This window comes from Eschrichtius robustus, chromosome 10 (assembly GCF_028021215.1).
Source record: "Eschrichtius robustus isolate mEscRob2 chromosome 10, mEscRob2.pri, whole genome shotgun sequence".
Lineage (NCBI taxonomy): Eukaryota > Metazoa > Chordata > Mammalia > Artiodactyla > Eschrichtiidae > Eschrichtius > Eschrichtius robustus.
This window is the reverse complement of record NC_090833.1, coordinates 47,967,628-48,111,806: the sequence shown is the minus strand read 5'-3', so window position 1 is coordinate 48,111,806 and position 144,179 is coordinate 47,967,628. Positions and strand designations below refer to the sequence as shown.

At 39.2% G+C, this 144,179-nt stretch overlaps 1 protein-coding gene across 2 annotated transcripts; it reads right to left on the bottom strand.

Moving 5' to 3' along the window:
• Window positions 1-56,121: 56,121 nt before the first annotated feature.
• Window positions 56,122-134,695, bottom strand: CEMIP2 (cell migration inducing hyaluronidase 2). 2 transcript variants are annotated; one of them, XM_068552554.1, is made up of 24 exons: window positions 134,632-134,695; window positions 117,126-117,468; window positions 112,834-112,974; window positions 111,680-112,241; window positions 107,900-108,069; window positions 104,121-104,309; window positions 102,273-102,442; window positions 100,331-100,540; window positions 99,814-100,019; window positions 99,604-99,673; window positions 95,800-95,928; window positions 93,508-93,596; window positions 82,875-83,006; window positions 81,369-81,404; window positions 80,451-80,606; window positions 77,656-77,833; window positions 75,236-75,451; window positions 71,233-71,441; window positions 67,963-68,145; window positions 65,490-65,709; window positions 62,704-62,802; window positions 59,732-59,886; window positions 58,303-58,406; window positions 56,122-57,949 (listed from the first exon to the last, which is right to left on the bottom strand). In XM_068552554.1, the coding sequence occupies exons 2-24, from the start codon at window positions 117,454-117,456 to the stop codon at window positions 57,753-57,755; spliced, it is 4,152 nt and encodes a 1,383-aa protein (XP_068408655.1). In that variant the 5' UTR covers window positions 117,457-117,468; window positions 134,632-134,695; the 3' UTR covers window positions 56,122-57,752. The 2 variants fall into 2 exon arrangements, with proteins under 2 accessions (XP_068408655.1, XP_068408654.1); XM_068552553.1 differs by lacking the exon at window positions 134,632-134,695 and adding an exon at window positions 133,576-134,078.
• Between the last annotated feature and the right edge of the window lie 9,484 nt (window positions 134,696-144,179).

The window sequence follows — 144,179 nt, the reverse complement described above, 5'->3', positions numbered from 1 at the left end:
CCCTGCCACCCATGCTTATGCCAACATCACCACCCTTGGACTCTCTCATTAAAGGAGACCACAAAATATTGCTTCTGACTAATGAATTCAATCTTATAGCAAAAGAACTAAAGCAATGGGTGCCACTCACAGGAGTCACTGATCTTATGATGTCCTCCATCACTCAAAAACAATTGACTTTATTAAGTAGTGGAACTGCGTACTAAAGAGTCATAACATTAGCTGGGAGTTTGGGTTGCTCTTCTACAGTTTGTTCTAAACAAGTAAATAATATATGGCACTGTTTCACCCATAGCCAAAATATATGGGCTGCCATCATAATGTACCACATAGACTGGGTGGCTTAAACAACAGAAATTTATTTACTTGTAGTGCTGGAGGTTAGAAGTCTGAGATCAAGGTGCTGGCAGGGCTGGTTCCTTCTGAGGGCCATGAGAAAAGGATCTGTTCCAGATCTCTATCACTGACTTGTAGATGGCTGTCTTATCCCCGTGTCATCACATCATCTTCCTTCTATATGTGACTGTGTCCAAATTTCCTCTTCTTATAAGGACACCCATCATCTTGGATTAATGCACACCTTAATGAATTCATTTTAACTTGATTTCCTCTGTAAAGATCCTCTTTCCAAATACAGTCACATTCTGACGTACTAGGGGTTCGGATTTCAACATATAAATGTTTGAGGGGACACAATTCAGCCCATAACAAGGGTTAGAGGGGTAAAAGTTAGAACGGAATTTCTCAACATTACCTCTAATAAACTCCTGACAAAATTTTTGTTTTCCATTCTTGTGTCTTTGGGCTCAGTTTGTGTAGTGATCTTAGCACCTAAGGGAAGGACAACTTTTGCTGGCAAATAGTTCCACTGATCAAGAAGGTAAGAATGCTACCTGATCATTTTGAGTTCCTCCGTCTCTGCAATGTGTTGGAGAAAGGGCTGGGGGAATACTTTGTTGGTTGAGGTAACAGACCCTAATAATCAAAAGGGAAGAAGGTTGTTTCTCTACAATGTAAACAGAGAAGCACATGTCTAGAAGCCAGTGATTCCTTTGGATCCTCCTAGTACTGCCATGTTCAGTAGTAATAGTCAATGAGCAACTACAGCAACTGCATAGAGACAGGACCACTGAGGCTCAGACCCTTAAAAATGAAAGCATGGGTTATTCTGCCAGGGGTATTGTACACTCACTGAGGGTAAAAGAATGGGAAGTGAGAAAAAGAAACTGTTAATGTGTTGTAGAAATGATGAACATAGCATACACTCATATTGCTCAAATATGTTAACTAAGCTTTTCTTTTTAAAAAAATTTCCCTTTCCCCTTTTATTTCATATATGGTGCATTCATGGTAATTACTTTAACAATTTAGTTATGGGATATCAAGACAGGATTACAATTAGCTAGAATAGGGGTCAGCAAACTTTTTCTGTAAAGGCTCCAACAGTGAATATTGTAGGCTTTGCAAGTCATACTATATCAACAGCAATTACTCAACTTGGCTATTGGAGCACAAAAGCAGCCACAGACAATATTTAAACAAATGAGTATGGCTGTGTTCCAATAAAATTTTATTTACAAAAAAAAATGAGTGGTAGCTGAATTTAACCTGGAAGTTGTAGTTTGCCAAATCCTGAACTAAAGGATAAATGTACATCAAAATATTTGCATTAGGGACTTGCCTGGTGGTGCAGTGGTTAAGAATCTGCCTGCCAACGCGAGGGACATGGGTTCGATCCCTGGTCAGGGAAGATCCCGCATGCTGCAGAGTAACTAAGCTCATGTGCCATAATCAATGAGCCTACACTCTAGAGCCCACGAGTCACAACTACTGAGCCTGCGTGCCACAACTACTGAAGCCCGTGCACCTAGAGCCCGTGCTCCGCAACAAGAGAAGCCACTGCGATGAGAAGCCCATGCACCGCAACGAATAGTAGCCCCCGCTCACTGCAACTAGAGAAAGCCCGCACGCTGCAACAAAGACCAAATGCAGCCAAAAGATTAATTAGTTAATTAATTTCTTAAAAGGTATTAAAAAAAGATATTTGCATTAAACTGGTGAGACTTTGATTCCCCCCTTTGGGAGGAAGGTAAGAAATAGTTGCATTACGTTTTTCAAGTGTTCTTGTTGCCATTGTTGTTTTGAAGTTTAATTATAGGTCTTTGTGGACCTAGCCAAAGAGGTAGACTGTGGAAGGTATTACAAACTTGCTCACTAAATTCCTAATGCCAACCCCTTTATCATGCTTTTCTGTATAACAGAGGGTGGAAAGCTAACACTTCATTTCTATGAATCCCTTTTACCTGGGGCTTTACATGTGACCTAAGTTCTACCAAGAAGACACATTCATTCAAGATCTGAGAGTAGAAATGAATAAAGGTAAGTACACAGTACTCAAGGAGATTAGATATTCAGACAAGCACAGCAGCAGGACTGTTTGGTTCTCTTAGGGCTAAAATGGTGAAGATTTTACTGTGTGGTCCCAGAATCACTGGAGTTGAGCAGAAAGCAGCAATGGAGGAAAACTGTACTAGAATAGTTTTTGGCAGGATCGGAGGTTTCTTTAGATGGCATTCTTTCCAACTGTTAGCATCCAAGGTTACTTTACTGCCTTCCAGGAAAGTAGAATACTAAAAAATAATAGTTTTTATTATATGAATCTCTTCTCTTCTGAATCAGAACTCTGTTTTAATATTTTTTTATTTCCCAGAAATTTGTATAATGACTAACACATAGTTGGCATATATTAAATTGTAGTGAACTGAAATTAGTGCCTCATTATTATCCTAAATAGAAGGGATTCTTGCCTGAAGCATGTAGGGCTGGAGAACGCTGCAGTGGTATGACAACTTTCTTCTCCCCATACCAACCAACTTCTGGGACTTTGGCAAGGGACACTAATGACACAAAAGCTTTTGAAATAAGGCTCAAAAGTGGAAGGCACAGATTTTGTTAGGTTAAAACTCCACCTTTCACAAACAAAACAGATCTCTAGAGGTAGCAATGGATATCCACACAACAGCACAGAGCCTGATACATAGTAGGCCCTCAGTAACTATTTCTTGAATGAATGAATGAATGAATGAATGAATGGATAGATGAATGAATGACTACCCTGTGCCAGGAATATTGCTAAACACTTTACCTTAATTATCTCATTCAATCCTCACAACAAACCTATGAGTTATGTCCCTATTTTTAATCCCCATTTTGCAAATAAGGAAGCTGAAGAGCAGAAGTATAATAACTTGCCAAGGTTTACATACACAGTGAGTGACAGAACTGAGATCAAAGTCTGGTAACTTTCCACTACACCATACTGCTATTACTATGTATTTCAATTAGCATCTTCAGATAGATTTTTATTACCCTTCACATGAAAGTGAAGAATAGGCACTTCAAGACAAGCAAACAATCACAAACATCATTTTATCACTTGTGAAGGCTGCTACAGATGGATGAAAACACAGTATCAGGGTCAGACTTGAGATTGTTTTCACACTTTTATGGTAGGAGGCAAAACCTGGGTATTGCAGAAAACAAACTTTGCACTGTTTGAACTTTAGAAATAGCTCAATAAATCCTACTGTATACACTGAACTTCTATAACAGCATAATTTAAAAGAGTGGTCATTTTAGGCTTTTGCAAAAAAAAAGAAAAGTCACTAAATAAAAAGCTATAAATAGATGAGTGTTTTCCATAGAATTTTGCTTTTCTGGGAAATTATATTCACAAATTCCATCATCTGGATTACTTACTTGTAAATTAACTTTTATTTATGGATATGTATATATTCAGACAGGATTTTTATGTAAATGCATAAATGTAGGATGCTTTTGTTGTTGTTGTTGTTTGACTTTTTCAAGCTTTTATCTTCCCTCTATACACATCAGCCCTTGTTCCCACCCCAAGGGAATTCACTTTTAAAACTTAGTCCATATCCTTTCATATATTATTTATGCTCACATAATTCTATTTAATCATATATATATTTATACATACACATCTATACATCATAATGCCAAGTTTGGGGGGCATTGTTTTACAAGAGGGAGTGCACATTATTTATGCTTCTTTGCAAGCTGCTTTTCTCCCTCAGCTCCTCATGGAAATCCCTCCAAGTCCACTGGGATTGCTCTAATTCATTCATACATAGTGAAGTCAGTCAGAAAGAGAAAAACAAATACCATATGCTAACACATATATATGAAATCTAAAAAAAAAAAAAAATGGTTCTGAAGAACCTAGGGGCAGGATGGAATAAAGATGCAGACGTAGAGAATGGACTTGAGGACACGGGGAGGGGAAGGGGAAGACAGAGTGGCACTGACATATATACACTACCAAATGTAAAATAGATAGCTAGTGGGAAGCACAGGGAGATCAGCTCGGTGCTGTGTGAACACCTAGAGGGGTGGGATAGGGAGGGTGGGAGGGAGATGCAAGAAGGAGGGGATATGGAGATATATGTATACATACAGCTGATTCACTTTGTTATACAGCAGCAACTAACACAACATTGTAAAGCAATTATACTCCAATAAAGATGTTAAAAAAAATAATAATAATAGAAAAATAAAATTAAATGGCTGCATCGTATTCCATGGTCTGCATATATTGTATAACGTATTCAGTCCCACTCCTATTGATAAGAAATGTTCTTTTCCTACCGGCCACTAGAGAGCACCAGTGAAGCAGTGTCAAGTTCGGCAGTCTAGTTTGGGGTGGAAATCTGGGGAGAGATTTGTTATTAAATTTGCCTCTTTATTCTCACTGTCCTGATCAAGGTTTTATTCATCCTCAGCTCAGGGAGGTAACCCAGAACTCTCTGACTGTCTCCAAGTAGTATCTTACCATTCCACCCCAGGGGATGTAACAAATTCACCAGGATTCTTTTTCAGATTCCCTGCAGTTGTTCACAGGCCCAGAGCAAAAACACTCTGCAGAAATACTATAATCGGCATAACCAACAAAAATAGCCACTATCACTGTTGTCACTGCAATTACTACAATTTATGGAAAGCAAAAAATTGGCAATAATCAGGCTAAGACCTTGACAAGTTATCTCACTTTATCTTCACAGCAATCCTATGAAGTAAGCACAACTGTTATCCCATTATACAGATGAAGGGTGGGTATAGAGATAACACACACACATATCCAGACCCTTCAGAGAACCCAGGGATTTTCCTCATGCCTGTGTACTGAGTCTGTCACTGGGTGGCCCCTCCTGGATCTCTGTCTTCAACTGCTGGCACCAACCATCTCAAACCAAATCCAATCCAAATTACCTACAGTTTTCCAAAGGCTGCAGCATTCCTTGGAATTTGCATTTGCTATTACTGCTGTCCTGTAGGCCTTCCTCAGCTTCGCAAGGGGCATCACGGGACCCCAGTCAACCCCTTATCTTCAATGCAAACTCCTCCTCCTAAAAAGGAGCCAGACTACATTTTGCCCTGTCTGGGGAGCTTCCCAGGTAGACTTAAAAAGGTTCCTTGTACCTCAAGATAATGGAAAAAGTTACTTATCTAATTCCCCTTCTAGAAGAAAAGTTCTAAAGCCGAGTTTTACTGTTCTTAGGAACCCTGTGCCTGGCACATTGGCTGGCACGTAGCAGATGTTCAGTATATGTTCATAAGTGAATAAATGACTAAATGAATGATCTGTAAGCGTTCTCTCTTAAAAAACTAGAGTCAAGCCCAATTCTTAGCAGCATAAAATAAATAAATAAAAGCCAATAGACTTGGGTCACTTCCTTTGAGGGAGGATTTCTGTGACAAATCCATTTACCAAGCCAATCAGTATCAAAGAGCCCCTGGCTTTTGTTCTGCAGCTGAGCCTGCAGTGCTTCTTTGCCTGTGGATCTAGACAGTTAAAACTGAAGAAAGAAAGAGTGTGTCAGGCTATTCACATATGCCGAGGGTCTACTATTAGTTGCTGCTGAGAGATAAGGCACAATTTTTATTAGAACAGAAGTACTGCAAGCTCCAGAATTACAAAGCAGTTGTTGGGGAGTGGGGGGCAGAGAGAAAATTCATCTTTCATCAGAAAAATTTGTGGTCAAAGTGAGTATTATTTTTCTCTTAAGAACACATGCATAAACTGGCTTGGTTGCTCTATTTCCTCTTGCAAAAGACTTACCAGTCCTCCTGGGGAAAGAAATGAAGACCTAGCAATGTGAAAGTCACTGGGACCGCTATTAGAAATGTTCCTTTTCATGCAGTGTTTTCTTTTCTGTAAACTCCAGATGCCACTAATAAGAACACCCAATTATTACATCTGTTGACCAGGGGCAGTGCTCTTTGCTGCCCAATAATACAACCTTCTCTGGCAGCTCATTCTAATGAGAAACTGGGTTATTGCAGGATTCTTTATCCAGGAATACAGTTGGGAAGTTACAGTCTAAGTTGAACTTGCAGCCACAAATGCATACATTCAGAAGTATTACAAGGAGACGTTTAGAGTTTTTTGCATGTTTCAAGTCAAATCAAGTAGAAATACATATACAGTATTTTTCCTTTTTGTACCTCCAAATTTTAAATGCATTTTTAATATCACAGAATCAGAGATTTGGAATAGGAGCTCTAAACATTATCTGCCCCCCACACGCAAAACTCTACTTAACTCATCAATGGAAGCAAACCACCCACCCTTTCCTCAGGAATATCTCAAAGGGGCATCATACACTGGTGCATCCTGCTATCTCTTGGCACAATTTGCTTCCTTGAGGCTCAAATACCATTGTCTTCATTTCCTCTATAGCTCAAGTAGGAGCTTATCTTTTCCACTGCTTTCATTTCCTCTTCTGCTCAAGTAGAAGCTTTGTTTTTTTCATCGCCTCCAGAGTCACTGTGGGCTTTTAGACTGTAGAGAGAGCTGTCTATAGACAGGTCCCTTGTACACTTTGTGCTGTTTTATGTCTCTGTGTCTTTGTATATACTGTGCCATCTGCCTGGAAATCCTCTCTTTACTTATGATTCACCCTCTCCCACATTAAGCACTCCTATTGAACTTGCAAGACCCAGGTCCTTTGTGAAGAGCCTCCTCATATGCATGTTATGCCACTCTCCAGTCTAGGATATTAATTACTAGTTCTGATGCTGAAAACTTGGCCTCTGTGCACCAGTGCTGAATCGAATCTCGGAGACAGAGTTTTGGGTGAAGTAGAAAAGGACAGCTTTTATTGCTTTGCCAGGCAAAGGAGGACACAGCAGTCTCCTGCCCTCAAAAACTGTGTGTCCCCAACCCAGGAGGATTTGGTGAGGAATTTTATAGCAGTGGTTCAAAGGCGGGATTGCTGAGAAGGATTAGGGTGTGTGCAGGGCTTGCACTCCTTTAAGCCGGCTTCAGGTAGTCTCTTGAAGAGCTTCTCTGGTTCATTTAATCTGAAATGAAGAATGCTAACATCTTCCATTCTGGGGGGATTTTAGTTCTATAAAGAGCTTAAAGATGTTAATATGTGTATCCCTTGAGGCGGAACCAGGACCCTGCCCCAAGGCTGAACTATTGTTTCTTGGCTGCTCCTCTCTTGTCTCTGCATCCCCTCCTGAACCTGCCCTTCTGGGACTCAGGGAAGGTCATGGAGGCTGGAGTCTATTCCCTACAAATAAGAAACGAAGGACACAGAAAGGCTTCTGTGCCCAGGAGCCCCACAGGGTCCTGATCAATTTCAGTTCCTGGGTGCGACCAACAGCTCTTCTAAAACTGTGCTATTCAAAATGTGGTCCTTAGACCAGTGGGAATAGCATCACTTGGGAGATTATTAAAACCAAGCCTTCATAGGCCCCACTTCTGACCTACTGAATCATTATATCTAGAGGTGGGCGCTGGGAATCTGGGTTTCAACAAGCTTGCTTAAATTTAAGAAAGCACTATTCTACAGTAGTTTAACCTCAGATAAACTTTGGCAATTGTGGATTTAATATTCTTGATCGACCAGAAGAAGGTCCATGACATGGAATTATCATTTTACTGAACAAAACTGGAACAGTAGCCTGTGGAGGTCATTTAGTGAAAAGGAATCTATAAAAGCCCAGACTCTACATCTCACTGAAATTGTTGCTCTTCACTCTCAATTACAAACATATTTGTGGGGTGGGGGGGTTATATGGCAAATTTGGAAAGCCACAGATACCTCCCTTGAGAATTCCAAGGGTCAACACTTTTGCCCTTTTGACGTTATACTGCGATTATTCCTTTGCACGTTTGTCTCATTTCAGCCATAAAGTCTAGATCCATCTCTCATTCATTTCAGAATGAATATGCACAGGCCCTGACACATATATAACATTTAAGATGTTAATTGAAACAGTGAATGAATGAATGTCCTCATGAAGCATTTCCTTCTGAAACTTCACTGCCTATTTTGGATAACACAGCCGCCAAACTTAGTTTTGGTTTGGTGGCTGCAAATAGTTTTGCCTTATGCTACTGTTTTTCAAACTGAGGTCCCTGGACTGACCAGCTGCATCAGCATATGGGATGTATATCCTGTGCAGATTACTAGACCCACCCTATAATACTGTATCTGAATCTCCAGTTTGTAGGATCTAAAATCCAAGGTGATTCTTACATAGACAAAGTTAGAGAACCAATGGATTATGTGGTTACCCTAACTTGTAGCACTCTAATATTGGTCACTAACCATGAAATAAGGAAAACACATCCCTAACCAGAAGGTTCATTATCTAAATTCAGCATAGGAGGAGTCCTAATGGGATAGGGAAGAAAGCAAGAATCCCACAGACAAACTTCATTATGCAAAGATTCCAAACAGTCCCATGAGTTCCACTGTATGTTTGGATTGAAATCCATACCTTTGTCAACAGTTGCTTTGGGAAGTGGGAAAAGAGTTTAAGAAGTTTCTTTTGCTAAGCCACCTCTTACATTAAAAAAAAACAGTGAAATATACTCCCACGGAAGGAAGGAAATCAAGGAAGGAAAACAAGTGGAGGAAGTGGGGGAATTGTTTAAAAAAAAAAGAAAGAAAAGAAAAAGAACTAAACATAGAGTTATATATTCTTCCCAAGCCCCCTTTCTCTCAAAAGAGTCTGATGCAAAGGCCCAATAAATAACCAATTTACCATGGTATCATTTCAAGGGGTTGAAAACTTGATACCTGTTCCCTGAGAGCTCTGGAGATGTGTTTTCCTGTTCTTTAATTTGAGATGATACCTAAAACATAAATATCCTGAAAAACAATACACTGGCTTAAATTCAAAATAGAATATAGGAAGACAGCAGTGAGACAGTATAGTTTTTTAATCTCCCTGAATCGCCCCATAAAAACAGAGCCAAACCAAAAAGCCACAGACAATATCTACAAGTTAAGGAATAAATTACTCTCATGAACCCAAAATAGGAGTAAGTGCGAACAAGTCACAGACCCATACAGTATCAGCATCTATACAGGAAGAAGCCAAGGAAAGTAAGGAGGCATCTATTCTCATGAACCCAAAATAGGAATAAGTGCAAACAAGTCACAGACCCATATAGTAACAGCATCTATACAGGAAGAAGCCAAGGAAAGTAAGGAGGCATGTAGCAGATCTGAGAACAAAATAACTCCAAAACTGCCAACATATATTGACTGGAAAGCATGGGTAGCCAATTTGAGGACTGCAGCTGAATTGGAAGGGGTGTTTACAGGTAAGTGCACCGGGATGGCAGTAAGAGTTTAAGAGGCTGGATTAATCTGAGACTTACAAACTGTGGAAATGAATTTGCCAAAGTGTTCTTCCAGAGCAAAGCTCTACACGAGGAAGAAACTGCTGGGAACAGAACCTAAATTGACCAAGAGAGGGAAGAAAAGAGCAAGTCCAAAGAAAGTGGAGATGAGGAACAAAACCAGGAGATATCCAAAAGTATGAGACCATGTTTTTGAACAAAAACAGTAATTAGGGCTTGCCGGGTGGCGCAGTGGTTGGGAGTCCGCCTGCCAATGCAGGGGATATGGGTTCGAGCCCTGGTCTGGGAGGATCCCACATGCCGTGGAGTAACTGGGCCCGTGCACCACAGCTGCTGAGGCTGCGCTCCGGAGCCCGCGTGCCACAACTACTGGAGCCCGTGCTCCTTAACAGGAGGGGCCGCCGCAGTGGGGGGCCCACGCACCGCGGCAAAGAGTGGCCCCTGCTCGCCACCCACGTGCAGCAAAGAAGACCCAGTGCAGCCAAAAATAAATAAAATAAATTAAAAAAAAAAAAAAACAATAATTAACAGAAAGAACTCCACAGCAATGGAGCTAGAAAAGTTATCCTAACTCATCCCTTCTTCCTAAAAGTTGAGGAAAACTAATCTCATGTAAAAAATAAGCAACAGAAAAGAATCATAGTTGAATTCTATACAATACTTTTATAAGAAATAGAAAATTAGGTGCAAAAAAACATCCCTATAGATAATTAAAGCACTCCAGAAAAATGACCACAGAACAGATGAAAGCTGTAACTTAATATTTTTCAAATTAACTAATGGAAATTTTTTAATGATAAATTATATGAAATAACAGCATAAATCAGAATTAGAAAAACTCAGAAATTCAGTGATAGAACTAAGGACAAAATAAGAAATTTTTTAAAAAAATCATTTCAAAATATAACATGAATCACACCACAAAAGATATCCAAATGGCCAATAATAATATGAAAAAAAGCTCAGTGTCATTCATCATCAGAGAGGCAAATTTAAACCACGAGATATCCCTACATACCCATTAGAATGCTTAAAATTGAAAAGACTGATAATACCAAGTTCTAGCAAGGATGTAGAGCAACTGGAACTCTTATACACTGCTGGTGGGAATGTAAACTGTTACAGCTGCTTTAGAAAACTGTTTGACAATTTCTAATACAGGTAAAAATGCATCTGCCCTATGATCTAACAATTTGGATCCTAGACATTTTCTAAGATAAATGAATGCATATGTTCTCTCAAAGGTTGATATAAGAATGTTCATCACAGCTATAATTTATAACAGCCAAAATCTGGAAACAACACAATGTCTATCAACAGAAGAAAGAATAAATTATGGTATATATATATATATATATATATATATATATATATATATATATTTATATATTTATATATATTTATATGAACTGCTGATGTACACTACAATGGATATTCTATTGGATATTTTGGATATATTGGATTTTTTAATGCATTTCAAAAAACATTACCTTGAATGAAAGAAGTCAGACATGAGAATCATACTATTATGGTTCCATTGATTTGAAATTCAAGAACAGGCAAAAGCAATCTGTGGCAATAGAAGTCAGAAAAATGGTTAGCTCTTTTTGGAAGTAAGGGTTTTTACTGGAAAGAAGCATGAGGAAACTTTTTGGAATGATAGAAATGTTCTATATCTTGATCTGATTGATAGTTACACAGGTGTAAACATATGTGAGTCAGGGGACCACAAGACCACTCTCAGTTCAATGATTTGCCAGGAGGACTCAGAGGACTCAGCATAAAGTTAGACTCACGCCTGTCATTTATCACAGAAAAAAAAGATGAAAAGTAAAAGCAGAGAAAAAGCACATGAAGCAAAGTTCAGAGTAAACCAGGAGCAAGCTTCTAAGAGTCCTCTCCCAGTAATGTCACACAGGATGTTCATTCCTGCAGCAATGAACTATGAAATTCATTTCATAGGCTATGTTGTCGCCCAGGGAAACCCATCAGAGACTCAGTGCCAGGGTTTTTACTGGGAGCTAGTCACAGAGGCAGCTTCTGCAGAGCATGTACTAAAACTTCACACTTCCAGAAAAAAAGTCAAGTGTTCAGCATAAATCTTATTGTTCGCATACACACACAGTGAACCATTCTCATCAGGGAAACAACACAAACTCTCCTGAAATTGAAGTTCCTAGATGCCAGATGAGGGCCAACCTTACAAGCAGGGCTTTCTAAGGATAGAATTCAGGCCTGCTATGTTAACTCTTTACTGCACAATATGTAGGAAAAAACCGCCAAGCTGTACATTTAAGATTTTGGCATTTTACTGCATGTAGATTATGTATCAATTTTCTTAATTTAAAAACATAGATAATATGAATGACGGGTCCACAGATTCTCTTCTGTGAGCAGGTTGTCAGGAGTAGTTAAAGTAGTTAAAGTTAAACCACAACAACTTCTGAGGCCTTCAAACAGGATGAAGTGAAGAGGCACAACCTCCCCCAACTTGTTACAGCTCAACCCTCTACGGGGCATGAGTAGTTCCTGTTCCTGTTCTTAAGCTGCACAATGTAACAGAAAGAACATGGACTTTAGCATCAGACCAAACTGGCTTTAAAATCTGTCTCCATCATTTGCTACCTGGGAGATAACAGTCAAGATAGTTCACTTCTCTGAGCTCCAGTCTCTTCATCAGCAAGATGACAATGTTCATATTTTTCACGGAAACGTTTTAAGGATTAAATGAAATAGCACACGCAGCTAGCACTCAGAAAACATCAAGTTCCTTACAACAAGAGCTAAACCTCTAGAAGAAAAGATAAAATATATATATATGAAAAATTATAAGAGAAAAATGGGTAAGAGCCATGAGGGTTGTTCAAAGGTTCAACATCTATAGGAGGCCAGATGGAGAAGTTCCTGATGGCCTGAAATAGAACTTTATGAAAAAGGTAGAATCTGAACTGGTGGTTAGATACTTGGTAGGATTTCAAGATTCAGAGATGAAGAGGAGGGCATTTTAGAACCAAGGAAGGGTACATTCAAATTAGCAAGTTGGATTTGTCTTGGGCTTTTGCCATCTCAAAATTTGCTGAAAGAACTAGTATTTATTTTATTTACCTACATGACTTGCCATGACCAGGCCATTATGGGCATCAAATAATGCCATGCTGAATGGGGTGACACAGTGGGATCTTCCAGTCTGGATCTAAGGCAGATGCTACTTTTTGCCTCTTGACACATAGCAACATGGAGCATGAGTATGACCTCAAGAAGGAACACTATAGAATCCACAAAGCAAAATGATGTCTTCTAGAGAAACATCAAATACATGCACAATTGTCCTGTTGTTTGTTACAGTCTGGTCAGACTCTTTTTTTTTTTTTTTCATTTACTCAATAGATATTTATTGAGTGTGTAGTCTGTGCTAGGCATTGTGCTACATCCCAAGGATGAAATATATGGGTCCCAGCCCCAAGAACTTCACAGACTGGCCAGAAAAGCTACATGCAAATGCATGGATTTCACTACAGAACAGTAGGAGCTTTAGGTGAGAGATGAACAAACGACTTCAACATCATACAGGATAGGACTGAGCCCTAGTTTGATGCATCTGGTTTCTACTTTGACAATATACTCACTGCTGACTGTTAAACTGAAGAATGGATATGATAAGCTAGCTCTTTTCCAAAACTGGGCAAAGGAAAAAAACACTGGGCTCTAGGTAAGGTCAGAGTGCCCTCTGCTGAAACAGAAAGCTGGAATTAGAAGACAAACTATTCTGAGTTGGTCTATGTAAAAACACGCTCCATACCCTTTTATTTGAAGAAATGAATAAATACCTTCCTCTCCTAACAATAATCCATCTTGAGCCTTGTTGGATTCTTATGTTTATTGAGTTGGGAGGCAATAAAAGAGAACCAAACAAACAGTTCTGAACATCCCAATGGTAAAAACAGACAGGCAAACAGGAATATAAAAACTTTCCAGATTGACTGGTGGGTTATCAAAATCCAAGGTGTGTTAGCCTAGGGTGTTTTCACAGAATGACCACAACACTGGAGGCCCAACTCCTGGCAAGCTACCATGTGTTTTCATTCTCCCCACCCCAACACAAACAAAAAGAAATGTTTACATGAATAAAAAGAAATTCAGCCAGGAAAGACATGAAGGAAACTTAACTTCAAATTACTAAGTGAAAGAAGCCAATGTGAAAAGGCTACATACCATTTTACATTCTGAAAAAGGTAAAATCATGGAGACAGTAAAAAGGTCAGTGGTTGCCAGGGGTTGGGGGAGAGGGAGAGATGAATAGGTGGAACACAGAGAAATTTTAGGGCAGTGAACACTACTCTGTGTGACATTATAATGATGGATACATTTGTCCAAACCCATAGAATGTACAACACCAATAGTGAACCTTAGTGTAAACTACAGACTCTGGGTGATAATGATGTGTCAATGTAGGTTCACTGACTGTAACAAACGTACCACTCCAGTGCAGGATGTTGATAGTCAGGGAGGAGGCTACGTGGCAGTGGGCCTAGGGGTATGTACATGGGAACTCTGTGTTTTCTGCTAAATTTTGTTGTGAATATTGCTCTAAAAGAAAATCTATTAAAAAATTAATTCTGGCTAAATTCATTCTAAAGGCAGGTCTCAGAAGGCAAAAGAGGTAATCTGTCTTGCCATATAAAGGGGCTGTAGATAGGGAGAGAGGATGTGTGTAATGGAATGTATGGTAGTATGAGCTTCGAAGCAAGCCACCTTACTTCTTTCCTCTTGCCCAACCTCCCTACAAAGCAGCAAGTCCCAGAGATAATGACCATCATTACATTTGGTTTAAATTCCAATTCATTTAGTAGAAATGGAAGCATTTGCTCCAAAGTCACAAGGATTATAATCTTAACTTTTATTTTTAACATACATCTCAAACTGTAGAACTCAAACCAACATTCAGATTAAAATGTGACACCAAAAGAAAAGTGACTTAAGGACCCACCTCCAAAACCTGGAAGTGCCTGGCCCCAGTGATTGGCATGTGCTAAGGATACAACATCCATGTAACAGAAAAGAAGGGGCAATCCTGTGCCTTATAAAAGTAGAAAATCTACAATAAGTGACTCTTCAGCAAATGAGTTACCTTTATAGCAGCAACAGGGGCTGCTACATGTCAATATCTTTCCTTTGGGTTGGATTATTTGGTCTGAAGTCCTTTTTCTACTCTGAATTAACTTGCTAAAGTGGATCTCATATTTTGAAACAGTGTGATTAATAAATCTTCAAAAATATCCCAGGAGGAGCTCTATAGTCATTTACTTAACTGGCATTTAAAGTAATTAACAATTTTAGAAATTTTCGTAGCCTCTTTTATTATGTTGTGAGACTAAATATTTTGTCACTCCTGCATGATTAACATGCTAGAGCACATGAAAAGGTAAGGGGGCCGGGAGGTCTCTTTGGACAGGTGTTGAATACCTTACTTGCAATAAACAGCTCCAGCCAGTTTGGATATCTGGTAGAGATTTTGTAGTGCTGAACATCTAGAATTCAATTTGCTACATGTAATAGAAACTCCTTCCATGAAAAAAACAAAAAACAAAAAACTCTTCTTTATTCAAAGTAATTTGCAATCTCTTAAAATCCACTCACACCCCCGACCCAGCACCTTGGAAAAAAAAAGTCTCCACAATGCCTGTTGTTGAAACCCCTAGGAGTTTCTTGGCTTTGCAAAATGGTAACTTAATGCAGTTCAAGCAAGGTTATTCCAGTTCTTTCTCCCTCATTTCAATCCACTGATGAGCTCTGGCTTTATAATTAAAGTGACCCCTTACAACACTTCAGCTTAATTAGTCAATGCTGTCATCTATTCCATAGCCTGTGGATTCAACAATACGTATGAAGACGTGTTAAGAGGTGTGGGGAAGAAAGGCAGCAGGGAGTTTATTTGTGTTTACTGCATACAATGTTCTTCTCCTGTGGAAATGGGGTTTTGTGACTGTTCTTTTCATAGTTCATTAGACTGCTTGCTCTACTGCAAATGACTGCTACCAATAAACACCCTTACTTTCATTTATGAGACCCAACCACCATTTCCGGAGATAAAGATGGCTTAGATTTCAGCACAATGTAAAACATATTCCAAGACATTTCTTGAATGGCGTCAGGATATTTAAAGAAAACCTAACAGACAGACCTTACATAAGATGGCTCTTCCTCTTTTATTTTTTGCCATCCTCAAATGCAGGGCAAACCCACCTCCAGAAATCAAGAAGGAGCCTTGTGATAACGTCAGCCTCTTCTTCAATCTCAAGGGTGACAGGCTGCCCCACAGGATGAAAGGCTAGAAGCTGACATTTAGATCCTGATTGTGTCTTTCCCAATCCTTTCTAAATTTGGCCTATGGGCAGTTTCATTTGCAATATAAGCCAAAAAGTACTTCTCAGGATGATTTCCTCCTCCATTGAAACAGATCCCAAAAGGAAACGTTAACTCTGACTGTTCCCTCAATTATTCATATTCAGCATTTCATTTCCTACCATCACTAACACCCATCTCATTAAATGGGAGCTGTCCTCAGTTATGGCTGTTACAAAAATTTTATGTTCCATTCTTTCATCTATTTCTCCTTGTAACAAATTTTCTCTTTAGAGCTAAAATATCAGATTCAATCTGCTAAAGCCCTTATTATTTTTTTAATAATTGAAACATGAATTAATTGCCTGTGAAAAACATGTTCAAGCCAGAAAAACACATCCCTGTAACTGGAACCTTTTGAAATGGAAAGTCATATGGGAAATATACAATATGGGAACAGTTTAAGTGGGTTTCTCTAAGTCGGTACCAGATGAGCTTCCCGTAGTCTTTAGCTTTAAAACAAAATGAAACCTTTACTCAGTCCTTGGCTGAGTAAAGGAGGACTTGTGGTGGTGGGCTTTGTGTATATATATTAGATTGGGAACATATGTTTTTAAGGAAAAGAACCTTGACACAGTGAAACCTTTTCACATGACAAAGGAAGGAAATCGATCTGAGTGTCTTGTCTGTAACGTGCCATTTGCTGTGATCAGTCTCTCATCCAACCCTCATCTCTGGTGTCCCTGTTTGTATTGGAGCCATTTCCTGAGTGATAGTACATTCCTGTTTGACACACCATGCCTGGGAAAAGGCAGTATCACTTACCCCCACCCAGCAAGCACAAGCTGTAAGACGTCATCAACCCTCTCTGTTTCCGTTGCTGGGCGTGGGTTATTCTGCAGGGTTTGCATCTTTCTCTATTTACTTCCTGCTCAGTTAAGGGAAAACTATAGAAGTGTCCAAAACTTGGTTTCAAAATGAATTGACAAAGCTCAGAAAAGGAAGGTGAGAAGGAGGAGGAAATATATTTCAAGGTTCGAGATTTTATAATCAGAATTTTTGAGCCTATAGAATTTATCTCTTCCTTGCTACTCAGATATGATCCATGGACGAGCAACATCAGAATCACATGGTTGCTTATTACAAAGGCAAAACCTCAGACCCCACCGAAGACCTGCTAAACCAGAATCTGCCTTTTTAACAAGATACTCAAGTAATTCATGTGCATGCTAAAGTTTGAGATGCATTGATCTAGTTCAACCCTTTTATTTACAGATAAAGAAACTGAGTCTCAAGTAAGTAGCTTGTGCCAAACCACACAGATGTACATCAGAGTGGCTAGGACTAAAACCTTAGTATGAATGTTCCGTCTAGTCTATTTTCATTGTGTATGAAAAGAAGACATGCAGCTCAAATGCCCAGGGACAACATTCCTTCAAACTGGTCATCATCTTTCAACCCACAGGCCAAACCAATTTCTCCTTACCCATCAGAGGCTCCTCACTTCTCTCCTCATCCATCTCAGATTCCACTACAATCCTTCTCCTGTAAATTCCTGGACTTCCCTAGGACCCTTGTCTCAAAGTACCCACCCTGAGTGAGTTCAACCACTCACTTGCCCCATTCCTGCACCCAAACAGCTGAGCAAAGCTAGAGAAAAATCATTCAGCTTTATAGATTGCTATCACTTTACATTTATAATCAGCAACATCAACTGAGCCCTCAACAGTGCCCATTAATCTTATTATTTTTCTCTAGTAGTAGCTTTTCTATTTTATACCTTTTCAATTTCCTCAAACTCCCATACCCATTCTCAAGTGATGACTTGTCTCCAACTTCCCTGAGATAATAAGAGTAATTAGCTATCAAACCCCTCAACTTCCTATCACTGATTCTAAATATACATACCATCCTGCATCTACCTGCACCCACCTTCTCCTTTTTCCCCCTTTTACAATAAATCGCCTACCTCCTAATAAAGGCTAGTTCCAAATGGGCTGTGAAACTTATTAACTCTACTCTTCTCTTGATCCATAGATCAAGATGATCCATAGATCATCTCCCTAAATATGCCACATGCACACATCCTTGCTTCTAAATCCATTTCATCTACATTCAGATATATTCTAGTACCTCTCTTGTTAAACAATAAGCAAACTAGCAAAGTTTTAGAGAAAACCTCCCTGGTTTCATTCTATTTCAATTCTCACCTTCATAGTTAGCTTCTTGGGAGAGCGTGTTCTCTACACATGTAGTATGTACTTTTCCATCTCCCATTCATTATTTTTCGGAATGACTTCATTTTCCATGATTTTTTTTTATGTGAGCAACAGGGGAAAAAAATGAAAGAATAAAATCACCAGAACTCTCACAACCCCAAAATAATCATCTCTTTTCTCTTTATAACATTTTTTCTATTACTATATACCAACAAGAGGGTGGATAGATAGGGGGAAAGGAATGTAAGATAGAATTGTATTGTAAATGCTGTTTTTTAAGTAAAATTTAATTGTTTTTGAATTTAACAGAAGAAATGTTTAGAGTGAATGAACTGAAAAGATTGACTCTATACTTTGAACAATAAGGAAGTTAGCCTTTTATAATTCCCTTCATATTCTTAGTTTTATGAGTTATATTGTGGTTTTAATGCTGTCAAGATTTTTAATACTTAAAATTTGTTTTGTAATTATAATCCTCCAAGTGTTTACCCTTAGTTTTCTATTTAAATGTATTTGATCCTCAACACTGATCATTTTTACCATAGGTTTTCCATTCCTGAGTATACTCAACAAATATATTTGAGGCATCTAGACACTGGGGAGATAAGACTGAAAAACAGGTAAGATTCGTACACTCATGGAGCTTACCTCCTAAAGGAGGAGAGAAAAAATAAACAAAACACGTAAGAAAAAAGCCCACGATAGTTTTCAGATTGTGTGTGATTGGTGCTATGTACATAAGGACACATGGTAAATAAGTGGGGAAAAGCCTATTTTAGCCAAGAAAGACCTCTCTTTAGATGTGACATATGAGCTGAGTCCTTGAATGATTAAAAAAAGTCAGTCAGAAAACTTCTTTAAGGGGAAACATTCTGCATAGAAGGAACAGAAGATGCCTCAGGCAAAAATAAGTGTAGCATGTTTGAGTACCAGAAAGAAGGCCAATGTGGCTAGAGTTTACTGGAGATCAGGAGAGGAGAGTATACGGTTGGAGAGGTAGACAGAGTCATTTCACACAGGGAATTTTAGGCCAACATATGAGATTAAGACTTCATTCAAAATACAATGTAAAGACTTTAGAAGGTATAAGCAAGAGGAGGAGAGAAGGACATGAACTAGTTTACATTTTTAGAAGACCAAATTTTGATTCCTGTGTAGAGAATGAATTGAAAGAGATGGTGGAGTGAAAAAGTAGAAGTAGGAAGTCCAGTTAGGAGATTACTGTAGTAAGCCAGGCAAGAGATGATGATGGCTTGGACTAGAGCAATAACAGCGAAGACATAGAAGAGTAGCAGATTTGGGATACACGTTACAAGTAGAGAAGAAGGGACTTCCCAGTGAGATGGAATTCGAGGTGGAGGAATGAGAAAACTGGAACCAAGGACAAATTCTAGTGTGTGTTTGCTCATTTGGTTGGTTGGTTGGTTTTGTTTTAGTCGAGCAATAAGTTAAAATTAGTGCCACTTTTTTTTTTTTAGCATCTTTATTGGAGTATAATTGCTTTACAATGTTGTGTTAGTTTCTGCTGTATAACAAAGTGAATCAGCTATACGTATACATATATCCCCATATTCCCTCCCTCTTGCGTCTCCCTCCCACCCTCCCTATCCCACCCCTCTATGTGGTCACAAAGCACTGAGCTGATCTCCCTGTGCTATGCGGTTGCTTTCCACTAGCCATCTATTTTACATTTGGTAGTGTCTATATGTCAATAGTGCCACTTATTGAGAGGGGGGAGAGGCTGGAGAATAGGTTGAATTGGGAACAGGAGTTTAGGAATGTCTCATTTGAGATATCTGTTAGAAATCCAGTAGACAGAGCTATCTATATCTAGTCTAGAGTTCAGCGGAGAGAGAAATTTAGGAATAGTCAACATATGGATGGAATTAATACCAAGGGGGAAATCACCTTGGGTAGACAGTGGTCCTTAGTCCTCACTCTGCAACAAAACCACCTGAGATGCTTTAAGAAATACTTGTGCCCAGTTCCCCACCCCCAAATAAATCAGTGTATGTGAGGATGGGATGTGGCATCAGTGTAGGTAGAGAAGTGGACCCAGGACCAAGCCTTTGAATACACTCACATCTGAAGTGGAAGGAGGAGAATCCAGTAAAGAAGACTGAGAGAGAGTAGCAGGGAGGGATGAGGAGAACTAGCAAAGCCCTAGAATAGAAAGTGTTTCATGAAGGATGGAGAGGCCACTCTGCTGCTGAGACATTGAGAAAGATAAGGACTGCGTAAATATGGAGGAAGTCAAGTCACCATCTGTTTGCTTTTATCAGTCATGTAAAGAGAAAACATCAGCTAAGAGAGTGCAGAAAGAGAGCGATACTAAAGGTTGGAGGAGAGAAAGTGTGTAAAGGTTATTTTGAAGAATCAGAGAGTAAAAAGAACACACAAGAAAAGCCAGGAAGTATCAAGTGCTCTTTTGAAAATTATGAGCACAAATTTATAGTGGGACTAGTCATTCCATTTGTATTAGTAATTCCAACACCATTCAAGTGCTCAGAGTAGAAGATAGTTGGGTTTAATCATGCAGGGTTTTTGTTTTGACTTTTAATTTTTGTTTGTTTATTCGTTTTGCCAAATGAATATAATGAAGGGAGAAGAGGGGAAAGGGAGTTAAACTCCTGGTTTCCCAGGGGCTGACTGCAGCAACAGACCATAGCATCAAAGCTTTCAATATGTGAAATCTTTTGCTCTAAACCAAGCACCATCCATAACAGAAGGGCTGTCATTCCAGTGGGAATTTGCCAAAAAACAAAATAAAAAACATTATTCAGACTTTCAAGGAATGTGTTTTTAAGTAAATCTAAGCTGGATAAAGAGGAAATAAGGCTAGACAGCTTGACGAATAATGAGAAGTGGTAGGATCAATGGACCGGGGATCCCAATGAGGTAGAATTCGTAGAGTGTGAACATGAGCATGAGCAGAGGACCAGTGGCGGTGAGACTCTTTGTTCTAATTGCTTTCAACTCTTGCATTTTTCCTCTGTGCTCACCATGATTTCCTCCAGCTTTTTCTCTGAGTAAGTAATGTGATTTTCAGCTGTGTGTACTCTGTTCTTTGTTGTCTCTAATTTATGTATAAGTTTGGTAATGACGTTGTTTCGGTTCTTAATTTGTTCCCTTAGCTCTGAAATCTTCCGCACTTCAGGCTGTTGTTTTGTACCATTCTATCCTTGAATTCTTATTTCTTATAACCCTGTTTTTAATACGGAATTCCTGTTCATAATTCTTTTATGACCCACACCACTCATAGAAATATGGACTGAACTATTCATCTGTGTTTTGCCCAGTATGTTCCCACTTCCTTCCCTCCTTCACCCTCTTCTTTCCTTCCTTTTCTTCTAGTCTGCCTTTTCCTTCCGTCCCCCCCTCCCTTGCTTTTTCCTGCCCTTCCTCCTTCCCCTTCCTTCCCTCCCTCCTCTCTTCCTTTCTTCCCCTTTCCTTCTTTCTTTCCCTATTATCAATCTATTTAACACCGCGGATTTTTTTTTTTTTTTTTACACAAGCTTAAGGTAGACAACTCTAACCAAACCTCTCTTTGCTCTGACAGAACGCAAATCAATTCTTGGTGACACTATTTGCAGCTCATCTGAACCTGCATGGTTTTCTCCTCTGAGCTACAGGTTAAAGAGAGATTATTGTATTAGATTCGTTTTTCTATAGTCTGTGGTGCAAGGGGAAGGGGGAAGCTCTGCTGGGGCTCTGGGCAATAGCCCAGAACTCACGGGCTATTGAGTGAGTTCTAGTTCTTCAGAGAGTCTCTTAATATCTTATCTGAGAATTCACATCACATAGTTGTGGGTGCCATTCCTCTAAAAATATTCCCATGGGTCAAGGGTGCCCAGAGTCTTCAGATTATTGCTCAATTTATTTGAAGCCCTGGAAAATGTAAAGCTCTGGAAGCCCTTCTTTTCTCTACTGAAACCCTGTAATGATAGTTAAGGGTTTCTCCTGACTTTTTTCAAAGCTGCCTACTGCTAAGCCTAGCCATGCTAGAATCTTCTGATTTTCTTTGGCTACCAGGTTTTCACAGTTAGAGAGTGAGACTGTAACTATTTCCTTGTTTGATCACTGCTGGTGAACTTATTGCTGGTTTCAACTATATTTGCTGTTTGAGAGACAGATTTTTGTGATCCTCTTTCACACTACGGTCTAACCAGGGAGCACCAAAAATGAAGTGTCTGTCTTCATGGAGCTCACATTCTAGTGGAGGGAGACAGACATTAAATAAATACGTAAACAGGAAAGTTTCTAAATATTTCAACAGAAATATTTTGCAGAGAAAACAGCATTTCTTTAGAATCCTCTCACTAATTTTAACCTCTGTTACTCCCTGGATCTATCATTCATAGGGATCTAGCCCTACAAAGAGCACATTAAAGGCAGTTCCTTTGGTTGGATGCACTGAAGCTTTAAGTGAGGCTGCTCTTAAGTGAGTTGTGATGTAACATTTAATTGAAACTTTGTTATTTGGGATAATCAATGGGAGCAATGACAGGTCAGACACACTAAACCAGTTCTGTAAACTGGCTCTCCACCGGTGGAAGGAGCCCTCACTTACAGTGTTTGCAAATTCCTGTGATAAAAGTACTTACACCATGCAATTTCAAACTACTAACAACTTAATAATCAGCTTGGAAAGTCCTGAATATTTAACAATGGGCTCTTGTGAGCCAATACAAAACAGGAAAAGACAAACCTTTCAACCTGTGACCACGAGGGCTGCTGCTCCCGAACCCAAGCTCCAGTCCTTATTTTCCGAGTGGCCTTGAACAAGTTATTTGGTCTTGTTCAAAGTCTCCATACTTTTATCTTTATTAAAGGATCAATGATATTTAACTGATGGGAATTTGTGAAGGTTAAATCAGAAAATGTTTAGTCCATAAAATCTTCCTAATTCATCAAGCACATACATTGGGGGTCTATTGTGAGCTGAGCTCTGAACCAGACATTTTGAGAAGCCTCATAACAACTGAAGACAGGTTTCTCCACTCAATCTCTATAATAACTCAGTGGCGAGGGTGCATTTCCTTCTCTTGGGCCCTCTTTCTCATACACATAAATATCCAGTTTAAGCCACCTGAATGTCCAGTGGTAGAAACCCAGCTTTTAGTGCTGACTTCCTTGGGGACTTTGGACAAGTTATGCTGGCTCTTGGCCCTACCACTACCCCATGTGGAAGGCGAAGCTCATTCTCAGCACTCATACCCACAGACCTCACAGAGAAACTTTCCATGGTAGGTGGTATTAAGTAAAAATGTTTACCTCCCTCCAGCCTCTGGTCCATTATTATATGTGACCTTGTGAATCCTTTTCCTCAAAAACTCCCTAATAGGGAAATCTGCAAAAGGCAACCAAGACGACAGGAGGGAAATGTGTCTTGGCTGTTGTGGCCCAATGGAGGACAAGCCCTGTCTGTGCATTACCTAGAGAGCCAAGCTCTGTCCCTCGAGGCAATAAACCTCCTTCCTGGAAGGCAGAAAGCACTAGGTTTGGATCCAGCAGATCTGGCTTTTAAAAAGGGCTTGGTTTTTCTCATCAGTAACCTGGGCATAATAATTGTATAGACTTCATAGTGTTCTATAAACATTAATTGAGAGCATGAATGTAAAATACTCAGTATAATACCGGGTGCCCCTAATGCTCATAAATGTTAGCTAAAATTATGATTAAGTGTAGCTTCTTATTATTAAGGATATCTTTCCAATCTTCGAGAAGTTCTGCCTATGACTTTCTTAAAACATGTGCCCTTAAGTAAATTTCAAACTTGCTGTTTCAGGACTTGTTTCACTATGTTGCTACTTTTTAATTTATCCAAAACAGTATTCCATGATCCTTTATGCCATTTTGCCTGATAGGAATTTTTCTGTCTTTCCTTTACATGTCAGTTTTGACTGTTTTAAAAACCCTATTCAAGATTTGTTCAACATTCATTTCTAGCTTCTTTGAGAAATCTTTTTATCTTATTTCTATTACTTCCCTCTTTTCTTTAGTTTTATAATGAAGACTGAGAAGCAACCAGCACCATGACGGCCATGGGGAAAGTTCTTTGGGAAGGCTAGATCCATTTATTCATGCCATACACATCTCTTGAGTACATGTCTTATGCCTATGTGCGAGGAACGACCCTAGGATCTGAGGCCACAGAGAACAGAAACACAGTCCCTGGCTTAGGGACCCCAGAGATTAAGTAGGGATACAGACAGGCCAACTGGTAATAAATATATGGTGTGATAAATGCTAGATCCAAAAATTCTATGATGCTACAGAGCCTGTGGGTCAGAGTAAGCTAAATTGGGAAAGGAGGAGACAGGGAAGAATTTTTGCAGTTTGAAAGTAATAACTAGATGACTGAGCTACAGTCAGTTAAGAAAGGGGACAAAGAAGTTCCAGGCAGAGGGAACAACATATGCATAAGCACCAAAACATGAGAGAGACTGGTTCGCTCAGGGAACCATATGTAGCTTGATTTGTTGGAAATTAGGAACAAGGAGAGGAAATTCCAGAGATGATGCCTCTCCCATGAGCCAGGTCAACCAGTTTATATTGCATCCTGATGTCCATGGTGAGTGATCAAAGGACCTTAATCAGAGGAGTGAAGAGGCCAGCTTTGTGCTTTGAGAGGTCACTGTGGTAGTGATAAGGAAAAGACTGAAAGACAAGTCTTTAAGTCTTTAAACAGAAAAAAGCCTGAAGATGGAGAGACCTGTTAGTAGGAGAATGCAACAGGCAGAGAATGAGGAGGGTCTAAGCTAAGGCAACAGCAATGGAATTGCTGTTGAGAAGTAGATAGCTATAAGAGATATGAAGTAGCAAAATCAGTAACTCTTGGTGACCAAACAGACATAGTAGAATGAACTCTTAAATGCTTGGCTTAGGCATCTAGACAGATTATAGTGGCATTCACTGATAGGAAGCATTAGAGGAAGGATATATTTAAGGAGTTAAAAAAATTATCCATTTTAAGTGTCTTCGGTTGAATTGTCTGTAAAATTTCCAGACCAGACAGAAGTGTTTAAGAATGGTACAGTAAACATTTCTCAATATATATGTGTATCAGATCATCACATTGTACACCTTAAACTTACACAATGTTACATGTCAATAATATCTCAATAAAGCTGGGGGGGAATAAGGGTATGCAATATATCTAGCTTGAAGTTTAAGAGACAGATCTAGGCAGGATACAGCTGGTAGTCAAGGACACAGACATATACAGAGAGTGAGTAGAATGAGAAGAGAATAAAGGGCCAAGGAAGGAGGACTGGGGAACACAACATCAAAAAAGGAGAGGTGAAAAGAAAAAGCCAAAGAGATAGGCAGGAAATAAGAAGAGTTGGAAACCACATTAATACTCAAGTTTTAAGACTCAGTTCAGGTACCACCTTCTGCAGAAAGGCTTTCTCTTGGTCTCTCTGAAACTGAGCAGGACCCTGTGGGGCTCTTGGGCACAGAAGCCTTTCTGTGTCCCCCGTTTCTTGTTTGTAGGGAACAGACTCCAACCTCCATGAACTTCCCTGAGTCCCAAAAGGGCAGGTTTAAACAGTTGCTAATCAGGGAAGGGAGGGGATGCAGAGACAAGGGAGGAGCAGCCAAGAAACAACAGTGCAGCCTTGGGGCAGGGTCCTGGTTCCACCTCAAGGGATACGCATAACAACATCTTTAAGATCTTTATAGAACTAAAACCTCCGAATGGACTATATAGCATTCTTCATTCCAGAGAAGACCACCTGAGGCCAGATTAAAGGAACCACAGAAGCTTATCAAGAGATTACCTGAGACCAGATTAAAGGAGTGCAGGCCCTGCACACACCTTAATCTTATCAGCAACCCCACCCTTGAACTACTGGTATAAAACTCCTCACCAAATCCTCCTGGGATGGAACACACAGTTTTTGAGGGCAGGAGCCTGCTGTGTCTCCCTTTGCCCGGCAAAGCGATAAAGCTATTCTTTTCTATACTTCACCCAAAACTCTGTCTCTGAGATGCGATTTGGCACCAGTGCACAGAGGCCATGTTTTCAGCATCATCTCCCCACCTCAGCACACTAACTTCTTTTCCTTTTTGCTCTTAAGCAGAGTCATAGCCCAGACCCCATGACATTCTAATGAAGCAGCATTTACCAGTCTCCCCCCACCCAAGCTCCAGCCTCTGAAGCTCTCAAGGGCAGGTCCAGGTCCTACTCATCTCCACACCTCTAGCACCCAGGGTGGCTTCTGGCACATTGTAACTGGTCCATCAATAAATGCATGTTCAACACAATTGAAGTCAAGGGCAGAAAGACGTTCAAATAAGAGGAAATAATCAACTCTATGAACTACTTCCAAGAAGCCAACTCAAAACATTATACTTACAAACAAGATATCAGTTGGCAAATTCTTGGCAAGAGAACTTAGTGGACTAAGAGGGGCAGCAACAAAACAACCATGGAAGTGGGCTGAGACAGTAGGGAAAGGAAAAGTAGATCTCTCCTTCAAGAAGTGTGACAGTGAAGCATTATGTTACCTCATGTAATAGATGGTCAGGAAAGGATTTTCACCATAATGGCTCTTCACTTAGCAATAAAGTTTTCAAAAATGAATTGAAGTTGTTGAGGGAGGAGTAGACGTAGTGGAAATGAGAGGGTCAAGGGGGAATTTTTTTTTTAAGTAAGAAGATAGTTAAGCATAATTACACACCAAAAGGAAACAAAAACACATAGGAGAGAGTAAAGACACAGGCGCCAGAGGCACCTATGATAAAGTGATATTCTGAGAAAGTAAAAGGAAAGGAGGTCCACAACACAGACGGATGAATTAAAGTAGAAGAAAGGCCATTGTTCTCACAGAAACTAAGGGGAATAGAGAGAATAAAGGCTTCAGATTCAGATCTGTGGGTCAGGAGAAAGACGGGGAGAAGCTCAGGGAGGAATGCCTACTGACCTCTTTTTCCCTGATTAAATGTTGGATGGTATCATCTGCTGAGAGTTTGGGTGCTGCTGAGGAAGGCTGGATACTGGTGAAGGTTTGGGCAGTTATTGTGGACAAGCCAGAGGTTGCTAATTGGAAATGTGCAGAAACATTACTGGACATTTGTATGTAAAAGATACTGCCGGACTGAAGCTGCTAACAGCTGACTACTACCTATGGGCTCCTGTTCCTGGAGTTCTTCATGTTTGCACAGCATCTGTATGAATAAAAGAGTTGATTTTGGGGGATGGGGGGAATGGGGAAGAATCTTCCGTGTGTAACCGGTTTATAAGAATTATGTATATGAGGGAAAGAACACATTTTTCTCACATATTTTTTACCCATATTCTATAACCTAAATAAAAATACATGAAAGATTATCTTTTTAAAATCCAAGTATCCAAATATCCAAGTACTTACCACCTATATTGAACAAAATTTATTTTTGCCATATTTTCACCATTTGTTTTAAGAAATAAACATGACGTGGTGGTTACCAGGGGCTGGGGAGTGGGGGAAATGGGGAGATACTGGTCAAAGGGTAAAAACTTCCAGTTATAAGATTAACAAGTTCTGGGGATCTTGTTAATATACAGCATGGTGATTATAGCTAATAACACTGTATTATGACCTTGAAAGTGGCTATGAGAATAGATCTTAAATGGTTCCACCACAAAAAAAAAAGGTAATTATGTGACAGGATGCAGGTGTTAGCTAATGCTAAGGTGGTAATCATTTTGCAAAATATAAGTCAAATCAAAATACACATGTACACCTTAAACTTACATAATGTTATATATCAACTATATCTCAATAAAGCTAAAAATGAAAGTAAGAAATATGACAGATATCATTGAAGACTATTGGTACCTCTCACTTCCTCTCTCCCCAGAAATCACCAGATTCTTTGACTACCCTCCATGTTTTCATAATTTATCACCATGGCATGTTATCTATAAGTAATATTGATATTTACTTGATACCACAGTTTCTGGTAAAAAAAACATTATATAGAATACATATAGCACTGTTTTGAATGTTTTGTTTAAATAAGTGTCATCTTACTGTACATATTCACCAATTTGCTTTTTTCACTTTATTGTTTTTGAGATTTACCATGTTAATACATGTAACTGGAAAATTAGATTCAGCATTAGAGTTTTAAGTTAATGTTAGAAGCACTAATTTATCTTACTTGAAAAAAATCTTTTTGCAGGGAGGAAGGTTTTAATTACACTTTCCTAATTTAACTGAGCAGTTTTTATATACTGGTTGTATTAATTAAAACAAGAACAGAATGACTAACATAGTTTATTTCTTTCAGGAATAAACGTAATTCTCTATTACAAATATTTGAACAAATGTAGTTTCTTAAAACATACAGACATTGTCTCAAGTTTACAAGTCAACAGTCTTTGGACAATAACTATTAAATAAACTTTTGCATATTATAGGAAAGTTTTTCCCTTTTAAGTAAACAGACTTATGTAGAGACAATTCTGTGATAACAAAATACAAAAAAAGTGTAGATTAATTTTAAAATATGATTACTGGAATGTAAATATTATTCAGCCTTCTGTGTTATCGTTCTAATCTTCACAAAGAATAATGGTTAACCCAGTGCTTTGAATTCTCAAAATCACTTACGTCAATACACTTCATTGAAGTTTCTTATTTATCACTGAAACATTATAGTTTCTACTGTAGTATTAACTGACGCTGGTTCAAGGTATTTGGGGTTAATAATGTTATATAATATATAACATTGAAGAATCTGTAGGTAGAATTTACCTCCACATAGTACCAATTAATTCTAATTCTTCAGAGTACTCCATTTTATGAAGATCCTACATTTTTGTCACTCCCTAGTGAAAGAATTAGGTTATTTCCAGCTTTTCATTATCACAAGCAATGCTTCCAGAACATTTATGCACACACCTCTGTACACACATACATGCAAGAGTTCCTCTGGGTTCCTCGTAAGCAGAACTGCTGGGTCACAGAGAATGTGCATCTTCACTTTGATATAACATGAGGATTATAGCCTTACTAAATACAGTCAAATTGTTCTCTAAGGATTGTATCAATGCACTCTCTCACCACCTATGTGTGAGACTTCTGTCTTGTTTCTTCACTTTCCCCATTCACATTTAGAATTATGAGACTTTTAAGTTTTCACCTATCTGTTGGGTATGAATCCATGTCTTAATTTTGTATTCCCCTGGTTAGTGGTGAGACTAAGCACTTTTCATACGCTTACTTGGGCATACTGCTTTTCTTTTTTGTGAATTGCCTTCATATCCTTTGCAAATGTTCTCAGGTTTTGTCTTTTTGTTTTAGATGTTTGCAAAAGTTCTTAATATAGTCTGAATATAAATTCTTTTTCAGTTTTATGTGTTGCAAAGACTGTCTTTCTGTCTATGGGTTTAGTTCTACCATTTTAACTTTTGCTTAGCAATCTTTTTCCTCCTTATTCTCTTATGTTTTCTCCTAACCTGCCTTCTGTTGTACTGTACAGTAATTTTTTAACCTATGGTTTTAAAGTTATACATAGTTTCTATTCTATTATCGGTCACCCTTAATTTTTTGATCTACAGAGTCAGCTACAATATTTTTCTAATCAAGTCTGGAGGACTGGTTCTAAAAGTGTGGACCCCAGGCCAGCAGCATAGGCATCCTCTGGTAATTATAAGAAATGCAAACTCTCAGGTCTCACAGACCTAATGAATCAGAAACTCTGGGGATGGGACCTACAACCTGTGTGCACCAAGCGATTCTGACAGATGCCACAGTTTGAGAAACACTGGCCTAGAATTACTTAACATCTCTATCCACCGCCTAAACAACCCAAGTCTTCTTTTTCTACCCAATGAAAAGACCTTGACTCCCACTTCTGCCTCCACCCTCTTTCTTGGTATTCTTATCTAGAATTTTGAGTGTGTGTGTGTGTGAACAATGTCAATGGTTAATTAAACATAACAGCATTTTAAGAATATCAGTTTCTCTTGTTTTTTTGCATCTTGATCCTTGCATATGTGTTCATGGTTCTTTCGTTGAGGATCTTAAGTGGTAAATTTTTCTAATGATGTCTGAAACTGTCTTTATAAGGTCCTTATTTTTGAGTCATAGTTTAACTGTATTTAGAATTCAATGTTTGCAGTTATTTGCTATCAGCACCTTGAAAACATCTGTTGTAATCTGGCATCTGTTGCAGGTGAAGAGTCTGCTGTTCATCTATGGGTATTCATTAACAGGAATTCTGTTTTTCTCTCTTGTGGCTTTTAAGACTCTTCTCTTTATGCTTGGAGTTCTGCAATATTACCATCTTGGATCTACATGTGAACTTATTTCTATTTTTCCTTTTCATTATTCTTTGTGCTCTTTAAAATGTGAAGATTTGTGAATTTCTTTAAACTCTGAAATGTCTTCACTCTCCTCTGAATATTTTTTTCACCATCCCTTTTTTCTTTTGAACTTCCTGATGGATGTATGTTGACACCCTCAATCTATATCTTCCAGGTCTCTTCCCTGCTTTTCCATATTTTTTCTCTTATTCTCTTCGTGCTGCATTCTTGTGGAACTGCTAATACAACTGTCCAGAGCACTATATTTTCTTCAACTGTGGCAGCCTAGAATATATTGTGTCTCTTATTCCACTGCCTACATTTGTCATGTACAAGATTTTTATTTCATATGCATCTTTTTGTTTCATTTCTGCCTGTATGAAAGTTTTTCTTTCATTTACCATTCTGATGATCCTAAACACATGTACTAAAAGACTTTTTCATATTAATCTATTATTTTAATTGTACCTAAAATGAATGTCTCAAATTGTTGGCTGTCCTTCTAAGACTAGATTTCTTCATATGTTTTAGAGTTTGTAGTTCAAGCTCATTTTGGTAAAATGTCTTTTTTTTCCTTCCTTTCCAGCCACTCCCAGGTATAGCGGCAACCAGCAACTGCTTCTCTTCCCCTATGTCCTTGCTGGTATTGCAGATATTAAAGATTTGCCATTGTGTGGGGCTTGCCTCATTTTCAGGTTGTGAATGTGTACAAAGTATCTTTCTTTCCTGGGCACTAAGTTCACAGAAGTGACAGCCCTAAGGAGCTCTCCAGCCTCCTTTCTTAACCAGGAGAACCCCACTCAAGGCCCTAGTTTGAAGAAGCTTCTGCCTACTTTCAGACATACCTCTCAGCATGGTCCAGCACTAACCCCCAATGATAGCTTTGTTGTTCTGTTGTGCTTCTGGTACAGGGAAATGTTATTCTTTTTTATTAGTATATCTATTACTTTCATTTTCTCTTTTTAAGCTGCTATATGTTTCAATCAAAGGTGGAACTTCAAAAAGTAAATTATAATGGCTCCTTGACACACAAGATCTGACAAGGAATCTGCTTTGTTATCTTTTTAAGACCCAGGAAAGTATACAGAATGATGTGGACTTAAAAGTCTCTGGTCCAGCATGTAAAGAGTTTGAAAGTTGCCATACCATCCTAACAACAAGTAAAATGCTAAAATAAAATTAAAATTGACAATTCTTATATTTATCAGAGAAGTGAGGTCACAGGGCAAACCACTGCCCCCAAATTGGAGAGACAGACAGGTAGATGCAAAGAAATCACAACTTAACCAGAGCAAAAACCCCACAGGAACCAATACCAGGGTAGGAAAACCTAAGCTGTAATTGAAAAATTGCTGGAGGCTCAGTCTGGACAAGTCTGAAAGTTAAACCTCCAAGGGGACCCAGTCATCAGGAGGGCCTGACACTTCTGTGAGTTCTACCTACCAGGTTCTCACAGTGAATATTGGAGAAAAATTCTCTCATGCTTCCAGGGAGGGGAAAGGGAGCCATTCTGAAATACTCTATTCTTTTCTTAACAAGGTCTGCCCTCAAGAGAAACTATTTGACCAGAGCCTAACAAATTGGGAGAAGGGAAATATCCAACTCCAGCCTACTCTGGCTGTCCTGTCCCACCTATGGGGTAGAGTTGGGGAACTGAGAAGCACTTGTGAAGTTCACAGTCCAGAGGCACAAGCTCACTAAAAGACTGAGACTTAATCATGGGACTATAAAACACTTCCCCTTCCCCCAACACTTTACCACTATATCACTAAAGTCCTATTTCCTGGAGTTTCTTTTACCCAATACATCATGACTGACTTTCAACAACAACAAAAAAAGCACAAAGCATACTAAAAGGCAAAAATCAGTTTGAAGAGCAAGCATCAGAACCAGACTCAGATATGGCAGGAATGAGACCTATTATTAGACTCATTATTATGAGACCAGGAATTTTTAAAAAATTATGATTAATATACTAAGGACTCTAATGGAAAAAATTGACAACATGCAAGAATAGATGAGTAACATAAGCAGAGAGATTTGTTTCTAAGAAAGAATCAAAAATAAATGCTAGCAATCATAAACACTGTAACAGAAATGGAGAATGCCTCCAATAAGCTCATTAGTTGACTGGACATGGCTGAGGAAAAAAAATCTCTAAGCCTGAGCATATGTCAATAGGAACTTCAAAATATGAAGCAAAGAGAATAAAGACCAGAAAAAAAAAAAAAATATCCAAGGACTGCAGAACAACTACAAAAAGTAACACAAGTGGAATGGGAATTAAGAAGCAGAATAATGTATAATAATCAAGTTTGCATCTATATGACCAATCAAATTTCATCTTCTAAGCAGTTCTCTTGGAAGATAAGACAAGTACTCTCACTGTAATTCTTTGTGAAATTTCTTCATAACTAAGTTATAAGCCACCCAAGAAAAGCATCCTTGAAGTCGCATCTCATGCAGCAGGGACCAATATAGAAAACTGCAAAGACCGTTAAGTGTAAAGTAGTTTGCATAAGGTGTAAACAAGTGTCGGCAAATGCTCAGCATACACACCATGGCTGACCTAGGTAATTAATTGCTGTACTCTTCCCCACTGTGCCTCGGCAGTACCTCATGACCATTCTCAATGCAATGCACTGGGCAGTCACTTCCAACTTCCTGGAGTTACCATGCAAAATGAATTCTGTTCACCAACATTTCTTAAGGTGTTTATGGGCAACTTCCTTCTATAAAACATTAACTGGTGAGAATAATAAGGTCAAATGAATTTTAAAATACTGAATCAAAATTATACAAGTTTTTTTTTTTGTCAGACTTAACACTATACGTTATAAATTTCTATTTTCTGAACTTCCTAAACCAGGAACAGCTCATAGAATTAGTGTTCCCTGAAACATACTTTGAGAAATAGGGCTCCAGGAATATTCATGGACACACTGTTTAGGGGAAGGTAGAAAAGTTTAGCGGTAGAGAAGGGATCGGCAAATTTTCTCTGTAAAATGCCAGATAGTAAATATTTGGGACTTCGCAGGCCAGATGGTCTCTGTCACAACCAATCACCTCTGCTGTAGTAGCAAAAAAGCAGCCATGCTCAACATTGACTGTAGCTGTATTCCAATAAAACTTCATTTCGAAAATGAGGCCTTTGGCTATGGTTTGCCAACCCCTACTGTAGAGGAAAATGAAGATGCTTTGCCACAAAACATTCCTTCATTCAACAAATACTAACTGAGTGCCTACCATGTGTGTTCTAGGTCCATAAATATTGTTGGATGCCATAGTGTTTAGGGCACAGAGACTACAGAGTCCTGGAACCTTCATAGTTTACATTTACATGTGATTTTTCACTTGACTTTTTTTTTAATCAGTATTTTTAGTATCACCATTGCACAGAGGAGGACACTGAGAACTTCTTTTGGTGGCTGAGCCAGAGATGGCATCTAGGAATGGTAGGTGTATAGGCATACCCTCAGTATGGCATTTCTAAGTCACTTATGCTTCCTGTGTCAACTTGACATTGCCTCCAACTTATAGTATAAGTCCTGCAACTACTGAACCACAATAAAAACATGAAATATTAATTAGCTTTTTCCTCAGGCAGTGGAAATCAATCCAACCCTGCAGTGTTGTATGTTCCAGGATGGGATAGATTCTTGAACTGCTCAAAGAAACTGACTGCATCTTTTGCCACATCCAACTCACTACTCCTCTAACTGAATTCAAAACCTGGCCAGAAGCAAGGAAAGACAGAGGCACCCTCTGTTTTTTTCAATGTTTTGTTTTGAAATCCTGATAGAAAAGCTTTATTTAGATCTGGCTAGCCTGCAAAACTTTCCAAACAAAGCCTTCACAGCTTGCTTCTTTTCCTCTGTTGACTCCTGTAAATCAAGTTAACTTCAGTCGTGTTTGGGCTTTGTTCAAATCACCAGCAGCCTCCACGTCCATGCCTGTTTCCCATGCCAGCTGTTTGGACTACGGCATTCAAATATCTGCTTCCCCCGGTTACACTCTGTCCTTCCTAGGAAAAGAGAACCCAAGAAGATTCAAGCATTTAGCATCTGACAACTACAGAAGCAAGGAAGAGGAAGCAGTTTATAGTGAAAAGAGAGACTGGCGCCCACGATCACTTTCTCAAGCTCTGTTCCACAATCTTTTCTAATTGTAACCTTTTTGAATAAATGCTAGCCTGTATTTGACAAAAGAAAACACTGATGTCCCCACAGCACTATATATCAAGTTGTTGATGTGAAACAATGAGCAATATGTCCAGACACAGGACTCCAATTTTAAAAAGAGCTATGCTCCTTGAAATTCCTTAGGTTTGGCTGCCCTGCTGGCCACAGACCCAGCCACTGGAATGTTTAATAGAGCAAATGTTGCTCTCTGCCTAAGCCATTTGTTTCTCTTCCTAGGTTCTCTATGGAAATTTTCCTATGAAACAGATTTGAGAGTCAGGATGAACAAAGAACCTCCTTTTGAACAAATGACTTCCACTCCCCCACCCCCAGTCACACCAGATGAAAGCAAAAAATGTTCTCAGATTGCACAAGTGAAATTTGGGCCTTAACAGGACTTATAAGAGCTAGAAAAAGTGGGGGCCATTCTTCACTGGGTTCAAATGTCTGATCTACATGAAAGCAAATTTCTGGGATTCCCTTTCAGCTGGCATCATTCAGTATAGCTGTTCCCAAATAAATGTACTGCTACTACATCGCCTACAGGGATTGTCACCACTCATAAACATCTGTAGATTTAACTCACACCAGAGCTCTGAAGAGTGGGAAATCAGGCATTAGTTATTTCCATAAAACAAACCTACCTTGACCCAACAAGGGACAAAAACAAGGCAAAGCAAAACGAAATGACAAGAGACAGGTGTGACTAATGGAAGGCAGAATACAGAGACAAGGGAGAGGGCTTGTTCTTGGAAATGTGTAATAGACAGTAAAGAATGCCTGACCAGCTTTTAGAACCATGCCTTGAACAAGGAGACCATTAGGCCAAGATGGTTCTAATGCTCTGGTGGCCTACAGAAGCAAACCAAATCTAAGCCTATATTTGCCTCAAGGTTACAAAATCAAAATGCTAAGGACAACCAATCACAAATGGCCAACTAGGCTTTAAGCTATAGCCAATCAGTAATTTCCTTACTTTGCTTCCATGTTTTCTCTATGAAAGCCTCTCCCAGTTCCTGTCAGTGGAGCACTTCTAACCACTTCTGGTTTAGCACTGCTTGATTTAAATAATTATTTGCTCAAATAAACTCTTAAAATTTTTAATATGCCTCAGTTTATCTTTTAACAGTTCTGATGTCAGAAGAGGGGACTGAAGAAGCTCCCCCACCCCACAGTGTCTAGGGAGCAATGGGCAATGAGGCGGAGATACCTGCTGAGTCCCTTCAGCTTGCTGCTTTCTTGCTGCCTCTGGAGGTGGTGGGTAAGTCCCTTTTGGATCCTAACGCCACGCTTTTTGCATTATGAGCTTTCGAACTTTATTTGACAATTTCCTTTTCTGAACTGGGTCTGACTGAGAAATCAGGCTGAGTCTGGGGTCAGACTGGAACCTAGCAGGACTCTGCAGGGCCCTCCCAAGGACAAGTCCCTCCATGTCCCCAGCTTCTTATTTGGCTTTCCCAAGAAGTGAGGGAACACAGAAACAAAGGAAAAGGAGTCGAGCAAGAAACTAATGATAGCTTAAACAACAGTTCAGCAATAAAACAGAGTCACAGGACACCTAGTTCATCCTCAAGGGATATACATAACAGTCTGACCCATATCTTGGAGTAGCTCTGCAAAAACTAAGATCCCCATCCAGGTGGAGGATGGTGACTACATGCTGACCACAAGCACATAGACCCCAGACTAGTTGGAACCAGAAGGTTGATGATTAAGATTCCTGAAACATCACCTGTTACCTCACCAACAAGCAACCAGAAGAATGTCCATGAGCTGATCACACACCCTGCAACCCTTACCCCTAATGTTATCTTTAAAAACCCTTGCCTGAAAGTCATCAGGGAGTTCGGGTCTTTTGAGCATGAGATGCCCACTTCCCTTGCTTGGCAACCTGCAATAAATGCTGTACTTTCCTTCACTATAACCCAGTGTCAGTAGATTGACTTTGTTGCACATCTAAGGAGCAGACCCAAGTTCAGTTCAGTAACGGGAGTGGCTCTTGGTCTTGGTGTTAGGGGAAACACTGACTGAAACTGCCCACCCTGGCCAGGCAAAGACAGTAACAATTTGCATGAGTTATTTTATGACAGGAGCTCCTGGTAAGGAACACAGAACTAACAAGCCACCACCAACCAGAAGAATACAGGAAAGGTCAAAAAGAGAGAGGAGACGCCGGTCCACTTGTCCTAGCAACCTCCCAGAATCCTCCTCACTGGAATCCATCTTGGCTGAGTGGTTTTACACGCCACCAGAAAGGACCCTGAGTCAGAATGATTGGCCAGAGACAACCCGGAAACTAACCCCATCACCATAAAACCCGAGACTGCAAGCTATGTGGCGGAGCAGTCCTCCTGGGTTCCCTTACCCTCGTGCTCTCCGCCCGGGTGCCCCTTCCCAATAAAGTCTCTTGCTCTGTCAGCACGTGGGTCTCCTCAGACAATTCATTTCTGAGTGTTAGACAAGAGCCCACTCTCGGGCCCTGGAAGGGGTCCCCCTTCCTGCAACATTTCGAGGATAGTATCTTCAGTACTTCTTTGGGAAATGCCTCTTTCATTCATGAGGTTGTTCAATACTCCCAGGTATATTTATTGTTTGTCCTGGCTGAAGTCTGACAAGATACTCAAAAAGATTTTTTTTTTAAGTAGCTCTATAGCAAAAGTTAGCCAAATTGGAAACTGATATTCAGAGCCTGATAGGAAGTTCTTTTTTAGGCCTTCTCCCCTAAACTAAATGAAACTATGTACCCAGAGAGAAAGAAAAACATTCCAAAGACAAACAGTTCTAAATCTAGAACATAGGAATCTTTTGATTTCCATCTTAGTTGAAGCTCTCCCTTATATAAAAAAACAAATTAAAAATGTTGTAGTTGAATGAATCAGTCAGCCTTGCTATCATTCAGGTTGCAATTCAATTCTTCGAGGAATTAAAAACTGTACTTGCCTTACAAATCAAGTCTTTCCAAGAACATAAATTGCCCACCTAACCTTTTTACTAATCCCAAAACCTCCCCTATTCACTTCAAAATTCTTGAAGGTACTGCAAAATTCTGGATTTAGGAAACAAAAGTCCTTCTTGGAGGAACCTGCATTCCTTCCCTGTGCCTTTGAGATGTAAATGTTCTATCCAGTCTTCTCTAGGAGCTGTGGAACATCTTTTTGACATGCAAATTTCAAGAGGTAATCCTTATCAGAAGGGAAGAAAAAGAAAAAATGGGGAAAGACTATTTGAAAACTAGACAAATGAAAAATCTTAACAAAAGCTGAAAGATCTCTGTTTTCATCTGTCTGTATATTTGTGTGTGTCTGTGTACACATGTTATGGATGTGTTATATTTTTCTACCTCTGGATGGTATTGCGAAAACTAATTTACTGTTTTTGTTTTTTTAATTTTTGTTTTATATTGGAGTATAGTTGATTAACAATGTTGTATTAGTTTCAGGTGTACAGCAAAGTGATTCAGTTATACATGTATCTATTCTTTTCAAGTTCTTTTCCCATCTAGGTTATTACAGAATATTGAGCAGAGTTCCCTGTGCTATACAGTAGGTCCTTGTTGGTTATCTATTTTAAATATAGCAGTGTGTACATGTCAATTCCAAACTCCCAATCTATCCCTCCCCCCAACCCTTCCCCACTGGTAACCATAAGTTCATTCTCTAAGTCTGTGAGTCTGTTTCTGTTAATTTTTAAAGAGCTCTATTTGTTAGGGAACCATCGAATGAAACCACCTGTCTCAGCCAGGTATGATAATAACCACTGGCAAGAGTTGTCTCACAACAGGAGGTCCCAATAAGGAACACAGTGCTGCCACCGAAAACTAACCAGGAGAATTCATGAGGGACCAAAAGGAGGCAGGAGACACCAGCCCATAATATGTCCTGCCAACCTTCTAGAAACCCTCACACTAGAATCCATCTTGGCTGAGAGAAGCGCGTGCCACCAGGAAGGACCCTTCAGTCAAACCAAACAAAGACAAGATGACTGGCCAGAGACAACCCAGAAACTAACCCCATTACCATAAAACCTGAGACTGCGAGCCATGTGGCAGAGCAGTTCTCCTGGGTTCCCTTACCCTACTGCTCTCTGCCCAGGTACCCCTTCCCGATAAAGCCTTTTGCTTTGTCAGTACGTGTGTCTCCTCGGACAATTCATTTCCAAATGTTAGACAAGTGCCTACTCTCGGGCCATGGAAGGGGTCCCCCTTCCTGCAACTTATTTAATTGGCTAAAGGTCAAACAAATGCTATGTAAATTAAGTATGCTCTCAGAACTATAAACACTAACCCAAACGTTTTTCAAGTGCATGTGATCTAGGATAATCTTCAGTAAACAAAAGCTAGTTTCAGTTTGCTGCTTTAATTAAAACAAGCATGTCTTCAGAATTACCAGCATTAAATTTAATGCAGACATGCAACTTTTATTCTCCCTGGATTTACTAGTCAAATAAGTTATCTCTGTTACAAAATTTGCCAGCAAGAAAACAACTTTTAAAAAGATGACGGTTAGCTCTTTAACATCTGGTAGAATTTTCTTGACTTATGTAAACATGATTGTTACAAACGTGTAAATCAAATAGATGTAAGTGGAGTAAAAGTTTATAAAACTTTTCAACAGTGATGAGATTTTATAAAATATGTCTACTTAAAAATAGTTTCTAAAGTCTTTCGGTAACTTGGAAGCTTAGCGTTTCACCAAGTTAAATGATGGAAATTCACTGACTCTCTAGGTCATTTTCAAATAAGATAAAAATACTGAAACACTGATTAATCAATATAGGTTTATCTACTTCCGGCTCCCTATTACAGAAGAAAGAGCAGTTATAATTAAGTTTGAGGTTTATTTGAAAATTTTGATTACCTATTTCTGTAAAACTTTTAATTTGCATATTTCAGCAATTCTAAGGTACACTTCTTTTTTTTCAAATTTAATACATTGAACTTGGATTTTCTTACAATCCAAGGAGTTGCATTCACAATCCCTGCCAGCCAGGTACCGTCACAACTGAGCTGTCATTGCTGGCATATGCCCCATTGGTCACAGTTGTTCATATGAATGTCATCACCTCTGTTGCGTTATATGCAATCTGGCACTACAGTGCTGAATTTAACTGCTATCTAAACGTTTTCAAAAATCTTTCACTACGATTCAGCATTTAAACAAAACGTTTGGAGAATGCAGAAAGGCACAGAAACACAGCAGAGGAATATAAATTTGACATGAGTGAAACAAACAGTCTATTGTATACGCAGAAAGACATGGAAACTGAGCAGAAAATATTCCTTGTAGGAAGAATGACCACGCTTCCATATTTTCTTATAAAGGAATAACTGACTGCTTTATAGGAACTAAGAAAAAAGATGTTTACAAGTAGATAATGTTGTATTTCATTACTGAGATGTGCGCAAAGGACTATCACAAGTCAGCGAATACCACTGGAAGCAGAAGAAATTGCCAAACACTCAGAAAAGCTGAGACATTTCAAAGCAATAATTGGCTTCTGAACCAATTCATATGGAGTTGTTCCTTTCTTTTTTAGTAGTACATAAAATAATGGTGAGTCTTGCAACTGATGGAATCCTAAAGTTGATGAAATATATCTTCATTATGGCTGAGTATCAAGTAAACCTTGATAAGAGTTTGAAGTAATATGTTGTACTGTACTTATGACTCACGCACAGAATCTCTTCCTCTTCTTCAAGATCTCCAGGCCTACAAACCCTCAGAGCCATAACACACACGTCCAATCTTGCAAACAACCTGAAGGGACAGTCTGCAAAGCATATCTGGGCCTAGCCAGCTACATGGGGAATTGTGTGTTGCCTTTCATGCCTCAGGCCTAGAGAGCTTCTAAAAAACAGGTTCAAGTCATCAGTCAGGTTTACTTACTTAATGGAAGAGATGAGTAGGAGAACATATCCACCCCATAGCATAACCTAAAAGTCAGCCTGGAAGAGTATCAAGTGCTACAAGTGAATTCCCCAACCTCACAAATCAGATTAATCACTCTTACTCCTGTGCAGAGAGTGGCGTAACTGGAAATATTATTCTAATGCTGTTCCCTCTTGAGAAGTGGAGCACAAGTCTGCTATTAATTTTCTAGTACTACTATTAAAAATTACCACCAGTTTAGTGTCTTAAAACAACAGTAATCTGGCAGCGTGGGCCGGACAGAGGCGAGCAAGTGGCGCAGCGCCAGAGCAAGTGGCGCGCTCAGGCCCGGAGGGCAGCGAGGAGGAGGAAGCCATGTCCAGCTCTGGCTCAGGTCTCCCGCGCGCCCAGACCCGGGGCCCTTGCATCACACCAAGGCCCGGCCAGCGGTGCCCAGCTCAAAGGGTCACAGGAGGGGACAGGGGAGGGCTTCTGGGTGACCCTGGTGGACGGGGCGACCTGTACAACTGGGAGGTGGCCACTTTCGGGCCTAACACCTACCACGAGGGCAGCTACTTCAAGGCGCGCCTCAAGTTTCCCGACTACTACCTAACTCCCCCAACCACCACCGGACTTTCGTTTCCTGACCAAGGTGACATCTACAGCGACATCTACAAGACGCTGACATGCGTGTCTCCAGGCTCCACACACCGTGCCAGGTGAGGAGCCCCGGGCGGGCAGCTGCCCTCGCAACATCGGAACCCCAACTGAGCCTCAGGACCACCCTCCTGCGCGTCACCTCCCTCCTCAACAACCCGACGCCTCCTCACCAGCCGTCATGATGTGCAGGAAGTGGAAAGAGAGCAAAGGCAAGGAGCCGGACCACAGAGGCTGAATCATCCCGAAGCACTTCCTAGGACCAACGCGGACGCGGAGCGCGGCGGCACGAAAGCGCCTGTCACGCGGGCGGTGAGCGCTGCGTGAAGACCAACGCGCAGGCGCAAGCGCAGGCGCAGGCGCAGGAGGAGGCTTTGCGCTCTTAACACCAGACCCGCTGCTGCGAGGACCGCGAGGCAGAGGCCAGGCCCAAGGCTGCTAACGGGAGAATGAGGATGACTCCGCAACCAGGAGTCCTGACTCTTGAGTCCTCCACCGAATAAACTTACAAGTTTTACCTAAAACAAACAAAACAACAACAACAAACAGAAATGTACTTTGAAAGTTCTAGAGGCCAGAAGTCCAAAATCAAGGTGTCAGCAGCATTGGTACCTTCTGGAGGCTCTGAGAGAGAACCCATTCTTTACCTCTTTTCTACTTTTTTCATGGTTGATGGCAATCCTTGGCATTCCTCAACTTGTAATTACATAACTCTAGTCCCTGCCTGCATCTTCACATGGCTTCCCCCTGTAACCCTGTGCCAAACCTCCCTCCCCTTTCTCTTACAAGGATACCAGTCATTGGATTCATAGCCTATCCTAAATCTTAGATAATCGCATCCCAAGATCTTTAATTTAATTACATCTGCAAAGATCCTATTTCAAAATAAGATCACATTCACAGGTACACATTCACAAAGACTTGGACAGATCTTTTGGGGGAATACTAAACAATCCTTATGAAAGCATGAGAACAAGGATTCTCCCCCTACCTCTCTTTTATTCCAGGAACTGTGCCAGGTACCAGAGATCCATAAATGAGTAAAATCAATTCAGTCCCTGTCCTCATTCTTCACCTTCCCTACTGCCAATGGCCTATTAGAATGGTCTCCTAATTTTTCTCCCAGCCTCAAGTCTAACTGATCTGTCAGATCTGAAACAAAACGAAGCAAAACAAAGAAACCCTATAATAGAAGAAACAGGCAAGATTATGCTGCAATAACCACTGTATCTCAGTGTCTTATAACAACAAAGATTTGTATCTTATTCATGTCTGTGACAAATAGCTGAGGGTTTTCTTTATGTCATTCTCCCTCAAGGACCAAGGTTCATGCTTCCATAAGACCTAAGGCAGGAAAAGACTCAATGGCAAATCAGATAGTGTCTCTTAAAGTTTCTGCACAGATGTGGCATACATTAGCATTGGTCAAAGTAAGTTATGTGGCCATGCCTAGATTCAAAGGCAGATGGGGAAGTATAATCCTAATATAGGCTTAGAAGTGGGAAGAACTGAAAATATTTGGTGAATAGCTCAAATAACTACCATAATCATTCTACCGTTTAAATACTTTTAATGGATTTATCTCACCTACCAGCTCAAGTTTACACTCTTTAGTGTGGCATTCCAGGCTCTGTAGAGGGATCCCAATCTCAATTTTCAGCCTCATTTCCCCCTCCTTCACTGCCACATATATATGCTCCAGCTACACTAAATTTGACTACTCACAATTCCTTGCCATGCCATGCTCTCTCTAGCCTCCAGGCATTTGTTCACACTGTTCCCTTTACCTGGAAGAACATTTGCCTTAATTCATTCTCCAAGTTTTTTCTTAAAGGTGTCTTCCTCTTTGAAGCTGTCTCCTTAGGTAGAATTAATCCCTCCATATGCGAACACATTTCATTTTTACTTATCTCATTCCTTCACTGATTTATTTACTCAAGAAGCAAATCATGTGCCAGGCACTGTGCTGCAATAAGAGAAAAGTGCATAGCTCCAGTCCTGGAACAGTTATCATGTAGTGGGGGAGAAAGAAAAGTAACAGGCAATTATAACTCAAATTTGTACGTGCCACTCTAGGAGAAGTATGAGGTGCTATGGGAACCCCTGGCACAGTGGCAGTTTCCCAGAGGATAGGATGGTTAAAATGAGATCAGAGGTATTATAGTTAGCCAAGAAAAGGAGTGGGGAGGAGAAAGATCTGGGTAGAGAGAAAAGCCTGTATGAAGCTCAAGAAGAGAGAACACGTGGTGAGTTTAGAGAACTGAAAATATGTACTTAAAAAATACAGGGGAAATACGTGGCATACACTGTAAAGCAAATTGAAGACTGAACCACAGTTCCTGAATTGGAGAACAAGTGAGTGCCTATTTCCTACTTTTGTGATTCAACATGGGGATTGGTTCCTTAATTTAGCTTCCCTGGCCTATCAGTTTTTCTAAGAGAGATATTTCTCTTTGTCCCTTAATGCTACCTCCTATCATTATGTTTCCTTCTTTTTTCGCTATGCATTTTCTTGCTTAGTATTTTAGTAGTATTCTATTAATATTATTCAATATTAATATTGTTACATCAACTTCTTTGTATATAATTTAGTATATAATTTTCTCTTTTCACTTTTAATCATTCCATATCATTTTGTGTAAGGCATGCCTATAAACAGCTTATATTTTATTTTTTTAACCAGATTTTTTAATCCAGTATTAGAAAAGTGAGTTTAATCTGAGGCTATTTACTGTAATTATTGATATATTTGGATTTCTACCATCTTACTCTATATGTATATTTTTTTTAATTTGGCTGCACCGGGCCTTAGTTGCGGCATGTGGGATCTTTGTTACTGCATGTGGTATCTTTAGTTGAGGCATGCGAACTCTTAGTTGCGGCATGTGTGATCTAGTTCCCTGACCAGGGATCGAACCCAGGCCCCCTGCATTGGGAGCATGGAGTCTTAGCCACTGGACCACCAGAGAAGTCCCTATATCTTATTTTTTGCTATTTATTTGTACTGCTTTTCTCTTTTTTGCTATCTTTCATTAAAAAGATTTCTCAAACTTCTTTCTTTTTGCTTTCCAGTTTGGAAGTTATGCATTTTGTGCTTGTTTTTTTTAGCAAGCATTTATAATATGATGACAAAGCCAATCAGTATCTCTTTTCTCTACTGAAAAAGACAAGGACCTTAGCACATAATAACTTCCTCTGCCTCATAAGTTCCAAGTTATTATGTGGTATTTTATTTCTAGTCTGTTTTCAAACACAAACACAAATACGGTTATGCTTGTTACTTTATGGAAAGTATTTTTTAGAATTATATTCTATGTTTTACTGCTTCCTTTGTTTATCATCACTTCTTTTCCCCCATAGCTTCACTCTGCAATCATTTTTCTTTTTCCTGAAGTATAGTCCACATGGCTATTTAGAGTACCACCCTCAGACCTGGGTATATGGCCCTGATGTCTGACCTAGCACTTTAAAGGGTCCCTCTGGCCCTCCATCCAGTGTGCCCATCTTTAAGAACTAAGGAATCCAGGAGCCGAAGAAGATATACCCATCTGGGCATGTACCTCTTGTTTACTTCTGGACCATTTTCCAAAGATTCAGGATGCTGGAATTTCCTGCCTGGGTGGCAAATGTTAGGGGCAGACTTTTGGTCTAAGTTTCTGGTCCCCATGGAACTTTAGCTCCTGCTCTTTGTTACTAGTTCCCTTCCAGTTTCCAATATGTTTAAGTTTTCCAGTATTCATTTTGAGCTCAGCTGTGTGTGTGTGGGGGGGGGAAGAGGTGTATGAAAAATATGTTACTTAATAAATCTATATATTTTGAGTAGAAGGATTGTTGAGGGCGAGGGGACACTGGACTTTGCAAGTGCTAAGTGCACTTCCTTAACCTTAACTTTAACATGTAAATTAAGTGTAAAATTTAAGTGAAGTAAAATTAATTGAATCACATTGATTAATTTTAAAATTAAATTAAATTGCTATACATTAAGTGATCCTCTTACTGTGGCCCAAATCATACCTTGGACTAGGTATGATTAACTGTATGACCCAGGGCAAATTACTTTATCATTCTCAGCTTCAGTTTCTCTTTTCAAAAAGGAGATTGGTATGAGCTGCACATCATGACTTCCTTCCAAAGAGTACAGCATGGAAAGAGGGGACAAAGGGATAACTTTACAGCTGAAAAACCTGACAAATACTATTTCTACCAGGTGATCAAGGTTACCATCAAAGGTGATAAGTAATGTTAATAATAGGCACTCTTGATACAGCGTGATGAGAATGGTACTTTACCTCTATGGTCTTCTTCTCCAAAACCGAATCTAATCATGAGAAAAATATCAGACTCCAATGAGGGACATTCTACAAAATACCTGACCAGCAACTCAAAACCGTCAAAGTCATAAAAAAAGTCTGAGAAACTGCTACAACCTGGAGGAGCCTAAGGAGACATGACTAATAAATTTAATGTAGTATCCTAGATGGGATTCTAGAACAGATAAAGGAATTAGTTAAAAACTAAGATAATCTGAATAAAATATGAACTTTATTTAACATATTAGTTCAGTAATTATAGCAGATATACCATACTCATAATGTAAGATGTTAATAATAGGGGAAACTAGATGTGGGGTATATGGGAACTCTCTTCACAAATTTTCTATAAATCTAAAACTATTCTAAAATTAAAAGTTCATTTTAAAAGATTTTTAAAAACCAATAAAAAAGGAAAAGCTTGGATGAAATAATAAAGTATGAATGATAAAGCAATTTTAGCCTGAATATTCTGATATCAAAATATAAAATAATAAATCTCCAAGGTTAGCAAGAATAGAAAGAAAACCTCTTGTTAGAGATAGGAAATTGGATCATGCAACTTCAACAATATGTTTGTATCCATAAATATTATGTTATTGTTTCATATGTATCAATTTGTACCTTGTCTACCCAGCATTAGATGTACCTATACTGATACACTAAGACACAATGCATTCATTTTGACTGGAGTATGGTAGTCCCATGTATGAGTATACTATAATGTATTTATGCAGTCCCTCAATGATGAGCGTTCACGTTCTTCCCAATTTTTCACCCATATAAGCACAGCAATAAATATCTCTGCACGCCTCCTTGCACATATGAACAAGAGATTCATAGGCATATATATAATTAGTATAGCATACACACAAAGCTATTAGATACTGCCAATTTGCTCTCGTGTTTGTACCTGTTTACATCCAGCCAATGTGTCCAAAAGCTTCATTTGTCTGCATATTCATGAACCCTTTGAATAGTATTTCACTTTTTAATTGAATTCCCCTTAAATAATAATACAGTTAGACATCTTTTCATACATGTATTTGCCTCAGATTTCCTGTTCTATGAGTTGGATATGATTAAAAACTGCCCATTTTCCCCTTGGTTTGCTTTTATTTTTCTTAAATGATTTAGAGAAGTTCTTAGGTTTGTGATACTAATTCTTTGCTGGTTATACTTGTTAGAAATATTCTATCCAAGTTTGTGGTGTGTCTCTTGACTGCTTATGGTATTTTTTGTCACACAAAATTAATAAATTGTAATCTAGTATATTTCTTTTTTTTTTAATGATTTGCGTTTTTCATGTATTTAAGGTCATTCCAACGTCAAAATTATATTCTTCTATATTTTATCTAAAAGTTTTATTTATTTATTTATTTTTTGGCCACGCCGCACGACTTGCGGAATCGAACCCGGGCCCATGACAGTGAAAGCGCTGAGTCTCAACCACTGGACCGCCAGGGAATTCCCACTCTCTAAAAGTTTTAACAGTACCATTTTCCACATTTAAATATTCAATCTATATGGACTCTATTTTTCTTCATGGTATAAGGTAGGGATCTAACTGCATTTTTTTCTATGTGGAAAATCAACTTTTCTCACATTATTTATTGAATAGTTTATTTTTTACTCATTGATTGTAATGCCATCTTTGTTACAAATCTATTTCTGGGTTCTGTGATACATTCCACTGGTTATGTCGCTTATTTAAATGCAGACTTCTGGGTTTTAAGCAAAGATTCTAATTCAACCCATCCAGAATGGAACCCATGAATCCACAGTTTTAACAGTAAACCCCATGGTTCTGATGGAAACGGCCCACAAAATGCATTTTAAGAAGGATAATCCTGTACTTTGGGAAACAATAGAGAATGGCAGAATCCAGGACAGGGATTCCTTCCTCTTTATTTATTTATTTTTTAATTAATTAATTAATTAATATATTTTTTTTGGTTGTGTTGGGTCTTCGTTGCTGCCCGCGGGCTTTCTCTAGTTGCGGCGAGCGGGGGCTACTCTTCGTTGGGGTGCGCGGGCTACTCAGCACGGTTGCTTCTCTTTTTGCGGAGCACGGGCTCTAGGCCACGCGGGCTTCAGTATTGCAGCACACAAGCTCAGTAGTCGTGGCTCACGGGCTCCAGAACGCAGGCTCAGTAGTTGTGGCACAGGGGCTTAGTTGCTCCGCGGCATGTGGTATCTTCCTGGACCAGGGCTCGAACCTGTGTCCCCTGCATTGGCAGGCGGATTCTTAACCACTGCGCCACCAGGGAAGTCCTGATTCCTTCCTCTTTAAAACCTGTTCATTTTCTATGTGGTATCTGAAACCTTTTCATAATTCAACAGCCCATTTCAAAGCAATTTGACTCACAGAAGTCTAATCAGAGGGAAAGGTTAAACCCTCTTTCCCTAGCTCTAAACTTAATACCAAGCAGGTAAGTGTATCTAAATAGCTAACTTCCCCATGGTAATTAACAGTAGACTTACCTTAACCCTTGAACCACTGACAAAGGCTCTGTCCTTGACCAAGCTTGAATCAGGCTCCTTTGGGTCCTTTTTCTGACGAGGCCCCTGACCTTGGGCTCAGTCCTTGGCCTTTTTAATTCAGTTTTCACAAAACTCCAGTTTAGTGAAAACTCCCCATCCTTGGTATCTAATCAAATTTCTCATCCACCCTCCCTGTTCTCAGGTATCTTATTACCCTGGCCCACCTGCTGCAAAACTCCCGTCAAGCCAGCATCCCCCTACCCCTGTTGTTTTCTTAGTCACTTTACATCCACCAATCCCCACCCTGCTCCTTGGGTATAACTCGTCACTTTTCCTTGGTGTATTTGGAGTTGCACTCCATCTCACTCCCCTACTACAAAACTCCATTATAACAGCCCCCTTGAATAAAGTCTGCCTTACCATCTTTAACAAGTGTCCTGAATATTTCTTCTTTAACACCACACTCACAAGTGTAATATTCTCTTTGTAGCTAGCCCTCACCAAAATAATGATATTGGTACAATGAATAAACTTTCAGACATGAGAGCAACACACACACACACACACACACACACACACTAACAAGGAGGGCAGGATTTGTTTAAAATAGTATTATCTCATTAAGCAAACTCAGAAATTCAATGACTAGATAGATTCTACGGGCTCTGACTTGCTAACTTAAGTATGGAAATAGTTAATGTAAAAAGTTAAAGAAAGCCAGGGTGGAGTCATTCTTCTCCCTCCTCATCCTTTACTTCCAAAGTTACTAATCTTTAAGTCTTTCATTGGTTACCCTTATGCTTCATATTCATCATTTACCTTCTGTAAACAGATAAAATAAAGGACCAAATAATATTTAAAGGAACTCTCAGGTTATTTCAATCAAATAGGTAGCAGCCATGTAGGTATTAAGTTGATAAATTAGAAGTTGACTGTCCAAAATACCCAACAATTATACTTGTCAATAGATTTTAAATATAATGTTTTAGATATCACATTAAAAATTTATAACTGAAATCAACAAATTAACTCATTGCAAGGAATTGGAAATAAGACACAGAAAGTATAGATCATCATTATAATAAAATCATACTCCCACCAGCAAAAAAAATAATTTGGGGTTTGTAATTGACCTTTTTCCTCTGGATAAAACTGCACAGGAAGCCCCCAATCCTCATGATTCCTAATCTTGTTTATATATCATCTATCCACTTGGATTCTTACTTAACCTTGCTGGCACATGTTTTCCATATAAAGCTGCAACAAAGGAAAGCTATAATTACCAAATCTCTTCCTTTCAGCTATTGAAATAAGGTGATTTACAGAAATGCAGGACACCATAAGCAAAAGGGATTTTCCAGTGCTCACAGAGCACAGCTTCCAGGAAGATGCTGGAACAAACACACTTTTTTGCGGCCAAGACCCTGGGCCTGGAATCCAAATGGATTATATGTTTCAGAGCCAGGTAGAGTTACTCATCTAGTCTCCATGTTCTGAGAACATTGCTTAAGCAGGAGGAAAATCACAGTATTATCCATAACCTTCCTGAAGATGGTCAAAAGGGACTCTATTCAAATACAAGTATTCATATCCATATCTACCACTACTAGATGGTAGTGACTCCATTACGCAGGGAATGATTATCCAGTTTGTTAATTTTCCAGATTCGTAACTTCCTCCAGGCTTCAACGGAATCAGCCTCATACGCAGGTGAAGTATGTAGGAGGGCAAAATTGCCTTAAAAACTAACCAGATCAGATAAACAAAACTTCCAGCACCATATTACTTTTAGCATTATGGGCACTGTGGGCAGATATTAAAATGGCCTTGCTGCCTGAGAGGGAATATGTTTCAGACACGAGGACCAATCTGACTTTGAATTAGTTTACAAAGGGCTAGCTAAGGATGCCGAGGATTGGACATGGAACACGTGAGCAATGACGGGGAATGAAAGGTACAAAGAGGGCTGGGAACATGGTCTTGCCCAGTGTGACAAGGCTGCAGCAGTGGACCCTGGGCAGTGACGAGGAGGTGGGGGTGTGACTAGAAAGAAACGGGGTGCAGAAACATAGGAAGATTTGTTGCCAAAGGCACTCATTTTCCAAGTCCTCTAACTCAGCTTCAGCTCATCATATAAACCTTCACTCTGAACCATTTCATTGCATGTTAGCATTTTTCCTACTTGGTAAGAAGGAAGAACGAAATGTGGGTAAAGTACTGAGAGAAAACCAGAAATGAGTTGTTTGCATTCCATGTAAGTTTACGCCAAAAGGGATTGGAAGAGGCAAACCATGAACTGCAGTTTTCCCTCACGAGAATGGAGAGCAGGAAACTGCACACACCAGCTGCAGAACAGGGTGCAGCCACATGTTTTCACTTCGTAGTTGTCTTTCCACATTTCATAGCTTGAGTCCGTACACAGCTGTTTGCTGAGTTATGGTGCTAGTGCAAGGAAGGGCCTAAATGCAAACCTCATTCTGGATGCTCAAACCAATTCACTAAACAAGCACTGCCTGGCCTGAGGGCCTCTTTTCTAGATACAAACAACTTAGTATGGGAAGTGTGTTAAAACTAGGGCAGGGGCTTCCATAGGGCATTCTCAGTGGTTCCCAAATCTTGCACTATCTCTGAAGTTTGTTTAAAAGATACAGATTCCCTACAGCAGAAACTAACACAAAATTGTAAATTAACTGTACTCCAATAGAAATTAATTTAAAAAATACAGATTCCCTAATCCTTAGCCCTCAAAAAAAAAAAAAAAAAGACTAAATTAGAATACATGGTGTAAGCAGATAAGGTAGGAGGTCCTGGGAAAAAGAACCAGGCATGGCTTTCTTGATATAAGAGAAGCCATTTTGGGCCTGTCATTTTGTGATCTGAGCCTGTCCACAAAGCTTGCCCTTGAACAGGCCTCAAAATAATCAACTTAAGGGAACAAAAGAACTGTTATCAGGCAAGAGAAGTAACAACAGCAAAGATAACAAATCAGTTGTAAAAACTCCCAGATTTGTTTCAATGGTGAAGACTAGCCTGAAGCACTTTCTTGAGTTGTTTTGCAGGAATTAAACCCCTCTCAGGCACTCGACCTAGGTCAACTGGAACCTACAGACGATGATGTTGACCTTCTCTGACCTTTGTGACTTCAATCAATTAAAGCTGGGGACTCTGTCAGCCGCCCAAGCCTCTTCATGAATATACATGTACCCTTAGCTTAAAACTTCCCCAATTTTGCTGTTGGAGGAGACACTGCTTTGGGAAAGATCCCCAGTGTTCTCCTTACTTGACTCAAGTAATAAAGCTTCCTTCTCCCCATCTTTGGCTTGGTTGTGTCTTTTAGCTCAACACCCAGCAAGAGGCAAACCCAGTCTTCGAGTAACAAATTGCATGGAAAACTGATTTTCTTTGTAAACAAAGCACCCAGGTTTGTTGGCTACTCTCATTTGATCCCTTTTGTAATTTTACGAAAGTATTAGTAGTCCCATTTTATATATGAGAAAACTGAGGATCAGGAGTAGGAAACTGGTCGAAGTAACACTGCTAGTAAAGAGCCTTAGGTGGCATCAGACAAAACACCCACCATACCTTCAGCAACGAACTTCATTAGACACTTCAATCTGTCTGGAATCTACTAACTACTCACTGAGCCACTTTCCTTAGAAGAAGACTGTTCACATGCACATTTTTGAAGGAAGCAACAAGTTCTGGCATGGTCTTTCCCCTGTGAGAACTCCCTCCTCCTCCCACCCATATTGGAGCTAATGATGTTCCTTGCCTCCTGAGTTTGTAGAGCCGACATTCTCCCACGTCAGAAACCTATCTGGAAAAAAAAGAAAGAAAGAAAAGAAACCTATCTGACCAAAGCCTTCCTCCCTCAGGAACTAGGTGTTCTGATCAGTGTAAGCTGGTGGGAGAAAGTGGAAAAAGATAAACATCCCATGCCCTCCCAGAGTGTACCACCCTCCTTCCTGGCAAGGACCAACTTCATTATCCCCCTAAAATCCACCCAACCCCCTCCCACCCCCTCCAAGAAGCTCATGTATTAAAAGGCTTTTGTGTACAAAGCAAATTGCTTATATAAAATAATTCATTCTACCTTAAAAAAAAAAAATAGACCTGCAATTGCCAAGCAGTACTTCGATAAATGTGAAATAAGTAGGGTGAATGCAGTTCCACCCAAAAGCAAAGAAACTTATGTTGTTAGTCTGTGCAGCCTGATTGTGGCTTATTGTACATTTTCCTTTAAACTCCTTAAAATAATAAAAAGAACTCACAAGGATGGATGGGATTTCACTGTAGGAATAATTGTAGCCAAAGGAATAATTCAAACAGTGAGAATTTCAGACAGTGGAGAGACTTTATCACAGGATCCAAACTTTTGCCCCAGAAACAGCCAGGTACTGTGTTGTGCACCAGATCCGCCCTGCATTAGTGACCAAAAGTTGTGGGGAAGACAGTGTAGATGGAGCTGTTCGAGTTAAACAAAATAACATTCACATTTGTTCAGATGTATTGTGTTAAAGAGGGAGAGAGATAACAGGGGCTTACTACCTGCTCTGGGGTTCTCAAATGTTACTGCTCGTAAGAAACACCTGGGGAGCTTGTTATACAATTATATTCCCAGCTGCAATTCCCAGAGATGCCAATTATCTGGTCTGAGTTGGGGCTTGGGATTCTGCATTTTCGTCAAGTACCTCAGGTGATTCCGATGGAGGTTTTTCCCTTAACTTTTTATTTTAAAAATTCTCAAGCCTTAGGAAGTTTCCAAGAACCGTACAATGAACACCAGTATATCCTTCACCAAGATCAAGGGTCAGCAAACTCTTTCAGTAAAGGAACACTGATCAGGCATATGTCAGAGATACTTCAGGTCTGGTTCCAGACCACTGTCATAAAGCAAATATCACAGTGAAGCAAGTCACATAAATTTTTGGTTTCCCAGTACATGTTATGTTTACACTATACTGTAGTCTATTAAGTGTGCAATAGCATTGTCTAAAAAAACAATGTACATTCCTTAATTTAAAAACTTTATTGCTGGGCTTCCCTGGTGGCGCAGTGGTTGAGAATCTGCCTGCCAATGCGGGCGACGCGGGTTCGAGCCCTGGTCTGGGAGGGTCCCACATGCCGCGGAGCGGCTGGGCCCGTGAGCCACAATTGCTGAGCCGGCGCGTCTGGAGCCTGTGCTCCGCAACGGGAGAGGCCGCGATAGTGAGAGGCCCGTGCACCGCGGTGAAGAGTGGCCCCCGCTTGCCGCAACTGGAGAGAGCCCTCGCACAGAAACGAAGACCCAACACAGCCATAAATAAATAAAAAAAAAAAAAACCAAAAAACTTTATTGCTAAAAAAATGCTAATCCACATCTGAGCCTTCCGTGAGTAATCCTTTTGCAGTGGTAACATCAAAGATCATTGATCACAGATCATGATAACAAATATAATAATGAAAAAGTTAGAAATATTGCAAGTTACCAAAATGTGAGACACAAAGTGAGTAAATGTTACTCGAAGAATGGCACCGATAGACTTGCTCCGCGCAGTACTGCCCCAAACCTTCCATTTGTAAAAAACACCATATCTGGGAAATGCAATAAAGTGAAGCACAATAAAACAAGGTACGCCTGTAAATATTTTCAGCTTTGTAGGCCATATAGTCTCTGTGGCAACTACTTAAACCTGCCATTGCCATATGCAAGCCATAGTCAATATGTAAGCAAATGAGCATGACTGTCCTCCAACAAGACTTTATTAATGGACACTGAAATTTAAATTTTACATAATTTTCTCATCATAACGTATTACTCTTCTTTTGACTTTTTCCAATGTGTTGTATTTGAAGATGTGAAACCACTCTTAGCTCAAAATTAGTACAAAACCAGTCTGGGGGACAGGTTTGTCCTACAGGTCAGTTTGCCAATTCCTGACATCAATTTTGATTGTAAAGTCTAAGCTTTTCTGAGGATGAATTTTAAATCTGTTATTGCTTTTCATATCCAGACTAATCACAATGTCCACCTTAGAAAATTTTTTAAAATGTATCTATGAAGTTGCCTTCTGACCCACTACTTGTTGGATTTTCAGATATAACATTTTCACATCTTGCTATGGCTGATATTTTTGGATACCCTGTGGGGCACAGTTCCTCATTTAGAAATCATCATAGTTCAATCAGTCATTCTCTAATTTTATCACATAAAAATAAAGTGGTGTGTGCCCTTCCCTACAACACCAGTGCCTAATTAGCATCCTTTTTTCAGCTTCTCTCTCATACTGAAGATAAATATGAGTAAAAGACCCTCAATCTTCCAAATGATGCCAAGAGTCCAGCAAGATGTGAACAGCATTTTGTTATTTGTGAGCAAGGGACTAGAGATGCCTTTTCTTGATTTTTTTTCCTCCCTGAATTTTTGTTGAAAATGAGCTCCAATCCAGTGTGTGCTCATATTTCTAAAAGACTGGGTTATTACCAAGTTAAGACTAACTATAGTGATACAAATCTGTTACCCAATTACTCCCATTCATGGTCTTCACTTCTAGGGGAATTTCTCAAGTTATTAAACATGATTTCATAAGTATCTGAAAGCCAAACAAGAATTCTGGAGGTTAAACTCCAACTCTGCATCATGAAATCAACAAACATTGTCACAATGGAATCTACGTACTTACCTATTAGGACCAAATGAAACAAACAAACAAACAAAAAAACACAAATTAAGCACATTCCTGCTTATTGAAATGCCTTTCAACTGGACTTATCCAAACATTACTTCATCCCTTAAGGAATGAAAACTTAGTTACCTGAAGTATTCAAGCCTCTATCCATCACTTCATTGCCCATCCCTCCTCCCAAACCCAATACTCCATTTAATAGCATGAGGATATGTTCTCTTCTGATGGAGCCAGAGAACAGAGAAGTCATAAATACCTCCTCCCCACACCCAGGTCTAAACATCAGTTTAGCGGCTGCTTTGGAGTCATAGTCTACAAGACTATGAGCCTGCCTTTCATCTTCTCACAAGCACTCTCTTCCAGCCTCTGAAGATAATATATGGCACACTGATTCAGGTGGAGAGGCAGAAATCTCACAGGAAAGACTTAAAACCCAGGTCTGTCGACATGAGAAGGCCCTGCGTTTCTCATCAGCTGGTTGATTTGTGCACGGCCACATTTCTGGAGCTCAACCAATTGCCTCCCCTGATGGAAAATGCTTACGAACTTATAAATCATCTTTGAACACATTTTCTCAGTAGAAATAAAACAGATTGCTAGCTCCCAACTGCTGAAATGTGTATATCAGCTTCGATAACCAATTTAACAATCTGAGACAATTAAGGACTAAAAACTCTATTTGAAAGTTCGATTGAGAGGAGACCATAGCGAAATGCTTTGTTTAGGGCTGGGAATTCTGTAAGTAGTATAGGAACTGCAAATAAAAATAACAGATAATCTTAATTTTGTTTTCCTCACAAAAAAATTATAGACTGAAGTTAAACAGTGGGCCTATTATATTAGTGCAGTGGTTCTTAAACCTGGCTACATGTTATTAGCATCACCCAGAGAGCTTTAAAGAAAATTCCAATGCCCAGGCTTCACCCCACACCAATTAAATCTGAATGTAGGAGCTGGGGGGTGGGGCCCAGGACGTCACAGTTTTTAAAGCTCCCCAGGTGACTCCAATGTGCAGCCAACATTGAGAACCTCTGCATTGGCCTTATGAAGATTACTTAGTTTTACAAAATCTACTTAGTGGAGGACAATTTCCCTTCCTTATGTCTGCCCATAGGTTCTTTACAGCTGGGATAGGGAATAAAAAATGACAGATGGACTGATATGACTGCTTGCTAGATAAATAGAGTCACACACACATATAAAAAAATATACATGCACACATATTTTTATTTATTTAACTTAGGCCCTGATCATTAGCATATAAATCAGAAAAACTGAGTGCCTTAGAACGTACATATCCTCTCCAAATCTTTAAAGAGCCAAACTCTAAAAATCACACGTAAAAGATATTGGTCATAAAACACACACACGCACACACACAAACAAACTTTAATCACCTTGAGGAACGATGATCCAATAATATATTTAATAGGTAAGATTTCATTCATTGATATACAAAAAAAAAAAACACCCCCAAACCTAAACTTTGATTAAGACATGTGCCCTTAGCAAGAGCACTTACAGTTAGAAAGGTTTATCGGTAGCACTTTGAGGTAGCATATTTTATAAAGTAATAGAAGTCACAGAGCTGCTCTGCAGTTTCTCTTGGACATAAAAGGACAGGCCATCAGCCATTGCTCTTGGTAGAGAAAAGTGAATTTGTCTGTACTCACTGCCAAAGTCAACCTGAACATATTCCCTCCCGTCTTGCCATGGCCATCCCTCCACTACACTTCATGCATTGTGGGTTTAGGAAAAGGTAAAGGCATTACAATGCTTCTGTCCTCTTGGTGTGGTGACATCCCAGGCTGTGGCACCAATCTTTTGCTACATGCAGTGCTCACTGGCAGGAGATGCATGCACCTAGGGGGGAAGAAAAATATGGCATCACAGTGCCTTTTTTTAAATTGGCTCTAACAATTTAATTAAGAGTAACGGATTCCTCTAAGGCTAAAAAGAGGTTTCTGAATATTCCCTCCATGATTCTGGCCCTTAAAAGGTTCTCCCTTTTTTCTCCCCCTGAGTACAATATTTTGGGGGTATCATTAAGCTTTCTGCAATTGTCCTGCCAGGTTGGTGGGCAGTAAAGCTTAAAAAAAAAATCCACACACAAAAACAACAAAAAACTGGGTGCAGGAGAAACTCCAAGAACAGACTTCCTTTGTGCAAGTTGAAACAACCCAAGTTTATAGTTCAGGAAAATGGCCTGCTTCTTTTTTAAAAAAATGTAAATATTTAGCTCAGCTCTGCATTTTAAATACAAATATACAGTCAAAACAGGCTAAGGATTAAAGCTGCAAAAATGGTCCCACCAACATCAGACAATGGTGCAGGTCAAATTTTTGCCCAATGGTCACAGATTAAAGGGATGTCTAACCCCTAAAAGCCCTTTGTCCCAATATATTCCATAATTCTTGTTTGAAAGTTGAACCCTTAGAAGGAATCAATATACAAATGAATAAAAATAGCACACGTCCAGGCAAAAAAGGGCATGAGCTGGGCCTGAGTTGCCACTTAAAACTCTACCATTCAGTATCATACCAAGTCCTCAAAGGCTGCCTGGAACCAGGGCCCAAGGCATTCCTGAACATGCCGGCCACGCAGGTCAACTGCTGATCCAAAGTCAACAACACAACTGAGCATTAGACTTCAAGTATCCAAGGTGCTACAAGAGCTGGTCCTCTCAAGGACTCAGGCTGACTCTCAGAAGCCCCCTCCCTCCCCCAAGATGTCCCATTGTACAAAAGGTGAAGCACTGCTTATGGTCACTACAAAACACAGGAGTGGGAGGTGAGGAATAAGAGAACTGATCTCTGAAATATACCAGCCTAACAAATACAAATAAATTCTTTAACATTTTGTACAACTAGAAGGTGCGTGAGCCCGTATTCAAGCAATCACTTTAAATTCTTTCTTTTCTCCCCTTTCTGTATCAAACAGGAAAATAGTTCCGTTGGGTTAACAGTGTCATTTTAAAATGCCATAAATTAAATAAGTTAGTTCACATTTTTTTCCCCCAGCTAAGTTACAGTTAGTCTCTAATGTGCTTTTGAAGTTTGCTTCAACAGCTCCAAGTCTCTTCGGCGGACCGTGCCAGCTCTGGGACAACCATATCCATCCAGCTGCAAAGGTACGAATTGTTCAAGCAGCCCAAGGCCCTCTCTAGCAGGACTAGTAAACAGCTTAGTCCATGATGGTTTAAAGTTTCCACTGAATCCCAAAAATATGGTACTCCCTTAAAAAAAAGAAAAAGAAAAAGTTCAATTTGTACCTCTACTAGTTCCATGCAAGATAATGTGGGAGGTGAAGCGGAGGTGAGCAAAACAAAGATGGCTGTGAAACAAAAACAAAAAGAACTGTACTTCCTTACGTCAGAGAATGAACTCTTACCACCCACCTCTTGCCCCAAATAACAAGCCACGTCCCAACACACTTCCTCTAACACTGTCTCCTGATTTAGAAATTATCTTCATGATACCCACCCCAGCCAAACAAGCTCATGAAAACAGTCTGGTAGCTATCCTCCACCATAAAAATGCATATGTTGCTGGCCTCCTAAGAACTTCACAGAAGAATACAAATACAAACCTTTGTTATAAAGATTGGCTGGTTTGGCTAATCCCAGAGATACTAACGAATCTGAAATATTCAACCGCTTTATCTCTCCTCTTGTGCTCAACAGGACAATTGACCTGTAAAAGTTAGAAAATCAGAGCAAATTTCAGTAATTCAGCATGTATTTATTGAGTACCGTTCTGAACTAAATACAGTATAGAAATACTAGATAAAAGCAGAACTCAAAAAACAAATACAAAAACACCCCACATGCCTTTTCATCCTTGCTATTACAAGTGTCCCCTTCAATGCCCCACCTAGAACTTATGTTGCTATTGCAAGGGGTCTGTAAATGTAGGGAAAGCAAAAGTCATTTAGGTCAGTTGACCTAGTGGATGGCTTGGGACACAGCTCCGTCATGGAACAAACTATTTTAACAGAGGAGGTTAGTTTTGTTAGTTTCAGATGCTCTATATACCTACTTACGTTCTGTTATCTATTTACTAAGTAAATGGATAAATGCCAATTCTAAAAAAAAATGAAATAAAATCTGTTCTCCATGGTTTGGTTTAAATTGCTACTTTTATTGTGAGTATATCAACACACACATTCAGATCTTTTTGTGGATTCTCTCTTCTGATCTCCCTATCCTCTGCCACTACTACACCGGCTTAATTACTATGGCTTTACGGCTTATTTTAATACCTTTTGTGTCTGCCCAACACAAAAAAAGAAAGATTTTTCTCCTGTGTACCTTTGTTCAGAGACTAACAAAGAAAAATGAATCAGACTAGGGCTCTTAAAAGAGAGACTACACACTCATTCACTTAAAACTCAATTTACTCCTGGGGAATTCCCTGGCAGTCCAGTGGTTAGGACTCCACACTTTCACTGCTGAAGGCGAGGGTTCGATCCCTGGTCAGGGAAATAAGATCCCGCAAGCCACGTGGTGCAGCCAAATTAAAAAAAAAAAAAAAATCAATTTACTCCTTTCCAGTCACTTCCAAGTGACCCAGGTGACAACTTCCTATACCACAGTCATAGCACAATGCTGTCCGAGGGTTCATCAGTGGGACAGATGGCTGCAAAGGTAAAATTGTCTATAAAATTATCTATAAAATTGTTTTAAAATGATAATGAGCCTTCTGAGTGCGTTGGGTACCACGTAGACTAACTTAATACTAAAAAGTGGGATAGGAATGATCCAAAATGTTGAGCCTTTCTCCTTCCAAGAGCCTTCCCATCATTTGCAAACTCTTCTAACATCCAAGTCCTCACTTATCAATGACAAGCAACTTGGATCACACAGGCATCAACCTGAGACTAGGAAGGAATCACTATCTTTCAAGAATCCTAAATACCCTAAATGGGTAAAAGGGCAGGTAGACAAACCAAAGCTCAGAGTTAACCGGATGTCATCTTTAAGGTACCTTATCCCTCACACAGAGCAAGCTTCACCTACCTTGGAGGGATGCTTGTTTTTAAATACTCTTCCATGAGACTGACATCAGCAAAAGAGAAAACCTTTTTTTCCGTCAACCGGAAGGGAACACTGCAGGCATCCACGATCAGGAGGAGGACGCCCTCACTTCGGAAGGTAAAGTCAGTGCCGTTGATCTGAGAATACAAAAACATCTGCGGTCATCACCATTTCGGCATTTCCAGGATGACTCGTCTTTCCAGCCCCTTTCCCTCTGTCTTCTAAACCCATGAATCAAATAATAATTCCCAAACTCAAACTGCATATTCCACTACTCTTCCTCTGCCAACATTTGAAATTGAGCCTGTGTTCTCATGGACTTTTGCCTTGACTGGTCTTTTCTGACTGGCTAAGTTGCTACAAGCAAGGCATGGCAGCCCACACTCAGCTGAGCAGGGTGACTCTCTCTGCAGGCTCAGGGCCTTCATTCTTACACACGTACTCTCTCATTGGGGTCAGAGCTTTCCAACTCAGTGATCGGGTGGCAGCCTCTATACTGCATTGGTTCAGGAAAAATACATTTATATGAAATAGATATCTAGTCAGATAGATAGATAAACAGATAGCATGCTTTAACCCGCATAAACCCCCCCATTATAGTTTAGATTTAGAACATCAGAGAAGCCAGATTGCTTCACCTCCTTTGTTCCATATATAGCTCTCCTTTAAAATCAAAATGGAAAAATGGTAATTTTACCAGGATTTATTTAAGCCACAGGGTATTACTATATCTTGTTCACCATTACTATGAACTGAAATTTCCAGTTGTCCTCTTTAAATTAATGGTTGGAGACCTTTTCAAGAAAAAGGAATTCCAGATACATCCAAATCTCATTAATTCCTCAACCAAAAAGGAAGGGAAAAAAACTTATTAGACTGAAAAATGATTTAACATTAATTTAAGTCATAGGCACTGTTTCTCTTTAAAATGTGTGAAATTATAAACTATGTTAAAAGCTAACAAAGGAGAGATGCTCTCTTCACTACACCTGTCCTTGCTTGGAGAAGTGATACTTAAATTTTATTTCTAATCACTAATGATCTCATAGGAATCCAAAATGGCTTTTTGACTGTTTTTAAATAGCCCTAGTCTAGAGAATAATTCTAGAAGTGCTTGACATAAAGTGCCATTTTATATTTAGAAAGACTGAAAGTGATTCAGTTATTTTTAAAAATCAGAATACTTAGAACTGAGACACATTTGATAAAAAATATACATAATGATCCTTAACACACCCAAACTGTCCCCTTGAAAAGTACCCCCCCAAAAACCTGTTACTTAAAGGAAACACAAAATTTTCCGTAAAAACTAAAGCAAGGCCATGTCCAGCAAAGACTCTTCAGGTAATGCATGTGAAAAGTATTGGAGGTAAATGTGACAAGACACAGTCCTCTGTGATCTCTTTGAGGGTCCCAGGCACCCAGTGTGCAGCAATGGAGTCAAACAATGTCTACAGACCCAGAGGAATACCCTACCTGAGATTGTCTGGGCAAAACAATATCTTCTTTAATTATCTAGTGAGCTAGTAGAGCAGAGAGACTCAGCATCAACTTGCTTCCCTTTGCAACTGACACCCACCAGATTCCACGCGAGTAGGCTGGGATGGGTTCTTCATGCAGCTGACTGCATTGAGATGTTGAGCTAACAAACTTCATACCAATAAAATTACATCATGAACATAACTACAAAATGAAGAAATGCTAATGTAGGGCAATAGGTATATATACTTGAGAAATCTTTGAGTTACATAAGGATCTTTCACTCTTTCTCTCTTTCTTTCTAATTGTGGTAAGAACACTAACGTGAGATCCATCGTCAAACATTTTAAGTGAACAATATATTATTACTGACTACAGGGACAATGTTGTACAGCAGATTTTCAGAGTTTATGCATTTTACTCAACTGAAACTTTATGCCTGTTGATTAATAACTCCCCATTTCACCCCCCCCCCCTTAAGTAGCAGTATTTTTAATTCAGGGCTGTTAAAAAGTTCTTAATTCAGAGTTAAGTTCTAGAGATGGATGGATAATGGTGATGGTTGCACAACAACATGAATGTATTTCATACCACTGAACTATATACTTAAAAATGGTTAGGATGGTGAATTTTATGTTATGTGTATTTTAACACAATACAAGAGACTGGGAAAGAAAAAAAAGAGTAAGATTTAATTTTGCTCACATATATGTGGATTTGTGAATGTGTTGTTCACCACTTAAAAAAAAAACCGAGCTCCTAAGGAGACCACATGAGACTGAGCCCAGACCCTAGCTGGGTATTAGCTGGATGGCTAGATACCTCCTACCCAAAGAGCTGTTTATATAGATGCACTCAGGTCAACTCGATTTTGGACAGGCCACATGCCTAGAGCTGGTTACCTTGCGGGCTACCTTGGCTCTGAGCCCAAATTCCAGTATTGATATGAGGCTAAGGCTTTTAACTCCCATTAACCTGCTTAAAAAAGACAACTAACACTTTGCATCTTCACTTTCTTCATCTGAAAAAAATGGGAACCAGGCAACTTCAAAATAAAATGCCGAGGAAATTTTAAAACCTTCACCTCCCATATTTTAAACAAATAACTGGGGAGCTTCTTTTAAGTTTCAAAATCCAAGGTTAAAATTTCTGCATATTGATTATCTATGACAATTTTTTTAAACCAAAAACGCCTTGTCTCCAACAGAAAAGAAATCTGAATAATTACCTGAATAATTTTAACATTCACCTAAAAGTAATCAATAAACATAACTGAGAAAAAAATTTTAATAAATTTATTTTATTTATTTAAAATGCAAATGTTTAGGAGGTATTTACACCTCTACTGTATTGCTCTCCACTAATAATCAAAATGTGATTATAAACAAGTGAATGTTGCCAGAGATAATTCATGTTACCAGGATAAAATGTAAAACCGAGAAGCTGAGGCAATGTACACACCAGATGGTACTCACAGAAATAACAGACAGGTCTCCACGCTGAGTCTCTGCTTGACTGGGTGACTGGAATTGCACAGGGAGGTAGCTTTTATGAGGATCACTTGTAAACACCACCTAGACAGGGAAGAAGTTCCATATCTATGTCAACTGCATCTTCCTCCAAAAAGATCCTTCAAAATAAACTCAACTATACCAAAGCCAGTGAGTGGGTTTTTGTTTTTATTTTTGTTTTCTCTGAACTTTCTGTACATATTTCATGACCTGGAATTCTATCTTTTGATACAGGCTTTATACGAGAAGTGTATGTTCCTAACTTTCTGGAGCAATCCCAGTTTCAAATCATTGTAATCTTGTTAATAAAATCAGTTCTACAAATGACTACATAAATATGCTTTATATCTAAATCTTTGTAAACATTTCATGCAAAAACAGTCACAAATCTTTTCAAAGGTCCTTTTCAGACCAGTTATCCTGAATTGGGACTCAGTCACTCCAGGACCGAGGAAAGAAGTGTAGATGACAAGGACTACCCTGTTTAAAAACTTTCAGGGGACTGTACATCACCAGGTCTAAATTCCTCCACCAGACCTGCAAAATGTTCCACAAATAGAGCCACGACCCTATTTCCCAATATTCTATCACATTCAACATGCAGGGCAGTTCCCTCACTTTCCCACAAGCGCTTTACCTCCTCTTCTGCTACCCTGCCTTTTCAGATGCTGTTCCCCTCCCAAGAACGCCCTTCCCTTTTTCCTTCTACTCCAAATCACTTCCAGTCTCCAAATCCCACCACCCACCTCCTCCCTAAAGGCTGTCTTTTCATTCAAAAGCACTCTTAACTCTTCACACAATTTAGCACTTAAAAGTATATGTCCTGGGGAATTCCCTGGTGGTCCAGTGGTTAGGTCCAGCGTTTTCATTACCATGGCCCAGGTTCAATCCCTGGTCAGGGAACTAAGATCCCGCAGGTCACGCAGCGTGGCCCAAAAAAAAAAAAAAAAAAAACAGTGTATGTCCTTATAAATCAATGCCAACAAGAGCAATAATCATGGCAAGAGCAGATAATCATGATATTAAGCATCCAGAAGCTGGACATTGCTTTGAAGTCTCAGGTCTGAAGTCAAAAAATTCATGTGAATTTTCCTACTTATTCCTAATACACATGTGTTTTTGACATTCAAAACAAAAATTCCCCTCAAATTTCCAAGTAAAAGTGATGTCCCCAGATGCATCAAATAATTCTCAACTTCCAGGTCACTAGTCAATACAGTTTTAAGAAATGAATTCTGATCAATGTTTTAAGCCCAAAGAATAAAGAATGCTAAACGTCAATGCATGGAACCATTTAACAAGATAGGCCCAGAATAGTTCTGAAGATGATTAAATTATTGTATAAATTGTAGTATTTCTTATAATAATTATAAATTATTTGAAGTATTTTCAGTAATGAAGGACTTTCTTAACAAATTCAACTTAAGAATTAGGCTGGAAAATTTACTTCCCCACAAAGACTATCTGAAAATTTCACTTTAACAGTCAAAACATTACATAGGACAGGCAAGGGTTCATATAAACTTCTTCATGTACCTGGTTTATTTTTTTGTCTGTTCGTTGGTTGGTTGGTTTAGCTGAATTGGAGAATAGAGGTGGCTCAAGGGTATGAGCAACAAGACTATGACAGGGAGTTGTCATCAGAAAAATACTTATCATATATCACGATAGGAAGCATAAATCCCCCTTCCTTTCCCTGTTCTTACTGCTTCCAATGGACAGAAACAAGAAAAATTAGAAATAAAGAACCTGTGCAATGGAAGAATTTTTGTTTTCTCAAATCACTTATAATGATAAGAAATAAAAATAAAGACTTAGAGGTTTTCTCCGTATTAATAGTAAGCATTTCTGTGGCAATAAGGACTTTTTAAAAACTCCTCTAGGCCAGTGAAACTAAAATGTGAACATGTATCAGAATCACCTCCAGGGCCTGTTAAAGCACAGGCTGCTAAGCCCCACCCCTGAAGTTTCTGATACAGTAGAACTGGGTGGGACCCAAGATTTAGAATTTTTCGTAAGTTCCCAGGTGATGCTGATGCTGCTGGCCTGGGGACCACAAGTTGAGAACCATTCTTCTTGACCCATGTTTGTTTATATAAAGGTTAAAGATCAATTAGGGCAATATTAATTCTGTATTTCTTTTTCACCTGGAATTAGTCTAACTTCCTTCGGAAACCCCATGCCTGATTTTAGCTCATACTTTGGATTTACTTTCATTGCCATGTTTTCTCAAGATCTAGAAGGAGACCATCTCATTAAGAATATGTCACAAGAAGCATTTCACTTCTAGCCAAAGTCAGCTTGTACTTTTAATTACAGGTAAACATAATAGCACATGCTTCAAATTAATGGCTTTTCATCTTGAAGGAAACAATTTTCATACGAGTGCCTTTTCTGAAGATAAATTTCACACTTCCAAGAAAACAAATTATTTTTTGATAACACTGACATGCAAACGTAATAGCGATACTGTAACGGAATCACATCTGAGAAAGAAAAGATGACAACCAATAAATCCACAATCATCCACGGCAAACTGATATATCACAGGGGGAAGGTAGTTTTATTATAAATTTGGACTGGTTTGCTTCTCATGAGCATCACATTCTAGAATGGGCCAAAATTCAGGAGAAACCATGCAATATTTATAAATTGGCAGCACAGATGTTTCAAAAAAAAAAATGTGCTGATTGCACAGAACCTTTTGACTTTTTCTCCTGGACCACAGACCACTTTTATTCCCTGTTTACCTGACGGGTTCCGCAGCCTTGACAGAGTCCCTTGAGCATGGATGGCATCGGCTTGAGTGCTGATGGCTTTCTGTAATACTGGGGATACGCTTTGGCCATGCAGTTACTGATGTCTTTTGAGTCTGTTGCTGCCTGGATCTTGACTCTTTCGCATCCCTGAGATGAACAGTAACTGTGACCATCCCTGTGGCTTTTGGCTTTTAGATACAAAAACAGCAACCTGCACAAGACAGAAACCAGTCCAACGGGTGTTAGATTAACTTTCAAAAACTTACAAAAATTCCTCAAATAAACTCATGGCCAGAAGGGATATTCCTCCAATAAATTAATTTTTTTTTTAAAGAAAAATAAACTACAAAACCAATAAAGTTGTTTCCCTTTCCTTTCTACCCTCTTAGGGTTCTAAGTCAAATGCAATACCACTTTAGAAAATATTTTGATAACCTGATTCAGTAGTTATGGGCAGTATCAAAGTCGATTTCTGGTTTGAATTAGTTCAATAGGTAATTTAGGAGGATGGAATTTGGCTTGGCTCAAAAATTCCTTGGAAAAGTTTACACTTGTGTTGAGTTTAGGATTTGGTAAATTAGTGTGGTTTATTCTTTTTTTTTCTTTTGGTTTACAAATTGTTTTGGTTTAAGGCACAAAACTAGAATAATTAAAACAGCAACTGTGAGACTTGTTTGGTTAAGGCCAAGATATGGTCTCAAATCAATTCCTGTGATGTTTACTAAGAGCAGATGGGCCTGGGGTCCTTCTGTCTGTACTTTGGCCAAAATCAAGTGAAATGAACAGTCCTACCCATTCTGAATTCTCCTCCTACTGCCAAGATGAATGGAAAAGCAACTTCCAGGCAGTAGTCCAATGTCTGTCAGCAAACCTAGGCCTTCTAAACCAAAGGAAGTCAAGATTCTAAAAAGGACTTGATCAAATGCGATTGATTACTGGAGTTCAAGAGTTCACATTTTAACATGAGGTCATTGAACAACACAAAGTTGTGATGAGGTGAAAATCAGCCACTGTTCCAACATCCAGTAATTTTAACATATATATGAGGAATGACAGGGACTTGATTAGGCACGGGACTTTTGATATATAATTTAAATCATCAAAATGAATAGAATTAAAAAAGAATTTGAACCTCAAAAGCTGAAGGACTCCAGAAATATCCAGATGAAGAAATACTTCCTATCTTTTTACATATCAATCATTAATTCGTGATCACCAGACTGTCCTTACAAATTTGGGTGTTCCATTTATTTTTGTGGAAAATCAACTGAGAATGTGGCAGTTCTATCATCTATAGAATAAAAGCCCAACTAGGTTGTTGAAGTTGAAATCAGAGATAATGATGATAAAAAAAAAGATTTAAGCTGATAACACTGGCTGCTGCACCAGCCCTGAAGGGCAAATGAGTTGCATCTTATTCAAAGGCTAACAAGACACTTGACTGAACCATAACCTCATTCCCCCACAGTCAGTCTTGCCACCCTTCTCTCCAGTAGGAAATTTTGTCTTTCCCCAAACGTGCCATGCCATGTTCTTCATGCCTCCATGCATTTATCCACACTGTCCTTGGAACACCGTCCTTGTCTCCTCCTAGTCACTCCTCAAGAGTCAGCCCCAGTGTTATCTTCTTGGGTTGTCACTGGCCACCCAAGGCTGAACCTCTGGGTTATCTCAAAAGGCACACTATAGGACTTGCAGCATTTAAACCTTTCGCCCTCTGATTACTTGCTTTACATGCCCACATCCTTCAATGGACAGTGAATTTGCAGAAGAAATGTGCCTTATTTACATTAGTATCTTTATAGTACCTAGACAATGGCATAGAGTAGAAATGCCAGCTTAAGGGATGGATATTGAAGGAGCATGCTACTTTCTGGAAGAGTACAGGAGAGAGAGCCTACCATAACCCAAAGGCCGAGAGACTGTAACTGGATAAAAGCAGACAAAGCCAACAGGACCCCAGCTGAACAGGATTAGAACTAAAAAGTGGAAAGATGCAGCCTAGAGAAAGTTGAAAGCAAATATGCCATGGTTACACAGTGATTTTTTTAAAACCCAAGGTCAACTTGAGAGATAGTCTTAAAGGAAGAGAAAAATGAGCTTTCACTAAAATATGAACTATATCATATGGAAATAATCATCTTTAGAGTCGTTAGGGAAAACATTATTTTAATTTTCAATTGGGCCTACTGGTTCTTTATTGACAAGGATAATTTCTCTTTCTAAATCGCCTTAATAGGTAAACAGCAAACATCTCACTCGATTCCTACTGCCAACTGTAATTACGAGTCATTCTAGTTCTCTTCTAAACCTCTAACGGTGATGAGCAGAGAATTACCCACATCAGCTGCTTTTCTAAGCAGCCGTCACATCACAATCTATTCTTAGTTACACTGAAGAACTAGTAATTTCACCACTAAAGAAAAACAGCAATAATTCTCATTCACTGGTTGCCCCGAATTACCCTGTGCTGGAGTCAAAATAGAATTTCCTCTCAGACTGTTTCCTCTGCAATTCCTCCAGCGAATGCAAGGGCTCATACTCTTCCATTTTGGATAATGAGCCATTATGCCGCTGTAGAAAGCCAAAGGTAACCTGAAAACTTGTGTTTGACGGATAGCAGAGCCCAACTCGAATCCAGTCATTCCTATAAAGGAGAGACAATAAAAACATGAATTCACATTTGAGCCAGTACATTTTGAGTATTACAGCATATATAAATTTCAGCCATGGTCTTCTCCTCCTTACATTTCTGCTGTGTATGGAGCCACTAACAATGAAAGTCCTGAATCCTAACACACTAATGAATCATCGACTTTTACATGTTACCCAAATTTCTCTCCTCAATATACGTACAACAATGATATGGCTTATAAAAAATTCTTGGTTTCAACAGGACTTCAGGGAATGTGAATAGAAGCTGGATAAAATGTACTTAGATACTGCAAGCAGATAATAAAATTGAGACAGTTGGGTATGGGTATACTAAAATGGAAGAAACACTAATAGCTTGATAGTGGAAGTGTACACCGGTAAAGTCTTTCCAAAGAATTTTTTTATTCATAAATATATTTTTATCTTTTATAATTACATTAGGATAAATTCTTAGTGGTAAATTTGTTAGAGATAAACGTATATGCATTTTTAAAGTCTTTGATGAATATTACCAAATTGCCATAGTGTTTTTTCTTACCTAATGTCCTAAGATATAAAATTAATACTTTTTGAAAACCATTAAGAATATTTTCCCCTTTTTTATCATTTCTTTTTTTGGCATTCTTTAAGTTGTGGCAAAATATACATGTGGTAACATATAAAATTTACCATTTTAGACCTTTTTTCACTCTACGGTTTAGTGACATTAAGTACATTCTCAAGGTTGTACAACCGTCACCACTATCCATTTCCAGAACTTTTTAATCATCCAAAACAATTTTAAAACAATATGTAACAATGCCTTAAAATTGTTCACACAGATTTCATCCAGTAATCCCACTAAGAAATTAGAAATACAGACCAAAAATGTATAAGAAAAGATGTTCTATCCAGTATCACTTGTAATACCAAAAGGGGGAGAGGGGCAGGAGAAAAACAATCTAAATGTTCATAGGGGAATGGAGTAGTTAAATAAATTTTGGCATATTTATATGCTCAGAGAACACTTGAGGGTGGAGAGACACGAGAACCCTATAAATGTTTATAATGCCTCAATTTGATTAGAAGAATTATAGGTTATTGCAATTTTTTAATGTTTTTCTGTATTTCCTTATTTTGTTTAATGAATAAGTACAGCTTTTATAACTTTTAAACTGTTATTTTCAAAAGTGCCACTATGACAAAATCCATGACCTCTCTATAATTATATTAAATTTGGAAAAAAAATTATCCATCTCCTCCTCTTGCCTCTGCCCATGATGTAACTTTTACAAACTTTTAGATAATTAAACAAGGAAAGTTGGACTGAATTTCAAGCCCATATGGAGTTTTGAAACTTCTGGGCTCATTCTTTTTTTCACTTTAAAATCTTTTTACTTTCTTAGTATTTATTCAAAAGTTATGCCTTGTATGTGCAGAACTCTGCATACCATTTGATTATAATACCTCACCTCAGATTCATAACCTGCCAGATACAACTTTTTGGATTGCGGATCACTCTTCCACATATCTCCTCCACCCTCTCTGACAATCGTTTGTTCCTTCATTGACTTCTAGGCAGCTCACTGATGGGGGTGACAATATCAGATTGGCTTTTAGAACCCGCACCCTGGACACAATGTGGACCAAGGATTGAAGGTGGAGGGAGGTGGGGAGACCGAGTAGGAGGCTGCTGCAGGGATCCAGGCAAGAGAGGATAATGACCTAAACTCAGTCACAAGCAGTGACGGTGGAAAGAAGTGGAGAGATTTGAAAACATTAATTAAGCAGACAGGATCAACAGGGCTTGGCCACTGATAGGATGGAGAAATGAGAGAAAAGAAAGAGGCAAGGATGAGTCCTGAGATTTTTTTGGCTTGGTTGACTCAGTAAGTGAAGGTGCAATTGTCCAGCAAGGGCATAGAGAAGCAGCAGCCAGTGTTACAGGAAAATAGTAATGGTTCAGTTTAGAGCATGTGCCAGAGGCCTATCATCTCAGAATAAGAGCATCTACCATGATGTTCAGCCATCCTTAGAGGGGAATTCCTACATGTTCTATGTCTATCTCTGTTCATTCCAATTGGGTATTTTAAGAGAGTTCTGACGAGTCAACCTTTATGACCAGTCACGTGAACAAACCAATTTTTCAGGTAGATATCTGAGCAGTTTCATGGAGTCCCATGGGTTAACCATCACACATCTAGATAGTCCCAGCTCTTGTTTCTAGTCTCATCTTCTGTCACTTCCCCGACCTACGCTCCCATCACACTCAATCCATCAGTCCCTGAGCAGAACTAGCCCTTTCCCAACTCTGCTGCTTTTGTAACAAAACTGATCACTTGCTATCACTTCTCAGTGCAGCCTGGCCCAACTCCCTTAGGCAGAATAACTGCTCTTATATTTTGTCCTTTAAAAAACAGTACTGGTTTATTTACTTAAATTTTGTTCCACCTGTATACTGTGAGCTCCTGAAGGGCAAATACTTCTCTCAGTCATCTTTATATCAACTGGCACACAGTAAACGCTTAAATAAATTAATGTAAAAATAGAGCCCTTGATTGAAAGTAATATTATTAGAGCAGACAACTGAGAAATCAAGAAGGGATAGAAAGATGCTTTCACATTCTGGCAGGGATGGCAAATACCTGGCATTATCCATGCCACAGTTCTTCCACTTCTTGCCCATTGCTGACATGAATAATCAGTCATACTACTCTCTTCTGTCAAATCTAAACTTGGCCTCAAAAATCTTTTTACTTTCTAGGTAACCAAGTGCTCAGCTGGAACACCAGATAAAATTTATTCCCATCCCAGCTACGGAGAATTAAAGTATTCAGCAGGCGGTATTAAAACCTACCGATAAATGGCTTTCTGCCCACAATTCCTTGACCATAGAGAAAAAGACATGCTTTTAATAGGACAGAATTCAATTTATACAATCTCTTAATTCCATTAATATAACATATATAGCCTCCCCACAGGAGGAACAAAGTACATAAAGTTGGAGTTCTTTACTTGCTACAAAGGAGATAGGCTATTGTTTTTCTCCGCTAAATTACTACTTGCCCAAGTATTTGAAATAACAGTAATAGAAGCATACTTGTTGAAGTTTATGAGGTATAGAAAAGCAGTCTTCGGTGCTGGCCCATTCCAATGGATGGTGTAGCCCTTCTCCAGCATGATCACAGGCTGGTACTGCGGAAAGGTTGCCTTCTGGTTAATTCCCCGGAGCACCATAGGGTAGGCTGGATACTCATCTCGTGTGATGGTCATAGTCAGATTCTGAGTGCTCCATGTCTGCACATAGACCTTCAAAAAATAATTAAGGATCATTATTAATAAATAAATAATGAAAATTTAAGTAGCTAAAGAAAACATATCTAGCACAAAGTCAAATGTCTCTACTTTCAAAAGAGAGATTCTATGATCCGTGCCAGACTAACTGAGTAGTAGCCAACTTCATCCTAAGCTCCACTTACAATGAAGCATGCTTAAACTGAAATAGTAAAAACAGACCATGTGTTCTGCTAGCCAAGATCTTCATCATCTCTTCCACAACAGGCCAGCTTATTTGTTAGAATATAAAACCTTTGTGGTTTACATAGCTTGTCAAAGAAATCCCTCAATCTGAAGTACACACATACAAAAAATTAGTAAATTAATGTGAAAACTGATACCCTCTAGTCAAATCTGAAAGACTTTCCTCTGAAATAAGAGATGGAAATTTAAAATATCTCAGAGCTTTGGCTTTCTATTTTCCATGACCTACATCAGCCTAAGAAGTCATTTTCCACCCATTAAAAAAAAAGTTATAAAGAGTTCTGCAAAAACTGGAAAAACATATTAAACTGAGGCAAACTTGAAAGCCCTGAACTTATTCCAGTGGCATTTGAGCCCCAAACTGCGCCAAAACAAAATCTTCCCCAAATGCATCCTCCAAAGAACAAACCTCAGAACAATTTCCTAAAACAAATCAGTATCCTGTAACAGAATTCCCCAGAAGTATTAAAACATTTGCAGAATGTTGCATTTAATCCACGCTACTTCTCTCTGTTTTCTCTTTCTCTGATTTCTGCAGTTTTATCCATATTGATTCCTCAATTATAAATTCTTTGAGCCAGAAAGTCTTCTTAACTCTCATTCATGTTTGACTACAGTACTCTTCTCTACTGACACCACTTAAAGATTAAAATAGAGATAGGAAATATATATTTTGAGACTACATTTAAATATATATGTTTAATATATTATATTTATTTATTCTGTATTTAAATGTTTATATTTGATCTATATTTCATAATATAATAGGTTAAAATATAATAGAGGGGCTTCCCTGGTGGCACAGTGGTTGAGAATCTGCCTGCTAATGCAGGGGACACGGGTTCAAGCCCTGGTCTGGGAGGATACCACATGCCGCAGAGCAACTGGGCCCGTGAGCCACAACTGCTGAGCCTGCGCGTCTGGAGCCTGTGCCCCGCAGCGGGAGGGGCCGCGATGGTGAGAGGCCCGCGCACTGCGATGAAGAGTGGCCCCCGCACCACGATGAAGAGTGGCCCCCACTTGCCGCAACTAGAGAAAGCCCTCGCACGAAACGAAGACCCAACACAGCTATAAATAAATAAATAAATAAATAAATAAATAAATAAATAAATAAATAAAGTAGCTATTAAAAAATATATATATATATATAATAGAATACACCCCCGCCAAACACACACATATATACACACACATATATATATCCTGCCTTCTTCCAAATCCAAGAAGGATTTGAGGTGGCACATTCTCCTTATGTTACCACCTTTCTTCCCGAGCACCTTTACCCTTGGGTCAGCAAAGAGCAGACATCCCATTAAAATATATTTACAAATAGCTAAAGAATGATTATTCTATCTTGAGATCCAGTTGCTTCTATCTTTTGCTAAAAAAATACAGTATTATACATCATCCAAGAAAACAAATGGCTACATATCTGGGCTCCCAGCCCAAATTCCAAATTCTCAGGAGAAAATTTCTGTCCTACCATTCCCAGAGCCCCCTGGGCAGTATTAGACACTTTTTTCTTTCTTCATCTTCAAATATAAATAGAATTACTACTTTGCTTTTTAAGATAGAAGTTATCAGGTTCACATTCTCAAATACCTTAGAAAATCCAAAGACTATACAGAGACATTTATAATAAAATATAAAGTCTTCATGAGTGAGCACATACCACTTTAAGACAGACAAATACATGTACCTTGGAATACACATGGCTACCAATTTAACTAAAACTGTAGCTACTAAAGAATTAAAAGCTTTTTATCTTTGTTTTATTTTAATTCTAGAATTTCTATATCTTCTTAGGCATTAATGAGTCAACTTAATTTTAGAGGGCAATTCTGGTTAAGAATAAAACGAATGGAAGAAGAAATCACATTTTCAACCACATTCTTTTCTTCTTTATTTTACTATAATTATTTCTCCATCCTTTCCTTGTCGTTCCCAGAACTTAGGCAAGTATGACTCCTCTCGCTCCCATGGGGATGAGAAATCCCACAACAAAGAAGCTAATACTCCATTAAAATAAACCAGAAAAAGCTCTCTAATCTTTACCCCTCTTAAGCCCTTTGTCTTGTCTATAAATGAGAATCTTTTTAAAGTTTTTTTTTTTAATTTAAGAATCATAGCATTCTTTAACAGTCATGATTCAAAGTCTGAAGAGTAATAAAGAATTCTGCTCCAAGAAGCTCCCACTATAGAAAGCTTAGATGGTAGAAACCACATACAACTCAGGGGGCTCAAGAAGTTGAAAAGCAGGAGCCACAAAAACACCCTTGATGGGCAAAGTAGCCAGAGCTCAGTGGAGGGGCTCCGTCACAGAACTGGTCCTTCCCCAGGAAGAACCTACCCTGCAAATAAGAGCACTCAGCAGCACATTAACAAGGGAGGCTTCTTTCCTGCCTTTCAGGCTATCAGAGCCCAGTCTGCCTTGGAAGATACTTTGCTCTTCCTCTAATTCTCCTCTCCATGCTCCAATTATCGTTTTCCTCTATTATTTCTCTTAACATCTATTATTAAACATGACCATGTAATTGTCTAAAATATGGAAATAAAATTCTGCTCTCTTCAAAATTCTGGGCAACTGGTACCTCCATTCTGCAATCTTTCATCCATCAAATACCACTATTAAAATCATCTTTGCAACTTAGAGCCCTGCTCTTCAAATAATACTAATTGCAGCAAGCACTTCACTATGTGCTAGGCCACGGGTGAAATGCTTTACCAATACTCGCGCATTCTATCCTCACAACAGCCATATACGAGAGGATCTAATATTATCCTCACTGAGCAGAGGCACAGAGCAGTTAATTAACTTACCCATCTCATATTTAAGGAAATAACAAAGCCAGAATTCAAACCCATGCAACCTGGTTCCGGCATCTGTGCTCTTAACATACTACCTCCCTAATTATTCCATCCTCTTATACTGGGCATCCAGTTAATAAATGCACACTAGCTTAATGTTTTCAAAGAAGTGTTTCCCAATCTATATCATCCCCTTCATATTTTCATAGACATTATATCATAATGTAATTTGCAGAATTTCCTTGGATTCCTTCCGTGTCCACTCATTCCAATTCCTAGCTCTGTTTCTGAGAACATCTCACTTTCCGTGTGACCTACTGATATTCTGCCTCACAAGTCAGAGTCCCTAATTTAGAGATAAAAATAGAGATAATAACCCTGAAAGCGAAGAGTGAAACGCCCTCTCAGGGGACACAGCTGTAGCACAGCAAAAAAACCTGGCCTAGGAACTCAGGAAATATGGGTTCTCACCCCAACTACATCCCAACCATATTTAACCAAGGGCAAGTTATCTTACTTCTCTTGGGCTCACTTTTCCACTTTTAAATTGGTTTGGAGTGGGGGAACTATAAATAAAATTCCGTGAGTCTATGATTCCTAATGAATTTTTTTCTTTTTTTTTCCCAAAAAAAACCCAAAAAACCCCATGCTTTGGAAAGTATCAATCATCCCAAAGAGCTGAAGAGTCCTCCTCACAGAAGCAGTGTTGTCAGGAGCTGGTAAGGAATCAGGCATCACAATGCGTTCTGGCCTACCTGGGCATAGTTCCCACTGCACACCACTGCATTCCATTTGGTAACATTTACACAGCTTGGATGGCGGATCAGGTAGTTGTCAATTCTTCCCACGTAAGCATCCTTGTATCCTGTCACAGAGCCATCAATGTCATGGAATATGGAGTTCTTATCACCATCTAGCTCACAGTCTTCAAACCAGGGACCAGGCTTTCCAAAGAAGACATTGAGAGACACCTGAAAGCAATGAAAAACAAGGACATCATAAAATGAGGGCTCCTGCCATGTTAGCCAGCATTCCCTGCAAGGACCCAACTTCATATCCATTACAATTACTTTAAGGTTAAAGCAGTTCTGAGTCACAGCATAATTGTCAACCAACATTTTTGATTAATTATGACATGCACGGGGAAAAAAATTTCCCAAAGCCTTGTAGAGTTCAAGCAGCAAGCATTCAACTTCATCTTTGGTATTTTCCCTTATTTCAACTTAAAAACTATTACCTGTTCCCCAGATAAAACTAATCCATGGTAAGAGAAACTAGAATAGTTGTGGGAAGGGGAGCTATGCAGTCATATGTATTTGTTAAAACTTATGAACTTTATACTTAAGATCTCTGCGTTTCCCTGTAAGCAAACCATACCTCAATTAAATAAAAATCTATTATAAGTTCTATCTCCTGAGCTAATCATTTTATTTCACTACAAATGCTTTAGTTAGCTTGTTAATGACCCCTCCCACCAAAAAATAAGTACAGTTCCAAACTAAAACACAATCTAAGTGTTGCCTTGGTATGGTTGCATGACCACTGGACTCACTACAACTTGTTGAAAAGTGTGTGTTATCTTCTCTCTCCTCAACATAGACCAAGTCCAGCTCAGTAATTTTCATGTCGGGTAATGTTAATTCAATGCCCTTATCGAACACATAGTACACAGCTGCAAAGCAGGCTGCAGGTTACATGCTTTATAATCTTTAGCTGCTTCTTATTAGTGGTAAGTTACTAATGTTATTCAAGCCATGCAGATACACCTCTACAGTGCTTTTATCAGGAAGTTTTAAAATCAGCTGAACATCTAAATGATAAGCGGCTCAACAGAAAATCAGTGATGTGTGGGACAAGTGGCTCTAAATTCTTAGTTCTAGGCTCTTTTCTCTTTTTCCTTATACCTCCTATGGTTAATCTAAAAGAAGTCTAGGGCATATTGTCCACCTTTTTAGGAATAACAAATATGACAGACCATTCCCTTTATGAATGGTTTCAGAGCATCGCCACCTTAGAGAATTCCAGGCTGATGAAACACCAAACTTAAACAGCATGGATTCTCTTAGGCTGTTAGAACTCTAGAACTCTGCAACAAACGAAACATCTAAAAACTGTTTTTTCAGTATGACCATGTCAGTGATCACCAAACTCTGTGCATGGGGAGAGCCATGTGGGCACTAAGCGAACATCTAACCTCTACACTGGAGAGGTAATCCAAGACCCACCCTATTTATTTACATGGGACCCTATCCACAGTGTAGCTCTTCCTCTTCCCCTGGAGTTATGTGGCCTAGAAGAGAACCAGTCAACCAAGCTGACAGCCCAGTTTGCACGTGTGCCTCTGTTCCATGCCTCAGCTATTCACGAAAACCAGATATAGACTTTGGTAAACTATCTTAAGTTCTCTTTAAACTGGGCAACCACAGAGTTTGCCTGTGGACGTGAATGAGAGAACTATGAGCCACTTTCCAATTGTGGCTGCCTGTGGGAGCAGAAAGCAATACGGTCTGAGACTCAATCTCTACACTACTGTCATCTTAGAAGTGGAAAGATGGGGAGAGGCCGGGAGTATATAATCAGATTGTCCTGTGTATTAATGGTTAAGAGGGTACTGACGAAACTACTAAGAAAACTATTTCTGTGGCCTGCGGCATTGTAAACAATTATTTCTAAGTCTTCTTTGCAATCTTTATAAAAACCTTCCAATAGTTCACATAAGAAATAACCTAATTTGTTTCATATCACCCCACTATTCCTCTTCTTTCCCAATCTTTTATCCTCTAGTTCCCTAGAAGAATAGACCCCAGAAAAGTAAAATACCAGGTAAAACCCAAATCTCTTCATGGATTATTATACTGAATTTCACCAAATTATATGTCCTCTTGTTCCTATGAAATTCGACAATTCCCATCCCCGTGTCATCACTTTAAGTCATTTTCCCTTTGAAGATATCACCAGAATATCAGAAATACCCCAGGTCACATGGCACTTCTGTTCTCACCTTGAACTCAGCAGGACAGAGTACATGGAATTAGGAGTTGCTCTTGCATAGGTTTCTCCTCCCAATCGTAAAAACTCAGTACAAACCCTTCGTTTGTGTTTTCGTCTTTGGAAATGTGCCATCCCTCCTCTTCCCACCATACTCACTGTGTAGGAACCATAAGAACATACTTACATGTGGACCAAACTTCACAAGGGAGATGTTATTCCTGGGGGTTATCTGCCAAGAATTCTTCATGAGGAAGCCAATAGCACTGGTATGCCTATCTGGAGTTGGCACATATTGTTTGAAAGTGCACCTGGTGACATGAATGGGCCCATCATAGATCTGAAAGCCTCTAATTGGAAATGTCCTGTTGAAATACAAGATTTTGTTTAATGCATATGGGCCTGTCCCTTTAACAGCACTTCACTTGTATACTTGTTCTATAAATACTGTTGAATATCCCATATACACTAAGCACAATTCTAGGATACAGTGGTAACCAAGCAAGATCTCCAATCAAATGAAACCTACACTGCAGTGAGAAAGGCAAACAGAAAAACAATGGACAATTTCAGATATTAAGTGCTTAAAGAAAGTAAAGACATAGTAATACAATAGACTGGGTAGAAGAGAGATGCTATTTTGGATAGAATGGAGGCTTGTCTGAAAAGGTGACTTGGCTTCCTTGAATCAACTCAGTTAAGATCTTTTCTTTGATAACTCATATACTTTAGCTTTAGTTCCAAACTCTCTAGCATGAGAACAAAAGACAAATCTGTGCTTAAACAGAGAGAACCTCCTTTCAAGCCACTAAATGATAGTAATAAGGAGAAATGATATGCTTAAAAGTACAAAGGTGTAAGTCTGCAAGGCTTACTATGTCAAAGGGGATGGCTAGACTGAGAAATTTGTTTTATTCATTTTACTCCTTTCTGTTCCAACACAAACTCCTTAACCTACTAATCATATGTTATTAACCATAATTAATGTACAAAACCCATAATATTCTGGATCCCTTAGGTTTTTCCCCTATTACGTTCTTAATGGCATTGCAGAGGACCTCTATAGCAACTAATTAGTTTACAACTTGGTGGTGTTTTACAATAAAAACATAGATGCTAGCAAGCAAATCAAATAGCCTAGTTAAAAATCTATGCCTCTTGATGTGTTTCCAAGGATACATCACAAAACAGTCATCTGCCATAGAAAAGGTTGTAAAGATACAGTAAAATAAAAACTGGATCCATTGACCAACTAGTAATCTTCATTTCGAAAATTCCTCCTTAGCAAAGAAGCAATAGCATTTCGAAATAAAACTAAAGGCCAGTGTAAAATAAAAATAATGGAATTGAATTGGCCACCATTTTTACTGCAGCCCATACCCAACTAATACAGCTTTTTTTCTTCAATTTACATATTAGAAGAGGCAGCTTTAGCCTAATTGTAAAGAGCAGAGCACTGAAGCCAAACTAACAGTGTTCGAGTCCCACCTTAGCTATTTTGAGTAAGTTACTCACTTATAAAGCAGGATGATGACAGCACCTACCTCACTGGGCTTTGCAAGGATTAACTGAATAATAAAGTATTTTAGAACAGGGCCTGATACATCATAAGCATGTAATAAATGTTAGCCATTAAAAATCCATGAGGGCTTCCCTGGTGGCGCAGTGGTTGAGAATCTGCCTGCCAATGCAGGGGACACGGGTTCGAGCCCTGGTCTGGGAGGATCCCATATGCCGCGGAGCAACTGGGCCCGTGAGCCACAATTACTGAGCCTGCGCGTCTGGAGCCTGTGCTCCGCAACAAGCGAGGCCGCGATAGTGAGAGGCCCGCGCACTGCGATGAAGAGTGGCCCCCGCTTGCCGCGGCTAGAGAAAGCCCTCGCACAGAAACGAAGACCCAACACAGCCATAAATAAACAAATAAATAAACAAATAAAATAAAAATATTAAAAAAAAAATCCATGAAGTTCCTTTCCTAGTGGCTTCCACGGTCTGACTAACAGGAGTTCTACACATAGCGTAGCATATAGTAAAGACGTTCAATATTTCCCAACAACAAACACAGGCGAGAGGAGCCAAGCATAGGCTGCCCTTTGCCAGAAGCTAGTTAAGCCCTTTGGCCAACACTCATTACCTGTCCTCCAAAGCCAACTATCTGTTTGCCCCATCCCCCTGACCTGTCCTAGCCCAATATCCAGACACAGTATATAGCTTTAAGGGAATTGATGTTTGATGAATTCTGACATTAGCTCCAATGTAAGGTCTTTAGAACACTAGTATTTCTCTACCTGGTTTTCTTACGAGTAAAATGACAACTCCAAACTGTGTCTCAGAACTGAGGTACAGATTAATTACGTAATAGTTCCCTAAAAGTTCTGAAGAATCTTTCTAGTACTAAGTACTATTTTAATGACTATGATTATTTTGGCAGAAAACATGCCCAAAGTCTACCCCCATACCCTTTCAACATCTGAAACATTGTTAATTATACAGCTGTGGTTAGGTTTTGAGTCAGCTTTGGCATCTATCACCTCATTTTCTAGGACTCTTTTCAATAGGTAATTTCCTTTTTCCAGTGGCTATTTCTGAAAACTAACATCACATATTGAGGGAAAACTGACTCAATGTCCATAGTTTATGGTTTGGCAATTTTCTCAAGAAGGAAAAAAAAAAAAAACGATTACCAGCTTATATAAGGTCTTATACAGGAAGGATAAACAAGATAGGTTCCTTCATCATAAAACTGATAATGAAATCTATAAAGTGTTTAATAGTTAATGCTCCAGAATTCCAGAGGATAATACACACAATAGTAATAGCAATAATAACAACAAGAATAATAGTTTTAATAATAATAAGATAAGGTGGGAAAAGTGTCACAGTGAGAACCAATTGATACAGAATTATTACAGAAACTTTTGTAAGGGTTAGGTTTTCATTTATTGTTTAAATTTAACACTCCTCTGATAAAGCAATGCTTACCTGTTCCTGGGTAACGTCCGAGGCTTCTGGTCTATTCCTCCAGTGCCTACATACTTGTTCTGACCACCCTGAAATCCGTAATTCCTGCTCTCCCCAACAAAGAGAGATTCAGATACCTCTTGGCTGGAACCTTCATCACTTGGGAAGCTTCCGTCACTGTTAAAATGAGAATAATCATTAACCACACATCTCTAGGAAATTTAAACTGACCCTCAAATGAAGGCAAGCTATAACTTTAAAAACCTAAAAATTTTCAAAGTAGCCAGTAGCTTTTTCTGATACATATTAGTGAGTCATCAAAAGGTGCCTCAAAATTGAACATACCTCTTATAAATTAATATGTGCTTGGCAAATTAGATTTAAACAAACGAGATTTAATTTAGCAGCAATAACTAATTATTTCAGTCCCAAGCAACAATACTGCAAATGAGGAGAATAAACTTGCCCTGGACAATAATTAGTGGATAAGCATGTTTAAGATGGCAATGAGAATAACTGCTATCTGGAGAAAAATATATAACATAAAAAGTTTAGTTCTTAAAGACCACTGTGAAATTAGACCAACTCCTAAGAAAGAAAATATTTAATCTGCTCCCAACTTTTAATCCCTTCCTCTTTATTCCCCTACTTTTTAAGATCTTTAATCTAAAGCTCAAGTGTTTTCTTTTAAGCAAAAAATATGGTGGGCCTACCCTTCTGTGTAATTCCAGCTAGATTCATCTCCTATTTTGGTATAAATTCAATTAATCAATAAAAGTGTATTTTTGGCCCTCAAGTGGCATCAGGAAGTGAGTGCTAATTTTTTTAATGTTAATAAATGATATAACATTCCTGTGTTATCAAAAAGTATATATCAAGGTTATTTTACCTTACAGCTTTAAAATAATCAGATAAGTATTTTTAAAAGTAATTACAAACCTGGCAAAGGTCAGTCCTATTCCATTATCTGCAAATCTATAAGAAAAAAGAGAATGAGGGAACATTTTAATTTATCACATCATGTAAGAAGAGGTAATTCTCTCAAAATATTTAATTGTTATAAAATCCAGGAAGTTCCAGTAATGTTTACTGTCCAAGACCACATAAAAATTTCACTTTCCAATAATGAAAAGCATAGGCTCCACAGTGAAGGCACCTGGTTCCAATCTCAGCTTTGCCAATTACTAGCTGTGTGGCAAGTTATTCAACCTGTTTGTCCCTCAGTTTTCTCACCTAAAGGTTGAAATAATAATATAAGCTTCCTCATAGGATACTTGAAAGCATTCAAATGCTAATTAGTGTCAACTATTTAGAACAGTGTCTGGCACAGAGTAAGCAGCAGGTAAGTAAGTGTTAGCTATAATTATAATTTTTATCATTATACTTGGCCCCCATATCTGTGGGTTCTGCACCCACAGATTCAACCAACTGTGGATCAGAAATATTAAAAAAAAAATTCTGGAAAATTCCAAAAGGCAAAACTTAAATTTGTCCAGTGCTGACAACTATTTACATAGCGTTTACATTGCATTTACAACTATTTAGATAGCATTTACATTGTCTTGGATATAATAAGTTATAGAGATGATTTAAAGTATACAGGAGGATGTGTGTAGGTTATATGCAAATACTATGCCATTTTACATAAGGAACTTGAGCATCAGGATTTTGGTACCCATGGGGAGTCCTGGAACCAATCCCCCACGGATATCAAGGAACGACTGATTTTTAACGATTAGATCATGGTATTCTCTTCAAAACTTTTCAACATTAATACCCAAGCTATTTCTACAGATTTTATACAATATCCATTTTTTTTGCATGATAAAAGTCAGAGATGATGGTAAAATACCAAGCAGCTAATGTCAGTACCAGCCAGAAAAAAACATTTTTCTAGACTCCTGAACACCAAATCTTACCTCAACATACATCAGACTTCTCCTAAAATTATACAAATGGAAAAGCAAGATGCTTACTGCCTCAAGTCATGTTAAGACATAAGTCAACAGACTTATTAAGGGAAAATTCAAAACTTTTGTTTTGAATGGCAGTGGAAGAACATCAGGAAACTGAGTTTCCAAAGGAAGGAAAAAAATGCAGGTAGTTTCAAAATCTTTATTTAGCTCTCTGACATAGACCATGTTTGTTACATAAAGTTAAAAGTCCCAGTTTCTGTTCAATCTCATCAAAAAGCTCTCATGTCACCAGACAAGTTCAGTTCCAATAAAAGCAGCAGAATGAGACGATTCCAAACATTTGCAGTCAGTTAATGCTAGCATATTTCCTCAGAGCTTGTTCTATTAGTAATGATACTATGATTCCAGAAACCACCACTGTACTTTCAGTCTACTGGGTTTTTTTTTTTTTTTTTTGGGTTTTTAAAAATAGTCTTAAAAAATAAATACATCAGTGTCATCAGATAATAATTTCATAGAGAATACCCACGCTGAATTCTGAACGACAATGTCTCCCCCTCTGACCCAAGCTCCATTATCATTATTTTTAAAAGCAATGAGCCTGTCAATTAAAGCAGCAACACGTGGCTTTTCAGGGTCTGCATCCTGATGAGGCCGAAACCTTGGGGTTAGGAGAAAAAAAAAAAAAAAAAAAGGACTTTTAAAAAGAGTAATGAAAAGGCAATGTAATTAAGCTATTTACGATTATAAGCTTAAGTGTCAAAAAGCAGAATTTAACTTTGAACAAAACAAATCTAAAAAAAAAAACTCCTTAAGACACAACTTAATTATTTGCATTTCAAATATTGAAAAAAAATACAAATTTGCAGAGAACTGCTTTCATATTTCATAGTTTATTTTTAATCAATTTATATTATAAAAGGGACATTACAGAACACTCTAAGCACTGAAACCATTTCAAAGATAAACAAAAAAACCTCAGACCAGGAAATATAGTATGTTTTCACAAATTCTCAAGTTACATGATATTAATATAAACTTACTGAGTAAATTAATCATATATTTCAACATACATATACGTGAACCAGAGCATTATTTGAGTTGTGTGCTGGTGAAATGTTTTAGGTAGAGAGAAAACTGGATTCAATATCTTTAAAAAGCCTAAATTTAAAATAGATTATATTTATGGAATATTACTCAGCCATAAAAAAGAATGAAATTCTGCCATTTGCAACGTGGATGGACCTAAAGGGTATTCTACTTAGTGAAATAAGTCAGACAGAGAAAGACAAATACTCTATATTATCACTTATAAGTGTAACCTAAAAAATAAAACAAACAAATGAATATAACAAAACAGAAACAGACTCACAGACACAGAGAACAAACTAGTAGTTACCAGTGAGGAGAGAGTAGGTGGGGGGGCAACATAAGGGTATGGGATTAAGACATACAAACTACTATGTATGAAATAAATAAGCAACAAGGATATATTGTACAGCACAGGGAAATCTAGCCATTCTTTTATAATAACTTTAAACGGAGTATAACCTATAAAAATATTGAATCACTATGTTGTATACCTGAAACTAATACTGTAAATCTACTATAATAAAAAATATAAAGAAAAAAAGTATCAGCACTTAAAAAAAGATTGTATTTCACTGACTTATTAATTATAAAGACTGAATGTTACTTTTTCTTTCTCGTCCTTGTAAAACATTTACAAGGACCTTAATGAAAACGTCAAAAAAAATTGGTATCAAAAACTGTTAACCAGGGAGATTGGTTCAAGATGGCGGAGTAGAAGGACATGAGCTCACTCCCTCCTGCGAGAGCAATGGAATCACAACTAACTGCTGAACAATCAATGACAGGAAGACAATGGAACTCACCAAAAAAGATACCCCACATCCAAAGACAAACGAGAGGCCACAATGAGATGGTAGGAGGGGCTCAAACACAAAAAAATCAAATCCTATAACTGCTGGGTGGGTGACTCAAAAACTGGAGTACACTTATACCACAGAAGATCACCCACTGGAGTGAAGGTTCTGAGCCCCATGTCATGCTTCCCAACCTGGGGAGCTGGCAACGGGAGGAGGAATTCCTAGAGAATCAGACTTTGAAGGCTAGCGGGATTTGACTGCAGGACTTCAACAGGACTGGGGGAAACAGAAACTGCACTCTTGGCGGGCACACACAAAGTAGTGTGCGCATCAGGACCCAGGGGAAGGCGCAGTGACCCCATAGGAGACTGAACCAGACCTACCTGCGAGGACTGGAGGGTCACCTGCAGAGGCGGGAGGTGGCTCTGTCTCACCATGAGGACAAGGACACTGGCAGCAAAAGTTCTGGGAAGTACTCCTTAGCGTAAGCCCTCCCAGAGTCTGCCATTAGCCCCACCAAAGGCCGGGTAGGCTTCAGTGTTGGGTCGCCTCAGGCCAAACAACGAACAGGGAGGGAACCCAGCTCCACCCATCAACAGACAAGCAGATTAAAGTTTTACTGAGCTCTGCCCACCAGAGCAATACCCAGCTCTACCTACCACCAGTCCCTAGCATCAGGAAACTTGCACAAGCCTCTTAGATAGCCTCATCCACCAGAGGGCAGACAGCAGAAGCAACAAGAACTACAATTCTGCAGCCTGTGGAAGGAAAACCACATTCACAGAAACACAGACAAAATGAAAAGGCAGAGGACTGTGTACCAGATGAAGGAACAAGATAAAACCCCAGAAAACAACTAAATGAAGTGGAGATAGGCAACCTTCCAGAAAAAGAATTCAGAATAATGATAGTGAAGATGATCCAGGACCTTGGAAAAAGAATGGAGGCAAAGATCGAGAAGATGCAAGAAATGTTTAACAAAGACCTAGAAGAATTAAAGAACAAACACCTAGAAGAATTAAAGAACAAACAAACAGAGATGAACAATACAATAACTGAAATGAAAAATACACTAGAAGGACTCAATAGCAGAATAACTGAGGCAGAAGAACGCATAAGTGACCCAGAAGACAGAAAGGTGGAATTCACTGCCACAGAACAGAATAAAGAAAAAAGAATGAAAAGAAATGAAGACAGTCTAAGAGACCTCTGGGAAAACATTAAACACAACAACATTCACATAATACGGGTCCCAAAAGGAGAAGACAGAGAGAAAGGACGCAAGAAAATATTTGAAGAGATTATAGTCGAAAACTTCCCTAACATGGGAAAGGAAATAGCCACCCAAGTCCAGGACGCACAGAGAACCCCAGGCAGGATAAACCCAAGGAGAAACACACTGAGACACATAGTAATCAAATTCACAAAAATTAAAGACAAAGAAAAATTACTGAAAGCAACAAGGGAAAAACAACAAATAACATACAAGGGAACTCCCATAAGGTTAACAGCTGATTTCACAGCAGAAACTCAACAAGCCAGAAGGGAGTGGCATGATATATTTAAAGTGATAAAAGGGAAGAAACTACAACCCAGATTACTCTACCCGGCAAGGATCTCATTCAGATTTGACGGAGAAATCAAAAGCTTTACAGAAAAGCAAAAGCTAAGAGAATTCAGCAACACCAAACCAGCTCTACAACAAATGTTAAAGAAACTTCTCTAAGTGGGAAACACAAAAGAAGAAAAGGACCTACAAAAACAAACCCAAAACAATTAAGAAAATGCTAATAGGAACACACATATCGATAATTACCTTAAACCTGAATGGATTAAATGTTCCAACCAAAAGACACAGGCTCGCCGAATGGATACAAAAACAAGACCCATATATAGGCTGTCTACAAGAGACTCACTTCAGACCTAGGGACACATACAGACTGAAAGTGAGGGGATGGAAAAAGATATTCCATGCAAATGGAAATCAAAAGAAACCTGGAGTAGCAATACTCATATCAGATAAAATAGACTTTAAAATAAAGAATGTTACAAGAGACAAGGAAGGTCACTACATAATGATCAAGGGATCAATCCAAGAAGATATAACAATTATAAATATATATGCACCCAACACAGGAGCACCCCAATACATAAGGCAACTGCTAACAGCTATAAAAGAGGAAATCAACAGTAACACAGCAATAGTGGGGGACATTAACACCTCACTTACACCAAGGGACAGATCATCCAAACAGAAAATTGATAAGGAGACACAAGCTTTAAATGACACAATAGACCAGATAGATTTAATTGATATTTATAGGACATTCCATCCAAAAACAGCAGATTACACTTTCTTTTCAAGTGCGCATGGAACATTCTCCAGGATAGATCACACCTTGGGTCACAAATCAAGCCTCCATAAATTTAAGAAAACTGAAATCCTATCAAGCACCTTTTCTGACCACAGTGCTATGAGATTAGAAATCAATTACAGGGAAAAAAAATGTACAAAACACAAACACATGGAGGCTAAACAATATGTTACTAAATAACCAAGAGATCACTGAAGAAATCAAAGAGGAAATCAAAAAATACCTAGAAACAAACTACAATGAAAACACGACGATCCAAAACTTATGGGATGCAGCAAAAGCAGTTCTAAGAGGGAAGTTTATAGCAATACAAGCCTACATCAAGAAACAAGAAAAATCTCAAATAAACATCTAACCTTACACCTAAAGGAACTAGAGAAAGAAGAACAAACAAAACCCAACGTTTGTAGAAGGAAAGAAATCATAAAGATCAGAGCAGAAATAAATGAAGTAGAAAAAAAGAAAACAATAGCAAGGATCAATAAAACTAAAAGCTGGTTCTTTGAGAAGATAAACAAAATTGATAAACCATTAGCCAGACTCATCAAGAAAAAGAGGGAGAGGGCTCAAGTCAATAAAATTAGAAATGAAAAAGGAGAAGTTACAACAGACATCACAGAAATACAAAGCATCCTAAGAGACTACTACAAGCAACTCTATGCCAATAAAATGGACAACCTGGAAGAAATGGACAAATTCTTAGAAAAGTATAACCTTCCAAGACTGAACCAGGAAGAAATAGAAAATATGAACAGGCCAATCACAAGTAATGAAATGGAAACTGTGATTTAAAAACTTCCAACAACAACAACAACAAAATCTTCCAACAAAAGTCCAGGACCAGATGGCTTCACAGGTGAATTCTATCAAACATTTAGAGAAGAGATAACACCCATTCTTCTCAAACTCGTCCAAAAAATTGCAGAGGAAGGAACACTCCCAAACTCATTCTATGAGGCCACCATCACCGTGATACCAAAACCAGACAAAGATACTACAACAAAAGAAAATGACAGACCAATACCACTGATGAATATGGATGCAAAAATCCTCAACAAAATACTAGCAAACAGAATCCAATAACACATTAAAAGGATCATGCACCATGATCAACTGGGATTTATCCCAGGGATGCAACGATTCTTCAATATACACAAGTCAATCAATGTGATACACCGTATTAACAAATTGAAGAAGAAAAACCATATGATCATCTCAATAGATACAGAAAAAGCTTTTGACAAAATTCAACACCCATTTATGATAAAAACTCTCCAGAAAGTGGGCATAGAGGGAACCTACCTCAACATAATAAAGGCCATATACGACAAACCCACAGCAAACATCATTCTCAATGGTGAAAAACTGAAAGCATCTCCTCTAAGATCAGGAACAAGATAAGAATGTCCACTCTCATCACTATTATTCAACATAGCAAAGTAATCAGAGAAGAAAAAGAAATAAAAGGAATACAAATTGGAAAAGAAGAAGTAAAACTGTCACTGTTTGCAGATTACATGATACTATACATAGAGAATCCTAAAGATGCTACCAGAAAACTACTAGAGCTAATCAATGAATTTGGTAAAGTAGCAGGATACAAAATTAATGCAGAAATCTCTTGCATTCCTATACACTAATGAAGAAAAATCTGAAAGAGAAATTAAGCAAACACTCCCATTTACCAATGCAACAAAAAGAATAAAATACCTAGGAATAAACCTACCTAGGGAGACAAAGGACCCGTATGCAGAAAACTATAAGACACTGATGAAAAAAATTAAAGACGATACAAACAGATGAAGAGATATACCATGTTCTTGAATTGGAAGAATCAACGTTGTGAAAATGACTATACTACCCAAAGCAATCTACAGATTCAATGCAATCCCTATCAAATTACCAATGGCATTTTTTACAGAACTAGAACAAAAAATCTTAAAATTTGTATGGAGACACAAAAGACCCCGAATAGCCAAAGCAGTCTTGAGGGAAAAAAACGGAGCTGGAAGAAACAGACTCCCTGATTTCAGACTATACTACAAAGCTACAGTAATCAAGACAATATGGTACTGACACAAAAACAGAAATACATATCAATGGAACAGGACAGAAAGCCCAGAGATAAACCCACGCACCTATGGTCAACTAATCTATGACAAAGGAGGCAAGGATATACAATGGAAAAAAGACAGCCTCTTCAATAAGTGGTGCTGGGAAAACTGGACAGCTACAAGTAAAAGAATTAAATTAGAATACTCCCTAACACCATACACAAAAATAAACTCAAAATGGATTAGAGACCTAAATGTAAGACCGGACACTATAAAACTCTTAGAGGAAAACATAGGAAGAACACTCTTTGACATAAATCACAGCAATATCTTTTTTGATCCACCTCCTAGAGTAATGGAAATAAAAACAAAAATAAACAAATGGGACCTAATGAAACTTAAAAGCTTTTGCAAAGCAAAGGAAACTACAAACAAGACGAAAAGACAACCCTCAGAATGGGAGAAAATATTTGCAAACGAATCTCCAAAGGATTAATCTCCAAAATATATAAACAGCTCATACAGCTCAATATTAAAAAAACAAACAACCCAAGGAAGAAATGGGCAGAAGACGTAAACAGACATTTCTCCAAAGACACACAGATGGCCAAGAAGCACATAAAAAGCTGCTCAACATCACTAATTATTAGAGAAATGCAAATCAAAACTACAATGAGGTGTCACCTCACACCAGTTAGAATGGGCATCATCAGAAAATCTACAAACAACAAATGCTGGAGAGGGTGTGGAGAAAAGGGAACCCTCTTGCACTGTTGGTGGGAATGTAAATTGATACTGCCACTATGGAGAACAGTATGGAGGTTCCTGAAAAAACTAAAAATAGAGTTACCATATGACCCAGCAATCCTGCTACTGGACATATACCCAGAGAAAACCATAATTCAAAAAGACACATGCACCACAATGTTCATCACAGCACTATTTACAATAGCCAGGACATGGAAGCAACCTGAAGGCCCATTGACAGACGAATGGATAAAGAAGATGTGATACACATATACAATGGAATATTACTCAGCCATAAAAAGGAATGAAATTGGATCATTTTTAGAGAGGTGGCTGCATCTAGAGACTGTCATACAGAGTGAAGTCAGAAAGAGAAAAACAAGTATCGTATATTAACGCATACATGTGGAACCTAGAAAAATGGTACAGATGAACCGGTTTGCAGGGCAGAAATAGAGACACAGATGTAGAGAATAAACGTATCGACACCAAGGGGGGAAAGCAGGGGTGGGGGGGGCGGTGGTGGTGTGATGAATTGGGAGATTGGGATTGACATATATACACTGATGTGTATAAAATGGATAACTAATAAGAACCTGCTGTGTAAAAAAATAAATAAAATAAAATTCAAAAATTCAAAAGAAATTGTTTTCTTAAAAAAAACCAAAACAAAACCTGTTTACTGGGAATTCCCTGGCAGCTCAGTGGTTAGCACTCCGCACTTCCACGGCAAGGGGCATGGGTTTGATCCCTGGTCCGGGAAGTGAGATCCCACATGCCATGCAGCATGGCACCCCCCCCCCAAAAAAAACAAAAAAAAACCCTGTCAACTGTAACAACTCAAATAATTCCATAAGGCCACCTAATTTTAAAAAAGATCATTTCCATCATAATCTTACAAAGCTGGGCAGGTGGGGAGAGAAAAACTACACAGCTTTACAAAAACCAATTCAGCAGGTTGAGATTTTCAATCACACATTAAAGAAACATCATTTGCACAAATGTCACTATGAAAGTTGCTAGCACATGGTAGGTGCTCATCAAATATGTATGATTTGAGAAGCAGCTATGCCCAGAAAACAGCAAGTGCAAAGGTCCTTAGGCATGAGTGAGCTTGGCATATTCAAGGAACAATAAGCAGATTGGCTGGTAAGTAAGAACCAAGAGGGAGAGGATAGACAGGAAGGCATGTGCCAGGCAAGGGTGTGGTTCTTTATTCTAAATGCAAAGGTAAAAGTAGAATGGTGGTTGCCAGGGGCTGGAGGGAGGAGGAAATGGGGAAGTGATAGTCAAAGGGCACAAAAGCTTTAGTTATGTAAGATAAATAAATTCTAGAGATCTACTCTACAGCACAGTGCCTATAGCTAAAAATACTGCATTGTATACTTAAAATTTGCTAAGAGAGTAGATCTTCAGGTAAGTGATCTTTCCCCAAAAAATTGAATTTTTTTTAATAAAGAAAATAACGACCATAAAGGAGGTAGAAGGAAACTTTGGCAGGTGATGGATAAGTCTTTGCCCTTGACAGTTCATGGGTGTGTACTTATCTCCAAACTTACCGAGTTCTATACATTATATATGCACAGCTTTTTAAATGTCAATCATACCTCAATAAAGCAGGTGGATAAATAAGTGTGATGGAAAGTCATCAGAAACATGGAGTCAGGGCAGTGATATAACCGGATTTCACTTTTTAACTGGTCATTAGCTGCTACTTGGTGAAAGGATAATGGAGAACGGATGGTAAGACCAATCTAGAAAGCGCTACATCCACCCTTAGATTGTGAACATAACCCCTTACACTAAATGGCTCTGACCTAAGGGGTAAAAAGTCTGACTCTGAGCCATCACCCACTCTTCTGGCATTGTAGTTGCTGCCAAACAGCTTTGCAATCATCACATAATATCAAGCAGATGGAAGAGTTCTGGTAAGGAAACTACACAATGTTCTAAAAGAAAGCCAAAAGAAAAAAAAAAAAAGTACAGTAAAGCAACATCTGATTTTCTGCTGTAGCCATCTCATTTTTTCTGAAACTTCTATCCATATAAATCACTGACCACTTGCTCAGATAATCTTTATTTTTCAACCTCTTTCCCATTTGGTATGTAGAAAATGCCGTTAATTTTCTATCACCTTCATGTATAAGCCTTCAGCCCACTTCCCAACTCTCCCTTAATTGTCCTCTGCTTTAAATGCACTAGTTGGTTCTCATGCTCTTTTACCCTTTTAGATGAAATTTCCCAACCTTAAACTGGGAGCTTTCTGGATTTAAAATATCCCATCTTTGCATTCCTGTAATTTCATATCTTGAAGACACAAGGAAAGGCTCATCTGATTAACTATTAGGTCAACTTCTCCTTTGATGAACAGACTAAATATCTTCTGGATCCCACGAGCCTGATGTTTAATTCATGGGCTGGCTTATTACTCATTTGTGTTTGAGTTTTATCATTTTTACTCACGTCTGAACTGCATGAATGCATGAGGGCATATCTTATACATTAGTTTATACAAAATTAAATGTATATACTAGCTGCCAAATGTCTTGTTTCTCCTCTCCTATAATCAGTTCTTTTCAATAACAACTTCCAAATGGAGTCTAATTCCTTACCAATATGTACGTATTTATAAACATAATAAAAGTAATAGAGAGCAGAGGAAAGAATACCATTATCATAATATCATACACTCACACACGGTAAAGAACTTCTTAGGACACTATGAACAAGTTGTTTTATTGTCAAGTATAATGAAAATATCAATAGATTCTGAAATATATTTTCTCATCCATCCATTTATACACACACATGTAATTTTTTAAGGCAGATAAGAGAGTCATTTGTGCTGTGTATAAAGATTTTTCTGTTAATACTAACTTAGCAAAGTACACATTATTAGTTCTACCAGTTGTAACAAACTCTTTTAAAAAGCAGCAGCAATCTTCTAGCAAAGATTTCTTCGTTTTGTCAGTTAATATTCTCTTTTTGGTTCATAATTTGTTGTCATCTGTATGCTCCTTTTTCATCTCAAGTTTATCTCCTCTTTTTCCATGTCATATCTTGCTCAGCTATTAGGTGTCCAGTACCTTCCTTGTGTTTTATTTAAACAATGCCCACAATTTCTCCACTTCTCAAATGTTTTCTGATCATTGCTTTAATATATTTCAGGCTCAACTTGACCTTTAACAATGATTAATTTTACTAACTTATTTGCCCAGTTTTCTCCCGACCTTTATTACTGTGTCACAAGGATTCTGCTTTACTGACCTCCAGTGTGACTCCTACTTTATTCCCTTGTGAACAATAGTGCCTGTCATCCTTTTCTTAAATAACTGTCAACAGAGCCTATTAAATCTAGCACCCTTTCAGATCCTTTAGTTGGTCAATCAACTTGAAGTATAGAAAAATAACATGTACACAGCTTCTACTGAATATGACCTTAAGTTGCCATCTTTTCCAGAAAATTTTGTTTCCATTGGAGACATTTTATTTATTTTGGCTCACACACAGCATGTAAAAAAAAAACTTTGTTGAAATCCTGATCCATATCCCAACCACATTTTGTGGTTATAAAGGAGAGTAACACATAGCCCAGCTATGATATGAATCTGAGACTACGAACAACTGAACCAGAACTAGCTTAATCATCAAGTTTGAGACTTTTCCCTTTGAAATAGATTTAACGCAACATTCCATTTTGACCACTAACAAATTATATATGCCTTGGTTTTCAGGGATTATATTAAAACATCTTAGCTTAACCTGTTTTTCAATGAATCATATTCAACTTTTGGCAAAATTTTGAACCCTTTTTCAACATATCTCTCTTCTTTTTCTCTCTTTCTACAACTCTCTCTAACATCAATTTACAACTGTCAAAAAGAGAAAAAGCATCAGTTTCTTTGGCATCTCAATAAGATGAAAAGCCCAGCCACAGGACCTAGAACAGCAAAATAAATGTTTTTCCAAGACCCTCCTACAAACCCTGAAAACTTCAGTTTAAATATGTTACTGGAGAAAGAGCACAACAGCTTAACTCAGAAAGTTTTACTTTGGCAAGATATGGCTTGAGTGTGATTTAAAAGGACCAGTTCTACCTTGCACTGTTATCCAAACAGAGGTACTCCCTTGGGTCAGCAGCACTAGCATTGGTTGTTTTGACACCTTTGTCAATAAATAAGCCAGCCTGGAAAATATAATAATGGACTGAAATGAATATGAATCCCAAGTTATAACTATATATATAATGATTCATGAAATAAGTTTTAGCTTATCACATCTACCAAAAAAGGAGGGAGAAGGGAATAAACAGCAAAGCAAAGGTATTATGAAAAGAGCTACTTTCCTGTATTTTTTTAATACTTTCACTCATTTGGTCATTCAGCAAACATTTATTTAGTGCCCACCTTAGGGTAGGCACCAAGCATTATACGTCAACCAGAAAACTATGGTCTTTGCTGTTACTGACACATAAACTAGCAGGAAGACATGCAATTAAATAAACAATTACCATCCAATATGATAAGCATATAACAAAGGAAGTAGATGATGCTTTGGCAGCACATAAGAAAAGCACCAAGATAAGACCTTTTGTGAAGGTAAGAGAGAGAGAATTCAGGGAATGTCTCCAAAAAGAAGTGACATCCTAAAGCTGAAACTTGAAGGAACTAACCACACAGAACAGGTCAGGGATGAAGGGCAGGGAGTGGGTGGGAAACAGTTGAAGAACCCAGCAGAAAGTACTCAAGGGAATCATTTGTACAAAACATCTGGGGATGAGAGAAAGCATGGCACATCTGAGGGAAAAAAATCTTAGCTGGACTAACAGGAAATGTATGGAGGGAGGAAAGGTAAGGAAGAAGACTAAAGAGAAGCAAATGCCAGATGGTGCAGAGTTGATACACTAAAGAATCAAGACAATGGGACTTTTAATAAAGGCAATGTAATCAAGTGCATTTTAAGAAAGAATACTGTAGCTACAAGATGGATAATGAATTAGAAAGGGGCAAAAAGAGAGATAAGAGAAAAAATAGGAGCTGACTACAGTAATCCAGAAGAGAAATAAAGGTGATCTAGACTTGTGACAGTAGTAACAGGTAAAATAGAGTGAGAATTCTTTACTAGGTAGAATTGATACCATTTAGTAATTAATAAAATGTCTAAGGATAAGGGAAAGGAAACAAACAATAAAGGTTCATATATTTCTAGTCTGGGCAATTAAGTGGCTAATGGTTTCACTCACTGAAACGGAGATACAGAAATGGGTCTGGGGACAAAAATAAGGATTTTCGTGTTGAACACATTTTATTTATGTGTCCCTGAGACATCTAGCAGGCTGGATGTCTGATATCACTCTGGATAGTCATTCCCAAATTTAACAAGTTAAAACCTAATAATCCACTCATTATTTAGATCTAATATCTTTTATTTTAAATTGATACTGTAGATTACTACATGTCCTCATGGTATATGACATTAAAAAAATTAATTAGAATAAGGTGTTTTTTGTAATACCACTTATAATAAGAAAATTTTGAGGATTTCTGCTTTGAAGTGCTGCTTTCAACAATTACTAGCCTTAATCAACTATTCAGTTCATAAAAACCACAATTCTTTCTAAGTTTTTTCCTCTCTCAAGTCTTCATCAAGTGATTCTAAGCTCTTCAAATTATATCACACTTAGGTTTTTAAAGGATCCTCTGAGTATCATAAATGGAAAGTATTAATTCAACTTTGATGGGCACATCAGAGTAAAGAATCTGGGCATTGTATCACATGATGAAAATATCAAGATGCCTTGTGAGCATAAAATGAACCAGATGCATTTATCACCAGGGAGGTGGGGACAAGTGCCAAATATCATGAAAGTTAGAGTTCTTAAATGGCCTTTTGTCTCCTTGACCTATATATCATTTTAAATTAGGTCAAATATTCTTAAACAATATTTCACTATTTACATAACTAGTATTAAATGTCCAATAGGACACCCTATTAGCACTGAGGGAAGAGAGAAAATATGCTTTTTAAGCTCCAGAAGCATATAATACACTAATGTGTACAGCCTTAGAAACATGTAATGATATTAAAGATTGAAAAGAAGGCAAGGGGAGGGAAGGAAGAGGATGAGGATTCATAGGTCAAGTCCATTATTATAATTATTCAGATTGCATGTACATGTGTGCCGTAGCATATGTTCCTATGTGTGTATAAACAGAAAGCTGTCTATACATCCTGAATGTGGCAAGGTTAGGAGTCTGCTTATTTAATCACAAATCACTTTCTCTGACGACAAGTTCTACCTAATATTAACATTTCTCAGTTGTAATCACAGTAGTCCATCCTTTACCCTGCAAATCGTATGTACTGATTGTTAATATTTAGGAACCTACCTTAAAACTTGAATGGACCCTGTTGTTATAAAATATTCCCAATGGAGTGAGTTCTGGTTTCGCTAAGAGCTGCAATCCACTGGATTCCCCTGTAGGTTCCTTGTGGAATAAATACCATATTCCAGCATCCTATAATTAAAAGGGCAAGATTATTAAAAAGCCTCCTTTTATAAAGCCACTCTATGAAACACTCTCACATAACCTAAGCATTTCACAAACAAGTTTCATCTTTTTAACACTAATTATTCATTGGTTCAGGTTCAGAATTGACTCTAAAGAGTTGTGCACTCATCTACCACCCTCAAAGCAGTATATCAGGCTTTAAAAAAAAAAGCAAATTTAATTTTGCTTGTAAGATGGGACGAAAGGGCTTCCCTGGTGGTGCAGTGGTTGGGAGTCTGCCTGCCAGTGCAGGGGACACGGGTTCAAGCCTTGGTCTGGGAGGATCCCACATGTCGCGGAGCAGCTGGGCCCATGCGCCACAACTGCTGAGCCTGCGCTCTAGAGCCCGCGCGCCTAGAGCCCGTGCTCTGCAGCAGGAGAGGCCACCACAATGAGAGGCCCGCGCACCGCAATGAAGAGTGGCCCCTGCTTGCTGCAACTAGAGAAGGCCCGTGCGCAGCAACGAAGGCCCAATGCAGCCAAAATTAAATAAATTAATTAATTTAAAAAAAAAATGATGGGACGAAAGATAGAATTAGCTGATACCAAAATTTATTTTCGAAGTAACTTTCCCATCATTATCTACTTTAAAAACTCATGCAGCCAGGACATGGAAGTAACCTAAATGTCCATCAACAGAGGAATGGATAAAGAAGATGTGGTATATATATATACGCATACATACATACACACACACAGTGGAATATTACTCGCAATGAAAAAGAACAAAATAATGCCATTTGTAGCAACATGGATGGACCTAGAGATTGTTATACTAAGTGATGTAAGTCAGACACAGAAAGACAAATATCATATGATATCACTTATATGTGGAACCTAAAAAAAAGGGTACAAATGAACTTATTTACAAAACTGAAGTAGAATCACGGATGTATTTGGTTGGCCAAAAAGTTCATTTGGCCAATCCAATAGAAAAGAAACTTTTGGCTACCAGGGGATAAAGGGGGGTGGGGGGGAAGGAGGGATAAACTGGGAGATTGGGACTGATATATACACACGACTATATATAAAATAGATAACTAATAAGAACCTGCTGTATAGCACAGGGAACTGTACTCAGTTCTCTGTAATGGCCTATATGGGAAAAAAATCTAAAAAAAAAAGAGTGGTTATATGTACATGTATAACTGATTCACCTGAAATTAACACAACACTATAAATCAACTATACTCCAATAAAAAATTTTTTTAAATCAAAGTATTAAATAACAGCTGGGGGGAAAAAAAAAAGTCATACAGAACTAGAACCAAACAATTCTCCCCTTCCCTTCCATGTGACCAAGACAGCATAGCCTTTTAGCAATATGGGTTTTTTTCCGTTTACCTCCAAACCTGATCAATAGATGAGTCATACCTATTAAACAACTATCCACCAACATGCAGAGATCACTGACTTCTTTCAAACAACTCCAGTGCCCTTCCTGTCCTGAGGCAATTTTTGCCAAACAGAAAAAACCACCACATGCATGAATCAGGATGCTGTCTCAGGCTGGGTCCTGTCTGTTCAATTTCAGTGTTACTTACCTTAACGAAAGCAGCAGAACAGTTTGAAAATTTCTGACACTCAAAATAAGATATAAAAATCGAAATGAAATGTTCTTAATCTCTGTGACAATTTTTTATTTTACGATTTAATTACAAATCAGCCCAATGTGAGGGACAACTTCACATTAAGGAACTTTGATTAAACAGATTGTTAAAACTCAAATATATAGTCCAAAAGTATGGTATCAATTCAAATTTAGCAAACATTTATTTAGTGCCAGGTCTCAAAGAATTCATACTCTAATGGGAAATACAGAGAGAACTAAAATATAATATATGTAATAAGTACTGTATTAGTTTTAACGAAGTCCTTTAGGAGCATAGAGAGATGAATTGTGGAAAACATATCACCAAAACGAATGCAGTATGTGGCATTTTTCCATGATAAAACTTTACAGATGGGTCTTAGTAAAACAAACTACTCTGAAAAATGTGTTTGCCACCTCTATTCTTTTGGGCACAAAACAGACTTGGAGGGCTGTGAGGAAGGCTCCATACCATAGCCCTATAAACTGAGGGCAGAGTAAACCCTACCAAGATGCAATGGAGTTTCAGGTTGGGGGATAGAAAAAGGGGGATAAGGAGGTAGCAGCTGTTTCCTGTTAAAACTCTGTGGTGTCAAAACAGGTAAAGGGAGCTTTGTAAAAGGCAGTGGAAAGGTACCAAGAAGAAAGGGTTTGATTTACTTTGGGAGGAAAACCCTTGCCAAAACATGAGCTTTACCGGAACAATTTTTCTAGAGAGAAAAAAAGAACTCACAGAATGAATAGGAAGAAGAGCATACAGGAGATGGAAAAGATAGAGACCTGCTTTCTTCCTTTCTCACATGAGGCCTAGTAAGGATGTCTGGCAACCTCACCTTACATTTTTCATGGACTATTTGCAATTTGCTTTGATCTTCAACCCATGACTTCTGAAAACAGCTGAAAGGAATCTCTGCTCTGACTGTTCATTTGTAATGTAACAGATCAGAAGATGATCCTGGGGTAAGACTGCACATCAAACCCTTGGTCACCTTTACCCAAAATCTCATCTTCCAATCAGAAACTCTCAACACAAATCCTATATGGGCTCAACAAATATTTGATGAAAAATGAATGAATAGAAGCCTGAAATGATTCAATGTCCAGGTCTCTGCTCTGTCAAATGAGAATTTTGTTTTATGTTTTATGCTTTTAAGAAAAATCACAGATGTGAATTCCACCATCACCCAGTGATACCTGTTTTCTGGTTATCTTGAAGAAATACTCCCTTCAACTAATTTTTTATTTCATCCTGGAAAACAATGCTAGGTATTTCTTTCCTTTTTAAAATGTTAATAGCCATGATGTATATATATGAATATTCAGGTTTTGCTGCAAAGCTCATATTTCTGTGCTATAGTTTTCAGCACAGATATACTCATAATAGTATCATGTCTTAAAGATTCATTTTTATGTTATAAATTAGCAGCTCTAAAAATACACTTACAAATGTAAATTTCCCCAAGCTTATCCTGGAGACATTTCTGTCATCCAAAAACAGTTCATTTATACTCTTAAGTTATCCCTGTGTATGTGTATGTGAAACAATTTAAGGCACATAGTTAATTTAAGGCACACAATTGAGTCCTTGCTTTACCAAGGAGATGAAATTCCTAAGTGTATACAATCCCTGTATTTAACAAAAGGATGTGCCCCTTTGACCAGAATGACCATTGTCATAATATTCTACAGAATAATCCACTCTCACAAGGCTTTCTTTGCTCATTAATATATGGCCGAAATAGGGAAGCCAGAAAGATCGTACATAATACACTAAAAATACACTCTGGAGATGACATGATAACCCTAGATATGAGCCCACCTCTTTTCTGGCATTTAGCACCTGTCTTACTACACTCATAAATACTAACTGGCACAAATGATTTAGAAGAAATAGAAGAACCATCTCAACCATAGCCTGCTCTCAATGAAATAAGCTGCACCAGAAAGCAAGGTGCTTGAGTTAGATTACCACAAACTACACTGCATATATATAAACCAGAATACTTACAAACTTGAATACAAAAAAACTGAAGCACTTTAATATTATTTACCTGTGAGCCTGCAGCTGCATTATTAATCAGATTATTGTTGGGATGAGCAATCCAGAAAGTTGAAACAGCCCTGAAAGGCATTTATTAAGGTGATTTAAACATTCATCAGGAAAAATCCCACCTATTAAAAACCTTCCCCAAAACATCTTCCCCAAAAGCCAACAGCCCTTGACCATCACAAGTGAGTTTTTCACTCCGCCAATTACTCACATACAGTCAGTGGCAGGCACAGGGATATAATTTCCAAACACTTTTTCCCGCATGGTGGTACACATGGAGTTATTCCTATCAGTGGGAAGTAGGGTGCCTGGTTTGGTGAGGAGTCCCAGATTGTGGAACAAAGTGTTTCTCTGTTCAATACCATCTTCCAAAAAGAAACAATGACCTAGTGTGTCAAATCCGATGGTGTCTTTTATCTGCAGAAATACAAGTGTATGATGTCATTGGTAACAAGATTGACTGCAGTTTAAGTGACAAGTGCTATTCATGAGGCATGCTCAGTACAAAAGCGAAAAGAAGTTTTCATCTTAGCTGATGGGGCAAAGTCAAATGTCAGGGTTCATTGATCTCTTAAAAGAACAGAGAAAAACAGCAGAACTCTCAGTAAAGCAGGATAGAGTAAGACATGTCGTATAACAGCTTACTTATATAAAATTGAGAAGTCATGAGAATGAAGGAGAGTTAACTGTTTCCATAATATGCATCAACATAATGTGAGGCTACTTACCAGCAAGCCATTTGTCCCATGCACAGTGATACACCTTGAGAAGCTGTGATGAATAGATAGGCCGTCCACAAATGTTGCATGTCTGTACCCTCCTTTATAATCCACGTCTCCACACAGGTGAAAATGAACAGGATACCGCCCCAGGTGCTGCTGACCCATGTGTTTCAATTCCACATGAGAAAGATGGACTGAAGTAAAATTTTTCTTTATCTGTAAGACAAAGACAACCAAAATCAAACTAATACATAAGCAAGGTAGCTTCAGCAAAGTAGCTCAGAATAGCAAACTAGCAAAAAATATTGTTTTAATAGAAAATATCTGAAGGAGACTAGACTAGACTGTTTTCCTGGATCGTAATTTAGCAAATGCTTCCTTACATAAGTGAATGCTTTAAAGAGCAATAAAAATAGCCTCTCATTAGGAATAAAGGAAATGTAACAAGGAAAACTACAGAAATGGTTTCTGTATATATGTTTGGGTTTGTTCAAATATTTTGGCCATTTCCAGTCTTGTCTTATTCTTTCATTTCTATAATCTCCACCAGAGTTTGATAAATAATTATTTCTAAATCCTCCCTCAATGTTTAATTAGCACATACTGTTGTTTACTTGAGTCCTTTTTAAAAACGCCACTGTTGATCCACCACTTGAGCGATCTCAATATTTACAAACACTGGATTTTTTATCACACTACTAAAAACAAAGAAATGACACTGACCAACATTTTAGAAATCAGTGCAACAGAAACGAAGCCAACAATAATAGCCTACTCAATGCACAAAAACTGATTTTAAGACACATGTAGCCAAAATGCAGCCCAGGAGTCCAATACATTAGTACATAGAGCAATGCTTAGCACACAGTAAGTGTTCAGTACTTTTACAGAATAAAAATCTGCATACAAAAAATATCTTTACAGAAACATATTTTGAATGTGTACTGCTTACCGTTTCATAATATGTTTTTTTAAAAAAAACTGATTCGGGGCTTCCCTGGTGGCGCAGTGGTTGAGAATCTGCCTGCCAATGCAGGGGACACGGGTTCGAGCCCTGGTCTGGGAAGATCCCACATGCCGCGGAGCAACTAGGCCCGTGAGCCACAATTGCTGAGCCTGTGCTCCGCAACAAGAGAGGCCGCGATAGTGAGAGGCCCACACACCGCGATGAAGAGTGGCCCCCACTTGCCGCAACTAGAGAAAGCCCTCGCACAAAAACGAAGACCTGGGCTTCCCTGGTGGCGCAGTGGTTGAGAGTCTGCCTGCCAATGCAGGGGACACGGGTTCGAGCCCTGGTCTGGGAGGATCCCACATGCCACGGAGCAACTGGGCCCGTGAGCCACAACTACTGAGCCTGCGCGTCTGAAGCCTGTGCTCCGCAACAAGAGAGGCCGCGATAGTGAGAGGCCCGCGCACTGCGATGAAGAGGCACCCCCGCTTGCCGCAACTAGAGAAAGCCCTTGGGCAGAAACGAAGACCCAACGTAGCTAAAAATAAATAAATAATAAAAATAATAAAAATAAAGGAATTCCTTTTAAAAAAAAACCAAAAAACTAAAACCTTAAAAAAAAAACAAAACAAAGACCCAACACAGCCATAAATAAATAAATAAAAATTTTAAAAAAAACCAAAAAAAACCTGATTCTTTCAGAGATTGCATGCATGATACTGAGATTATTTGTTTTTTTGTCTGTATAATTGGTTCTTCCCAATGTAAATTGATTTAATCCTTCATGGGACAATTCTTAAATGGTTTAACTATAGGTCCAGATCAACTAAATAAAGATATAACCTTATCTTTTAATCATCTAAAATCTCATTGTTATTGGATAAAGAAATAAAATATGATTTCAATAGCCATACAGATGTCATTCCAAAACTTGAAAGTTTTTTCCACATGCACTTAGCAGCCAGGGTTTCAAAGAGTTCATTAAATCCTTTTGCCTACCATGACATGTCCCCCAAAGGTATCATAATCAAAGAATTGGCACTGGTTTTCAGCGTAGCATGAGTCTTCCATTTCTCCTCGGATTACAATATTCTGGGTAAGAATTCCAACCTCAGCTCTCATGTCTACACCATCTATAATCTCACCCATGTGCAGGAACTGAGGCGTTTCTGGTTGATGAGAGCAAAGCAAAAATAACATTAGAACAATGAAAACATAAAACTTATGTCAAAAAGATAGTCCTCTTTATTCTGTAACTCCAAGACATTATTAAAATGTATTGTTTTCTTCCATTCTTCAATACCTCAGAACCACAGAATCCCAGGAAGTAAAGATTTTAAGGATTATCTAGTCTAATTCCCTACTCAATGCCTTAACCCTCACTACCAACTATCAAACCCACACACAGAGAGCTTACTCCTCCCTGAAGTAGTTCAGTCCTCTCTTGAACAGCACCAATAATCCGGAATCTAACTAAGAATCCATGCTGTCTCTCTCTCTCTCTCTCTGCTTCCTGTCCATGTGCTCTTGTTCTACTCCCCTGAGGACAGATGAAGACCCAGATGCATGTTGGATCTAGGAAAACGAATGGTTTTGTACATGTTGATAACAGAGTGTCAAGTTGTTTTTGCTTCTACTTCAAAGCTAAAGTAATCTGCATTTGGACATTAACAGTACAGAAATAACCATCTTTCCTTTCCCACTTCTTATTGTAATATTATTATGCACTTTTAAATTCCCACCTTTATTGGAAGCTTAGAAACACTTTAAGAACGAGCTTTTATCTGATCTTTACTATATAAACTCAGGAAGGAAAAATACAAATAAATCAAGGAGTTGAGATTATGGAGACTCATTATCATGTAGACTTGTTAACAAGAGTGAGAATTTCCAACTGAAATTAATGCCAGATCGTATCATGGTTTTTTAGCTTTTTGTTTTCTGCTTATACCCTGTATTGTCAAGAAAGAAAAGTACAAAACTGAATGAAACAAGAAAAAACTGCTAAGTGGGCCAATCCCATTTTTTTCTAAAGCAAAAAATTTTCCTTTAACCTTCAAAGCTCTAAATTACCCATTGAGTACTTATTAAATAGTTACTATAAATTATTTTGTTTTGTTTTTATTTTGTTTTGTATCAAAAATGTATATTTTTATTACAGAAGCAAGGAACTATAATGAGTGAAATGCACAATGAATCCCATAACTGAGGCAATGAAGGAAGAAGCTTTGCCTATTACCAGGCTCAAAATAAGTACCTGGTAAATGTCAGTCATCCTTTATAAACACAGCTTACAGTAAGAATCTTATTGTACATTGCTCTCTCTCAAAAAATATATTATTCAAGATTATGATAGGAAATGTAGTTTTATGAAAATACCTTTTTGGTTTCATTTTAAATATATTAGTGAGATCTACTTTTTGCCAAGAAAGTAGACACTCAAAAACCATGAGTTTCATTTTTTTTAATTAAAAAAAGAAAGACTTCTATTAAAAAATGAATCTGGTTTACTATTATTTAATAGTGGAAAATTAATAAGAAAGTAGTTGGAAAGGATCTTGAAAAAATCAATCCATCTAGTCTGCATCTTTTTTTTTTTAACATAGAAACTGGCACAAAAACACTGATTTGCCTATAACACATCATTAACAGCAACATTATTGCTCAATGACTACTTTTATCTAACATCCTCTGGGACTCTAGTGTTCAAAGCACCCCACTGCTAAGAACTTCAATATTGATGAAGATGAAGATGATGATGATGATGACGACTGAAGGAAAAACAAAGAATTCCAGGCGTCATATCTCAAAGAGTGTTTCCCAAGAGCCTTCTGAGCAGTCTGATACCTTTGACTTTGACCTGGAAGCGGTTGCACTTGGGACAGGGGAGAAGGGTGAACTCCTCTGCTTGGTACATGGAATAGTCCGTGCTTGCGACCACAATCTGATCTCCGGGTTTCCAGCTACTAACGTCATCCAGCAGATGAAGTTTCACTCCATCCACGACCTCTACCCGGAAACCTGAAAGAGAAACACCTAAACCAAAAAGCAAGAAAGAAAGTGATTTTTTTTTTTGTAAAATCAACCCCCTCACTGACTCACAAATCAAAAGTTAAAATAAACACAAGTCAGCAATGCTTCAATTTGATCCATGCACAGGATGAGACAGGACATTAGCACACACATAATCTTAATATTAAGAATAACAGCTTGCCTTAGGCAATCTCTCATTTCTGTGCCTTTTTTCATCCTTTAGTCTTTATCTACAAGTGTCCTTCCACTCTTAATTAGTCAACCAAGATACTATTCATCTGATAAAATTCAGGCGAACCTTTAAGTACTTCCCAAACATCCTTGCTGGAAGTAACCTTTATCTCCGGTATTCTCATTCTGATATTCTCTTTGGTATGATTCATATCATTCCAATGGGAAGACAGCTCACCTCCCTGGAAGCTACACCAGTAAAGGCAGCAAAGTACATGCATCTGTGTATTCACTGCTCTGTCTCATAGTGCAGACTCATAAATGTCTACTGAAGGGATGAGTATTCCCACTATTATCTGCAATGTGACCTAAAGGCCACATGATAGTGCCCCAGTCCAACTCAGCTCCTTTCCTGGGATAACGTCAGGCTTGCAATCCAGGGACTACTGATTATTGATCTCTCCTAATACCTCCTTTTGAAATTCAGAGTTGGTTCCCAACTAGGCAGATGAAAACTGAAAAGTTGATCCAGCATCTCCATAACTTATACTCTTTAACATGCAACCAAGTGTAGAAGTGTTTCCTGCTTCTAAACTGTCCATGATATAATCTGTCATGGTTCAAAAAGTGATTTAATGCAAATGAATATGGAATAGATGGAAGCTATGGAAAATATGGAAATGTGGGAAAACACCACATTTCAAAGATATCTGTTTACTAACTGTACTTCACTATCATCCTTCTAATTAACTGGCAAACTACTCTGGGGCTACTTTAAGATACTGACTCTAAAAGTCGATGATAGGAGTAAAAAAAACTCATTTACTCAAGTTAGGGGAATAAAAAAGAGGGAAATTTAGGCAAGGCACAAAGAGTAACACAAATATCCTTACAGTCTTGAGGACATCCTGATAAAACCTAACCTGAGCAAGTCTTGAATTCTGCTCCTTTAGACTCTGATCCACCATGTTTTCCTGTTTCTACAAAGCACCAAAAAAAAAAACAAGAAAAAAAAAAGAACCTAATAAATGTAAAGTGTTTTCTTTTTTTATATGTTTCTTGCATATAAATACTAAAGCCTATAATGGAATTCTGTCTAAATAATAATAATAACTCAAACAATAACGATAGCTAACAGTTGTGGGATTTCACATACATAATAACTTTTCATCAAAACAACTTTGAGATATAGGAACTATTATATGCATTAAAGATAAAGAAAGCAAAGGCCAAGGAGTCTGACTGACAGCTGAAAAATGATAGAGCCCGCAAATGAATGCTAATTTAATTCCAGAGTCCAATTTCCTAAACTCTATATCATTCTGCCTTCCCAAGAATCAAAACAGGCAGGGTAAAAGCAAAGGTAAACAAAAACCTCATGGTAGCAATGACAATCACTACCCCAAATTTCAGATTTTACCAAAAAGAATTATCTAAAAAAAGAACTAAGAAACATTAATTTTTTCATATAAAATTTCAATAATGCTTTAAAAAAAGATTTCTAGATGAATAAGTTTTGGCTTAAAAGACCATCAGAATTTGTTTCTGTTTAAAGAAAAAAAAAAGCTATGTTACATGGAAAAAATCTGTATTGTTCGATTATTCCTCATTTTTTTCTGGCTGTAGAAGAAAACCCTACCTGAGATATCTCCTATTAGCACTACTGAATTGGAAGTATGAAAGGACATAAGTTTTATCCTCCTTGCTTCCTGGAGAGAATTTCTACCTCATCCAGAAAATAGGAGCCACTGAGAACATAGAATACAAACAATATCCTACAGTAGATAGCTAGAATGTATCCTCTCCCAGAAGAGAGGAGTCATTGGTAATGTGGAAATGAAAGCAAAATTTCCCACAAAGGAAATGTTGACTCAAGGTTTGTCAGTGTTATCCTCTGCCTGGAGTCTCCCTGGAAGCAGTTCCACTAAACTCTTCATGCAGGTCCAAATTCCTGCTTAGAAATACTTCTCATCTACCTATGCTTTTTGCCAGAGGCAACCATGACGTGGTCAAAAGAGCAGTAGTCTTGGAGGCAGAAAGCTAAGGCTTGATTCCAGGTTCCTTATCCATAATAGAAACCATCTCCTCACCTCAGACTCAGAAGGCTGCTTAGATGGAACATGTGAAAAGTCCCTGTTACATACCAGGAACTCTGTTTTAAAGCAAAAGACTTTCTCTCTTTAATTACAAGGACACAAAATACACCCAGGTCATGTTTGCATTATTGTTAAAATAGCTAACCTTTATTTAGTGCTTACTATATACACTGTGCTAAAAAACTTCATATTCTTCGCATTTGATACTCACAGCAGCTCTATGTGGTAGTTTCCATAATTATCCCCATTTTTCAGATGAGGAAACTGAGGGTTAGGAAGTTAAAGTCACATGCCCATCATCATATAGTAAGTAAAAGAGCTGGGATATGAACCCAGGCATTCTGTCTCCAGAAATCCATTTCAGTGAATACTTTGCTACAGTGCTGCTCAAAACAGAGTTATAAGCTCAGTCTAAAATAAACCTTTCTGGCTAATTACAGATGTAATAAAGCACTTTTTAATGACTCATTTCACATTAATTTTGGTTGGAAAAAAAAGCTGGTGGGCAAGCACAGACAGAAGGCTGCCTATCTACCTGGAGCCAAAAAAATCTAGCAGCAAAGTCGGTAAGTACAGAAATTCTGCAGTGAACATCCTTAAGAGAAAAAATCAGAGCATCAGTGCTAGACATGATAGTTCTTCCAAAAGGTGGATTACTATTTTTAAAATATGCTGAAGAAAAAGTAAAGACCTAAGGTAACTTTACAATACATTATTTAAGGAGAGGAAAGCAGGTTAAAACAAAACGAACACTAGGGGAGGCAACATAAATTGAAGACTGCTAATTAACTCTGAATGATAGGGTTAAACATTAATTTTAGCTTTGTACTTTTCTGTGTTTTCCAATTTGTCCATCAGATAAATGTAGTAGCTGGATTATCAAGGAAAAATTGCTAAGAAAATGAGTAATTTGTTTATACAGCATGTGTTCAAAGGTAATATTTGCCAACACGTCTATATAACGAGAAAATCTAAGGTACAAGATCATTTCACTGTCACAGAACATAACCAAAGACAGCTCACCCGATCACATCCAGATTGGTTCAACTGGTACCAAATCCAGGAAGCAAATCCATTAACTACACCATATGACTCAAGAATGAAGAACAAAAGTCCAACTGGGGGGTGCCTAAACTAGATCATTTTCTAGTCCAGAAAAAACTCTTGAGTCTAAAAGATTATGTACAGTAGGGAAACTATAGGTTTCATCTTTAACCAGTTGAGAAATCTAAACAGACTGTCATTTGAATACAATACCACTTTAAAAAAAAAATCTGTCACAATACTTACCAATGTCTTACAAGAGTATAAACTGTACTCGCCTACCTTCAATCCATTCACTATAAGCTGTCACAGAGAACTTCTGACCATCCACAGTATAAAATTCTCTTTGGGCAAGAGCCTTTCCTCCACTACTATGATTCTCATAGTTTCTCACAGATTCATTGCAAGAAGTACTTCCACCATCAATAACACCAACCAAAGCCCAAGCTTGCCTAGAAGGAAAATAAGCAGGTGCATTTGATTATTTGTCATGGTACTGACCCAAATCCCCAACACAGATGTTATGACAGGTGCTGTTAATTCTATTTCATTTTTGTCAACCCCTCCACCTCTTTTTCCATGTGTGGTTGCAAGTCCAAACTTGACTGAAATAACTGACATCACAGAATAAAATGCACCTGAATTTTAAATCCTTGTTTGTCCAGCTCTGTAACAGGTGAAACACTGATGACTATGACTTCAGTTAATCATTGACTTCCTTCCTCAATGCATACCCATTTCATTCCTATATCATTCTGGGCACAAACCCATTTCTTTTTAAATGATTATTACCTGCTCTCTTTTCCACTCTCCTCTCTGCTATGTTCTCACATCTAGCTGCATAATAGAATCACACGGAGCTTTAGGAATATATCCATGCTTAGACCCAGCCCACGCTGATGCAAACAACATCTCTACAGGTGGGGCCTGGCATTAGTCTGTTTTTAAAGTTCCCCAGATGCCACGATTGTGCAGCCACACTGGAGAACCACCAAGTTAGAGCAGTGGTTCTCAAACTCTGTAGGCATCAGGATCACCTGGAGGGCTTGTTAAATCAGATTGCTGGGCCCCACCTTCTGATTGTTTGAGGCGGGGCCATGGAATTTGCATTTATGACAAGTTCCCAAGTGATGCTGATGCTGCTGGTCTGGGAACCACACTGAGAACCTCTGAGTCACAGGTCAGAGGTTAGAGCCTTAGGTATCAACCTTAACTGCACAAATTGCAGGGGGGTGTGTCCTAGCCTTCAGAGATCCTGAGGTAAATGATGTAGGGTGGGCCCTGGGCGTGGGATTTTTTTTTAAGATCTCATGTATGCAAACAAGGCTGAGCACCACTCGATTATTGGTTTCTTAATATTCTTAAATTAAAACTGTAGAATCACTATCCAATAGATTTAAAATTTTACATGCTTTATATCTATTTGTTGAAAGCAGTATGTTTGAAAAACACCATTTTATTTCTGTGATACTGTGATAAACATCCCAGGGACTTTGCTCAAGCTTGTGGCAAAATCAATCAAAAAAAAAAAGAAAGAACAAAGATAAAAAGTCAGAAAATTTGCCTTAAGACTCCTGGTTTAAAACATGAGAAGAAAAATGTCAACTTCCTACTGTAGAAAAAAAAAATGCCAAATGTAATCTATGCTAGACAGATGGCTGGATATTCACGGATGAAAGTTAACCAAAGCATGCCTACAACCTTACAGATTCTACACCCACCCCTGCGTGGATTAGCTACTCTTTGGCCGACTGTGCTTTATACCTCTATTTATATTCCTTGATACAGCAGAAAGAATCAAACGAAGAATGTCTCAATTTATTATCTCCTGTGTGAGAGGGAAGAGGAAGAATATCAGAGGCTTCCTTTATTTACCAGAACTGCCTCAGCAACTATAAAACAATGTTCTATTCTATTGATCTTATCTCCAAAACACTCCTACTTCCCTCCTCCACTTGAGGAAAATTTCAGCATGCCAGAACATTATCTTCAAAGGGGCATGTTTATGTACCCTGGAGATAATGTCAGTGCAATGGAATGTTGGCAAAGGATCACAACTCTAATTCCTCCATCAAATCAGCAGCAATATTTCTAAATTCTAAAGGGAATTTAGAAACAGTAGGGAGAGGAACCCCAAAAAAGTCAAACAAAATATTCATAGCTAATGAACACACAAACCTAGAACAATAATGACATAAAGAAACAAAAGTTGTAATCTCCGGTATTACTGGATAGTGAAACAAAGTAGGTGTCTGACTTTGAACAGACCACACTTCCATTCATAGGTCTATAAATTATAGAAATATGTGTACATAAGCATGAAGAGATGGATAAAAGAACACTCAGAGAAGCACATTTTATAAGAGAGGTCTGAACTGGACAACCACCCAGATGTCCAGCAGTAAATACACTGTGCTATAGTCATACAACAGAAAATAAACAACAATGAAAATAAGCCACCCTGCATGCACCAACATAAACGACACTCAATAACGAGGCTGAGCAAATAAGCCAGACACAAAATATAACATATTGTCTGCTTCCATTTATATGAAGTTCAAAGACAGGCAAACCTGAACTTGAGTGTTCTCCACAAATTCAGGGGAGTGGTTTACCTTTGGTGAACAGAGGGAGTGGTCAGTGAACAGGATGGGATAGGATGGGGGCTTCCAGGACACTGGCAACGTTCTCTTTCTTGATCTGGGTGGTAGCTACCCTGATATCACATGGTGATAAGTCATTAAACTCTACATTCTTGTTTTTAGCACTTTTCTGTATATATATAATATTTAATTAAATCACCACCACCACCCCCCCAAAAAAAACCACCTCTAAGCCCTCCTTCTCTACAGCCTACACAGTATACTCCTAAACTTCCCTCGGGCTTCTCACCTTTGGGAAGCCTCTACTGATTCCCCAAGGCTCCTTCTATTTGCACTCGCATCATACCCTGTAGCTGCACTAAGTGTCTCATTGTACGATCCCCTTCTACTTAGGTCTCTGTTTATCCACCAGATTAAAAGAGGACTCTGAGACAGTGTCCTTTCATCTAAGTATCTATGGGTACCCGGCGCTTAGAATCCCCTAAATATTCCCTGGGTGAGTAAAAAGCATTTTAAGAACATTACAGATGCTTTTTCTTCACTAATTTTTGCCTTCTTAACTTTCTCTACAATATCTATAGATAATATTCCATTCCAACACTGACCAAAGAAAAAATAATAACTAAATCAACCAACCATCAAAGGAAAAAAATAATAACTAGATCATTTCAACATGGGAGTTTTGAAGTCCTCTTGCTTTTCACTGCAGATATTCCCTGACTTTATTGTGAACAGTAAGCAGAATTAAAACTTCTGTTTTTTTGAATTAATTGTTGAGCCAGCTGCTTCCCCAGAACCCAGAACTGCATTAGGAAATCATGATTAACTAGACTATGGCATAAGAACACAAGAATAAATTGTAGGAATGAATCCTACTATCTGGATGAACCTCGTAGCCCTCCAACTTGTGCTTCTCCACATGTGCCAGGGGCCCCAGAGGCCTGTGCCAATCAAACAAGCAGATTCAAATTAAAGGATTCAAAAAAAAAAAAAAGAAAGAAAAAGAAAAAGAAAACTGTGCATGTTCCACCCCTCCTCAATCTTTTCAGACAACTTTTACACCTTAGCACGGAATTGGGCCCTAACCTTTCAACTCATAAGGTGCCTCAATTAGCCTGAGTTTCATATGATCTTCAGAAGATAATAAAAGTAGGAAGTCAATCTCCTTAAACTGCCTGATTGCTTTTCAGTACATTTCTGTTCTTAATTTTTCACAAGCCCAATGCTAAGGTTCACAAAGTGCTTCATAAACCAAAGCCAAGAAAAGAACTTTGTAAACAGTCTTCTGTCCTCCAGTTCAAAGCAAGAGGCAACCAGACTTCCAAATGGTAGTGGCCATTCTGGCCCCTGAAGTCAGACTGTGAAGTGTTTTGTTTCTTTCTCCATCCCGCTCTCCTCTCACACAGACACAGATGCTAATACATAGCAGGAAGGAAGGTAAAGAGATATGTATGCCCACCTGTAGCCCAGTCCTTGGATCAGCTTACTTCCCAGCCGGTCCTGGATCATTTGTATGGTTCCTTGTAAGAGGCTTTTGACTGCTGAATCTCCAACAGCTATGGCAACAATCCGTCCTGGATCCTGGTCTCTCAGGAATTTCTGAAGTCGCCTACTTTCATTGTGGTATTCGTGGGTATCAAACCTCTCAATTTCCAAAATTTTGGCTGTGTCTGGGTCAATGACCCTCACATTGAGGCCCCTGGAAAAGTCCTTTTCAAAGGCATGGGAGCCAAAGGTCAAGCCTGAGGAATTCAGAGTTCTCACCAACAGCGTCCACGATGCCTTCTGTGCCCCATGTAATTCCAGTGTCCCGCCGGCTTCCACACCAATAAATTTTTTGCCAAATGTTGGCATACTTTCACCTTCATCTGACTTGCCATACAAGGCAATTGTCGCTTTGGATTTATAGCGGCAATTTTCTGCTCCAATATGAAGCGCCCCACCATCCTTGATCAGGATGTAACGAGTCCTCAAAGTAATATTTCTGGATCCATCTTTATCGTCCCCAAATACAAGCAGTCCTGCAGGGAATAACACTAAGTAAGCCAACTTCTGAAACATCTTTCTGAGGTACAGAGAAATAAATTTCATCTTAAGAGGGGAAAAAAGCACTTCCGCAGTTAAGTTGGGAAAAAGAATTTACTAGAAGTCTGCTTAGAAAATTGAACCTGTTTTCAAAACATATTAAACAAGGAAATGGAGAGTTCATATCTCAACACCCTAAAAATGCCCATGTGTATGAATTTCAATCCATTCACTTTAAAAGTAAACCATTTCTAGAAAAATATCTAAGACTCTACCAATCTGAATCTCAGTTTCACATATATTAACTCTCTCATCACTGTCCATAGTTGTAACAAAGATTTAGCTATGAGAGATGACCTTCTGGAACTATTCCCTTTTCTATAAATCAAGGGTCTTGACTTGAGTGATTTCTAAGGCCCTTCCAGCTCTTGAATTCTATTGTTCTACCTTAGGAACTTTTCCTGTCTCCATGGTTAGAGTGACACCACATCCTAAAAGCTAAGAATAGTTTTCTACATACAGAACATCAAACGTTTACTGTAGTAAAGAGCAACCTTGCTGTTCCCATAGACAGGGACCACTACTTACCTCCGTCCTTAATGACTATAGAATTCACTGTGGCATCTGAGGTCAGGCGGAACATATCTCCCTCCTTGATAACAACTTGTTTCGTAGAATCTTGTCCTGGATCCCAGTTCCTGAGACGGGGGTTTTGATCTGGGCAATTCTCTATAAAACAATGCAACATCGATATCCCATTAACCAACAATATGCAAAAATACCTTTAGCCAAATCCAAGTACTACCATCATTTATTGCAACCTGCAAGTAATGGGCTGACATATTTTAATTTCCTTCCATAAGGATGGAAGTCCCAGCCATCCCACCAAGCAGAGATGTGTCAAATCCTTTACTTCCTCAACATATAAAAAAGGTTTCACCACAAAACTAAGTTGCCATCCTCTAGTTTGGGTCAGAGTCCACACGGTGAAAACAGAGTTCGCCTGAACTATCTACTCTGGAAATAAATCAACAGTAAGAGGCAAAACTCTGAATTGTTCTTGGACCCACTCTAGAAAGCCGTTTTAGAAAAGAAAATATGTTCACAACACACTGGTAAATAAAAAATGGAAATTGCTAAGCAATATGTATATTAGGTCTTCCCAGGTTCCTTCCTATGCACAGTGAATCATAAAGTAGGTGATAATAGCACTTCTTTCATTCCAAAGGCAGCTGCTGATAAACATCACTATCTTCAGACATGTACATTTTCCCAGCAAAGCTGCAAGAGTCAAATGGCCAAAGAATGACTTCTCATTTTCAGAGATGAGGAAACGGCAGATTAGAGAAGCCAAACCCTAGATTACTCAGCAAGTTGAGTGATATGGAAGTTCCCCTTTAAGAAATGAGGTTTACTTTCCTTGTAGCATTTCTTTACTAGAATTAGAATTTTCCTCTTGAGGGACTTCCCTGGTGGTATAGTGGGTAACACTTCGTGCTCCCAATGCAGGGGGACCGGGTTCGATCCCTGGTAGGGGAACTAGATCTCACATGCATGCCGCAACTAAGAGTCCAGAGGCCGCAATGCCGCAACTAAGAAGTCCGCACACAACTAAGACCTGGCGCAGCTGAAATAAATAAATAAATAAATAAATATTTCTTGGAAAAAAATAGATGTGTATAGTGTACATAGTATGTTAGTAACGTGTAAGATATGTTAAAAAAAAAGAAATTGACTTCCCTGGTGGCGCAGTGGTTAAGAATCCACCTGCCAATGTAGGGGACATGGGTTCGAGCCCTGGTCCGGGAAGATCCCACGTGCCGCGGAGCAACTAAGCCCGTGCGCCACAACTACTGAGCCTGCGCTCTAGAGCCTGTGAGCCACAACTACTGAGCCCATGCACCACAACTACTGAAGCTCGTGTGCCGCAACTACTGAAGCCCGCGGGCCTAGAGCCCGGGCTCCACAACAAGAGAAGCCACCGCAATGAGAAGCCCGCGCACCACAACGAAGAGCGGCCCCCACTCGCCACAACTAGAGAAAGCCCGCGCTCAGCAACGAAGACCCAATGCAGCCAAAAATAAATTAATTAATTAATTTTTAAAAATAAAATAAAAAATAAGTGGAGTGTTTAAAAAAAAAGAATTTGCCTCTTGAATAGATGATGAAGAAAACATAAAAGTATTTTGCATTGCCACAGCTATTTAATGCATGAGACATTTAGTTTCTGCTATAATTTGGAAGAAAAGAGAGGAAAAAAAATCACACCAATTTTGACCAGCTAATGACCAGGTAGTTATTGAGGATCAATTTGTCCACTCTGGACTAGATAGTGTAAAATTTATAAAGTATATAATTTATAAAATTTAGAATGAGCTCACAGCCCTCAGAGCATATAACCTAGCTTGGGAGAAAAAGCCGCCATGTATGAAATAATACTGAACAATGTGGTAGCTACTTTAGATGCAAAAGAGCTCACAGAAAGGAGGGGTGGGGCTAGAGTAACTGATGCAGCTTCAATGGAGCAGATGACACTAGACATAGATCCCCAAAGGGTGGACAGTATTTAAATAAGAGGAGCATGAAGGGGAGATAAGAATACCAGTGATACAAATATCCCTTACTATCCAAGTCCATTTGGTTGCTCATTTAGAATACCAAGATATAGCCTACATTTAAACTAAGCAAAGATAAGAATGGACAGGATATGCTTGCAAATCATATGAAGGTGGAAGGTATATGTTGGGGGATAATATGAGAAAAAGTAGAGACACTGGGTACATCACAAAGATATAATTTTCTATAGGAAGAAAATTGTGATTCCTGATTTTGAACTTGCACACCACTAATGCAAGCATCTATTTCTAAGCATTCATGTTGGCTCATGCTTTCTCTGAGGTGATAATAACCACTACAGTTAAAATTAGTCCCACTAGTTAAGACCTTGGCAATTATTTCATGGAATTAGTTTTTCTCCTAGCAGTTTCATAATCATTGATATTTAATTCTGATAAATCAATGATCATCACTATTATACTAAGAATAATCCTTAAACTTTTATTCCCATCGAAGAAACAAAACACATCTTGAATTCGTTCTGACTTAATACTGAGGATTTCTTGAGCTTTTCTTCTACCTCCCTCTCTACCCATAAAACATTTAGCTGGAATGCTCCATGATATCATAAGCAAATGTAGGCCCCAAGTAACAAGCACTGTACCCAGCTACAGAAGGAAATCCCAAAGGAATCTAAGTTTCAAAAGATCTAGAGCCTACTATAATAGTTATATAATTCCTCTTAATTGTTTATAATTATTCCCCAGGAAAGCATGCTTCATTAGAAATTTTTTATCACCAAAAATTCCAGTCTGTTTTTTTCCAGTAAAGTACACTTAATGAGAAAATATATAGTCTGCAGAAAGCATCAAAAAAATAGCTTAGCTAGCCCCACCTTCTCAGCTACCCATTTGTTGAGTAGTGGATGCATTATCAAAGTTATGTAACAGCAATAACCACAGTGAGGCTGATCCTGAAATATTTCAGCATACCAGATCTTTCCACTGATATTCTGGCCTTATACTGCCAAAATGTGAAACTAAACGATGTTGATTCAAGGAACCACATCAGCAATTCAATGTCTTAGCTGGAATATGAAAACATCAATTAAAGCCACAGATTTCAGCTCTGATTTTCCATAATCTAGCATCCCTTTACTGTAGATTACTTGGAAAGAATGAATCAACAGCAGTGAATTTGGTTATTCCTCTGGAGAAAAGGGGAGAGAAAGTCAATGCTATGTGCAATGGAAAGCAATGTTGCAAGTTCTTTATGTGGTCTACTGGCTTGACCAGCAAAGATGTTGAATGAACATCTCTCTTACTTTAGGTCTATTTTCTTAGAAGTACTGACATTACCTCCCCCGCAAAACCTTAAAGGCTATAAGACCCCAAATCACCCATGAAAACTAAATAAACTAATATTTCTAAGTCTTATAACTGGTAAAATGCTTCTCAAACATTATACCCATTTAAGGAGGCACTAATTCAACAAAAATCTGTTGCAGACTATAAAAAAAAATGCAGACCAGTATGGTGCCAATCCAGTGGCCTGGTCTGCTTTTTCCACAGTGCTGAGCCCTTTGATTTTCAGAGAGACGGATAGGGTATATTATGAGGCCATTCTTCATTGGTACTATATTGAGGCTGACTGACAATAAACTTTTCAAAATCATTCAAAGTACTGCTATATTACCAACTTGAAAAGCAAAGGCCATTTAAGAAATTAAAATCTCCCTAAATGATGTTTAACTATGAAGACAAGTGTATCAGAACTTATACCTACTAATGGATGTTTTTCTTTAAGGATATACCTTGTTCCTCAAAAATATTGGAAGCTTCTCTTTTGGAACTGTCTCCCCAAGTGGTTTCAAATGGCAGAACACAAATCTTATCACTTTCACTTTTTTTTCAATTAAATATACTTTATCACTGCATTTAGTAATTTTTATTACTAAAAACTTGTGCCAGTCTGAAAATCATACCTACCACAAAAGATGAAATTGTGCTACCACAGGATTTCAATAAAGACTCTTAAAATTACTATTTTGAAAAGAAATGCTCCAAGAAAGTCTTGAGTCCTGGGACAAAGTGGGAAAATGGAAAGGAAGAGCAATCCTTTAATTTTATCATTTCCAGTGGATTCCTTTAACAATTGCTCTCATTCATAAGAAGATACACCTCATATTATCTAATTATATATTAGTAAGCTAGAGCCAAGTTAAAATAACAAAAGATTTTTCAGAATTTATTCTACTATTTCCTTCCCTTCTTTCTTCTCCTAGAATGGGTTCTGTATGCACACATGCACACATACGCACTTACCATCTGGAGCATATTTTGAGGATATTCCTAAAATGACTGCAAGTGCAACAAAAAATGAAAAACTAGTAATAGCAAAGCAAATGAAAGTATTTTTGTGCCTCTTCTGCTTTCGGCTTTCTCTCTGGGCTTGTTGTTCCTCAGATGAGAAAGCAAAGGTGGCCCGGGCTTCCGGTCTGGTAGAGGTAAATTTGGCTGAAGCTTGGCTCTTTGGAGGAGGAGGGGGACGCAGTGGGACAACCTTCCCTGGAACATAGCCAGATGAGCGATGGCTGTTTCCATTCTGAGGTTGCAGGAAAGCAGGGGAGTGGCCCCTGGAATTAGTGGCATGCATGATATACTGTCACTGTGAAAAGAAAAGAAAATTAAGGCTCAGAAATGTGAGAATTGTAATGGCTTTTTTTTTAGTATTGTGGTAAAATATACATAACATGAAGCTTACCATTTTAACCATTTTTAAACGTAAAATCAGTGGCATTAAGCACATTCACAGTGTTGTACAACCATTACAACCATCCATTTCCACAACATTTGCATCATCCCAAACAGAAACTCTATAGCCATTAAGCAATAACATTCCCCCCTTCTCCCCAGTCCCTGGTAACCACTGTAATGACTTTTTGAAAATATCAAGTCAGCTTATATCCTGGTATAATAAACTATGTCAACAATCACCTTCACTAATCGTCTTCTAATGCCATGGCTCTTCCACCCTGCACATTATAATCACCCGCTAACGTTAATGCCCAGTGCCACACTCCCAAAATTAAGTCAGGAGCCAAGCATCTGTATCTTTTAAATGCTCCCCAAGTGACGCTAATGAGCATCTAGGCTGAGAGCCACTGTTCTGTGGCAACTGTTCTCAATTGTGCATAAGAATCACCAGGGAATCTTGTTAAAAATGTAGATTCCCAGGCTCTCCACCCCAGTGATTCTGGCTCACTTGGTGGAAAGAGTGCCCTGGAGTTCACATTTTTAAAATGTACCTTGGTGACACTGAAGCAGGCGGTTACACCTTGAGTATCATTACTGTAAATCTCTTCAAATTGATGTTACAGTCCATGTGTCATATGAGGACCATAGGTGGCCCTAACAAGTTCCAGTAGGCAAGCATGCATGTTTAGGTGTCTAATTTTTCCCCAAAATTTATCTCCTTGTAAAGCAACTGAACTATTTTTAACCATGTTATCACTTAACAGACTGTGAATTCATTTAATGAGAAAGTCTATATTATTTCTTTAAATCCTCAAATTTTGTTTAAAAAATAGTAGCATTCAAAGATTATGGTTAAGATGATTTTTAAAAATAGCTAACATTCATAGAGCACTTACTGCCAGGCCCTGTTCTAAACACCTTACGTGTGTTAACTCATCTAATACATTTAATTTGTCGTATTCATCTAACACGACAGATCTATGAGTAGGTGCCGTTATCCCCACTTTACATATGAGAAAACTGAGGACTACAAAAGTTGATTCGCTAGTTTACAGAGAACCAGGACTTGAACCCTAGAATTCTGAATCTAGAGTTCAGGCTCTTAACAGTTACACTCATGTGTCTTCCAAAACAATTGAGAGGCAATAATTTCAAAGAATCAGTTCTGCAAGGGTATAACTAGAACTGTGTTGAGTCTGAAAGGGCACCTTAATATTCTCAGAACTTCTTCATGCAGAAGTTTACCAGACTCTACATGATTCTTTCTTATCTAAGAGAAGCTGACATACACACAAAATGGCAGTCCTTTTTACTTTCTATATTCTTTATAGTAAGCATTTACCAGTTTTCAAATAAAAGAATAAGTTTTGAATGAAACCTTACTCTGTAACTTTGCCAAGTTAAAGAAAGAGAGGGAGGCTAGGAGGTAGGGAGAGAGAAAAAGAGAAAGAATGGAAGGAGGGAAGGAAGGTAGGAAGGGAGGAAGGAAGGGAGGGAGGGAGGGAGGGAGGGAAAGAAGCGCTGTCATTTAATGTTCTTATTTCAGCAACTGTGGATAAATAAGAAACATGATGTTCATTACTTCCCTTCCTTAACAACTGCAGCATCTCAGAGTCACCTGACTTCATTCAATACTCTTATAATTAATCCCCCTCACCTTCTGCCAAAACAACAAAAAGGGTACTTCCAAACTACTCTAAACTACAGCAAATCCATTAAACACAAAATGTGGCCATTAAAGAAGCCACAAATAAGTGTTCCCAGGACCCAAACGACCTGGAAATTAATGGGGACAGAAAGGGAATCTAATCAGGAATTGATGCTGATTTTACATGGGGCAAAGAACATTCTCAGAGTGTGGCTGTCAAAAACACTTGCTTTGTGGGGTTTGATTTCTGAACAAAAGTAATTATTTAGATGAAGCTTAAGCTCTATGACAAAGGGAGAACAACATGATCGAAGGTGCTGTTAAAGAAACTGCTGTATGTGTCAAGCAGCAGACCAAAATAATAGATACATCCTGCTGGAACAAATGAGAGAGTATGACAAAGACCGCTTTATGATCATCTATTAAGGAAGAAAGGACTAAACTAGATACTCTTGAGTGCCAGGCTCACCAGGGTGAGAGGGGAATCAGACTATAATCTCCTCTGAAAGGGAGTGGAAATCTTTTGTTTGAAGCTGAAATCACTTGATACTTGATTGTTTCAGGGTGAGAAAGGTTGTTATTACTTAACAGCCTGGAGGCCCCTTTTGTGGGAGATAATGTCTCCAGATGTACCCAAAACAACAGAAAAAAAGGCAGTGAGAGCCTAAATGAAGTCACCATCCCACTGGGAAAAATATTTCTCTTCACATTCACAAAATGGTATCCTAACATGAAAATTCAGATGGTGTCTGCCACAAACTAACATGATCAATAAATCAAAAATAATCATGGTATGTTTTCCCCAGGACCCTTCTGCAAAACTGTATATATATTTTTCTATATATTATGAGTCCATTAGCTCTATTTTACTGAAAAACATGTAAATACATAAGCAACAAATACAATCATTATTTTCCTAAGTAACACATTATTGAAACTATGTTAGAATAAATTTACAAGAAAATAATAATATGCAGATTTTCCTCGCAACTTATTACAATTTTTTAGTAAGACACAAATACATTGCTTTAGGATTTCACTTTACATTTATGAGCTTGCTTTAGTAGTATTATAAATCAATTACTTTAAAATATATTGATTGCTAGCTAGATTTCAATTATTCATGGGGAAAAAGTGTCATTTCACTCATTCAATAAGCAATTGCGAGCTCTTACTGTCATTAGAGAATTGTGGTAGGGACTATGGGGGAAAAAGGTAAAAGATATACAGCATCCCCAAGAAATGCAATTCCTAAATTCAATTTTATTATTTATTTATTTTTAATTATTCCAAGTATTTATTTTAACAGTATTTGTGTCAATGAAATAGTATAAAAAGTTAAACAATATTACACAGAGTCCTAAATTCAATTTTAAATCACTTGCTTGAAGGAAGAGTGAAATTGACCAAGGAAATATCATGAAATACTGTGATAGGTTTCCAGGCTGCTCAGTCCATAAGGTTGTTATTACTGGTAGCATTAGTTTGAACATTAGTTTATGTTCCCAAGTACAACGGAGAAACCTAATAGAGGAAAGAGGATGAAGAGTTTCCCCTGGCTTGCAAGCTTTATTCAACGCTAGCATCAGGTGTCATTTTAAAATTTTTACTACAGATGGAAGTTTTTACTTAATATACTGTTAATTTGTTTATATCACCTGTCATTTTTAAAAGGGCTGTATTTCTAGTGGAAAGTACATAGTATACAGAAGGTACACACCAGTATTTTAAGATATATTTTAAGAGTTATTTTGGACTGTGCTAAACCCCTAAACACAGACAAACAATCCAAAATGAGGAATAACCCAAGTCATTCATATCAAATTTGGAAATACACTCTACAAAGCTTTTGGAGCATAATTTTTGGTATTTAGATGTTCCTTAGAAGAATTATCTTGTGAGTATTTATTTCCTGGATGATTAAAAACCTAGTAGCCCAAAAGCCTTGGTAATAATTAATTTAAAAATACAATCACGCAATTAAAAATTTGCACCAGGAATTTAGGCAAAATTTAAAGTAGATAATGAAAGAAATTACTAAAAGTACGAAAAAATCATATCAACTTAAAGATACGCAAATGCTGAAAAAAGGGGTAGCGTTCAAAACCTAGTACTTTTGTCAAATTCTCAGTTGCCCTCACAAAAAAAAACACCTTAAAAATTTGCGGTTATTTTAAATAAAATTCTTCTCTTGGATAAAAAGAGTGTATAAACTCAAACAGTAACTGTGGGAGGGGCTTACAGTTGGTAAGAGTATTCAATTAATTAATTTGATTATAAATTACAATAATCACAGAAAGTAATTTATTTTGAAATTTCAACAACATTAAAGGAGATCATAGTTGGGGTTTTCTGACCTATTAAAAAGGGGCATGATTTTAAGAAAACTGAGATAGTCTCCTATAAAGTTTTCAAATACTGTGCTATTTCATCCATGAAGGCTTCTCAGGATTCCACAATAAGTTCCCTGCCTGTTCTTCCCTGTACTCCATTTAAAACTCTTATTGAATCACCTTGCTTTCTGCCTTATGTTTCAGTTAATGTAAGTACGTGTCCATCTCCTGCAGTTGACCAAAAGCCTCTTGAGAGCAGGGACAACACCTTACTCTTCTTGGTATTCTCACAGGAACTTACACCCAGTAGTGCTTACTGAACTTAGAACTTACTGTTTTCCTCTCTCTCTCTCTCTCTCTCTCTCTCTCTCTCTCTCACACACACACACACACACAGATTGGAATTTCCCATTTACTCCTTTTTCAACATCCTTGAGGCTCTGGGAAATTTGTCTAATTTCCATATTAGTTGCCCTAATTTGGGAAAAATTGAGAACATTTACTACTTCAAGCAAAAAAGTCAACGCATTAATTTTTACAAAATGCTAATATGCAATCTAGTGGGTGACTAAAAGGGTATTATTAACAACTGCAAATAGAAATTCTAAAGATAAAGAACATCAAACCATCCAGACAAGTTCAGCTTTTCACAATATTTGTAAGTTTTAACCACACATTATGAAATGCAGTAGGTACTTAGGAAAAAGGAAATGTTCCATTCCACTTTATATTGTTATGCTGACAGCAAATAAATGCTATGATCAAAGGAAAAGTCTTCCCAATACAGAGAGAGCGGCAATTAATTCAAAACTCCTAAGAACTCTTTAAAAGGGCTGAGTTTTCATTTTCTTTCTACTGCTGAGCTACTAATACAGAAGGCCAATTGCCTACCACAAGTGCTTATCACTTACACAGTGGTTGAGGACACTTGCCCTATAGTGTAAAATCATCCAGCCCCTCCAACCCAACGTAGGGGTGTCCCACAGCCCACTGCTGTGCCATGCATATTGGCCCCATCATACTGAACACCTAATGAAAATGCAATACTTTTGACTCATTTAAGTTCTTTTAAATCCTGCCTACACTTGGTATAAAAACTTATTTTTGAATGGAAAATTCAGGCTTGTAGGAACAGTCAAGAAACTGGCATGATCTCCTCAAGTTTATCTTTCTTTGATGAAGGACATAATTCTTGAAACAGTATCCAACCTAAAGGTCAGTTCCACAAATTAGTCTACTTTCTGAGAGTTTCAGTACAACTGGCCAAAACCTGGCTAAGGAAACTTTTCCTTTTATTAAGATCTTAGTAGGTCTTTGTAACACACTGACTGGTATGCTCAGTCACAGCAAAAATAAAAGTAAATTATGTCAGGAAAGAGAGGTGTTTGTGAATTATCATGAAAACAAATGATAATTTTGTTTATAATTACTAGTAATCATGACCTAACAAAATTCTTAACCAGCTCCTAATGGCCTTGAACTTTCAATTAACGGTTCTAACTTCCAATCTCCTATCTTTAAGAGAAGGACAAGAGAGAATAACATCAAGGTGATTTTCAGGTTTGGGTTTTTTTTGTGTGTGGGGCGGGGGAGTAGGAGGTAGGATGTTTCATCTAGTTTTGTTTTAGATTCAGATTATGTCTGTAGTTGATAAACAATGAGCTCAACAACTCAATCATTCAAAACTATTCAGTAAGAAACAAACTTAGCAAAGTTGACTTTTAGGATCTTTAATTTCACAAACTGTCAAATATTTAAGTGTGATCAATATTCTCATATAAAGATTTTCAAATGCAAAGGATAAAACAAAGAGAGTTTCGGAGAAGGGGAATTCTCTTATACATAGTTTAGCAGAATATAGTTTATTACATATTCTATTCCCAGACCAAACAAGATAAAACACATTTTTCTACAACAATGACTGCAAAGGAATTCAGCATAAATGCTAGGTCTATTCCTATAGCTATTTGAGAGAAAATAGACAGATGGTGGGAAAAAAAATAAGTTCACTTTCATTCAGAGATCTGCTTGGTTTTGTGTAACCAGACTCCCAAAGAAATGAATACTCTGAGACTTCTAAACAGGACAGTGCCTTCACACTGTCACATTCACACATTCTCCATTATTACCCAGCACTTGTCATAGCCCTTCTGTCTCTGTCCTTCAACTCTCCAAATCAGGATGAGTCACTAGCACCTGCAACTGTCTGGCACATTCCCAAGAAATAAGACACTTTGCAGAGTTAGTTTACCTGCATTGATTTCTGCTCATTTTACTAAGCTGATCACACCGAGGTCAATACTCAGAAATGCAAGGGGAATGCACCAACCCTGAATCATAAACAGCTCCCTATGAAGTGAAAGGATAAGGTACTGAGACACTTTAATTCTAATCTTCTACCTTCTTTTCTCCACTTGGTCAATTTAGACACATATGATGAATGATATGCTCAAAAGTTAACCTACTATTATATATAAACACCAATATGCACCTGACTTCCAGTTTGGTACCATATATTGTTCACATTATCTCCCCCCTCAAAAGGAAATAACTCTCTCAATACACACTAACTCTGTTAAACCACAATACCGAGAAATCACAAGGAATATTTCAAACATATAGTCCCAAAAAGACTAAATTTACTAAAAAGAAAATTTGTCCCACTAAGCATTTGAGTTGGAATAATTATTATTTAAAGTTAGAAGACATTTTTTTCCCTGCTTAGAAATTCACTTTTCATCTAATCTATACTCTCTTTGCTAGAAAACTATAGTCAGGAAACAGTAAATCCCTGGAAAACAAAAATTAACTACAAATACCAAGAGTTTGCTTTCGTGGAAAACAACGAAACAATATATGCTCATGGGTCTGTATTTAAGGATTTCAGATTAGCAAATTAGCTACAATTTCACTGAAGTGTATATATCCTTGGCAGATTCTATTGGAATCTCCTGTTAAAATATGGTCCCTCAAAACAGAGTCTTTATTTATATCTAATGCCCAAAGTAAACCCAGTGAACACTTTCACACTTTAAAGTAAGTGACCTTTAAGAAATAGTTTAATTCATTATTTTACCCCTCTCATTTATGCAAGGTATAGGAGGCAGATGTCTGATTTTTCTGCCACCAAATATACTCATTAATCCTGTCTTTTTTCATATCTGTTAGCCTGTCCGTGAAAAGCAATGCTTGACCCTAAAGCCAAGATGGCTGATAGCGCAAAAAGACTGGAGAACATTATCCCGGGAAACAAAAGAGAAACAAAAGGGGCAAAAATACAGATCTACAGACCAAGGCGGGTAGAAAGGGTGACAACTGAACAATATCTCACATTCCTCGCCCAATCAAAAACAAAATTTTTAAAAAAGAGCAAAGTACGTAGGCCTCTGGGTAGAAGTAAAGAACTAAAGGATAAGCAAAACTAGAGGATGATTGTTCTTCAACTTGGAAAATTGGAGAGAGAAGGAGAGGGTCATGTTACCTACCAGTTCTCTGCTCTTCACGTCTGTTTCCTTTCTTCCGACTATTATTCCTCAGATTCCTTTTTCTCCTTAATTCTTTCTACTGAAAGCTGTTCTTTTTTCTCCCCTCCCTCTCAAGGGTCTTTAGACCATCCCCCTTCGCCCTTTTTCCCCACTGGCTGGGAGGACACAGCAGAGAGACTCCCAACCTGCTGACAGTGACGGATGGCTGTGCAGAGGCACACAATGGCGGACGCAGGCATGTCATCAGCCTTGCAGCTGGCCTTCGAAAGAAAGAACCAAAGCCTAAGTCTGACCTGAGGGAGGCTGATTTAATTAAGGTCATAGCAAAGGGCAGAGCTGCCTGTGGGCTGCATTCTCTGCCGAGTGCCAGGGACAAAGCTTTAAGATGCTTCTCCAGAAGAAAAATTCAAGAAAGTCATGTTGGTAGAATGTTGAAAGGTGGGGAAAACAGAAAAGACAACAGAAATGTGTTTGATAAATAAGTATAGGTGTACCAAAAGTTTATGATCCAGTGATATACAGACATCAAAATGCAGTGACAGTAGAAAACATATACCAAGTATGTTTTGACATGCCTTTCAAACTAAGAAACATCCCAGATGAATAATGAGATGCCCAGACTGAAGTGATCCAGGCTACTCAATCCAACATCAAAGCAAAGTTTCTATTAATGGCAGGGGCAGGATCAGAATCCAAATGTATATATATTTTTTAACCTACAACACATAGTCTATTTTTCATACAGTATATTTAAGAGAAAAGCCTTACCAAACAGGGAATGCATTCAGGTTTGGGGATTGCTTATGAGACAAGGATTTTGCTAGATGATTGGGACCCAGTGGTGCAAAAAATATACATGATCTCTACCTTCAAGAAGCGCATAGCCTAGCGTTGGGGGGGGGGGGGGGGTGTCAGACGATGACACAGGTAAACAAGTAATTACAATATATGTTGAGGCAAAGACACTGGGCTGGGGTGTCTAAAGGGGTGATAGCCTGATTTTATTAAATCCCAAACTTACTTACCCAAATGTATACCATCAGACTACTACTAATACCTTCCTTTGCATGTGTGAACTAAAATCTACCACTGAACTCTGCCCCTAAAATGACAACACTGCCCAACAATAACCAATATAGGGAGAAAACAACAAACTCATGATGTCTTTCGTAGGCTCCAGAAGGCTGGCTGGCAGGTGTCACCTGCAGATGAGTTCCTGAGTTCCTGGCCAAAATACAAAAAAAAACAGTCCCTGTCCTCCTAGGGCTTGTGAAACCTAGGCCTACCATAGGGACCATATTACATGCCTTCCACAGTCTCCTTGACATTTGTCAAATTCAGGGGTACCAGAGAGTCAAAAGGCAGGACCCCCAGTGAACGAGCAATTACTCAGCACCGGAGCAGAGGCTGGACTTTGCATGGCTGAACAGGGATAGAATACTGCCAGCAGGAGCAGGACAGGTAAACAGGGGCTGAGTAATGAGCTCAAGTGATGAGGACAAGCACAAACAGGGAGCAAGAAGAAATGCTTTAAGGCTAAAGCCAAGTTCAGACGACATGGTAACCGGGCAGCTGGGGAAGGTTATCCATGAACTGACCATATACTGTGAAGGGGGGCCATATGGTAAGGACAGGCACTTGGGCAAGCAGAAACTAATATCCATCAAAAGATGTCATTAATCATGCGGATAAGACGATTTATCTCTCATTTGGCCTTTTCACCTATACCTTCATACACAGCCCACTTGCTACCAAATTGCTAGCTTCTCAACATTACTAGCACTTCATTCTGTCTGAGTACATGGCATTGGATGGTTGGGGAATGGCTATCACCAAGTACCTATTGAACAATTAAAGCCATATCTTTTGCATTAATGAAGTATAATATTTTTTAAATCCTCATACAACGTTGACTTTATAGTGGTGGCACTGGCGGTATTAAAAACAATGGTATGGGGCTTCCCTGGTGGCGCAGTGGTTGAGAGTCTGCCTCCCAATGCAGAGGACACGGGTTCGAGCCCTGGTCTGGGAAGATCCCACGTGCCGCGCAGCAGCTGCGCCCGTGAGCCACAATTACTGAGCCTGCGCGTCTGGAGCCTGTGCTCCGCAAGGAGAGGCCGCGATAGTGAGAGGCCCGCGCACCGCGATGAAGAGTGGTCCCCGCTTGCCACAACTAGAGAAAGCCCTCGCACAGAAACGAAGACCCAACACAGCCATAAGTAAAAAATAAAAAACAAATACTTAAAAAAAAAAAGTAAAAGTCTATTAATTAAAAAAACAAACAAAAAAAACAATGGTATGTGTGTGGGGTTTTTTTTAGCCACAATTTTTAAAAAATGACTCATTTTTCTCATTTCTTCTGTAACTGGAATCAGGCATTTGTCCTTGTGCTAAACTTAATCTTTCCAATCCCTTAAATGTTAATAATGAATTTTCCAACCTCATTGTGTGTTAAAAAACAAAAAAACAAACAAACAAAAAACCTCACTCATTCTTCAGGGAAGTGAGTCACCACTAGCAGAGACCATTATGATAAGAGAAGGCTTGTAGTCTCCAAGCACAAGCCAGTAATTAGGCAAGAGCCCCCAAATCAATAATAATTTCACTCTTTGGAGAGACTTAGTAATCAGACACGACACCTAGTTTGTGGTGAATATGCGTATGTTTTAAGATACTAACATCAAACTCAGAGACAATGAGGACAATTCTTTTCTCAGTTGCTCAATATGGATTGTCTTAAACTGCAACATTTTCAGGCAAAAACAATGTTCCAGTCGCACTTCTATGCAATGTTAAAGTCATTTTTAAAATACATTAAAGCTAAGACCGCCACAAGCTCTCCTAGGCAAACTTTTCATAATATAGAATCTCATCGAACGCTGCCAAAGTTTTACTTATTGTCCAAACTAAGATGAAGCCCTGATCAAGTAAATAAAGTGAAAGGTTTATCACTTGTCACCATGTAATGAAAATAAATATCTTGTTACAAGTCTGGTTAGTCTAATAATAACAATTTCAGAGCAGATTTGCCTACTAGATCAAAGGACTGATTTGCCGGGAGATAGCAATTCTGAGTTTTAAGTCATACACAGCTTTGAGCCTGTTTCACTTTTTGTAAAGAGACATTTTAATAAAGACCCTATGCCTCACACATCTTTGTATCATTCACAGCAACTTGCACAGTGCCTTGTACATCTTGGGAATGTAACAAAATATTTGCTGGGCATAGTTTCTAACAACCATCATTAAAGGCTTCCCAAAGCAAGTACAGGAAAAACAAAAGAACATGCAAACCTATTTCTAATATGCTTTTATCATACGTTTCACAGCACAAATCTGAGTAATGTTTCTTACTCAGAAGAACTTGCTTCTTTTAAAAAATGTGCACTTCGACAATATTTTAAATTAGTAGACTATTTATAGAAAATGCAAGTAAAGTTAACATTACTTTTACACTTAGTTCCTTATCTGATAAATTTATTACAAGTAGCTTCACCCCACTCTGTGCACCATATCATATCTAGATTCTCCCAAACAAAACAGAAGGTATAGTGTCTGCCTTAAACTTGGGCGCAGTGGGTTTCTAAGCCCCAATGCAAATTATTTCACTATTAAAACATTAAAATAACTAAATTGCTAACAAAACCAAAGAGTAACAAATTAGAGTATACTGGAGAAAAAAAAAATGCTGGCTGGAAATATGGACAAAGGGGTTCTTGTCCCTGCTCAGCCATTACTTTACTACATGACCTTACCTAATTAGTTAGCCTCTCTGGGTCTCAACTTCCTCATTTTAATATTATTTTTGAGGCCCATTCAAACTGCATGCTAAGATTCAGCATGTGTAACTGTCCTGCGAACTGATTTATAGTCATACCACCCTTCCCCCAAAAAGTCACATTTAACACGGCAGTTTTAAATATCTGAGTATGGATTTCTATCAAAGGCAATTTATTAAAATGTCAGATGAGCTTAAGTCCATTTCAAGTGGAGAATTAAGGCAAGTGTATTAAATAAAGCAAGTACTGCTTACAGATTCAAGTTTCACCTAGACAGCAGCTGTTGCTATTGAGAGCACAGCCTTTCTTTATATAAATAGTATAGTTGAAAATTACACCTCTATACAAATGGAGAAAACTATTAAGGGTGATTTTCATGGTCTCAAAAATGTAGATGTATAGTTTTTCTTGTCCTTTCTTCTCCCTTTTCTATATTCATTTTGTTAGGATCAAGACAAACAGAAGGACTAGCCTGACTTGGGAGGGAGGGAGGAGAGTGCGGAAGTTACAGTACAGACCCAGACAAGCCCCTCTCAATTGATGTACTGTACTAGACAGCCCATCCTTCTAATTAGTGTTCACAACCCAAACGCGATGGAAAGATTTCCTATGGCTGAGATGAAGATGCCTGAACAAGTGAGACTCACCATATGACAACAGCTGAAGACTTGCACTCAAGATGGGATTCAGCATACTCAGGAAAGGGCCAATAAAATAGAAATCTGTGACTGAGACCAATTAGACTAAGTTATAAACTGTATCTATTTACAGCTTTTAAAAAGAACATATTATGAAAGTACCAAACAGCATTAGCTTGTAATGGTAAATTACAATGGTAAATTAAATCAAAGTTAATCCTCAAAGAATTCCATAAAGTTATTTTACAGATGAAGAAACAATATGTGAAGAATTTGGGGATCTGCCCAATAAGCAAATGGTTAACAATTGTCAGAGCTCTGTTTTAAACTCAATTCTGACTTCAAGTCCTCCAATCTTTAAATTTATTTATTTATTTGTTTTTGGCTGTGTTGGGTCTTCGTTTCTGTCCGAGGGCTTTCTCTAGTTGCGGCAAGCGGGGGCCACTCTTCATCGCGGTGCGTGGGCCTCCCACCATCGCGGCCCCTCTTGTTGCGGAGCACAGGCTCCAGACGCGCAGGCTCAGCAGCTGTGGCCCACGGGCCCAGTCGCTCGGCGGCATGTGGGATCCTCCCAGACCAGGGCTCGAACCCGTGTCCCCTGCATTGGCAGGCAGACTCTCAACCACTGCGCCACCAGGGAAGCCCCAAGTCCTCCAATCTTTACATTTCAAAATGGTACCTCTAACACCAGTTTTCAGCCCCTACTATTATGTCTGATTTAGTAAATTTTATTTTTCACTAAATTGCTTCCCCCTCCCATTCCCAATCTGATCCTCCTCTGGGTTCTTAGAGCATTCTATGCATAATTCTCCAAACACTTACTGGGCTTTCTAATTGTTCATTTCCTTTTGTACCTGAATAGACTCATTTCTTCAACAGCAGAGATTGTTTTATCTTTCTTTATACATGGAAGCCACCAGGTTATCTTTGCTCCTTGTATTTTGTGGGGTCTTTTTTTTGGCCTCGAGGCATATGGGACCTTAGTTCCCTGACCAAGGATCGAACCCGCGCCCCCAGCATTGGCAGCAAGGGTCTTAACCACTGGACCCCCAGGGAAGTCCCTATCTTTGCTCCTTGTGACCTCTCGAATTTCAACCACTTCATCCAACTCCCTCTCCCTACCAAAAAGAACACTCCACAAAGAGAGTGGGCAATCAGATTGCTTCCAGAAAGCCTGACACACAATAGGTGATTGATAATTGTTAGCTGAAGGGATGGTGGGTGGGTGGATGATGCAATACTCATAAATATTTTACAGCACTTTACAAGGTACACATTTATATACAGCATCCCATGTGAATCTAGAACTGTTAATTTGACAATGATAATTTAAATTTTCTCTTTCTGACATATGGTTCATCATTCTCAATTTCAGAAACTTGCCCAGAGGCACATAGCTAGTAAGTAGTAACTTTTCAAATTCAGAAACGGCCCACAAGACTACCTTACTCTCTGCTTTGTTTCCTCTTCATTTCCAAGATAGCTGTTTGAGAACAGGCTTGATATGTCTATTAGAACATGAATGAGGTGTTGCCCCATTCTGGTTTCCTGTTGTGAAAGTTTCCTGACTTTTGAAAATTTGAGGGGTTATAGGCCAAATCAAGAAAAGAGACTTTATGGGACTTCCCTGGTGGCGCAGTGGTTAAGAATCTGCCTGCCAATGCAGGGGACACGGGTTCGAGCCCTGGTCCAGGAAGATCCCACATGCCACAGAGCAACTAAGCCCGTGCGCCACAACTACTGAGCCTGTGCTCTAGAGCCCACAAGCCACAACTACTGAGCCCACGTGCTACAACTACTGAAGCCTGAGCACCTACAGCCCATGCTCCGCAGCAAGAGAAGCCACCGCAATGAGAAGCCCGCACACCATAACGAAGAATAGCCCCCACTCGCCTAGACCCCCTCGCCCCAACTAGAGAAAGTCCGCGTGCAGCAACCAAGACCCAATGCAGCCAAAATTAATAAATAAATAAACAAACAAAAAAAACCCCAATAATCCTTAAAAAAAAAAAGAGAGACTTTTACTCAGACAATTAGCTGTGACAAAGGAAATCTAAACAAGTACCATGTAAGAATTTACTGATTCAATTTTCCTGTCCACACACACACACACAGTTCCCAGTCCTCACCTTGCTTGCTCATTCATACTGTAAAAGGGAAACAGGTGATGACTCAGAATTCACTTCTAACCTTACTTTTCTGGGCCTGTAAACACATTCAGATAAGACAGCACCAGGTGGACTGAACTGAAAACCACAAGACAAGACTTCCAGTTACACACACACACACACACACAGATCCTGTAGTGCAGGTACACAGAAAATTGAGGAGTGGTTTTAATGTAAAGGATAAAGCACCAAAATGTGCTACCCAATGTTTACTAAGCAGAGGAAGTGCACTATCTTCTGCTTTGCCCAGAAATGCAAACTCAAAAGAACCCTTTGCATAGCTAATCAAAGACACAACCAAAGTATGATGCCCAGACCAATTTTGAAAATAGCAAGTTTCCTTCAAGGGTCGAACAAACATTAATAGCTCTTTTCTAGACAACCAAAGAACCATAAGGCTAAATATTTTAAATGTATTCGTTTTTATTTTTTTAACATCTTTATTGGAGTATAATTGCTTTACAATGTTGTGTTAGTTTCTGCTGTACAACAAAGTGAATCAGCTATACATGTACATATATCCTCATATCTCCTCCCTCTTGTGTCTCCCTCCCTCCCTCCCTATCCCACCCCTCTAGGTGGTCACAAAGCACGGAGCTGATCTCCCAGTGCGAGGCAATGGCTTCCCACTAGCTATCTATTTTACATTTGGTAGTGTATATATGTCAATTCTACTTTCTCACTTCGTCCCAGCTTACCCTTCCCCCTGCAGGTGTCCTCAAGTGCATTCTCTACCTCTGCGTCTTTATTCCTGCCCTGCCCCTAGGTTCATCAGAACCTAAATGTATTTGTTTTTAAAACAGAGACATTTCCAACAGGTAAGCCTGGCTGCTTTGAGGACTCAGTTCACACTCAGCTCAGGTGAAACCTCCCTACATCCCCCTTCCTCTAAATTCTTCTCACTTTGTACTGGGAAGAGCTCACGAAGATAGTATCTGCACACCCTCAACACGTGCAATTATGCAACATCGCATCACAGTCACACTGAAACAAGGGGAGTGAACACAAGCCAGTGAGTGGCTCCTGTGCGGAATGAAAGTTCTTAAAATTATTAAGCACTCTATCCTTAACCCTTACTGCTGATGAAAGGAGACATATATCGAAGTCTGTTTTCCTAACCTAATGCGGAGAATTTAACTGAGCGGCTTCCGCTCCACGGGAAATCTGGGGACACAAATCAACCCTCAGCAGAGAGCATCCAGGAACGTCAGAACCTTGGTTTTATTACAAGGGGTGTAGCAACCAGCATTAACTGCAGCACTTAGGGGTCCTCACAGAGCCGGACCCCCTTGCTTTGCCAAGACCTCCCAACTTTGCAGAGGAAAGCTGGAAGTGGGGGCCAGTGCTAAGCCTTTCCCCAGCTTTAAAGAAAGCTGCAAGAGATCTTAAAGAGTCGCCTTACCTTAACTAAAAGAAACTGGGGTGGGAGACTGGGGGGGGGGAGCACCAACCCAGAGTAATAAAGAGACAAAGATCACCCCAAACGCGTACGCGCGCGCTCACTGAAGCCGAAACTGCAATGCACATTCCACCAACCTTTCAACTGTAGTCGGCTTCCTGTGGGGTTTATTCCCCCAAGCCAGCCCTCTCCAGAAAGTTTAAGACTGTTCACACCGACTTTCAAAGGTCCATTGTTTGCTTCCCCGTAAAAGCAATGAAAAGAGCGAGGAAGAGAAAGAAATCAAGATGTGGTTCCCAAAGACCCTTTCTTATGGACAGGACTTACTCGGGGGAGTCTTGTTACTCCTAATCCAAAGAGGAGAAAGGCGGCGCGCGGGGGGAGGGCGGGAGGGTGCTGTGGGAGGCGGGAGGATTCTGCCGTTTCAATAGAAATGCCCCAATGCCTGACTGCCGGGAGCCGGGAAGGAGCGGAGGACCATGGTCCGCGTCCTGGCAGTGGCCCCCAGCGGGCAGCAAGGGAGGCAGGGCGGAGGGGTGGGGGTGCTGGTGACCCCGTTGCTTCTTACCTTCCCCTCCCCCGCTTAGCGTCGGCTAATTCAGGTGCCTACACAGCAGTCCAAAGAGACAGAGCCGAGCTCCTGGCGTCCCCTGGTCTGGATCGTCCCTCCATGGTCAGGGAGCCCCTCCAGCCCCGGCCCGCCGCCGCTGCCGCTTTTACGCAACTGGCAGCCGCAGCCTCTGCCTGGAGGTGAAACTCTCCTCCCGGGAATGACGCGCACTTCCCTCCGCCTCCGCCTCCTCCTCCTCCAGTCCCGAGCCTCAGGGGCAAGGGCCTCGGCTCGCTCTCTCCGGAGCAGCTGCTCCGCCGTCTCCGTTCCTTCCCCTCCGAGAGGAAGAGGAGGAGAATCGTGGCCCGGGCGGCTCGGGCCGAAGCGTCCGCGCGACAATGAAGAGGGGGCGGCCGCGCGGGGCAAAGCGGGGTTCCGGGAGTCCCGCTTGTCCCTGGTCGGCGGGCGCCGCGGCTCGCTTGGGTCGCGCTCAGCCTCCGCCGCCCAGACAAGCAACCCGGCTCTGCGGGGCCGAGAGCTGCTGATTGGGCGCTCGGGCAGGCGAGACGAAGAAGACGGGGGGGGGAGAGGAGGAGCCTGCGGCCGGAGGAGGCGGTGACCGCGTAGGGCTCCTCCCGCTGCCCCAGCTCAGTGCGAGCTGCGAACGCCGGCGCTCAGCGCCTCTCGCTGCGGCGCCCAGGAACAGCACCTGACTGCCCGGTTGCCGGAGCAGGCCCCCCAAGCAGCGCCCCACGCTGCGGCACCCATCAACTCCAGGTTGAGCCTAACCCTGAGCCCCCATAACCTCCCAGCTGAGCTTGACTCTGTACCTTCATCACTTCCCGGCTGAGCCTGACACTGCGCCCCCCATCACTCCAAGGCTGACCTGGACATTATACCCCTATCACCTCCCCGGGGAGCCTGACTTTGCGCCCCAACATCTCACGGCTGAGCTGGACATGCCCCTTCATCGCTCCTGGCTGAGCCAAACTGTGCCCCAGCGTCCCCAAAGGGACTTACACAACTCCCGAAATTTTCCTGTGCGTTCGGCCACCGCATCACGGCTGCCCCCACCTGGCCAATCACCGGCGCTGGTTTCTCAGCCTTTCCGGGAGAACAGCCTGCTCTCGACTCAGGACAGCTCCTCCGGCAGCGTAGAGCGGTCCCAGCATCCTGCTCTCAAGCCAGAATAAATATACCTACGTCTCCCCACGCCCCCTGCCCGCGCCACTCTGGAGTGGCTGCCACTTGCAGGAGTGGCGCTGCAGGCCACTCCCCCGCCCACCCCAACTCCGATGTACCTCTCCATGGACACCCACACTAGGGCTGGAATAGCCTGGCCGCCACCACAGCTGGAGCTGCTCTCACCGAGGCAAAGCTTGGCTCCCGCTGAGGGCGCGGCCGGGGTTTTATCACTCAGGCCTACGAGGTCCCGGGCTAGTGACAGCAGCAGGACTGCCAAATCCAGGCTGTCGCCATCCGCCACTTAATCCGGAATTGGAAGTTTTCCCGCTAGAGAGCTCTTTCAGGGAATACTGTACAGATAGATTGTTCAGTTTTCAGGGTTGCTCTTTTCTTTTTTCTCCACCCTTTTCATAAAAACTCAGTCCTGTAACCATGACACACCCAGCAGGCGGGAAGGGGAATTCTCTATTTCGAGGGTTTTCGTTCAGGACTTTGCTGGAGTCAGTGTTTCTAAATCTTGGCTGATAAAATTCCTCTGGGGCACTTTGAAAATTTTAGATTCCCAAACCTCGCACCACCTACGGAATTAGAGGTGCTGGGAATATGCAAGTTTGAGAAACAGTGCTAGAGTGCATCCCGGAATTAAATAGAACCTTGGAAAGATGCCTCTAAAATAGCAACACGGTCTAGTGCTGAGACCTTAAAGAAACCACCCAACTCTGGGAGCCACTGTCCCCTCTGGGAGAGGGAGGAAGGTTCTTAAAATAAGGCAGATGGTTTTGAACCACAAACTGGGGGGAACAAAGGACTATTTTAATAATCTAAAGGTGAGATGTCCAGGACCATGCCTTGTAAGGACAGGACAGGAACTGTGTGACCCTGTGTGGTAGGCTAAAAAATAGTCCCCCTAAGATATCAGATCTTAATCACTAGAACCTGGAAATGTCCCCTTACAGAGAAACAGGGCCTATGCAGATTAAATTAAGGATCTTGAGTTGAGGAGATTTTCCTGGGTTTTCAGGGTGGCCCTAGCTGCAATCACATGTACCCTTATAAAAGGAAGGCAGAGAGGAAAAGGCAATGTGTCCAGGAAGGCAGGGATTGGAGTGATGCAGTCAAGGAATGCCAGCAGCCACCAGAAGCTGGAAGAGGCAAGAAAGGATTCTCCCCTAGAGCCTCCAGAGAGACAGCAGTCCTGCTCACACCTTGATTTCAGACTTCTGGCCTCCAGGATCCTCAGAGAATAAACTTCTCCTGTCTTAAGCCACCAAGTCTGTGGTAATGTGTTAGAACAGCCAGAGGAAACAAATATACCCTGTGACCTGTGCAGTGCCAACTTTATGTTAAAATGCCCATTTTCTGAAGCTTTTTTATGTGCCAGGCACTTTGATTAGAGTTGGGACATCTCATTTAATCCTCCCAATAATTACTATTCCAATTTTAGAGATGAGGATACTGGGACTCAAAGTTTAAGGAGCCTGCCAAGTTCACACAGCAAGAGCCTATTGGAATAAAGTCAGCCAACAACTCAAACATCAAAAATAACAATGAAATGTTCACATAAACTATTTTAATGAAAGTTGTGGTTTGAAAGAGGTCTTCCTTCCATAACCTATATCTATTGCCAAAACCAAAGCAAATGGATGTTGCTAGTAGGGGAGACTGTGCATGTGGGAGAAGGGCAGGGGATATAGGGGAACTCTCTGCACCTTCTGCTTTTTGTTGTGAACCTAATACAGCTCTAAATAAATTCTATTAACAACAACAACAATAACAACAAAAAAGTGGGGGGGGGGGAGACTGAATCTTTGTGTAAGCTACCTTTGAGAATTTTAAAACTTTTGTTTTTAGATATTTGTCTGGAACATGGAAAATCAAAGGTCCTTTAAAAAAAAAAAAGGCGCATGGTTTTGAAACTAACATGAAAGGAAGTTACAAAGGAGACAAAGTGAGAGGTCACAGAATGGAATTGATGTTGTCACCAATTGGGTCCCCAGGGAAGCAGGCTCTGAGACAGAGTGGTGGGATGGTCATTAAGGAATGCCCATGGGGTTGACACCTGTGGAGGGAGGGACAGGAAGTAGGATGGGACAGAAGGAGAAGTGGAGCTTCAGTGTAAACCCAACAACAGGCTCCGCAGACCTCCCCTAGAGGCCCTGCAGCTAGCCTGACCCATCAGAGTTTTGGGCCTACGTGGCTGGACCTTTATATCGCTTCCTGAATTAGTCATTGGATGTGGTACATCCTGGGAAGTAGTACGACCTTGGGAAGGTGACTCAGCAACTGAGGCAGTCCCTGAGAGGGCCAGCTGTCGACAGCACTCAGAGCTGAGCAGCATGTCCTCCCTTGAAGGCAGATCTGGCTGGCGAACTCCACGTCACCCACTCACACGGTAGGTGACACCCTCACCCTCACCATTGTGCTGTCTTTTCCATATGAGGAGGGAAAGCCCCAGGCTGGGTGGGATGCTCATAGGATATTTTTTGATTCCTGGTGGTGGCAGTGCTCACACTTTTGAGGCAGGATAGCACACTGACTAAGACCTGAGTCCCTTCTGTCAGATTGCCTGGGTTAGAAGCAGGGTGCATAGCTCACTTGCCATATAACTTTGAACAAGATGCCTCTAAGCCTCAGCTGCTTTACTTAAAAATGGGAAAAATAATAGTACTTAGCCCACAGAGTCACTATAAGAATTAAATACGGTAATGCTGTAAGGTAGGGGTCCCCAACCCCACGTCCACGGCCTGGTAGGAACCGGGCCGCATAGCAGGAGGTGAGCGGCGGGCTAGCGAGCGAAGCTTCATCGCTCCCGATCCCTCGCCTTACGCCTGAATCATCCCCACCACCACCCCCCACCCCACTCCGCTCCACCCCCTTCCCCTGGAAAAATCGTCTTCCATGAAACCGGTCCCTGATGCCAAAAACGTTGGGGACCGCTGCTCTAAAGGCCTTAGCTGCACACCTCATAAATGTTCAGCAAGTTGCGTTATGGGTGCCTCAGGTCATCTCTTCTTTAGCCCTCCGTAATCCGCTAAATTGGAAAATGTATCAGGTTACACTCACAACCTGGGGATAGGAAACTGAATGCTCTTTGGATCCAGGCTGGAGGTGAAGGCCATGAGATACATACGATGAGCATTACCTAAAGGAAACTAAAATTTTCTTTTTAATGGTGAGAAACAACAGCCAGACTCCAAACATGTCTTATTCTTGCAAACCTCTCTGGCTCTGTATGTGCTTCCCTTTCCCCATCTCTCTGAAATGCCAGTTCTCCCATTCTGTACCTTGGCTGGCCCAACCCTTTACCACACTTGCCACTGTCCTTTTCATCCCCTGAGCTGTATCAAATGTCACCCTCTCTGTGAACGTTCTAGGGTCACCATTTGGGGCTTCTCCTCAGCTTCAATGGCTCTGCACACACATCTGCTACAACCATTACCACACTGCACTGTGATTATTAAACAGGTCTTACACCCAGCTATTTCCATCCTGCCCACTCCCTCACAGCTGGTGAATTGGGGACCTGAAGATTCAGAGATTCATTCATTAAAAGTGAACTTCATTCATTTTTAAATCCTCAGGGCCTACCACTGTTGTCAAGTGACACTGCTTACTGACTGGATGACAAAGGAGTTCACAGAGCCCTTCGAGAGAGGGCAGAGGACAAAATACCATGATTTGGAAAGAGTTTGTGCACCTCCGTGCTCAGCATTTTAGTGCCTCTGCTTGCTTTGCATTTTCCAGCTCCCCCTTTTAAGACAGAACCTCACTTGACTCTTTCCCTTCTGTTTTCCCCCAGGCTGTAGAAAGTAATTCCTATGGTGTTTCATTCTATGAGGGTCTGAACAGATCGTTTTTATTTTTTTTTTTATTTTTTATTTTTTTAAATTTGTTTCACCTGAAATTTTCCTTTATGATTCAGGAGGCTCTTTTTTTAAAATTTTTATTTATTTATTTATGTATGTATGTATGTATTTATTTATTTATTTATGGCTGTGTTGGGTCTTCGTTTCTGTGCGAGGGCTTTCTCTATTTGCGGCAAGTGGGGGCCACTCTTCATCGCGGTGCGCGGGCCTCTCACTATTGCGGCCTCTCTTGTTGCGGAGCACAGGCTCCAGACGCGCAGGCTCAGCAATTGTGGCTCACGGGCCAAGTCGCTCCACAGCATGTGGGATCCTCCCAGACCAGGGCTCGAACCCGTGTCCCCTGCATTGGCAGGCAGATTCTCAACCACTGCGCCACCAGGGAAGCCCTGAACAGATCGTTTTTAAATCATGTTTTTCTATTCATACTTGCTCCCGGTTACATTTGGTGGAGGGTGTGGAAATGATTCTCCAGGTGATTAATGCTTCACTAGGAAGGTGTTGATATGCTGTTTGCCATCCTCACATTAATTAAAAGTCTTAGAGGAACTTTCCCCCCAGTGACCCAGTGCAATAACATTACAGAATGTTAGTGTGAACTTTCTCTGCTGTGGTACAGCTGAGTGTCTACAAAACCATCTTTTCTTTCTTTGTGTCCTTCCATCCAGCTAACCTCATTCTCACACTTCATCAGCTTGTTATGAGGACTGTACATATTTCCAGTTCAACTCTCTGGATACTTGCTTTAAAGTATGATGTAAGCAATTCTGATATAGCTAAAATTCTGACACAGTCATTTCAGAGAAAGGAAAAAAATTATTTATTTTATTTTAAGCCTCTAAATTCTGTTAATTAAGTAGGAATTCACTGTCTTTTCTTTTTCCTGTTAAATAACTTGACACTTTACTCTGAAAAAAGTGATATCCCATCCTGATTTCTACCTTCAAATTTTGTACAAAACCCTCTTAAGTTATATACCCTTAGTATTTTTCTGTTTTAAGGACCTTTACAGGCATCTTTATATAAGTGATATTGCCTGCTGCTGGCACCCAAACCCAAGAACTAGAAGGGACATTTCCCCAGTCGTCTTATTTCACAATTGAGGACACCTCCTAATGTTCCTAAGAAGAGAAATGAGCAGCCTGAGGTCACTCAGCTAGAAAGAAGTTGCTACTGCAAGAGTTGCCACTGTTGGTTTTGATTAAGATTTTCTTCTATGATGCCTAAGATATATACAATATTGCCACCACTATCTTATGTTTGCTGTATGGGGATTGCAAGATATATGTAAACTGAAAAAACACATATGAGAAATGTAGCATCTTTTAATTATATTCACACATAGATGTGTACTGATAGATTTTAAAGAGTGAATTTGTATAAGAATTGAGAAAGCTGGTTATGTACATAGATTTTAATTTGAAATAATGCCAGTATCCTGAAATCATGCATTATCTCCTGGGTTTTATCCCTTCTTTCCTGTTCCTTCCTCCCAGGCAACCAGCAAAGAAGCATAAACCCACTCTATTTTGAAAGATTAAGAATACTGTGAACTCTTCAAAGGAGCATAATTAGAAAGAAAAAGCAAGATTAGGAGCACCTTATCTGCATAAATTTATAGCTGTCAAATTCCCCAAAGTATATTGCATAAAAGCTCTCTGCATTTTCCATAGTTATTATTAAAGACTAAGTAGGGCTTCCCTGGTGGCGCAGTGGTTGAGAATCTGCCTGCCAATGCAGGGGACACGGGTTCGAGCCCTGGTCTGGGAAGATCCCACATGCCGCGGAGCAACTGGGCCCGTGAGCCACAATTGCTGAGCCTGCGCGTCTGGAGCCTGTGCTCCGCAACAAGAGAGGCCGCAATAGTGAGAGGCCCGCGCGCCGCGATGAAGAGTGGCCCCCGCTCGCCGCAACTAGAGAAAGCCCTCGCACAGAAACGAAGACCCAACACAGCCATAAATAAATAAATAAAAAAAAAAAAAAAAAAAAAAAGACTAAGTAAACTACAAGAAAAAAAAAAAATCCCTGTAGTCTCAGGGCCACCTGGAGGACAAAAGACCTCTTCAGGAAACTTGAAATCACCAGTGATTTGAAAATCCACAGTTAACAACTTGCCAGAAGTTACCATCAGTCCAGCTCAATTCCACAAATCCCTTTTGTAACATTTCTACATTCCTCGCTAAAGAAATGAATGAGACTATTTCGAAATAATCAAGATTACTTGAGGGCTTCCCTGGTGGCGCAGTGGTTAAGAATCCGCCTGCCAATGCAGGGGACACGGGTTTGAGCCCTAGTCCGGGAAGATCCCACATGCTGAGGAGTAACTAAGCCCGTGCGCCACAACTACTGAGCCTGCACTCTAGAGCCCGCAAGCCACAACTACTGAGCCCACGTGCCACAACTACTGAACCCCGCGCACCTAGAGCCCATGGTCCACAACAAGAGAAGCCACCGCAAGGAAGAGTAGTCCCTGCTTGACGCAACTAAAGAAAAACCTGCATGCAGAAACAAAGACCTAATGCAGCCAAAAATAAATAAATTAATTAATTTAAAAAGATTACTTGAAATAGTATAAACTAACAAAAGTCATCAAATATACCCCAAGTTTCTAAGAGTACAATGGAAGAATGACGAAAATGACAGAAGTAGAAAAATCTGATTTTATGTTCCATTCAGATGTAAGAATTTACCACACCTTTAAACTGAGGCATTGTCTTCAGAAAACCACTGTTAAAATGTACAAGGTGCTTAAAAATGGAAGAAGGAATTTCAACCCACTCCCTGGTCACATCACCACAGGGTCTTTTGTAAAATGAGCTGAACATAGCTTAGAAAACTCAGAGCTCAGTTATTTATTCAACAAATACTTATTATTGGCCTATGTGCCAAACACTGACAGATTCTGGAAGTGAACAAGGTATCAGACACCAATGCACTTCAGTACATATTCCTCTCACTAATAGAAGGAAACAGACAAGTAAATCAATAAGCACATGATAATATAGGTTATGATAAACTCTCTAAAGGAGATAAACAAAATTATGAATAATGAGTGGTATAGAAGTTACATCGAAAGTCCTCAATGAACCACACCCCCCAGTATTCTCGTCCTTGGAGGTCCCCTCGCATGATGACTCTGAACTTGGCCATGTGACTTGCTTTGGCCAACGCAACAATGGAAAAGTGATGTTAGAAGAGGCTTCAAAAGCGCTTCACAAGTTGTTGGAGGTCGGGTAGGGGAGGAGGTATTTAAGATAATACGGTCACAGAATACAATGAACCTTGGAACGACACAGGTTTAAACTGCGTGGATCCAGTTATAGGTGGATTTTTTTTTCAATAAATACATACTGCAGTACTACATGATCCAAGATTGGTTGAATCTACGGATGTGGAACCTTGGCATACTGAGGGTCAACTGCAAAGTTATACCAGAATTTTCAACTGCATGTAGGGTGAGCACCCCTAACCTCCAAATTGTTCAGGGTCAACTGAACACAGGAAGTGATAGTTAAACTGAGATCTACAGGATGTTAACCCTAAGAACAGAAATTTCAGAAGGAAGATGAGTTATAATGGTGAAAAAGGAAGGACCAGGACAGGGTTAGCCTTACGGAGCAGAGAATCTAGGCTTGGAATATTATGGACTCAGGAGAGGCCAATGGCAAACTTTTTGCATAATTTCTCCTTGGACTGGCCTTATCCGGATACAAAATAAATCAAAAGTAGTCATTAAGGTCCAAGAATTTTCTGGACAGATTCTTCACTTTATATAGAAATGTAGAAAACTGCTTAGCTGAACATAAGCAACAGTTTTAAGAAGGCCTGGCAGCTTTCACTTTTGTGTCCTTGGTATCCCTGAGCTGCCAAGTAAAAATCTGTCTATCCTGCTGGAGAAACCACATAGAGAGTGTGTTGAACCTTCACCTTCTCTTTATACCGAGAGACCATGTGTAGGGAAAGAGGACCAGAGATGATCTTAGAGAGAGAAGAGCCAGCCATCTCAGTATCCCAGCTGAGGTCAGCCCCACCTGCCACACCAAATACATGCAGCCATATGAGTGACCACTGGCAAGAACAGCAGAGGAACTGCCCAGCTGAGCCCAATCCAGATTTCAGAATCATGAGCAAATCAAATAGTTGTTATTTTAAGCCATTAAGTTTGTTGTTATGCAGTAATAAAATAAAAACCTCAACCAGTGGTTCTTGACTAAGGGGAATTTTGTCCCCTATAGATATTTGGCAACGTCTGGAAGCAATTTTGGTTGCCACACTGGAGGGAGAGGTACTACAGGGCATCCAGTGGGTAGAGGCCAGGCCTGCTGCTAAACATCCTGAAATGCACAGAGTAAGAATTATCTGGCCCAACATGTCAATAATGCCCAAGTTGAGAAACTGTGACCTAAACAAGGGTACATGCATTTATGATTTTGATAGGTAATTGTCAAACAGTTTTTCATAGAAGCTATGCCAATGTATTTTTCCAAGAGCAATGTATGAGAATACCTATTTTCCTATTACCTCACCAGCAATATATATTACCAGATATATGTAGATATAAATATAGACATAGATAGAAATATGTACCATCTTTACCATAGGAAAAATGTCATAACTTTAACATATATTTAATGTTAACCAAGGATTAATAATAACCAAGGATTAGTACACACATACAAGAGCTATTTGTAGTTCCTTTTCTGCAACTTGTCTGTTCACATCCTTTGCTCATTTTTCTCCTGGGCTGTTTTCCTTATTCTCATTAATTTGTAAAAGCTCTATAAGTATTAAGGAAATTATCCTTTTGTTTGTGATTTTTAGTTGAAACTATGGGTTCCCAGTTTAGCAGACTGATTTAGAAATGGTAAAATAGCTAAAAACCAAGCTATACCAAAAAAACACACTTAAGTGAAAAAATACGTTTGTAAGCTTCAATTTGAACCAGTGCAAGAAACTAACAAATGATGTGCTGAGGAAAGAAAAGTACCATTTGCTGCCAAGAACCACACAATGGGGTACAGAGGGAACCAGCACACGTGAGAAGGGGGCTGAATGGATGGATTGCTGCAATCAGGGAAGAAGGGAGCCTCCTTTGAGGCTAGACTGTGAACCCGAGAGACTGAATTTCAAACTGTAGGCAATTATTTAAAATACTAGATGATACCACAGGTCAAAAATCAGGCTCCAAGTTCAGTCTCAGCTCCACTTCACCTTCTGGACCATTCGACTCCTGTCCCTCTCTCAGTCCCTCCTGATATAAAAACGGCTACCAACCAGGGACCCTTAAACAAGGGTCTGGAGTCACACTGTTTCAGATCCTTAGCAATATCACTTACTTGCTGTTTGACTTTGGACAAGTTACTTAAGCTCTCTGTGCCTGTTTCCTTATCTGTAAAATAGGAATAATCACCTACCCCCCCCCCCAACAGAGCTGTTACGACAGTAAATGAGATAATAAATGTGAGGCATTTAGAAGAGTACCTGGTACATATAGGCATAGTTAAAGTTATTTAATGCCATTAATATGGACTAATACACACACATACTTACTCTATTTCAGATAAGTAACACAAT

Excerpts from the sequence above, each read along its gene's own strand:
- CEMIP2 (XM_068552554.1), bottom strand. The coding sequence starts at position 117,456 with ATGCATGCCACTAATTCCAGGGGCCACTCCCCTGCTTTCCTGCAACCT. Across the intron at positions 104,310-107,899 it reads TTATAGTGAATGGATTGAAG|GTGTTTCTCTTTCAGGTTTC; the intron begins GTAGGCGAGTAC and ends TTTTTGGTTTAG. Across the intron at positions 99,674-99,813 it reads GTGCCTGCCACTGACTGTAT|GGCTGTTTCAACTTTCTGGA; the intron begins GTGAGTAATTGG and ends AATGCCTTTCAG.